This window comes from Mytilus trossulus, chromosome 4, assembly GCF_036588685.1.
Source record: "Mytilus trossulus isolate FHL-02 chromosome 4, PNRI_Mtr1.1.1.hap1, whole genome shotgun sequence".
NCBI classification, from domain to species: domain Eukaryota; kingdom Metazoa; phylum Mollusca; class Bivalvia; order Mytilida; family Mytilidae; genus Mytilus; species Mytilus trossulus.
Genome location: NC_086376.1, coordinates 7,262,681 through 7,404,666, shown reverse-complemented (window position 1 = coordinate 7,404,666; position 141,986 = coordinate 7,262,681). Strand labels below are relative to the sequence as shown.

The following is a 141,986-nucleotide window of genomic DNA, read 5'->3' as shown; positions in this document are numbered from 1 at the left end:
ATTTATCAGTGAATGAAATTAAACACTGATAATTATTAATGTATAGCAATATAATATTTCCCACAGACCGTAACAAAAAGTTAACGTGCAATGAATTCTAATATTGCACTAGTGCAATAAATCTTCAAAATTCATGTTGTCATCAACGTTAAAATCTTAGTTTAAACCAATTTTTACTTTCAAATATTATATTGCTATACAATAAAAGGGTTATTGCATGACTATTGTGGAATACTGTCCCTCGAAGAAAATATATTGCACCCACAAGCTCTTGCAATATAAAAATCTACTCGGGACAATATTCCCCAATATTCATGCAATAACCCTATAGTATTGTGTGTTTCTGAGGGTTCCTCTGGATTTACCACCAGTTGTAACGCTCAAATTTGAGATACGCAGTTCCTCAGCTCATCTAAATTTAGATAACAAGAACTCATAATCATGCTATTCTAATATTTTTTGCAGATTTGAACCAATTTAAAGAATTCGGAAAAGAACATCCGATGCAAATATGTAATATTAGACAAATGTAGTATTCGTGTTCACTGATGAAACCACTAACTTAAACACATATTATTACCGTGATGGGTTTTTTTTTAGTTCAATGAGTTTGAAATTATTTCTTTTACTTCTAGATGTCGCTATGAAGTATTTTTTGCGAAGAAATACCCAAAAAGACTAAACTTTGTATTTAAAAAATACAAAAGTGCGTATTATTGTTGATTTTCTCTTGTCGTGTTCACGGAACAAAACTTTGAGTTTAAATACCTTATTAACAGATATAATTTTTTTGACAAAATCAACATGGATGGTGTGTGAAAAAGGAGAAGTTTGTTTAAGCTAGAGTACCTGATCTAATTTTGATTTTCAAGTGACCATCTTGATCCTTGAATCAGTTTCCTTTGTTTTGTTGTCTTAGTCTTTTTTAAAGTGTTTTCTGATGACACTTTATTATTTAGAAGTTATTTGTTATTTGAAAGACCTTACAGTTGTCCAAGAACAATCGTTGTGCAATCTTTATAACTTTCGTGATGAAACATTGTTTGTTCAATTAATGGCAATTGTTTTTAGCAAATAAAATTGTGCATCTTTTAGGTATGTCGTATTTTTCGTATATTTCGAAAGCTGATGACCCTTTTTCTTTTTTGAGCTCACCGGGGCCCGAAGGGTCTCATGTCAGCTTATGCTATCACTTGGCGTCCGTCGTCTGTCGACGTCGTCTGTCGTCGTAAACTATTTGAAAAATCTTCTTCTTTGGAACTACTGGGCCAAATACCATCAAGCTTGATCTAAATGTTCCTAATGGTATCTAGTTTATAAACTGTTTCCGAAATTTTCATCCATTGACATACATGGCCGCCATGGCTAAAAATATAACATAGTAGTTAAATGCAGTTTTTGGCTTATATCTCCAAAACTAAAGCTTTTATAGCAAATCTTACATCGGTTAAGAATGTAGATAACTGTGGATTGAACCTGTTTGATATAGCGCTAAACCTCTCACTTGTATGCCAGTCGCATCAAATTCCATTATTTTCACAACGATACGTGCACAAAACCGACATAATAGGTAAAATAGTCAAAATATGGGTACATCAGTCATCACTGTGTAACAATCTAAAAACAAACAATATTATACTGTACAGAAAAAGTTGCAGTTTTGCAATGAATCAAACATCGCTTTGGAGTTTGCCGAACAATTAACAAACTATTTTGATCGATGTTCTTACGAAAAATAACAAAATTCAAGAAATTTTCAAAGAATTTGGAGTCACACTTTCATATATTCATGTATTTAAAATTCTTCCGCCAAAAAAGTACGGATTCCGAACTAGTTGATCGTTTAACAAACAAAGAAGTACATATCTAATTTTAAATATATAATATATAGATATAATATTTTAATAATGTAATATATATTTCCAAGTTATACTGGAACAGAAGCATGCCCTCTCAACCATCAGTTAAAAAATGGATCATGTGAACGTACGTATCTTTATATAACTCTTTGGAATGTTTATAAAGTAACACTTATTTTTTGCTAATTTGTTGGACACCATTTACGTTTAAAACCACAACTTTTTGATTACCTTTGCTGTGGGGTTCATTATGAAGTGAATTCTCTCTTTGAATTTTAATTCATTGTCTAGGGAATGCTAAGGATGATCGCTTTTTATCTTTATCTTTTGACAAATATTCCAAGGTTTTATCCATGTGGTGTCATTCTAAATGTTGCCTCCTCACCCCTACTTTTCGTTTCATAATTTTAATGCACATAATTAAAATAACAGATTTTTCATAAATGTTATAAAAATCTTTTGGTTTTTTTTCATAGTATTGAAAGAAAAAAGGTACCAATGTTAAATGTTAAAAACAAATAGGAATTCATTTCCCGTCTAATTTTTAGTGGCTACACTGCTACTTTTGCATAGGTACTATTTCTGTACTAAAAATCTGTAGTACTGGAAATTTACCTTTAATATTTAGTACTATTCCTTTACGTTCAAATTATTGTAATATTAAGGTACCTGTTTTTCTAAGTACTTGATTTGTACTAAAAAAATTAATACAGAAATAATACCAACAATGATCGCAATATTCCATGTTTGAAAATCAAATTTTTAGAGATTTGAAATAGACAAACTGCTGAAAATGTAACGGTGTAACCAAAAATCTGTAGTACTAAGATTTCAAGTACAAATCAAGTACTGTAAAATAATTGTAACCTAAATATTACAATAATCTTAAGGTAACAAAATTGTACTGAATATTAAAAGTTAATTTTCAGCACTACAGATTTTTGGTACAGAAATAGTACCTATGCAATAGTGGCTGTGTAATATCTTAAAAACAAGGACACACCTTTTTATTTCCCTTATTGTACAGTCATTTTGAAACAGAGTAGCAGCATAGTTAAGATGGACGAACTTGTAAATATTAAATGTTAAAATCTAAAAGCTAAAAAAAAACCTGAAAATGTATTAAAGGCATATTCAAAGGCAGTCTTCAAACTCTCTTCAACATCAAATATAAAATCACAAAAAAAAAGCAAAACGGAAATTCATAATAAAAAGCTCAAACACATGAAACGAATGGTCAATAACTGTCAATTTCAAAAAGAAGATTTGTCTTTGTATCTAAAGGGAAATATTTTTTTATACATTCGTTACTATTACATTATTAATACTATCAAAGTTGTGTTTCGTTTTATTTTGTCTTAAAACTCTTCCAGCTTGTCCAATTGGTTACTGGGGAATACACTGTGAACGGAAATGTGATGAAAACTTTTATGGTACCAAATGCGCATACCAATGTTCATGTTCTGACAATGAAAAGTAAGTGTTGGTATTTAGTTTTTGCAAGAACAAATGTTCACCGCTAACATAGTACATAGCCCCGGTGCATTTAATCTCCATTCTGATATGAAAAGAAGATTTCGTAATTATGATTGCCCATTAAACAACTATCCACAAAAGACTAAATCACATAGAAATAAATCAAGAACTATAGGTCACCGTACGGCCTTCAATAATGAATTGAAATTATACAGCATAGGCAGCTATCAAAGCACTGAAATGAAAAATGTAAAACAATTCAAACGAGAAAACTTTTGGTCTGATTTATGTACAAAATAATGAACGAAACACAAAAAAGAATATACAACAAGAAACGTCAAACACAGAATTACAGGCTCATATATACTATTGCGGGGCTAAACTTGTTAGATAGCAATAGATTGGTGAAATAATAACTTAAAGTAGAACAGTGCATAAAAAATATGATAAAACAAGAGTTGTTCCTATGCCTGGAGATATATAACGTCTTCTACTTTATTTAAAATTTTATAAACAGTGAAGGTGTTGAATAAAAAGTATCAATGATATTTGGTTAGAGGGGTTAATGACAGCATCAGGTACAAAACGTCAACCAACTTTGGCACCGAACAAGATGATTTAAAAACTCGCAAGGTACCAGGCTGATAAGGCTTATGTAATATTAGTCATGTTAAAACAAATGCATACGTTCAAAAATCCGTGCAAAAATCTTATGTTTTCAAAAATGAACAGATGGTCTTGACGATTTATGTACTGTAACAGTCTGCCCTAGAATAAAAAAAAAATGAATTAAGCAATCTGTGCAGTATCGCCTTATCTAGACAATCCGATGTAAATGGTGCACCTGATGAAAGTAAATATACAATATTAGGTCAAAGTCAGAAAAGTATTTTGTAGGAAGCTGAAAAACTGGGGAAGGGCGATGTTCTACCGAACCCTTCCCTAGTTTTGCGTCGAGTACAAAAAGTTGATATTTGACCTAATATTGTTTTAATACTGCAACTCAGATAAAAAAAATGATAGCTCTTTAAATTAAAACACAAATTTCAAAATATTTTCATCCCTTAATGAAACCCTGAATGTGGAAAAAGTGTTCCATGATGAAATTGACATTGCACAAAATATAGCTGTGTTACTATATTCAGGAAATAAACACAACTAGTTGTAGCATAAATAAAAATAAACGCATGAAAATCTATTTTACCAAAAAAGTTGAATCCTACTTTGTGTGTTTCAAAGATGTCATCACGAATTTGGGTGCATAACCATGCAGCAAAGTTCTACAGAAGAAGTTTCAGGTAAATATCATTATTTCCTTGATTTAAGAAGGACTTTATATCAGTACAGATAAAAAATGTTCCACTTATATAATATTTTATTTTTTTTTCATAACTTTTTGTCCTTCCACGTATGGTAAATACTAAAACAATGGATTTTCTTATTTCAGAAATAAATAACCTTGGCCGTATTTGACACAATCTTTTGGAATGTGGTTCCTCAATGCTCTTCAACTTTGTATTTGTTTGGCTGACTAACTATTTTGATCTGATCGTCACCGGTGAGTCTTGTGTAGACGAAACGCGCGTCTGACGTATTAAATTATGATCCTTGTATCTTTGATAACTTTTTTATAGGTTCTGTATAATCACGTATACATATGCGTATACTGCTATTAAAAAGGTCATTTGCTGTCAAATTTGTTTTCACCTATTTGACTCAAATTCTCATATTTGATTCATAACAAATTGAAATGTACATAATATCCAAACTACAAAAAAGTCGACAATAATAATTAGAAATGAATGGAGTCGATAATGTGTATCAACATTTAGTTTGTACTTTAGTCTGGACGCCATATGAAAAAAAATTAATTCACTATCTGACGACAACCGACGGTCATAACACCCGATATTAACGTAAATAGAGATATAAATAGATAGGGAACACATGCAATTTGATTTTCTAAGTGCGTTTGATTTCTTATTATAGGTTAAAATTGAGAATGGAAATGGGGAATGTGTCAAAGAGACAACAATCCGACCAAATAAAAAAACAACAGTTGAGCAAATAAATTAAATCAAACTGGCTGCCTAAAGTGAATTGTTAATTCATTATTTCACTTGCATCATATTTAATTGTTTTTTATATCTCGAAGCTAATGCCTCTTTAAATAAAAGTCATTTCAGAAATCACAATCTGGCTAGCTATAACGAAATCATTTACGTTCAGAGGAAAGGACTCAACTGTTGAGATAAGTACAAGAAGAATAACAAGCACAACCACAAAGTCTAATGCAAACGATTTAGGTAAACAAAATGTATATATTTCTGTTTTTTTTTTTTTATTTTTAGAACAACATTGGTTGAGTATTTAAGATGCTTGTTGAGATCAAACTGGATCATTCAATCATATTATCAGTCTATTCTTAAAGTCCCCGAAATATTTGCTGAACTTACCGGACTTAATGGATGAAAGCAACCAACTCACGTAGTGTAAAACACCGTTTGAATAACAAGTTTAAATAAGGCCTATCAGGAAGTTCAGAAATGAACTTTAAAAAAAATAACGGTTCTTCCAAATCTGTCTATAATTTAGGCCTCAAATAGAACACGTGATTCAACATATTATGTTATGAATTTACGGAACTTGACATAATCAACAATTGTAGTCCAAATTATTCGGTCAACTAGCTATATCAATTAAAGTGCTTGTAAGCACTGAAGGTTAGATTGTTTGAAATCACCAATGAGAATAACATTGAATATTGCATTGCATAGAAAGCTTAGACATATCTAGACAAAGGAAGATACATGTAACTCTAATTTTTAAAGTTGACTTTAACAATGACATTACTATACTTTTTGAACAGATATTAGATTCCAACACTCTGCAAATGTTATGTAATTTTTGTAACTTAAATATTTGAGCATATTAAAAATACATTGATAAATTTCTTGATATTTTATGTATCAAATAAGTAATGATAAGTCATGGACGATTAAGATATCAATTCAGTACTATCATAGGGTTTTGATTGCATTTCATTTAATCTTTACACAATAAATAAAAAAAAACGACGTTATATCAGATGCTCCCGAAGAGTCAGTTGGTTTGGCGTGTTTGACTAAAACAACGTTCAGGAAATTAGACGTGTCCTCAGAGAGTCTGGACGTATCAAAGATTTCACATGAACACTTTTTTCTCAAAACATACATCGTATTTTACTTTAAATAATTAGATGATTTTCAAAACATACATTCAAAAAAAGGATTGATATATTTATCAATTTATTTCAATTAAGTATATATGTTGTTCATGTTCAAGTACTTGATAAAAAAAATTAAAGCGCCATGCACATATTAACTATACTAAGCAGAGTTATGAAGTTTATGTATCGAAATCAACTCGAAATTATATACATCTAGAAATTGACAATGAGGGTCGGTTGAAGACAAAACTTTACGACAAAAGAGATGATTTCATCTTTCCAATTGTGAACTTTCCATTTCTAAGTCGCAACATTCCAGCAGCACCTGCATACGGGGTATATATCTCTCAATTGATACGATATTCCCGTGCTTGCATTTCCTATCATGATTTTCTTGATAGAGGGTTACTGCTCACAAGGAAGCTATTAAATCAAGAGTTCCAAATGGTAAAGTTGAAATCACCCCTTCATAAATTTTACGGACGCCATCACGAGTTGGTTGACCGTTATGGAATAACCATTTCACAAATGATATCGGATATGTTCCTCACGTCGTAACTACAATCCCCTTCCCTTTCATGAATTTGACCTACCGAATTAGACTATTTACCGGATTTGTAATCACATAAGCAACACGACGGGTGCAGCATGTGGAGCAGGATCTGCTTACCCTTCCGGAGCACCTGAGATCACCCCTAATTTTTGGTGGGGTTCGTGTTGTTTATTCTTTAGTTTTCTATGTTGTGTCATGTGTACTATTGTTTTTCTGTTTGTCTTTTTCATTTTTAGCCATGGCGTTGTCAGTTTGTTTTAGATTTATGAGTTTGACTGTCCCTTTGGTATCTTTCGTCCCTCTTTTAAATATCATTTACACCGTTTGCATTTAACTAACGAGAAGGTGCCCGCGAAATCGAGTGTTGAAACAAATAGTTGGAGTAAGGGCAATAAGGCCCTTTGTTGGCCAAAAAAATACTGCAGATTTAAAAGTCATCATACATATTCTCAAATTACTGAAAACTTGACTAGGGTACAAGATATTCAGAAAAACTAAATAAATTTGTCATTGAACAAGTTACCATAGCAACAAATCATGACTTAATTTGCATATTTTCTTATATTTTCCTCGTTTTTTATCAAATTTGAAGTATGTTTTAGATTCAAAAAGTATGTTTGCACCCTAAAAACAACTTAATATTTGGAGAGATTATGTCAAAAGTTATTATAAAGAAGCTTCTGTTCAATTATTTTGTTGTTTCGTTGCTGTGTAATATGGTTCCACAATGGAAATAAACATAGAAAACTGCATAAATTCTGTATTTTTCATCGTTTTTGAGAAATCAGTTTATATTTAGACGTAATTGTGACGTCAATAGATAAAAAAAAATATGTTTCCATTGATATTTTTTACCCTATGCATCTCTAAACATTATGTGCCAACTTGAAAAAAAATACATTAATTTGTCATATCACAAATATTTCTGACTTTGTATGAAGAGCTGCGACTCAAAAAAATCAGTCTCTAGATTGGCAAAAAGGTGATGTGCCAATAGCAAGAGATGTGTATCGGTGATGAATCCATCATTATCTACTCAAGAGTGGCGAAAAGTACCATCTCTTACCTGACAACTGACAATTGACAATGCCATGGCAAAAAAAGAAAAAGACAAACAGACAAACAGACAAACAATAGTACACAAAACACTATTTAAGGAAATACAATACCAAGTAAAAGTATTTTCGTTCGTTTAATGTGTTAATGCGTTTGATTATGTTATTTCACCAAACCACAAGTGATCTTGAATCACTTTCTTCTTCTACAGACGTACAAAATAACAGATCTAGCTATCTGAATCCGTATCAACCAATCGTTTATTCAACAGATATCCATGAGTACTTGTTCATTCATGATTCCGGTTCATCAGGGTCTGAAACATTTTTCTCCCTGCGTTGAAGACCAATAATGGTTGGCCGTCGGCTGTTCTCTGTTCTTTGGACTTTTTACATATTCCATTTTCAATTTATTAATGAAGGAAGCTAATAATTTGAATCTTTATCAACCAATGATACTACACAGACAAAATTTGCTCACATGAATCACACATGAAATTCTCATGAAAAATATCACGTGAGATTCACCTCAATTGAGCGTATACATGAAACTCCTGTGAAAATTTTCATGTGAATTTCATGTAAATTGAGATTCACAAGAATCTGATGTGATATTTTTCACATGAATTTCACGTGAATTTACACCAATTTTTTTTTTATATTTTTCATGATTAAATTTGAAAATTTAGATGTTATTTGAAATACTCTATTTTAAAAACTCATGGGAATTTCACATGCCCAAAATTTTCGTGATTTTCATGTGAAATTCACATGATTTTCAAATGAGATTTACATGAAACTAAAACAAACTGATTTCACATGAAATTCTCATGAAAAATTTCACGTGAGATTCACCTCAATTGAGCTTATACATGAAACATGTGAAACTCACGTGAAAATTTTCATGTGAATTTCACGTAAATTGAGATTCACAAGAATCTGATGTGATATTTTTCACATGAATTTCACGTGAAATTTACACCATTTTTTTTTATATTTTTCATGATTAACTAAAAAATTTTGAGGTGAAATTCATGTGAATTTTACGTGAGATTCACATGCATTTACATTCACGTGAAATTGATGTTAGTGAAATTTTCCTGTGAAGAAAGAAATTTGCACGAATACTATTTATGATTGTCCTAAACTACCGCCAGCTACGTCATCGGATACGTGGGGTAACGAAAAAGGAGCAGATACATATCAAGATGATTCATCGGAAATTTAGGCATGTTTAACATGAGTTCACAACGGTTAATTGTAAATAAGGTGATACCAAAAACTAAAAAGCAAGAAGAATGAACATTGAATATACATTGAATGCACAAATACGTTATACATTATGTTTGAAAGAGCAACTGCCAAGTGTGATTACAGTTTGGTCAGAACAGTACACTCATTAGCACATTTTGGGTTTAATGAGACAACGCTGTTTCAAAGTAATGTTTTGTCATTTTATAGTAAGCAGCTGTAAAGAGCGAGATTATAAATTAGATTTCATTTCAAAATTAAAATATATTCTACAATACTGTTATTTATCATTTCACTTTTGAGGAAGGAAATGTTTCATAAAAAATGTAATGGCCCATAATTACCATAATGAATGTCCTTATTGATCTTTCAAAACTGTATAATGAAAAAAATAGATCATGTAGACAGGATTTCCGTTTTAAACGAAACAATGAAAATGAAACTCAGTATCAAAATAAGAAAATGGGCATATTCTAATTGATTTCGACTTTACACCTGTATTTTTAAAGAAGTTAACTTCTATACTTATTCATACTTATTTATAAAATAGAGAGAAAAAAACAAAGGATATGGGGTATCTATCCATGAAACTAATACAGTATATGCTCAACATAAAAAAACACCTACAAAAAGCAAAGAAACAGCACTTTTATTGCTGTTCTTCATCTCAAAGTCACATTGAATGATTGATGCATACAACACGAACAAAGAAACTCACATAACTACAAGTGTCAGACAGCCCCTAGCACCAGCTATAGCGGAATTCTTTGCAAAAATAATTTTGATAGACTTCTTAAGATATAAGACCACCTGATCGGGTCCGGTAAAAAAAAAGAACATAAAGGAAAGTAGTACATATAAGAAACACAATAGTTCTTATGGACAGATGTTAACCTTTAATCATGTAGCATACATTTTAGTACATAGGCGAAACGCGCGTCTGGCGTACTAAATAAGAATCATATTAAAAACAGTGTGGTCCTGGCCATTGATTGACGACCTAAATTATCCCATTGACTGGGACAGATTAGGTGAACGTTTGTCGGTAACAATCACTGCTCACTATGTACTTGTTAAAGACACTGAATATGTGGGGTCACCAAAGGTTTTCAACACCTAAATAAAACAATTCGAAAAACGAATCCGGAATAATACGATGTGTTGATTTATATTAATAATATAAATCAAAACATAAAGGTTATTCCTGAATAATTTTTCGAATTATTTTATTATTAAAGGCGTTAAGAACCTTTGGTGACCCCTTAGTTTAAATTCTTTAATAAGTAAGAAGTGAGCAATGGTCGTTACAGACAAACGTTCACATAATCTGTCCCAGTCAATGGGATAATTTAGGTCGCCAATCAATGGCCAGGACCAAACTGTTTTGAATATGATTCTATAATCTTGGTACCTTTGATAACTATTAGTACATTTTTAATACCGATATCATATTTAAGCTATAGCAATGAGCTATAATCAATCTGTCCGAAGGGCCAAGTGAGCTTTTCTCACCACTTTGCGTCCGTCGTCCGTCGTCGTCGTTAACTTTTTACTTTATTTATTTCTTCTAGAGAACCACTGAATGGAATGAAACCAAACATAGCATGAATGTTCCATATGAGGTGCTGACCAAGTGTTGTTACTTTGTAGCCGATCTATTATCTAAGATGGCCGCCATCGGGGGATTTAGTTTAACATAGAACCCTATGGGAAATGCATACAAATTACCTCTTTTAGAGAACCACTAAATGGAATGAAACCAAACATGGCATGAATGTTCCTTATGAGGTGCTGACCAAGTGTTGTTACTGTGTAGCTAATCCATCGTCCAAGATGGCCGCCAGCGGGGGACTTAGTTTAACACAGAACCCTATGGGAAATGCATACAAATGGCTTCTTTTAGAGAACCACTGAATGGAATGAAACCAAACATGGCATGAATGTTCCTTATGAGGTGCTAACCAAGTGTTGTTACTTTGTAGCTGATCTATTATCCAAGATGGTCGCCAGCGGGGGACTTAGTTTTACATAGGACCCTATAGGAAATACATACAAATGTCTTCTTTTAGTGAACCACTGAATGGAATGAAACCAAACATGGCATGAATGTTCCTTACGAGGTGCTGACTAAGTTTTGTTACTTTGTAGCCGATCCATCATCCAAGATGGCCGCCAGTTGGGGGACTTAGTTTAACATAGGACCCATAATGGGAAATGCATTTAAAAGTCTTCTTCTAGAGAACCACTGAATTGAATGAAATCAAACATAGCCTTAATATTCCTATCCTTATGAGGTTGTGTTGTTACTTTTAGGCAAATTTTATATTTTTTTATATGATTTCAAACACCCAAGTAGAATCAGGTGAGCGATACAGGCTCTTGAGAGCCTCTACTTTTAGGTCAAAGACAATTAAAATATCAAAAATACTTAAGCATAGTACATGAACATAGACTTGAAGGAAAGATATATAAGAAAAATAGAAACAAAATATTGGATTTTTTCATATTCGAATTCTGGTACTGCCTAAATAATCTGTTTTATAACCGGTTGATATTTATTATCTTTTATGCTAAAATAACGAGGTTCAATTTGTTAGCCCTCATGGGGTAAAAACGACAAATCAAAGAATTCAACTTATATGTAGCGTATATAGGACAATGGTGCTGATTAAAAAATACACCACTCCAGACCCTTTTGTTTTCCACATGATTAATATTGCCAATTATTAACAAGTTCCAATAGTATATTCACCTTTAACTAATACCTTGCCTGTACGTTCTGCATCTGACAGGCGCACCAACAAACGGTGTATTTACGATTTGCTATTTACAAGGGTCATAATCACAAGGTTGAAACTACTGAATTATATCATTATGACATTGTTTCCTATTGTAGTTTTTAATCAGTATGACTTCAAAAGATGAAAATCCGACAACTAATAATATAGACTTAAAATAAGGCGTATAGGTACAGTTTTCAATTTCTAAGCCGGCATGACGCAACATATATGGCAAATCAAAGAATTCAACTTTATTTATAACTAATATTGGACAATGCTGTTGATGAAAAATTACTCCATTCAAGGCACTTTTGTTTTTCAAATAATCAATATTACCAATAATTAATAAGTTCCAGGCCGACGGTTTCAAACAGAGAGATTTTAAAAGTAGACAAAACTGTGCATCTTATAATCAGCATGACTTTATCAGATGACGATATCAATACTTAATATCCAGTCAAAAATAAGGCTCACACACTAAAGCCTGGGATCCGGCCCAATCTAGCTGCGCGTCGTAAGGACTGACAAGATTAGCCAGGATCCCAGGCTAAACACATAGTTAAATTCTAAAATTCAGTCACGGACCAACGATTTCACGGGCGTGTTCTAGTACTTTTTAAATGAACAAACCAATGCTTGTTCAGAATTATTTCTGATGTAGAACTAGTACTGTCAATGATCTGACCCAGGGAAGAATGTTGAAAATGATATAGGGCAGAACAGTTCGTCCAAAACATGTAAAGTAGAAAAAAACTTTCTGATTGTGACTCAGAATGCGAACAAGACGGATTTACGTGTAAGATGTATACTGTGAAAGTACTTTAATTCGTGGGTATCAATTTTCGTGGTTTGAGCAACATTTACATGTTCGTGGGTTTTTAAATTCGTGGATTTTAGTTTTCTTAAAAAAAAAAATTGAAAAATTTATGCCTTTTGACACGAAGGTTACAAATAGTCTGGATTGAAGGAAATTGCAAAGTAATCATTGAACCGTGTAAATCATAGTGACAACACTAATTAACCCAAGATAAAGTGATCAACAGATTAGAGACCATGCAAGGTGTTAATTTGGCCATAAACATGTCACCTAAAGAAAACAGCAAAATAAACAAATGCTATAAACGTATCTTAAATTGTCAAATGATTTTTATCATAATCAAGCCCAGCATGAAATTATTATTTCCCACGTGTACGAAAACTATGAGGATATAAAATGAACACTTTATCATACTAGCATATCAATACCGGAAATCTGACTTTCATCATCAAAAATATTTTTTATGAAAATTAAAAGATCAATTTGTACAGTTTAGGTTATTAAAGATTAAATGAGTATAATCTTGCATGCAGATGTAGTTATGTGACTGCTATTACCGGTAAAGTATTTTCGATTTAGCTTTATTCAAAACATTCTTCAGATCGTATCAGTGGTCAAACCTTTGAGTCAAATTAACCTATATGGGAATCTTTCTTGACTTGGTTTGGACAATGGTTGTTTTATTTCGTTGGACACTTAAATTCGTGGATAGAGTCATCCACGAAAACCACGAAAATTGGTACCCCAAAAATAAAAGTACTTTCACAGTATATTCACAGTTGCAGTTTTGAACTTTGTTTTAGTTCTGTTATTTTGAATGTTTAAAATTATAAATATATTTTTTGAATGCTTTATTAATTCATATTTATGCTGAAGGAGAGAAAAAAGCTGTGATATATTTTCATTATTATGATTATGATGATTTTAAAATACACCTACACAGATCGATGACTATCTTGGATTTGTGTGGAGGGTTCATTCGAAGAATGTTTGATACCCATGTAACCCTGGACATTAAACAATTTAAGTTAATGTAAATGTTTGTACATGTATATAATTAAGTATTGAAATGTTAAAAATATTGCTTACGTAAATAGATACAGTACGTTCGTAAAGCTAAAACAAAATAATGAGAGAAAAAAAAACAACATTATAATTCGTTTTTCGTTTTTTTTATGTAGGATAGACGATTGCTTTTCCTATTTGCTTGATTTAACACTAGTCAATGTTAAGGCCCTTTACAGCTTGTTGTTCGGTGTGACCTATATTTAATTTGGGACATGGATGGAGAGTTGTATCATTGGCACTCATACCATATCATTCTATATCTATTACACCCATCACATTCGTTATATGCTGTCCTAGTCAATTGAATTATGGTAAGAAATGGCAATAGACTGTTTTATTCTTAAAAACTAAAGAAAGCCGTTCATCAATGATTTGAATAATAACTTTAATACTTTGGGAAATCTTCCCTCATCAGACGACTGTTTAATTAAAATGTTAAAAATGAATGTCAAATGAATGAGTCTTTCCTTTTTGTACTCTGGACCATTTTATGTTTTTGGAGGTTTTTTTTAACATATTAAAATCCGTATATTTTATATTTTAGCCCCTCACTGTTCTCTATCGATTTTTTTCTGGCAATATTATTCTCTATAGTTCCTTTGTCCATTGATCACTGAGTAATTTTAGCTAATTATTCACTATCCTTTTTATTACATCCATACAGACCCTTGACTACTCATCATATAAGACTTATTTAGAAATTATAACACACAATTTGGATTCATTACATGAAAATCTGTAATGTATTCATGATGTAGTGTCTCTCTATGATGCTCTATATTATCATGTAAAATTTAGCTGGGTACCATTTACTTCCTATATTGATCAGTTATTAATCTAATTAAATAATAAACAATAATATCTGTATCTGACGATCTGATACATGTAGTCCTTTATTGGAGTAACTTATAAAAATTAAACACGTATATTTCTTTCCGTGTTTGACTCTTTCACTATGCGTTACAAGAAAGTGAAAGTAGAAATCAGATCTTGTGACATGAAAAAGAGAAAGAAAACAAAACTGACTTGTATCTGTAATTTAGCCTGCATTGAAATACACAACCTTATTGGAACGTAAGTAAGTATAATATAATGTTTGTTACATTTACCAGGAAAACGTAATCTGAAAATGAAACAAATCTTCACAACTTTCGCATTCCCTGTACAAGCAAACGTTATGTTGTAACACCCCTTTCAGTGATTCATGCCATATTTATTTGCATTCCAACTACATTTTCAAATCTGTATAAATGTATGATGTTAATGAAAAGCTACTTGCATTTTTTTTTAAATGACTTTTCTAACCATATTGTTATATTTCGTTGTTACCGTGGGGTTTTAAAGAGTTTTGTGCTATTTTTAGATAACCTTAATGACTATATTTATTTTATAACTATAACTTCCTTGAATGGCACGGTATAGCTTCTACAGTTGGAGTTGTTAGTTGTCCTTTACATCAGGATCATGTCCGTACAGCTAGGCAAATTTATAACAACTCCTCAGTCCATAGCTTGCCATTCGGAACACTCGGGACTCTTCGTGTAGCTTGTTCTTGTACCGATGTTGTGCACATTCCTCTCCTTTTTATAAAACGAGCTCTGTAATTTCTTTGAATTCTATAATGTTCTGTAACTCCAAAAAATTTTCTTAAATCCAGCAAATTTCGTTATCTTTTCTTTAAGATGAAATGACTAATATAAATGGTATAGTTACTGAGGTGTATGCCACATTCCGAGGCAATGTCTTGAATCGTTCTCTTTTTCTCAACAATAGCTTGTCAACACTTTTACTTTTATTTTCCAACAATCTCTGCGCATTGTTCATCATCTTAACATTTCGTTTTCTTATTTTATCAACGACTTTAGACACCTTTGCCACTTGCTGGAAATACCTTCTTTACTTAAACCGTTCTTTTGTTCCTACACACACTACCTTGGTATTTTATTTATTTGCCTTTTATGCGACTCACATACTCATGTTTTGACCTCGTCTTCTTCATCTCCTTCACCTTTTTATTATGTATTATCTCCTTCATCTCCATCTTCTTCTCCCTTTTTGTTGTTAGTGCTTTGTCTTTGATTTGTCATGTAAAGGGATCATCCGTAGACAAACGAAGTTGTAGTTTGTTTTCCGATTAACGCTGATAAATGAAACAACACCACTGATAGCACAACCCTTGTCATACATGAAACATTCAACTAGCTTCTCCATTGTGTCAATCTTTTGAGATTCTTGAATCGTCTGAGTGGATTTATCAATACATGGTTCAATTGTTTGAGTGGAGTTATCCTCACCTTTACCAATCTTTCTTTCTGTCGTGTGCTTAGTTTTCTGAAATGGTACACATTCAAGTTCTGTTTGTGTTGAAATCTGTACACTTTGACAACAAGACCTCATTTTTTTCATCAACCCTAGTTGGTGTTGCATCTAGTATCCATCTTGATTCTTCGTATTTCTTTTGTGTTCCCGGTTTCTCTTTAGTAACGTTGCATCATTTTTTATCGGTATCTTGAACAACTATCCAATAAACATGCATGCGGTTTTCAGCCTTGAACTTACATCTTTGTTTGACTTGTAAATCAAATTTGGAGCCAGGCAGTCAATAGCATATGGGACAATACCCCTAATGCGCCTTGAAATGAGGAACACAAAAGTCACGTGTAAACAAAAAATCTCTGTGTAGTAAATATTTGACACATTTCTATGATAAACAAATGACTGAGCTGAACCATTAGTATTAATTTAGAAAATAAGGGAACACAGAATAAATGTGTAAAAACCATGGAGCTAGGAAATGTGTTCGAAGTATTAAAATTTCAAAGAACTTATTGTGTTAAAATTGGGATTGTTTACCATGTGGAGCGACATCGCAAAAGGATACCCGGGGTTTGCTAAATTACGGAAAAATGAATCACACTTCGTACCCCGAAAATTTAACCACATATGTAAAAATGTCTCAGCTTCGAAACAAGCCATCATACATATACAAGTTTACGATATGGGCTGAGCAACAGAAGAAAACGTAACCATTACGGCCTATGGAATAACAATTGCGCATATTGCCCCATATGTAAATTCTTCTAATTCAAAAATTTCTACTTGGTTCTTAATCTTCTGATTGCTAACCAAAACATCTGATAACCCATTGTTTCCACTTGTTTATTGTGTCTGTTGATAAATTGATCGTTATTGATTCGGTTCAAGCTGATTTTACTGCTTGCACATTCGTCAATCTCTTTACACTGCATTGTTGTATCATTTCTTCTTCGTCAAAAACCCTGTCGTATTTCTTCCTAAAGTGATTTTTTTTTCTTTTTCCTTCTCTTTATGTTTGATTTCAACAGCCAACTCTGTTATACGTGTTCCATTTGATCCTGCTGTATTTTCATATGTGAGTTTCGTATCAACGGAATTTGTCTGTACTCGGGTTGCCGTATTTGCTGTTTATGGATCCTGACCCATTCACACACACTGCTTCCTGTTTGACCTATGTAGTTTTCTTTACAGTTGACACATGTCATACAATAGTCTTGACAATGCTGCTTTAAAAACTCTTTTTGTGTATTTAATTTTTAATATATAATTCTGTACACCGCTTGGACAGAAACTGTTTTTGTATATATACATATACCTATATATACGAGTCTAAATTGAAAACTACTTTCAAACCTATGATTGCGTTGGATAAAAACCGCAATTTCTATACGTGTGCATATCAAACAAATTTCGTTGTAGAAGGGTCTAAAAACAGCACAAACAACATTTTCCAAAAGACAAAAAAAGTGAAAAAAGTATATTTAAACAAAACGCATTTGACTAACAGATCGAACAACTGATGTTCTTTAACCATGCTTACTGCCATTGGCGATTGCCAAATAAAATTGATCACAAGATGTAACAAAATGGATCTTAATATAAATTTAATACGTCACAGAAAAAGAATTGTTAACTTGTGGCCACGATGTTGTGCCACAAAAATTCGGTGTCAATATTTCTTTTGTACACCAGATCTAGATTTCGGCAATACATGTCTCTCCAGTGATGTTAGGGATCGAAACGATATTTGGAAGGCCATATAATTTACTCTCAATTTAAGATTGACTCTTGAATTTAAGAGTCAATATAGGATGAACGGATAATATAAACCGGAGGGAAAATATGATACATGCCCAAACAATAAATATAAACGAGTCTAAATTGAAAACTACGTTCAAACCTATAATTGCGTTGGATAAGAATCGCAATTTTTATACGTGTGCATGTCAAACAAATTTCGTTGTAGAAGGGTCTACAAACAGCACAAACAACATTTTCCAAAAGACCAAAAAAATGAAAAAGTATATTTAAACAAAACGCATTTGACTAACAGGTCGAACAACTGATGTTCTTTAACCCTGCTGACTGCCATTGGCGATTGCCAAATAAAATTGATCACAAGATGTAACAAAATGGATCTTAAAATAAATTTAATACGTCACAGAAAATAAAAAAAAAATTAGCTTGTGGCCACGATGTTGTGCCACAAACATTCGGTGTCAATATTTCTTTAGTACACCAGATCTAGATTTCGACAATATATGTCTCTTCAGTGATGTTAGGGATCGAAACGGTATTTGGAAGGCCATATAATTTACTCTCAATTTACGATTGACTCTTGAATTTAAGAGTCAATATAGGATGAACGGATAATATAAACCGGAGGGAAAATATGATACATGCCCAAAAAAAAATATATAAACGAGTCTAAATTGAAAACTACGTTCAAACCTATGATTGCGTTGGATAAGAACCGCAATTTTTATACGTGTGCATGTCAAACAAATTTCGTTGTAGAAGGGTCTAAAAACAGCACAAACAACATTTTCCAAAAGACAAAAAAAATGAAAAAGTATATTTAAACAAAACGCATTTGACTAACAGGTCGAACAACTGATGTTCTTTAACCCTGCTGACTGCCATTGGCGATTGCCAAATAAAATTGATCACAAGTTGTAACAAAATGGATCTTAATATAAATTTAATACGTCACAGAAAAAAAATTGTTAACTTGTGGCCACGATGTTGTGCCACAAAAATTCGGCGTCAATATTTCTTTAGTACACCAGATCTAAATTCGACAATATATGTCTCTCCGGCAGTGTTAGGGATCGAAACGATATTTGGAAGGCCATATAATTTACTCTCAATTTAAGATTGACTCTTGAATTTAAGAGTCAATATAGGATGAACGGATCATATAAACCGGAGGGAAAATATGATACATGCCCAAACAAAAAATATAAACGAGTCTAAATTGGAAACTACGTTCAAACCTATGATTGCGTTGGATAAGAACCGCATTTTTTATACGCGTGCATGTCAAACAAATTTCGTTGTAGAAGGGTCTAAAAACAGCACAAACAACATTTTCAAAAAGACCAAAAAAGTGAAAAGGTATATTTAAACAAAAAGCATTTGACTAACAGGTCGAACAACTGATGTTCTTTAACCCTGCTGACTGCCATTGGCGATTGCCAATTAAAATTGATCACAAGTTGTAACAAAATGGATCTTAATATAAATTTAATACGTCACAGAAAAAAAAATTGTTAACTTGTGGCCACGATGTTGTGCCACAAAAATTCGGTGTCAATATTTCTTTAGTACACCAGATCTAAATTCGACAATATATGTCTCTCCGGCGATGTTAGGGATCGAAACGATATTTGGAAGGCCGTTTTTATTTATTTTTGTTTCATGATGATAGAGTTTGTTATTTTACAGCCAAAATCTGCCATGAAGTACTTTTTAAGAGAAAGTGTATTTTGTACTCGTAATAAGTGTTTATAATGTTGTTTTTTTTCTTTTGTATAAGTGTTTTTAATAGTATGGTGTTTTATGCTAAGATATATAGATATATGTAATAGATGTAATATAAATGTATTGTAATCTGTGTTTTTACAGTCTCTCATAACTCTGTTTAGAGTGGCTCTTTTATAAATTGTTAATATTATATTGTGTTGCATATCAAATGTTTTAAAAAGGTGAGACTCTAAGAAATTATTTGTTTTTTGTTTGTTTGTTTCCATAAATAAACATACAGATATCTATATTATTTACAAAGATCGATAGATGACAATCCGGTTACATAATCAACACCTCTCCTACATTTAAAAAGTCATGTCATGTCATATATAAACACAAGCATAGACAAAAATTAAAAAGTGTCTAGTTGACAAATATATATAATATATAATTTGATCTACAATGTGATAGAAGGCAAATATAAGACTTTAATCAAAATAACAATGAATCAATGAATATTAAATTTTAATAATCGTGGAAAAAAAGGGGGTCACCTTGTGAAGTAAAAGTTTATCTAATCATATGGTGTTATCGCATACATCAGAACATCTGATGTTCTCTTAAATTGCAGGTTATATCCTAGAAATATCAAAACGCAAACATCAGAACGTCTGAAATGATATTTTACGGGACTGAAAAGGGGGACTGAAATCTGAAATGAATGTATCTTGTGTTCAGTAATAGAAGTCAATCAATACAATAGAGAGCCGTGGTGTAGTGGTTAGTGCATCGGACTACTAACACAAAAATGTTATGCTTAAAAAGGGGGGATTTTCTAATTTTGGGACAATAACTCACACTATTTCTAGTTGATCATATAAATTCAAGTTAAAAGAGCAATGGGCGTAGCATGCGCTAAAGCGCAGCCCTTTATTAGTTAAGGTATCATATTTAAGCTATAGCAATGAGCTTTAATAAATCTGTTTGATTAAAGACAAAAAGATCAGTCTATTATTTTAGGTCAAGGACAATTAAAATATCAAAAATACATATGCATAAACTTGAATGAAAAATATCTATGAAAAATAAAAACAAAATATTGATTTGTTTTTTATTCGAATTCTGGTTCTGCCTGAATAATCTGTTTTGTAACCGGTTGATATTGATCATCTATTATGCTAAAATAACGAGTTCTTATCTGTTTGCCGTCATGGAGTAAAAACGACAAATCAAAGAATTCAACTTTATATATAGCTTATATAGGACAATGGTGTTGATTAAAAATTACAACACTCAAGACCCTTTTGTTTTCCAAATAATTAATATTGTCAATAATTAACAAGTTCCGATAGTATATTCATCTGTTACCTATACCTTGTCTGTACGTTCTGCATTTGACAAGAGCACCATCAAGCGGTGTATTTATGATTTGCTATATACAAGGGTCATAATCACAGAGTTGAAACTACTAAATTATATCATTGTGAACTTGTTTTCTATTGTAATTTTAATCAGTATGACTTTAAAAGATGAAAATCCGATTACTAATAATATAGACTTAAAATATGGCGTATAGGTACAGTTTTTAATGTGTTAGCCGGCATGACCAAACATAGCAAATCAAAGAATTCAACTTTATTTATAACTAATATTGGACAATGTTGTTGATGACAAATTACTCTATTCCAGGCACTTTTGTTTTTCAAATAATTAATATTACCAATAATTAATAAGTTCCAGGCCGACGGTTTCAAACAGAAAGATTTTGAAAGTAGACAAAACTGTGCACCTTATAATCAGCATGACTTTATCAGATGATAATATCAATACTAAATATCCAGGCTAAAATAAGGTAACACATAGTTATATTCTTAAATTCAGTCACGGACCAGCAATTTCACGGGCGTTTTCTAGTACTTTTAAAAGAACAAACCAATGATAGTACGGAATTGTGTCAATGATCTGGCCTAGGGTAGAATATTCAAATTGATCTAGGGCAGAACAGTTCGTCCAAAAGATGAAAAGCAGAAACATTTTCTGATTGTGACTCAGAACACGAACAAGATGGATTTACGTGTAAGATGTATATATTCACAAACAGAATTATTACATAGTAACAGTAGATGCAGTTTTGAACTTTGTTTTAGTTCTGTTATTTTGCATGTTTAAAATTATAAATATATTGTTTAAATAATTTATTCATATAATTCATATAATGCTGAAGGAGTGAAAAAAAGTTGTGATATATTTTCATTATTATGATTATGAGGATTTTAAAATACAACTACACAGATCGATGACTACCTTGGATTGGTGTGGAGGGTTTATTCGAGAAATGTTTCATACCCATGTTATCCTTGACATTAAACAATTTACGTTAATGTTAGTGTATGTATTTGACTAAGTATTGTAATGTTGAAAATTATTGCTTACGTAAATAGATACAGTACGTTCGTAAAGCTAAAAAAGAACACAAAAAAAACAACATTATAATTCGTTTTTCGTTTTTTTTTATGTAGGATAGACGATTGATTTTCCTATTTGCTTGATTTAACACTTGTCAATGTTACGGCCCTTTACAGCTTGTTTTTCGGTGTGACCTATATTTAATTTGGGACTTGGATGGAGAGTTGTATCATTGGCACTCATACCATATCATTCTATATATATTAAATCCATCACATTCGTTATGTGCCTGTCCTAGTCAATTTAATTATGTTAAGAAATGACAATAGACTGTGTTATTCTTAAAAACTAAAGAAAGCCGTTCATCAGTGATTTGAATAATAACTTTAATACTTTGGAAAATCTTCCCTCATCAGACGACTGTTTAATTAAAATGTTAAAAATGAATGTCAAATGAATGAGTCTTTCCTTTTTGTACTCTGGACCATTTTATATTTTTGGAGGTTTTTTTTAACATATTAAAATCCGTATATTTTATATTTTAGCCCCTCACTGTTCTCTATCGATTTTTTTCTGGCAATATTATTCTCTATAGTTCCTTTGCCCATTGATCACTGAGTAATTTTAGCTAATTATTCACTATCCTTTTTATTACATCCATACAGACCCTTGACTACTCATCATATAAGACTTATTTAGAAATTATAACACTCAATTTGGATTCATTACATGAAAATCTGTAATGTATTCATGATGTAGTGTCTCTCTATGATGCTCTATATTATCATGTAAAATTTAGCTGGGTACCATTTACTTCCTATATTGATCAGTTATTAATCTAATTAAATAATAAACAATAATATCTGTATCTGACGATCTGATACATGTAGTCCTTTATTGGAGTAACTTATAAAAATTAAACACGTATATTTCTTTCCGTGTTTGACTCTTTCACTATGCGTTACAAGAAAGTGAAAGTAGAAATCAGATCTTGTGACATGAAAAAGAGAAAGAAAACAAAACTGACTTGTATCTGTAATTTAGCCTGCATTGAAATACACAACCTTATTGGAACGTAAGTAAGTATAATATAATGTTTGTTACATTTACCAGGAAAACGTAATCTGAAAATGAAACAAATCTTCACAACTTTCGCATTCCCTGTACAAGCAAACGTTATGTTGTAACACCCCTTTCAGTGATTCATGCCATATTTATTTGCATTCCAACTACATTTTCAAATCTGTATAAATGTATGATGTTAATGAAAAGCTACTTGCATTTTTTTTTAAATGACTTTTCTAACCATATTGTTATATTTCGTTGTTACCGTGGGGTTTTAAAGAGTTTTGTGCTATTTTTAGATAACCTTAATGACTATACTTATTTTATAACTATAACTTCCTTGAATGGCACGGTATAGCTTCTACAGTTGGAGTTGTTAGTTGTCCTTTACATCAGGATCATGTCCGTACAGCTAGGCCAATTTATAACAACTCCTCAGTCCATAGCTTGCCATTCGGAACACTCGGGACTCTTCGTGTAGCTTGTTCTTGTACCGATGTTGTGCACATTCCTCTCCTTTTTATAAAACGAGCTCTGTAATTTCTTTGAATTCTATAATGTTCTGTAACTCCAAAAAAATTTCTTAAATCCAGCAAATTTCGTTATCTTTTCTTTAAGATGAAATGACTAATATAAATGGTATAGTTACTGAGGTGTATGCCACATTCCGAGGCGTTGTGAAATATAATCATTACGGCCGTTAAACTGAATACACATTGTACTTGTAACGTGACGGTACACAAATTGCACCTATTTTGACAGTTTTTTCACCTACGTTTTTTTATGATCAAGAAAAAAATGCCCATACTGTGTTTATTTTGTAGCCCTAACCTTCTTTATTGTATAGGTACACCAACTTAATTTTTAATCCATATTGAGTCATAAAAAAATGGGTTTGAATCAACCTCCAAACTATCCATGATTCTGTAATGAGGAGTACCCAAATTGCATCCATGCTTAAATTCGCATCGTCAAAAGTCTAATAACTGAGCTTTTGTTTAATTTCTTCAAATATTTTGAACAATTGGATGTTAGTCCATGCTTACTCTTCATATTTTACGAAATGATTACTTATAATATATTGTATTCGCTAATTTTAAAAAGATGACGTTTTGATGACGTCGCATGGTGACGTTTTCGTACATTTTGCTTTTTCAGTAAACAGTCCATCTGTTGATAAATACTGTGAACGTTTTGTGTATCGAAATATGTTTACCTTTGTTGAAAGACGTGAATAGTATCAAATCATAAAAATACAAATTGTTTAGTCTCTAGGAAATCTTGTAAGATTTTCGTTGCCATTTTTTCTAAATAGGTGCAATTTGGGTACTAGGTGCAATTTGGGGTATATACACAAACATAAATAATATTTATAAATCTTATAAGCACATAAGCATTGCAGAAATAATATATATACACATTAAATTATATGATATTGATAAGTTCAATCGAATGTCTATATGAATACTAGTAACTAAGTATACATCAAATAACGTCGTACTGGAATATATACATACATTACACATATGAATATGTAGTCCACTCAAAAACGTAAGCGAGGCAATTTCTTGAATCGTTCCCTTTTTCTCAACAATAGCTTGTCAACACTTTTACTTTTATTTTCCAACATTGTTCATTATCTTAACATTTCGTTTTCTTATTTTATCAAGGACTTTAGACACCTTTGCCACTTGCTGGAAATACCTTCTTTACTTAAACCGTTCTTTTGTTCCTACACACACTACCTTGGTATTTTATTTATTTGCCTTTTATGCGACTCACATACTCATGTTTTGACCTCGTCTTCTTCATCTCCTTCACCTTTTTATTATGTATTATCTCCTTCACCTCCATCTTCTTCTCCCTTTTTGTTGTTAGTGCTTTGTCTTTGATTTGTCCTGTAAAGGGATCATCCGTAGACAAACGAAGTTGTAGTTTGTTTTCCGATTAACGCTGATAAATGAAACAACACCACTGATAGCACAACCCTTGTCATACATGAAACATTCAACTAGCTTCTCCATTGTGTCAATCTTTTGAGATTCTTGAATCGTCTGAGTGGATTTATCAATACATGGTTCAATTGTTTGAGTGGAGTTATCCTCACCTTTACCAATCTTTCTTTCTGTCGTGTGCTTAGTTTTCTGAAATGGTACACATTCAAGTTCTGTTTTTGTTGAAATCTGTACACTTTGACAACAAGACCTCTTTTTTCATCAACCCTAGTTGGTGTTGCATCTAGTATCCATCTTGATTCTTCGTATTTCTTTTGTGTTCCCGGTTTCTCTTTAGTAACGTTGCATCATTTTTTATTGGTATCTTGAACAACTATCCAATAAACATGCATGCGGTTTTCAGCCTTGAACTTACATCTTTGTTTGACTTGTAAATCAAATTTGGAGCCAGGCAGTCAATAGCATATGGGACAATACCCCTAATGCGTCTTGAAATGAGGAACACAAAAGTCACGTGTAAACAAAAAATCTCTGTGTAGTGATATTTGACACATTTCTATGATAAACAAATGACTGAGCTGAACCATTAGTGTTAATTTAGAAAATAAGGGAACACAGAATAAATGTGTAAAAACCATGGAGCTATGAAATGTGTTCGAAGTATCAAAATTTCAAAGAACTTATTGTGTTAAAATTGGGATTTTTTACCATGAGGAGCGACATCGCAAAAGGATACCCGGGGTTTGCTAAATTACGGAAAAATGAATCACACTTCGTACCCCGAAAATTTAACCACATATGTAAAAATGTCTCAGCTTCGAAACAAGCCATCATACATATACAAGTTTACGATATAGGCTGAGCAACAGAAGAAAACGTAACCATTACGGCCTATGGAATAACAATTGCGCATATTGCCCCATATGTAAATTCTTCTAATTAAAAAATTTCTACTTGGTTCTTAATCTTCTGATTGTTAACCAAAACATCTGATAACCCATTGTTTCCACTTGTTTATTGTGTCTGTTGATAAATTGATCGTTGTTGATTCGGTTCAAGCTGATTTTACTGCTTGCACATTCGTCAATCTCTTTACTTTGCATTGTTGTATCATTTCTTCTTCGTCAAAAACCCTGTCGTATTTCTTCCTAAAGTGATTTTTTTTTCTTTTTCCTTCTCTTTATGTTTGATTTCAACAGCCAACTCTGTTATACGTGCTCCATTTGATCCTGCTGTATTTTCATATGTGAGTTTCGTATCAACGGAATTTGTCTGTACTCGGGTTGCCGTATTTGCTGTTTATGGATCCTGACCCATTCACACACACTGCTTCCTGTTTGACCTATGTAGTTTTCTTTACAGTTGACACATGTCATACAATAGTCTTGACAATGCTGCTTTAAAAACTCTTTTTGTGTATTTAATTTTTAATATATAATTCTGTACACCGCTTGGAAAGAAACTGTTTTTGTATATATATATACCTATATATACGAGTCTAAATTGAAAACTACGTTCAAACCTATGATTGCGTTGGATAAAAACCGCAATTTCTATACGTGTGCATATCAAACAAATTTCGTTGTAGAAGGGTCTAAAAACAGCACAAACAACATTTTCCAAAAGACAAAAAAGTGAAAAAAGTATATTTAAACAAAACGCATTTGACTAACAGATCGAACAACTGATGTTCTTTAACCATGCTTACTGCCATTGGCGATTGCCAAATAAAACTGATCACAAGATGTAGCAAAATGGATCTTAATATAAATTTAATACGTCACAGAAAAAAAATTGTTAACTTGTGGCCACGATGTTGTGCCACAAAAATTCGGTGTCAATATTTCTTTTGTACACCAGATCTAGATTTCGGCAATACATGTCCCTCCAGTGATGTTAGGGATCGAAACGATATTTGGAAGGCCATATAATTTACTCTCAATTTAAGATTGACTCTTGAATTTAAGAGTCAATATAGGATGAACGGATAATATAAACCGGAGGGAAAATATGATACATGCCCAAACAATAAATATAAACGAGTCTAAATTGAAAACTACGTTCAAACCTATGATTGCGTTGGATAAGAACCGCAATTTTTATACGTGTGCATGTCAAACAAATTTCGTTGTAGAAGGGTCTACAAACAGCACAAACAACATTTTCCAAAAGACCAAAAAAATGAAAAAGTATATTTAAACAAAACGCATTTGACTTACAGGTCGAACAACTGATGTTCTTTAACCCTGCTGACTGCCATTGGCGATTGCCAAATAAAATTGATCACAAGTTGTAACAAAATGGATCTTAAAATAAATTTAATACGTCACAGAAAATAAAAAAAAAATAGCTTGTGGCCACGATGTTGTGCCACAAACATTCGGTGTCAATATTTCTTTAGTACACCAGATCTAGATTTCGACAATATATGCCTCTTCGGTGATGTTAGGGATCGAAACGGTATTTGGAAGGCCATATAATTTACTCTCAATTTACGATTGACTCTTGAATTTAAGAGTCAATATAGGATGAACGGATAATATAAACCGGAGGGAAAATATGATACATGCCCAAAAGAAATATATATAAACGAGTCTAAATTGAAAACTACGTTCAAACCTATGATTGCGTTGGATAAGAACCGCAATTTTTATACGTGTGCATGTCAAACAAATTTCGTTGTAGAAGGGTCTAAAAACAGCACAAACAACATTTTCAAAAAGACCAAAAAAGTGAAAAGGTATATTTAAACAAAAAGCATTTGACTAACAGGTCGAACAACTGATGTTCTTTAACCCTGCTGACTGCCATTGGCGATTGCCAAATAAAATTGATCACAAGATGTAACAAAATGGATCTAGATTTCGACAATATATGTCTCTTCAGTGATGTTAGGGATCGAAACGGTATTTGAAAGGCCATATAATTTACTCTCAATTTATGATTGACTCTTGAATTTAAGAGTCAATATAGGATGAACGGATCATATAAACCGGAGGGAAAATATGATACATGCCCAAACAAAACATATAAACGAGTCTAAATTGAAAACTACGTTCAAACCTATGATTGGGTTGGAAAAAAAAATATATATATAACGTCTGTATAGTAGTCAACGATTTTCCCCAAGAGAGCGCTGGATCGTTACGAGTAACGATACATGTACACAATAAATAAATTATATAAACGCCTAAAAAAGTGTACACAACCACTCCAAATACAAAAATAAAGTAGATAGAGCTAAAAAATCGCTTCTCAATATTTCAGAATGCAGCAGAGGAAATAATTTCAATAGAAAATCACTGGCAAGAGATTAAAAATGCTTTCACGATAGCTTGCGAAACATCAGTTGGTTTAAAAAATAGGAAACATCAGGAATGGATAACGCCAGAAACACTTGTAAAAGTAGAAAAAAGGAAAAATATAAAAAATATCCTGAACAACAGCAAAACAAGATCAGCAAAACAATCAGCCTCAAGAGAGTATACTATAGCTAACAAGGATGTCAGGAACAGTGCAAGGAGAGATAAGAGGGCATTTGTAGACAAACTGACAGCAGAAGCAGAAGAAGCAGCCAGAGCAAACAACATCAAAGCTCTGTATGACAACATTAAACTGCTAACAGGGAAATACCAGAAAGGATTTAGACCAGTCAAAAGCAAAGAAGAGAAAACACTCAACACACATGAAGAGCAAATGAAAAGATGGGTTGAGCATTTCAAGGATGTGCTAAACCAGGACCCACCTGTAAGAAAAGCTGACATCCCACCCTCGGAAGAGCTTTTGGCAGTAGACTGTAAAAGACCATCAACAGGAGAAATAAAGAAAGCCATAAAAATGCTAAAGAACAACAAAGCTCCAGGTCCTGACAACATACCTGCAGAAGCACTGAAAGCAGACATTGAAACATCAACTCAAATGCTATATGAGCTATTTGGAAAGATCTGGGAAGAAGAAGAGGTCCCGCTAGAATGGAAAGAAGGACACATGGTAAAGCTTCCAAAGAAGGGCAATTTAAGCATTTGTGACAACTATAGAGGAATAATGCTACTATCAGTTCCAGGGAAAGTTTTAAATAGAGTTATGTTAGACCGACTCAAAAATGCAATAGATGAAAAGCTTCGTGACAACCAAGCTGGATTTAGACAAAACCGATCATGTGCAGACCAAATAGCAACCTTACGTATCATCCTCGAACAATCACAAGAGTTCAATTCATCACTCTATTCTGTTTTTGTCGACTTTGCCAAAGCCTTTGACAGCTTAGATAGAGATGTGTTGTGGCAGTTGATGAGACACTATGGCATTCCTGAAGATATATATTACCATCATCAGAAACACCTATACAGGAATGCAGAGTAAGGTTATACATGAAGGTCAATTAACAGAGGCCTTTGATATAACAACTGGGGTAAGACAAGGCTGTCTCCTTTCACCTATGCTATTCCTCCTGGCAGTTGATTGGATCATGAAGCAAGCCACAGATGGCAGACGAAATGGCATCCAATGGACCATGTTCACTCAGCTGGAAGACCTAGACTTTGCCGATGACATTGCATTGCTATCCCACAACCACCAACAAATGCAGGACAAACTAGAGCAGGTTGAAAAGAGAGCAGCAGAAACAGGCCTTTCCATCAATCAAAACAAGACCAAAGTGTTAAAGTCAAACACAAAGTCCCAAGCCAGTCTGATGGTTAACACCCAAGCATTAGAAGAAGTGGAATCCTTTACATACCTTGGAAGCGTAGTGGATAATCTTGGCGGCTCAGATAAAGACGTAAAGATCAGAATTGGCAAAGCCAGAACTGCATTTAACATGATGGGGTCAATCTGGAAAGCACGAAATATCACACTTAAGACCAAAATATGCTTGTTCAATTCAAACGTAAAAACCATTCTCTTATATGGAGCTGAGACTTGGAAAACAACAAAAAAACTGCTTCATAAACTTCAAGTCTTCATTAACAACTGCCTCAGGCGCATCCTTAACATCAGATGGCCTGAGAAGATATCAAACAAAGATCTTTGGGAAAAGACCAACCAATCCCCAGTTGATGAAGAGTTAAAAAAGAGAAAATGGCGATGGATAGGACACACACTGAGGAAGCAAAAAACTAGCATTACAAGGCACGCCTTACAGTGGAACCCACAAGGAAAGCGTAGCAGGGGCAGACCAAGATACACCTGGAGAAGGAATGTTGCAGCCGAGATGGAGAAAGAAGGGTACAAGTGGCATGATCTGGAGAGGCTAGCAAAGAACAGAACAAGGTTTGAGAAATATCGTTAGTGGCCTATGCTCCACCAAGGGGCAACAGGATTAAGTTAAGTAAGTTATGCCCGGTAAATATAGAAGTGCATATGATAAATTTAAAGCAGGTGTTGCTCCGATTAAAATTGAAACTGGCAGATATGAAGGTATAGATGTAAATGAAAGGTTCTGTTTTAATTGTAGAAAAAATGATTTGTATATAATTGAAGATGAAAAACATGTTTTATTAGAATGCCCAGAATATGCAGATTTGCGAACGATATTTGTTAACAGTGTATGTAATATAGAAAGTAGTTTTAGTAATTCAAGTAATGAAATAAAGTTTTTTATTTATTTTTGTTTCATGATGATAGAGTTTGTTATTTTACAGCCAAAATCTGCCATGAAGTACTTTTTAAGAGAAAGTGTATTTTGTACTCGTAATAAGTGTTTATAACGTTGTTTTTTTTTCTTTTGTATAAGTGTTTTTAATAGTATGGTGTTTTATGCTAAGATATATAGATATATGTAATAGATGTAATATAAATGTATTGTAATCTGTGTTTTTACAGTCTCTCATAACTCTTTTTAGAGTGGCTCTTTTATAAATTGTAAATATTATATTGTGTTGCATATTAAATGTTTTAAAAAGGTGAGACTCTAAGAAATTATTTGTTTTTTGTTTGTTTGTTTCCATAAATAAACATACAGATATCTATATTATTTACAAAGATCGATAGATGACAATCCGGTTACATAATCAACACCTCTCCTACATTTAAAAAGTCATGTCATGTCATATATAAACACAAGCATAGACAAAAATTAAAAAGTGTCTAGTTGACAAATATATATAATATATAATTTGATCTACAATGTGATAGAAGGCAAATATAAGACTTTAATCAAAATAACAATGAATCAATGAATATTAAATTTTAATAATCGTGGAAAAAAAGGGGGTCACCTTGTGAAGTAAAAGTTTATCTAATCATATGGTGTTATCGCATACATCAGAACATCTGATGTTCTCTTAAATTGCAGGTTATATCCTAGAAATATCAAAACGCAAACATCAGAACGTCTGAAATGATATTTTACGGGACTGAAAAGGGGGACTGAAATCTGAAATGAATGTATCTTTTGTTCAGTAATAGCAGTCAATCAATACAATAGAGAGCCGTGGTGTAGTGGTTAGTGCATCGGACTACTAACACAAAGGTTCCTGGTTCGATTCCCGTTTGGGATGAAAATTTCAGGAACTCAATTTTCGGCTCTCCCTTGACACCATTTGCGAGTAGTGTGTTGAGGAAACGATGATAGTCCGTCAGAAGGGGACGATAAATGGCTGACCCGTGTTAAGAGAGAGTCATATCTCTTGCACGTTAAAGACACCCTTGTAGATTTCGAAAAAGAGTAGGCTAATGCCGCTACAAGGCAGCACTCGCACCCGCAAAGTGGAAAGGGACTAATATAAGTTGCAAAACTTGTTTCCTAATCCACTATAAATAAATATGTTTAAACTAACCTATACAAGATTAATCAATCTCTTCACCTTATTCTTAATATATTATATATCAAGGATAAAAGGGTTTTTTCCCACTTTTCAAAACTTTAAATTCGGCGCCAACGAACGTCAAAGTACCAATTGTTGTGATATGACTATACTTGATATATAGCTATAACTACCTTGTATGGCGCCGTATATCTTCTACAATTTGAGCTGTTAGTTGTCCTTCACGGTCATGTACAGCTAGGCTGATTTATACATGCAACATAGCTTGCCATTCGGAGCACTCAGGACTCCTTATGTAGCTTTATGTAGCTTGTTCTTGTACCGATGTTCTCCACAATAATACCATTGAAACATCATTTATTTTGAATTTCTATAACACTTCCAAAATATTTTTAATTTAAGTTACTTTTTTACTTGTATAACATGATTAATGGGAAAATTGAGGCAATAAAACCTTATGAAAAATTGAAAGGATATTTTATCATTGAAAATCTTTGTAAAAATCAGTCATAGACCTATTACTCTAAACAAATGTTTTGTTTCAAACAAAGACTCGAAAGGTACATAACATCATTACCAAAATCTGTGCAGATCATTAAACTGTCGAATTTGCCTGATATTTATATATATCTACACTTTTAAGCTCACCTGGCCCAATTAGCTAAGTCAGCTTTTCTCGTCTGTCTTCGTCGTTAACTTTTACAAAAATCTTCTCTTCTGAAACTACTGGACCAAATTTAACCAAATTATCCACAATCATTATTAGGGTATCTAGTTTAAAAACATGTGTGCGGTGACTAAGCCACCCAATCAAGATGGCCATTATGGCTAAAATAGAACATAGGGGTAAAATGTAGATTTTGGCTTATAACTCTGAAACCAAAGCAATTAGAGCAAATCTGACAGCACAAAAAGAAGTAATTGCCCTTAATAGTTTCAACAATTTTAATTTCTTTTGAAAATTTTGGTAATTTTTTACAAAATATTTTTCTCTGTAAGTCTATATAGATAGAGAACATTGTAAGTATATTGTAGCGAGAATGTTCAGTAAAAGTAGGATCTACAAGCGCATCACCATCACCAAAACACAATTTCGTCATGAATTCATCTGTGTCCTTTGTTTAATATGCAATTAGACCAAGGTGACCGATACAGGCTCTTTAGAGCCTCTAATTATTATTATGATTGTGCTTCGGTACAGTTATTATAAAAATGTTTCTCAAATGTGTTTTTCTTGATTATTTGAACTATAACAGCCGTCAAGCAACATACTGCAATAAAGCCCCATCTTTGCATATTGAAACTTCAGGTTTCAAAACAGTTTTACATGTTATCAAATAACTACTATTTTAAATCTATTTGGTACAGACATGTTCTTAATCGATACTGACTAGATCCTATTTTATAGCTAGTTGAACCACTCACTAGTTGGTGTGGTTCAGCAGCCTTTAGTTGTTAATTTTCTGAATTTTTGACCTAGCTACTTTCAAATGTTAACAACTGATCTCTCCTCATTTAAATGCCCATGCTATGTCGATCTTTAAAGTCCCAAATGTTGCAAAACACCTATCCGATCTCCATGACAAATATGTTGGTGTCCCCGCAGACAAAGCCCCAAATAACATCGTTTTTGAGTGTAAAAGTCATTACATGAACTGCTTGATAAACGAATTAGGTATTGACAATTCACTTGGAAACTCAACATATACCCTCACGACACTTACCAAAGAGAAAATCCATGATAATCATAGGTCTGTTCTATGTTCCTTTGGAATTTCAACCAAAGATGAAGAACTGGATCTTCCATCACTGTATTGGATACCTAAACTACATAAGTGTCCTTACAAACAACGGTATATTGCTGGGTCTTCCAAATGCTCCACGAAACCTCTTTCTAAATTATTAACATCTATTTTATCAGCAATCAAAGACGGGCTTCAAAGTTATTGTGAAACTGCCTATTCTAGATGTGGCGTGAATCAGATATGGATGCTTAAAAGTTCCAAAGATCTTTTAGAGTACATACAATCTAACTCTCTTTCATCTTGTAACAGTATTAAAACATTTGACTTTTCTACTCTTTACACAAGTATTCCACTTTCAAAACTAAAAGACAAATTGAAAGAGTTGGTATTGCTTTGCCTCATAAACAAGAATGGCCAACGTAGATACACATGATACAAGTATCTTGTCTTAGGGATGAATAAATCCTACTTTGTTAAGGATCACTCTGATTCAAACAAAAAATTCTCTGAAACTGATATTATTGAGATGCTTTATTTCTTGATTGACAACATATTTGTTACGTTCGGAGGACGTGTTTTTCAATAGACTGTCGTCATTCCAATGGGAACAAACTGTGCCCCTCTACTTGCCGACTTATTTCTTTATTACTATGAGGCTGACTTTATGCAGGAACTTCTTAGGAAGAAAGATAAGAAGTCAGCAATATCCTTTAACTCTGCTTTCCGCTATATAGATGATGTTATTTCACTAAATAATTCAAAATTTGGTGACTATGTGGAACGCATCTATCCCATCGAACTAGAGATAAAGGATACTACAGTTAAGTCGGCTTCATATCTTGAATTACATCTAGAAATTGACAATGAGGGTCTGTTGAAAACAAAACATCACGAATAAAGAGATGATTTCAGCTTTCCAATTGTGAACTTTCCCTTTCTAAGTAGCAACATTCCAGCAGCACCCGCATACGGGGTATATATGTCCAAATTGATACGATATTCCCGTGCTTGCATTTCCTATCATGATTTTCTTGATACAGGATTGCTGCTCACAAGGAAGCTATTAAACCAAGAGATCAGTATGTGACATGGCTCATCTGACCTAAGTTCTGATTATACCAAATTTCCCAGAAAACATAAGCAGTCATTCATCTATATTAGACTTATTGAAATGAATGTTATGTAGTAAAATCATTTATCTGAAGACTTTCATCGTCAAATAAGTTCATTACAAGTAAAGCATGTGGTTCATCTAAGGTCGGACACTATTGTTGAGTTAATATAAACATAATTATGAAATATAACAAAAACAATGATTTATCATTTATTTTCAGATCCCATGGACACTCCACCTCAAATATCTTGTGGGATATGTGACGCCCAGCATATCACGAAAAGTGCAGATTTCTGGTGCCCGGAGTGTGACGATGGTCTTTGTACTGAGTGTAAGGGCCATCACAGTTTTTCCAAAGCAAGTCGACTTCATGGCATTATTTCGATAGAGGATTACAGAAAACTGTCAACTGATATTTCAAGCATAGTCCACCACTGCGTTGAACATGAGAAAAAGCTTCAAATGTATTGTCCCCATCACGATCAACTTTGCTGTCTTTTATGCATATCAACCAGTCACAAAGAATGTACTGGGATGTTACCTATTGATGAAATGGCGAAAACTTCTAAATCTAGTGGTTTGTTAGAAAGTTTGCAGAAATCATTAGAAGATATAATCAGCAACATTGACAAGGTAGTAAAAGATAGGCAATCTAATCTGACCAAAATTAAAGAACAACGACAAAACATTCTCGCTGGCATTCGAAACATACGCAAAAGAATCAACTCTCATTTTGATAAAATAGAACAAGAGATCGAAAAAGAACTGAACACATCCGAGTGCGATTTGAAAACGAAAATTGAGGATCTGCTGAATGGACTTAAGGAGAAAAGAGAACGAATTGTAGTGTTACAAAGTAACATTTCAGATCTTAAGAATCACGCATCCAACTTACAAATCTTCATAGGAAGTAAACAGCTAGAGGAGAAAATCGAATCTGAAGAGACATACGTTCAGTCATTATCGGAAGATGAACGTTTGAAAAAGATTTCCTTGAAATATACTCGTAATGAACGGATTGAGAATATATTCAAAAGCATCTGTTCATTTGGATCAATATCGATAGAATCTAGTTCACCAGCTATTGAGATCAAATTTGAAAAGATTAAGCAAGCTCAGATAACGTCTGCTAGCATTATTCCGAAATCAGTTGACAATGTCCGTGCAACATTATTGCGAAAAATTCAAATTCCAGAAGGGAAAATTTATGAGTGTAATATAACTGGTTGTGCTGTTTTTCCAAACGGAAAATTGATTTTTGCAGACTGTGATAAATACAAACGATTGGTGATTTTTAATACTGATGGTTCTTTTGATTATGAAGAAACAATTTCAGGATCACAACCATTTGATGTAGCTTGTATTGATGACACAACAGTTGCCTTCACAGTATGGAATTCATCCAAAATTTACATCTTTGACATTAAAACAAAACGTATCAAAACTACGATTGAAACAAAATATAATTGCTATGGTATTGCATACCAGGACGGGAAAATATATTATGCAAATACAGAGCATCTCGGAGTCGCACAACTTGAAGACAGTTGTATGAAGTCCATTGTTAACTATGGTATTAGATATTCCTTTATGCGTTATGTGTCGCTTTTTGGCGAGTCTATATACTTAACAGAGTATAATGCCAATTCAGTATGTTGCTACAGTGATAAAGGCAACAAAATATGGGAATATAAAGATAAAACAATTCTTAAAAGTCCCCGAGGTGTTGCTGTTGACAGAAATGGCATCGTGTATGTAGCATCCTATGAGCGCAATTGCATTGTTGTAATCTCTCCTGATGGGAAGAAAGCAGTAGATTTTCTATGTTCTGTAGATGGTATTGAAAATACATCTAAACTTTTCTATGACAATGAGAGAGACTTGTTGCTGATTGGGGGATATGATGGGAAATGTTCTTTATATCAGATTAAATAATCAAGCGATATTTGCTTGTTTGAAAAGAATAAAGAACCCGGTCTTTTTTAAGAGTACCAAATTTGTAATTAATATTTGAAAATAAGTGCTAAAACTAACAGACTGCTATGGAGTCTTGAAAGTATGTGTGTTTTCATTGAAATGTAGGGAAACGACTGAACTTAATTTCAAAGTGAACTTTTATTTGCTATTTTAATGCAGGACTTTTAATTATAAAGATGGTTAATCAATATTAATAGAAAACAAATGTATTGCAATGATTGTTGCAATACCAACCAACAGAACAGATGGCTTTTGAATTTAAAAAAGACGAACAAAATAATTTAATATAGAGTCAGTAGAAATTATTATCAGCAAAACTATTGCAGTAAGATAGAATCCAAATGCCCTTTAATTTATTAAAACACAAGGGATTTCTTTAAGGAATTTCATCTTTAATAAATTTCACAGTGTCCCAGCTTAATGTATGCAATTTGAGCAACTCGAGTTCAAACAACATTTTGTCGTATTTTTCAACGTTGAGTAATTATATCAGAATTCGAGTTAGTAGGACAAAAAAGGGACCAAAGATACCAAAGGGTTATTCAAACTTATAAGTCGAAAATAAACTGATAACGTGATGGCTAAATAAAAAAAGACACAGTCACACCACAAACATAAAACATCTCAGTTGCTCAGGAAGGGTTACCTGCTCCACATGTCAGGCACCCGTGTTGATGCTCGTAGTAGTAAAAACCCGGTGTAAGTCAAACTCAGTTGGTCACATTCGGGAATTGTTGTAACGACCATTATAACATACCCGTCGTCATCTGTGAAATACATATTCCATAACACTATAAAAATCATGATAGAGTTCATAAAATTTACGAAGGGATGATTTCAACTTCACTACTTGGAATCTTGGTTTAAAAGCGTCCTTTTAAACAGCCTCTATCACGGAAGTCATGATAGGAAATACAAGCACGTATGAAGGCTTGCTTGAATGTTGCTACATATAAATGAAAAGTTCAAAATTCGGAAACTGAAATCATCTCTTTTATCGTACAGTTTTGTTTTAAACCGACCCTCAGTGTTAATTTCTAGATGAATGTCAAGATATAAGACAGTACAGCCTTGACTCTATATGTTGTATCATCATCTCACTGTAGTACTTGACAAATAAAACTGTCCTCTTGCGAAGCATTTCTTTTTTTAAAACAAAGAAAAATTTTGCACAATGTTTTGAAGAAAAAGAAATGCGAATTCAGCGAAGATCAAGAAGGGAAAAAAATGGAGGTATTGCCCCTTTAGTTATGTATTGTCTTTCTGATACAAATTCTATAATGCAGATCTGAACAAGATCCATCTATATGTTGATACCAGATATGCACGATTTTACTTGATATGAATGGGAAAATGCAGTTCTTATAAGCGTGGTGATACATAGAACTGGTGGCCAAAAAAAACTTCGCTTTTTCTCTGGCAACAACTCGTTCCCACATCGCGTTCGCATCGAATTTTTATTCTAATACAGGTATATACAAATTGTGACCTGGATGGAGAGTTGTCTTATTAACACTCATACCACATCTTCTTATATCTACAAAAGAGGGACAAAATATACCAGAGGGTCAGTCAAACTCATAAATCGAAAATGAACTGACAGCGTCATGGCTTAAAATGACAAACAGACAAACAATAGTACACATAACACAACATAGACAACTAAAGAATAAGCAACACGAACCCCACCAAATATTGGATATGATCTCAGGTGCTCCGGATAACTTGAAAGTTATTTTTAGTTGTAAATATCAAAATATTCATATTATCATGGATAAAATTTCGTTAATTGTTTTTAACGTAATATTTTTTCTGTGAATTATGGTTAATTGATAAATGTGTATGATTAATCATTACGGTTAATTTGAATTTCACAGATAATTTATTATTATATATTTCAATGTTTTGAAAAATCATGATTGCTGTTAAAACAAGCTTTGGTGTAGTTACCATGGTCACCATAACTGTTTTAGTGCTCTTCTTGATTTTGAATCGTGTATGATTTAAATGATTGTAAGAGCTTGAAGTTTATTGTTATTGGTGTTTATTGATAGCTTCAAGCTTGTTTTTAACGCATGAGAATCAAATTGACAATGTTCTATATAAACTCGTAGCTGTAGTTCACCAAATAAGCATGAAATTAGTTATCTAAGTGCCATCAGGGGTCTACAGAGTTTGATTGCAGTATTTGTTGCTGCATAAGAAATGAAGTTATATTTTGTTACCTTCAATCTTCTTTAAACATGAAAGTGAATGCTGTGTAGGAACTTATAGCTGAACTGCAACGCCAGGGACACCAAATGAACATGTGCTTTGTGGTCCGGTTATTGTCTTATTCGTTGTTGCTATTGCAATGTGATTGTGACGAGCTTGAAAGCTGTTTGATCATCATGTATTCATTATTCACGTTGTCAAAATAATTCACAAAACAATGATACACACATTGAAATGTCTCGCCTTCTTTACTAGACAGTCATAGATACTTTGCTGATAGTCCTAAATACAAGGCTTTACTACAGCTATCACATAAACTTAACATGATAAAAAAAATGAGGTCAAGGTCATTTAAATCAAAAAAGAAACATGTACACCTTACATTCAATACACTTAACATAGTTGACATATGCTTATAGTTTCTGAGAAACTGACTTAACCACGAAATTAATCTAATTATTGACCAATGAACCATGAAAATGAGGTCAAGGTCAGATAAACTATGCAAGGCAGACATGTACCGTTTATGAGTTTGACTGTTCCTTTGGTATCTTTCGTCCCTCTTTTACAAATCTTTCATCCAACAAATATAATTGACCTATTGCTTATAGTTTAAGAAAAACGGACCAAAACACACAAACTTAACACTGAGCAATGAACTCTGAAAATGAAGTCAAGGTCAAACAAAATCTGTGAGACTGACGTGTACATCATAAAATATGTTCATTTCATACACTAAATATTATAGTTGACATATTTTATAAAGTATAAGAACAAAAGACCAACACTCAAAAAATTCACTTTGACCACTGAACCATGAAAATGAGGTTAAGGTCAGATGACATCTGTCAGCTAAACACCTTTCAATCATTCTATACACCAAATATAGTAGACCTATGGCATACAGTATAAGAAAAACAGATAAAAAAAACAGAAAAAACTTAACTATAACGGCCACGAACCATGAAAATGAAGTCAAGGCCAAATGACACCTGCCATTTGGTCATGTACCCTTTACAGTTCTTTCATACAGCGAATATACTAGTCATATTGCTTAAAGTATCTGAGATATGGACTTGACAAACAAAACGTAATTTTGTTCACTGATCTATAAAATGAGGTCGAGGTCAGGTGAAAACTGTCTGACGGGCATGAGGAGCACAAGTCATACTTAATATAGTTATCCTTTTACTCATAATAAGAGAGAAATTAACCTTATAAAAAATCTTTCCTTAGGTATATTAATTTCTGGTTTAATACATTTTGACATTTTGCAAGAGAAGAAAATGTAAGGGTGGTACCTTACACTACAGGGAGATAACTCTGTAAAATCAGCTAAACGTATAAATTACGTTGCGTTGTTGAGGGAATATTAGGCTTCTCAGTGATCAAAATGAGTGTTTGTCAAACTGCTATATAACCAGTGCAATTTTTCTAATAAAACGGTTGGTTCAAATATTTTGAAATTTTTATACTTTTATCAGAGGGTCAAATTGAAAACTTCGTCAACATTTTATGAAAATTAAACAACCCAAATTTATTTTAGTGCAGGGGTTGGGTACCACCTTGAAAAGACGGTACAACTAAAAAGAACCAAGTTGCAATACAATAATGAGATTATACAAAAGAAAACAGGGTTTCATATATTTGTAGATTTCCATCGTTTTAATCTTTGTGGTAATACTATGGAATTTCAGAAAATTCGTATTGTCCATTTCAACAGTCGCACTAAAAATCTATACTATATGAATGTATGGAGATGTGGTATGAGTGCCAGCGATACAACTAAAGACCTTAAGGAGAATGATGTACAGAATTGCAGACAAATGTACGACTCCAATAATAAGAAAAGAAAACCAATGCTATACATGTATGTATTGTGAAGAGTATAAAGATTTGTTAGTTTGTATATCAATATGCATAATTAACTTGACTAACCCAGTTTTGGACGACATCATTCTACCGAGGAAGAGGATCATAGCCTGTTAATAAAATGTTACCAAGTTTTAACTTTACCCACACTGTAGTCCGAGATTACTCTGACGTCTGACGGCTGTTTAGCCAGACAAGCTGGGGCCGTGGGACGTCAGAGCTCGTTCCATATCAAAAAGTGGGTATTTGCCCACCCAAAATAGATGCGCTGCTTCCTCGCTTCTGGAGCCCACTGAGGGCCTTTGATTTATATAAATCGGGCATCAATCTCTTCAGTTTTCATATATCTCTTCATTTATGTGAGTTTCACCTACCTGCCAAATCTTTATTTTTCTATATTTTAACATTTTTCACAGGGACCCATGATTTCTGCATTTTTGACTTTCACTTTCAAATGGACGTCAAGTTACGAGAGATTTCGTGGCCTCGAGACTCAAATGTGCAAATATTTATATTGTGTTACCTCCTTTGTAGGAGATCGATGTTTAACATTTAGAAGCAACCACGTTTTTTTCAACTCCTTTACAGGAGATCGGTAACTAGCATTTAGTTCCGACCACGATAAAAATCGGCAGCTCTCGGACATTTAGGTATTTTGCATCGTAAATGAACGAGGTGTTACATTATGGGCATTTGCACTGTTTTCTCGTGGTCACGTGATAATCTTTGAAAATGAAAGACTTAATGGAGAAATCATGGGTCTCTGTGAAAAATGTTAAAATATAGAAAAATAAAGATTTGGCAGGTAGGTGAAACTTACATAAATGAAGAGATAAATGAAAACTGAAGAGATTGATGCCCGATTTATATAATTCCAAAGCCCTCAGTCGGCTCCAGAAGCGAGGAAGCAGCGCATCTATTTTGGGTGGGCAAATACCCACTTTTTGATATGGAACGAGCTCTGACGTCCAACGGCCCCAGCTTGTCTGGCTAAACAGCCGTCGGACGTCAGAGTAATCTCGGACTACCCACACTACGGATACTACAAACTGAAAATACCTGTCGTTTGCACGATTTTTTGACTACACGTTTATAGCATTTCCATATATGAAATTCAATTTGATACTGTTGTTTTTTTAAGTAGATATGCATTTTAAATTTAGGTAAAACAATACATACACATTTTACACAATTCAAGTTTTATTTTTCGAAGGTTAAAAATTCTTTCACATAATCTTTATTCAGATCTTTATTAGCTACTAAAACTTTCAGATCTGATTTCATATCACAGTCAATGAGGATGGTTTAATTATTCTTTATGTGCATCAATAAAATGTGCAATTATATATTTAGAGACAAAACAAACACGGTCAATGATCGAATTAAAAATTAATCAGAAGATTACAAGTTACGTTAAATGCGTTAAGCCTCGGTCACACCTTACCGGATAGCTCGAACGGACGCTTATGGAAAAACTCTGGTATCATTCACATGATTTAAATATGGACAAAATAATCCATGCTGTATAACTAACTTCAGGTGTAAATGAATCGAAGAGTAGTGTCTTGTATTCCTCAGAAATTCAACACTCTGAAAAAAATACAATGGATTCAAATTATTTCCCACTATATACATGATATTTATTCAAATGTTACCAAAAAATAACTGTTTCACTTCTTTTCTTTTTTTTTCTTTTTTTTACAGTTATCGAGTTAAGTGAATACTGTACTGATCCTTCTTGTTAGTGATTGTTGAACATTTCGTTTGTCTACTGAGTACACTTGTTGAATAAACAAAAAGATGAAAATTTAAATTTTGAAATTATTATATATTAACCCTGTCACATGGTCATGTGCCTATCCTATGTCTGAAATCTCATCGGTATTTTTATTTTTATTTTGTAAAACAACATTTCTAGCATTTCTTTGATAGTGTCTGCTCAATAAAGTTAAAACGTTTTACACTAGTCACATATTGGATACAGTAACAGTTACTGTTTGATTTCCGATGAAATAGTACATATACGAGCACCGACGATCTTTATATCTTACCATACCGGAGCACCTGAAATCACCCCAGCTTATGTGACTTGAGTTCACTATGGTGTGTCTTGTGTTATATTATGTTTTTGTCTTTTCATATTTTTAGCCATACGTTGTCAGTTTATTTTTGATCTATGAGTTTGACTGTCTCTCTGATATCTTTCATCCCATTTTTAGATATCAAGCATTGATTTTATGACAAAATTTTCATCGCGATCAGTCTGTGATATATATAAAAACTTGTTATGGCGGAGGCGAGTGGACGCTAATTTGAGCATTTTCGAAATATATCTAATTTTGTGGCACATATAAATAAGCAATGATGCAATTTTGTTACACATTATAGTTTGAAATAATTTTCTTAAATACTTATAAATGTTAACTCTAAAGTCAAACATACCTACATTAAATTCTAAGAAACTCGGTGGCATTGATCTCTGACACGGTTTATGGATATCAAATACCGTGGCATTCTTAACACTACTGGTCATTCCCATGAATCCGACGTCAAGTAGAAATGCTTTTCCTGTGATATGCTCTCCAACGGGAACACACCCCTCTTTCATTACAGATATAGTTATCTGATCCCCATTCATAGGAGAATGAGTATACGTCAATACCAATCTTGTTATCGTCAAGTCTATAATACGACGACATAATCTTTTTTGCATCGCCTACGTAAAACAAAATCATTTTGTAATAGATTCTGATATAAAGTAATGTTATAAAAGACACAATTGATGCAATATTGTTTGTAACGTTCATTTTGAGGGGGTAACGTCAATAATTCGAAATTGATGCTTCATGTTAATGTACGCGTAAGCGCAGAAGACGCATTAAGAATTTTAAATGTAACTATGTTTACACGTTGTATTCCGTCAGTTACATTAGAATGGAGATAACAATATTGTATTTGCAGCTCCGACGGCATCAACTGGCGAACTGATGGTCGCAAATATCCTAAACTAAACATGTGACATAAAAAAACAAATTGATGCCATCAGAGCTTCAAATACAATACAGTAATCTTCTAATTCTTTAATTCTTAATAACAGTCATTAAAATCGAGAATGCGTACATACAAAAATAAAAATACAGTGTCGGAGTCCTATCTGTACAGCCCATTGAATAAACTTTCCACTAGTTTAAACCAAAACTTTTCGAATCATGTACAGATTAATGCATTGTGAACCTGATTAAACCGAACAGGTGTCAAACCGAACAAAATCAAAAGGTTCGGTATAGACATGATTCACCGAATTCGTGCAAACGTAAACAATGTCAAAGATAAGCAGCTCCTGTTCCGTCAATAAAGAAAGGAATAAGTTGTTTGTTATAATTTTCCATTTAAAACTTTGTAATGAAATGTTTGGCAAGAAAATACTTACTAAGTATACATCTACTCACTTGGAATTTTAGTCAACATTTTACGTTTGAGAGGCGTAATGGTACGTTTGCCATTCAAAACAACATACTCTTGTCCCTGCAATATAATTAGTAAAAGCGGCGTTAATGTATTCATCGTATTTTAAGATGCGAAACATTAATGTCGGGTTTCATTTTAATATACATTAGAAAGAGGTAATATGAATGTTTGGTCTTAAAAACCTACAAAAGGTTTATTATTTTTTATTCGCGTTCACGAATTTTTAGACTATACCTTTCATTTTTTTAAGCTGAGAATTTAGAAAAAGGAAATGGTATTCGAAGTTATTTGGCCATTTTTATAATTTGAGTTTGAGGTGGTAGAACGTGTCCAAGTTTTGTTCCGGTATATATGTAGGATAATAAGGATTTTAAATTAAAATGTGGGAAAACTGTAAATAGCTATCAAAGGTACCAGAATTATAATTTGATACGCCAGACGCGCGTTTCGTCTATATAAGACTCAGATCAAAATAGTTTAAAAGTCAAACAAGTACAAAATTGAAAAGCATTGAGGACCCAAAATTCCCAAAAGTTGTGTCCAATACGATTAAGGTAATCTATTCCTGGTATAAAGAAAATCCTTAGTTTTTCGAAAAAAATCAAAGTTTTGTACAGAAAATGTAATGTGGCGTATGTTTTCCTTTGCGCTGACAGGAATAAGGTAGTCGGTCAACATCAACAATACAAATACGGATACGGTTTCCTATCTTTATAAAGACATTACTTTGACTTCAACAAAAGTACAAAGTAGGCGAACAAGATATGATGTGGTTGGAAAATACAATTTCATATTCAATTTGTTTTAATAATCTGATGATTTATTTGGCCTTATATTAAAATAAATATATACGAAACGTTTTATTTGGTCTGATATCAAAAAGGAAATGAAACACATAGATCAAGTTCATCCTTAATTAAATAAATATGAAAATATGAAATTGTATAATATCCTCAAACAATTAAACACAGATGCTATTTCTTACATTTGCATAATCATCAAGAACATGTTCATGAAAGCGGGTTCCCATGTTGTTTACTTCTCCAATCATTACGGATTTTTGTCTTTTAACATCATAGGTAATCTGAAACCCTCCCTAGATTATATTAATAAGAAAGTATCAAATTATGTGATTATAATTTAATGACTAAATAACAACATAGATTGGAAACTCTTTAACGTCCGACAGCAGATATATAATGCTTTTCGGGATTGCAATTTGAAAAATGCTATGTACAAGACCGACATTCTGAGCCGGAATATAAATGGGCTAGCTCACATGATGAACATCATCAAGAAGACATTCCACTATTCCCAGACCTAATTGTGAACCTACCAATTGCTGATTCGATACTTACCGATTCTGATCAAATACCTTATGTTTTATAAGTAAAAAAAAAATATTTACTGTTTCTAAATTAAGCACGTGTTATTAAATAGTACAATCAGAATAGATTACACTCAAGACTTACACGTTGCCACAGAGGCGATTCGAATTGTGAATATTCTCGATATGACCAAGATTTCCAAGGGTAGTAACTGTTTTCAGATTATTAGACACTGTTTTTCAAACAAATCCAAGTCATTGATATAAATTTGACAACAATCTTACCAGAATTGTACATGCGAAAGCGCTTACAATGCAATTATACATAATACTCTCAGTATTAAAATATTTCAATCTTTTATGAGTGGATTAAACATAGATAAGTATAATTGTATAATAAAAAACCAATGTAATTATGAGGTTCTTAAATTTGGAATATGCCTTAATTTTTTGTGTGCTTCTTTGTTACATATTTGTTTGTTTTTATAGTGATTAAGATTATAACACAATGTTGACTGGTGTACCCCTATTTTTAACATTTGTACCTATTATGTCTGTTTGTTTTGTTCGCGCATCGTTGTCAATGAAATTTGATGCGACTATCATGCAAGTGAGAGTTTTATCTAGCTATAAAACAAGGTTCAATCCACCATCTTCTACATAAGAAAATGCCTGTACCACATTTTACCAAGTCAGGAATTTGACAGTTATTATCCATTCGTTTCATGTGTTTGAGCTTTTGAATTTGCCATTTGATTAGATACTTTCCGTTTTGAATTTTCATCGGAGTTCAGTATTTTTGTAATTTTTACTTTATGCAATTAACTGCTATTTCCAAGAAGGGTAACTCTTTTAAAAATACCTGATCGCCACTGACTTTAATACTTGTTTCAGAAAACTAAACTGATTTAAATTTTATAAAAATCTAGAAGGAATTGTACAGGTGAGAGCGCTAGTTTGACCGGACGGTAAGACGGACGGCCGCATGGAAGCACAGATGCACAGACGAACGGTCCCACTGTTTTTCTATGCCACCCGCAACGCGTTGCGTGGGGACAATAGATCATGAAAAAACAACTGCACAACGGAGTAAGCACTTGCGCAGTACTAAAACATCTTAAGAGTCATCTAGTTAAAATAATGCTAAATTGGCACAATGACAAAAAAAATCTCATAAAAGTGAATAATAAAATTATATTAATGCATTGTATACATATCAAAAGCTGTCTGTCAAACCCAGCCTGAGACATAATAACTAAAACTAAACTTTGACATAGTGTTCATAGCTGAAGTTAAAAAAGCACAACAAGTCGAAGAAAAGCATTCAACATCATTGCCAGTACAACATATACAAAAGACAAACTACACCCTAATTACACTTTAATTAGATAACACAGATTTTGTTACACGAAAAACTTAGTATGGATTAACCATGAATTTAGCTCAATAAATTGAGCCGGTCTGCATGCCCATTTTCACGCCCCCTCCCACTTAATCCGCATCTGCTAAGGTGCCCCAGGAGTTTTTTTTTGTAATCATGCAATGTGATCAACTTTATCATTTCTGTCGATATTGAAATAATCATGAATGCATGTAACAATGTCTGCATAAAGCCTTAAAACCTGTTAAAATCAAAATCCAAACAAAGACTGGAGGACCCTGTTGTCGCTGATTGACGTGTATTTGTCCATGTAATATGGTTTTCTATTATCTATTGAATGAAATTTATTTAATATTCCAAATAAGTTATTCAGCATAATAAAAAAGCAACAAAGACAGCCTAGCGGAATATGAATATATCAACATAAATCAGAGGAGGTAATAAAGATTTATTCCTATATGCAAGAGTTGTGCATGTGGTGTACGCAAAGTTAAGATTACGAAAAGTCTACACACAGACTATAATATTCATGAAACTACTCCGTGCCTCGTTCATTAAAGAAAACTTCGTGTAGGCGAATAACAGAATCTAAGAATATCAATTAGCAACAGAAGATTTTTGGCTAAAATATTCTTCATTTTAGTCGAATTATGCTCGGATCTGTATCCGCCTATACGTGTTGTGGTCACAAAAGACGAATCCGGAGTAAAAATTATAAATGAAATTTAACACACCCTTCCAAAACTGCCATAATTATAAATCAGTTCATCTGATTTATAGTTTACATATGATATTTTTTTTACTTTAGAAGTTGTTGTTATTGGTTTTGGAAGGCGGCTTACTTATATAGTAATTAGCTTAAATAATAGTTTACATACCTCAACTGCACCTCCAGTGCCATTTATTAGATATTCCATGGAGATCCCTTCAATTAACCCTTGCATTTGTACTGGAAAACTACATGCTTGTGTTGTAATTGTAGCATAAGCAAGCATGGAAAAAACGAAAGCAAATGTATGCTGTTCCATTTTTCTATAATAACGAATGCCGGATAATTTACGTCCGCTTCTTATTGATCCTAGGAGTCTTGTGAACGTCTTGTGATATATACATGTACTACTTCGGTATTACGCAATTTACCACTTCCAATATGATATACTTCACATGACTTTTTGTAAGGATTGCTATCTTTGTTATTACTTGCGAAATACCGGGTTTACATGAGATTTTGTGTAAGTTTTTATTTTTAACTTGAAACATAATTGAAAATCTTTAAATTTGATGATACTAGTAAAGCTGGGGTCACACATTCACGATTTTTACTACCGTCCTTGACAGGACCATTCCCGATTAAAATTTATTAAAAGTCTGATCAAGATCCTGTGAATCGTGGATGGAAATTCAAACTTAAAATTAAAATTTGTAAAAAAAATAATTTGATCACGACAACAATCAGATAGTGTTCATGAAGCGTCGATATTCAACCGTTTCTAATGCCCGCGTCACACTGTCCCGATTTTTACGCCGATAGTAACACTATTATGGAAATTGTCAAAATCCGGACTGATCGTATCCAGATCGGGCTATTCGTAGTGCCATCTTTAACCATCGTAAAACCATCGGCCACTTTTTCTAGCCTTCGGGGACAACTTCGAAAAGGGTTCTAAATTTTTTAACATGTTAAAAATCACCGAAAGGTGCGTCCGATGTTGAGGGTTCGTATTGAGTTCGTATCAACATCCTCACCATCGTAATGTCACCGGGAATGCATCTTTGAACATCGTATTGCATTCGTGTTTCCGTCGTTTCCATCGGGCAGTTTTGACATTACGATGTCTACACGAATAAATCACGAAGCTACCCGAAGGTCTTACGATGGCAACACGACTTCGTGAAGACCTCGTAATCCCGTCGTGTTGCCATCGAATAAAAGTACGAAGGCGACAAGATGGATCTACGACGGCAATAAATCCAGCTAATTGTAAGTTAATTTTTGCGCTAAAATACATTTAAAGGGCCATGCGCGATATGCACTGGTCAGTCTTATACGACGGTTAAGAAAGACGTTCATAAATCATGGAGCTCATATCATATGATTCTATGAGAACGAAAAAGGCAACAGCGTTGTTTCTATTAATTCAAAGGGAACAAAAAGAGCAGCTATTACAGGCTCAGGATTTACTTTACAAGTAAAATATTATTTTTTGTCAATTTTTCATATCAAGTAACATAATGAAAATCATAAACGCGACTCGTATTCCAACACTGCAGGTACACGTATATAGGGAAACCAACCTTTTCTTCATTATTCTGATTTTTTATATATCGTCTGAGTTGTTGTCACACGAATGTTTACTCCATAACCATTTTGTTTTCTATATATAAAAAAGAAGATGTGGTATGATTGCCAATGAGACAACTATCCACAAAAGACCAAAATGACACAAACATTAATAATTATAGGTCACCGTACGGCCTTAAACAATGAGCAAAGCCCATACCGCATATAGTCAGCTATAAAAGGCCCCGATTAGACAATATAAAACAATTCAAACGAAAAAACTGAACGAAAACAAATATGTAACACATAAACAAACGACAACCACTGAATTACAGGCTCCTGAATATTTTGCCGCATTTGTTGCTTTCCCCACATCGTTCCTTTTGTCTTTATTATTATGATATTCTCCTGGAAAGAGCTCTTCGTGAACAAAAGGGATCAAGGAACCCGTCACCTTACCTTTAGGATAGATCAGTAAACATGGGCATACTTATGGGTGATTATTCTGACTAGTGCAAACATTTTACAGTTCAAAGAAGGCAACGTCAAGCGTTGCATCCCCTTGAAAGTTACATATGGGCATATGATTTAAATGTATCATAAGCTGTACACCACGTCTTTTTGGACATCGTATGGCCATGGCGACATCGTCGTAATAAATCGTGTAGCCTTCGTAATCCATCGTGTAGCCTTCGTAATCCATCGTGTAGCCTTCGTGATCCATCGTGTAGGCTTCGGCTGAGATATGAAGCTTAAATACCCGTCTTCGGTTAACCTTCGTTTGTCCATCTTTTGCTATCGTATATAATTTCGGCACCATCGTATATACTTCGTTATTCATCGTACTTGCTTCGGTTACTTTTTGGTATTTCAACGAGATCGGGACCAATTTCGTACGAACTTACAATTTTCGCAATCGGGTGTCCATCGTATATACAAATTGAGACAGTTTGACGCGGGCATTAGCGAATTAGTCCCGACAATCCCTTTCTGAATCAGCTTTTAATCCGATTTGTATTTTTCGCCAGGTAAAATTCGACCGAGTCTGTCACGACTGCGTCCCGACTCTACCGAATGTAATCCGACAGAGATCAGACAGTGACCAGACAGTGAACCGACGCTGACGGAAGTTATCTGTTCAAAAACTGTCGGCATGTTCGGGATGATCAGGTACTGTCGGAACGTAATCCTATCACGGTCCGCTCTATCGCATTGCAAACGGCTTTGTCTGGTCTCAGTCGTATTGTATTCTGTAATTGTCGGGACTCTGACGTGGGTATCATTGACGAATTTCGTATTAATAACGGGACTGTTTCGGAACGGTTTCGGCAAAAAACGGTTCACAATCGACAAGATCTGGATGCAATCTGGACTAAATCGGCAGAAAAACAGCTATGGAAAATTACTCCAGATCATTCCCGTTCCATAGGACACCGTCCAGAATACACAAGACATAATGATTGTTCGGAATTCGATCCGATACAACAGGATCTGTCACGACATAGCCACGATTGTAATCCGACTAGACAAAATCGGCTGAGTGCCCCGAATGTTACTACAGGACGCACCTAACTGTCGGGGTGCTTTGCCGAACTATTCAGAACCTTCCCGACCATTATGAATCTGTTACGAACTAAAACGATTGCGTTCAGACAATGATAGGACATTCCAGATAATTGAGGATACTAATCCCACTTTTTTACTTTTCGTGTCGTATTGTTGTCTGATCTAAAACGGGAGCAATAATCGGTAATGTGTGAACCCCGCATTAGCGTATTTCCATTTGTTGTGTTTGTTGAAGCGTTATGCTAATTAAAAATGTAAAGGTTTATCTGGAAACGTTTTTTAAAAGACACAGCATGCCCTAGATATATAAATTTTAAATATGTTTTATTTTTTAGCAAAATAAACTTAACAAAATGTTGCAGTGCACTTTTTTCATTCCTCCAATAGGTGCCAAAATAAACTAAGAAGTATGAGAACTTCACAATAGTGATAATTGAAATGAGCTAAATTGTATCGCTTATTGTGTGCATTCCTTTGACCGTCCATGCTCTTGACTTACTTTCTTTTCGTGTGTTTACATTTATTACAAATATTCAACTGCCATCAAACTGATGTAGGTGCCTGTACATAACCTATAGCACGAGAATTATTTAAAAAGCAATGAAGCCTGTATGTTGCGGGTGTTATATACACATAACTTAAAATGAGGCTATTGTATACAATTTTCAAAACAACACAAACATTTTTTCAATGTTGCCAAGGCTTGAGACGAATGCAAAAAAACATCCCGTTGACCGACTTCTGAGGCCTGCTACTAATGATCCCGACAACAATGATAGTCGTATCATATACCATTGTGTAGATAAATCAATTTAGATTTACGGCATATTAAGTTAAAGTAAGTTTGACAACCGAGAAATAAAAAAATAACAGGATTTCGGGACTGGGTGTCATTTTTCAAAAAAAATTAGTTAAGTATATATATATACCTTGTGTTATATTAAGGTATATATGGGAAAAAAAATTGAGACAAGTGCCTGTGGTTATACATAATAAATAAGAAGCAACACGAACTCTACAAAAAAAAACAGGAGTGGAATCAGGTGCTCCGGAAGGGTATTTCCTGCACCGTATACGTCACCCGTCGACAGTTATTCGAGAAACACGTGTCTTGCATACTGAAATCGATTTCGATGCATTGTGTATACTTAACTGTACAAACCATGAAAATGATTTAAGAAATCTTAAACATTTTTGTACACTTATATTGAGAATGTGAAGGCTAGTTCTTTGACAGAGACAAAAACACGAAAAAAAGAACAGAAAATAACCTAAAACACCCAATGTGTCTTCAACTAGCTCGAACATTCATTTAGCCCGTAGACAATGAGTATATAAGTTAAGCGAAATAGACGCCACACTTAACATAAAACATGAAGGAACTTAAAGACGGTACTAATACTTACAGGAATCAAGTTCAAATAAGCCCTGTAAACGGTAGTATATGTTTTAAGCTTTTTCTCTATTTTGCATCTTTCTTACGTTTGATGTGTCCATCATTTTGGGTTGAGACTATTTTTTTTATCTTATACCCCGGTAACGAGACGAAGAACTCTCAAAGTTTTTTTATCAACACTTTTCGGTCTATAAATTCCAACAAAGGACTAATTGACTTATTGAAAATAAGTTCTGTTCAATTCATTTTAACTAAGTTTAATGATTGCTGAAGATTTACGAGTCGCTACGTGTTTAATATTCATATTCATTTATGTTGTCTTAAATACATGTCCGTCTAACACTCCATTTGTCTTTATAGATTACGAATGTAGTGCATAACTTACAATTCTTATCTTCCTGTGATTTTATCTTTATAATCATTCTTGACCGATTTTGTTTGCAGGAAATTTTCACAATATGCCAGATTTCTGTAACATGGGACTTATTTCTGTATTTAACTGGATATATATTTTGTCTTTTTTTGTAGTCTACATTGCTGATGCTGGAGTCCAAAATCATCCGGTGTTTAAGCAAGACAATTCAAAACGTCTATTGATGGATGAAAACTATTACACTATCATGAGTAGATTGGATAATCTTACCAAAGAGGTCGAAGCCCTTAAAAAGGAAAACGGTAAGAAATATCTTAAATTCGGTGTTTTCTTATATTTTCTGTTTGCGTTTTCTATAAAGATTAAGACGAAAAAAATGAAAGAGATGATATTCAAACACGTTTGTCTTAGCAAACTCACACAAAACCAATCAAAACCTTGGTGATTTGGATATTTTAGGAAACTCTTGATTAACGTGTGCCTTTCGTCTTGTTTCATATGTAAATAAAAAATAATATTTCTAATACGGTAGATCAAATTCGAGATACATGCCTCTGACTTGAAACAGGCACATACAGAATGTTGCGGGGTTAAACTACTTTGATGGCGCACCCATCCTCTGTATAAGATTGCAGTGGGACAGTGGTGAACATTATAACAACATATTTTTTTAGAAATTACATAATGAAGAGTTATATCTTTGCTATTCAATCTACATAATCATAGTAAATTTTAAAAGCTGGGGTGGTGTTCTCGAGGCTATCTTAGGATTAGGGCGTGTCCTAAGATTATCTTATGACAAGTCTCTGACTAAGTCGGGTTCTCGAACTCTAAGCTCTTGAGATATATAAATTTTTTCGTCCTAACTTTAGAACACCTAAATAGGCGTCTTAAGATCATCATATCTTCATCCCAACTTTGTGCATGCTTTTTTCTCAAGTTTTTACGTGAAGTTGAAAATAAAATAAAACGCACCATCGGCTAGTAACCCGTATACAGAAATTTTGCATGATTTTTAACTTTGTACTTCGTGTTTTACGATACGATGACACTACGAATTCAACAATTCTCTTTTAAAAAAAATGTTGTCCAGTTTAAATCACAATCCTTTTATTTTGATATTATTTTATAATTACATTTGAAAACATACATTTTATGAAATACATGTAATTATAAAATTTCGTAAACCATTTTATTAATTAGTTTCGTCATTGAATGAATGAATTTAATTATTTTCAAAAAGCATTTACATGCTATGGCAATCAAAACATATATGACATATATGACACAATAATAAACAGCAGAAAACAACACATCATACAAAGTTAAGTAAGAATTTGACATCTCATTTTCCATGCTGCCTTAATATAATTACATAATTTTATAGTTACAGTTTTATTGACAGCTTTTAACAATTGGTCCAGTTTATAAACATTTGGCCATGAACAAAAGCATTTTGGTAAATAATGTGACCTTTCATGTCTGTATACAGGACAAACTAAAACAAAATGATATTCGTCTTCAACAACGTTCATGTTACAACAAAGACACAATCGTAATTCTCTTGGCGTATTGGTATATCTACCAACTTCGATATTTAATTGAAGTGTCTCACTACGTAGTTTCGTAAGTAATCGAACATCACAACCGAAATTTAAGTAATTTTCAAGACAAAAATCTGTCTTGATTCTTCTATACATGTAAAGTTTTTCACAATCATATAAAGATGTGGACCACTCTTGTTAATATTGATCAGTAATACGTTTTTTAACAATATCAAAAACTACATTAGTTACATCCTGTGAAATCCACAAAAAGTACAAGCCAAGATTAGACAACAAATCTCGTACATAATAAACCCAATTTGTTTTATCATTAATAACATCTTTATACAGAGGCATGTACACATCGTAAACAACACTTGGCTTTTTCAATAAAGTATGAAACCAATATTTTAAACTTCTAATACGCCTTGAAACAAACATTAGGCAAATGCCCAAGTTCACCACATTACTTTAACTTTTTAAATTTTCGCACATAGGAAATGTTTACGACGTCCTAACATATGATAGCTGCGAGACACAACTTAAGAGTGTCCTGGGTTGATCCTAAGTCCATCCTAAAATTGGTTTATCTATGACTTAGGACGAATCTTAAGAACTTTCGGTAACACAACCCTGGGGCCGGTAACAAGAAATTTTATTAAGAGAGGTCGTAAGTATTGAATTAAGGGGAAGATAAGATTATTCTAAGATCACTCAAAGACTGTAAAATCAAAGCTCCCTCAGGTTGTTCGTAGGTCGCTCTTATTTCTCCCTTAAGTTGCATCGTAATAGTTTTCAAGCTACGAGTTCTTAATAATTTTCTGCTGTCTCCGTTTTTGGTTTCTCGCAAATAAATTAGAATCACCTTAAAAGAATCATAAAAACGTTTTAATGAACAATTAAATGCGCATAACAATCAACTACCCATTTAACCTAAGGAAAACAAATGGCCCGAGACCACAATTAATTCTTCTATCATTTCTTTATAACGTTTTGTCGCATTAAAAAAAATTGAATTGTTCTTTTTGTCTAATTTTTTGTGTGAGTAATGTACAGTTCAAGTCCCAAAACATATGCAATTTTCAGAAAAATTGCATGTTAACATCATACAAATTTGGCCAATACACATCCATACCCCTATAGGCAAGTCAAGAGATGTTCCGAAAAGTGTAAATATAACCTTTTTGCACCTGGCCTAATCACTCTTTCCTTATTAAAATCAGTTAAAATAAAACATCCAAAAGTTTATTTCAGCTCTCTTCTTTCATTCCCACCCCAGAAAAGCTAAGAAATGAATGAGAAAGGGAAAGAAAAAAAATAAAGAAAAAATACACTATAATTAAAGGGAACTATATTCGTGAACAACGAAAAGCGGGGTCATTAATTGTGGTCTTGGGCCAAATTCTGGCCGCAGATCTAGACCAACATTAGGCCCAAGACCACAATTAATGACCCCGCTTTTCGTTACCCCGCTTTTCGTTACCAACGAATATAGTTCCCTTTAATTATAGTGTATTTTTTCTCTATTTCTTTTCTTTCCCTTTCTCATTCATTTCTTAGCTTTTCTGGGGTGGAAATGAAAGAAGAGAGCTGAAATAACTTTGACTTTTGGATGTTTTATTTTAACTGATTTTAATAAGGAAAGAGTGATTATGCCAGGTGCAAAAAGGTTATATTTACACTTTTCGTAACATCTCTTGACTTGCCTAATATGGATGTGTATTGGCCAAATTTGTATGATGTAATGATGCAATTTTTCTAAAAATTGCATTTATTTTTGGACTTGTACTGAACATTACACACCTTTTTATATTTATTTATCTTGTGTATTAATACTTGTATATATGTTACAGTTGTCAAGAATGATATTATTTTGTATAATTTTGGTGCATTTCAACCTATGTTTTGGTACTTTAGTTGTTGGGTCTTATGCTTATACATTTGTTTACTTCCTGAAAATGAGGACACTACCAAATATACTTTTGATTTTTGACACATACGATTAAATAATGATCACTATTAAGTGTAGGAACGTTATTGGTAAGTTTCACTCATCATTTAACTGTATCAATCACTTTAAGTGTTATACAATGTATAAACTTATTTTCCTGTGTTTTGTCACCAGTGAATTCGAAGTTATTATCAACTTACATTTTTCACATCTTTTGTCAATACTCCTTGTACGGTATGGAATTGAGCGGAACCCAGGTCCACATCGCTCAACAGAGTTACGTAATATTAAAATAGTTCACAATAATGTATGAATGTGAACTAGGCACATATGATATAATTGCTCTTTCTGAGTCCCATCTTGATGATAGCATATCTAATGAATCAATAGCCTTAGCTGGTTTTCAAAAGCCTATTAGATTAGATAGAACACGAGCAGGCGGGGGAGTCATAATTTACGTTAAAAATTATTTATACTATGAAGAACTACCTGAATTGGCAAAGCCAGGTTTGGAATTATTGTGGTTGAAAATCTCAACCCAACACTGTCATTTTTTACTTGGTGTTTTTTACAGACCCCCAAATTCTCGTGTGAAACTATGGGATTATTTTTATGATTCTGTGTCGAAAGCTTTAGAAAAAAATTTGCCTGTTTTTCTGACTGGTGATTTCAATGTAGATATGCTATCAAACAATAATATGCCATGTAGAAGTACTGTTAGTAACAATTTGAGAAACATTTTGCTTGAATATGTACAATCTTGTCTTTGAAAAGACAAACTTTACTACTGATACAGGCACATGTATTGATTTATTCTTGACAAACAACAAAAGTTGCGTAAAGTCAGTTGATGTATTGTCACCTTTTTGTAGTACTCATGCACCTGTGTGTGCTGAGGTTAATTTTAAAGTGAATAAAGAATATACATATAAACGTACAATTAGAAAATATGAAAATGCTAATTATAAAGATTTTGTGAGTGACTTAAACAATATTGATTGGAACTGAAGGTGAATGTTAAGAAAACCAAAGTTATGGTATTTAGCAAGAGGAAAACTAAACAAAATCTGAAATTTACACTGCAGAATGATGTACTTGAAATTGTTGATACATATTCGTATTTGGGTGTCATTTTCAAATATAATGGTACATTTTTTGATACCAAGAAGAAACTTGTAGATCAAGCCCAAAAGGCACTGTTTTATATTTACAAAATTATACGGAATGAATCTTTACCAATTGATCTACAATTTAAACTCTTTGATTCTATGATAGAACCTATCTTACTGTATGGTTCTGAAGTTTGGGGCTTTGAAAACCTGAAAATTATCGAAAAAACTCACTTGAAATTCTGCAAAAGGGCGCTGAAAGTTAGAAACACTACGCCTAATTTTATGGTGTACGGAGAATTGGGTAGATTTCCTCTTGAAATAAAGGTGAAAATTAGAATGATTATATATTGGTGTAAAATTGTAAATAATGAATCAAAACTATGCAGTTTATTGTATAGACTGATGCTTGGTTTAAGGCCTAAATCTAAATACACCTTTAAATGGGTAAATTGTATAGAAGCAATATTAAACGATACTGGCATTGGATATATTTTTGCCAATCAAACAAGCTACTGTGATAAAATGTACTTAAAACAGATACTTTGTGATCAATTTGTACAACAGTGGTTTAGAATATTGAAAATTCATCAAGAGGTCAATTCTACTCAATATTTAAAAAAGATTTTACTTTAGAAACATATCTGCTAAAACTTCCCGAATATTGCAGGCTTTGGATCACACACTTTAGGTGTTCAAATCTGCGTCTGCCTATAGAAACAGGCAGATGGCAAAATATTCCGAGGCATGATAGAATATGTACTTTGTGTAAGAGTAATATTGGTGATGAATTTCATTTGCTATTTAAGTGTACTTATCAAAATATTGTTGTATTAAGGGAAAAGTTTCTGCCAAGCTATTACACAGTGAACCCTAATTATAAAAAAATGGAAGGTCTTCTTTCAATATGTAATGTACAACTGTATAAACGTCTTTCTGTATTTATCAAAAACATTGCAAATATGTTCTGAAAATGTTGAAAAAAAACAACATGTTGTATGTTATTGTTATATCTTTATACTATGTCATTGATACCACATAATTACTTCGTCATGTTTATATAATGCTATTATGTATGACCTCATGTTACACATGTATCTGTGTCTTAGTGTTCAAATAAAATCTTGAAATAAAATCTTGAAATCTTGGAATGAACATTTTCATCCATGTGATAATATAAATGACATGTATTCTCAATTTTTAAATATTTATTCAACAAATGTGAATAAATATATACCAACTAAAGTTGTTACAATACGTCCAGCTGACAAACCGTTCATGAATTCCACTATCCGTAGGAAAATGAGACAAAGAAATAGAATTCATTACAAAGCTAAAAATACTAACAATTGTATTCATTGGGAAAAATTTAGAGAATTACGTAACGAGGTGATTGATTTGGTTAGACAATCAAAAGAGCAATATAAACAAAAACTTACAAAAGAAATTACTGACAAAAATATACCACCAGGAAAGTGGTGGAGGATTGTAAAATCTATTTCTAAATTATCAAAGTCTCGTGAACCTACACCTTTTTTGAAATCTGAAGGTCAAATATTTTTACATCCAGTAAATAAAGCTGAACTCTTAAACTCTCATTTTTCAAATATTTCTAAAATTGATGTTGAACCTGAACTTCCAAATAATGTACCAGACCCACCATTTAAAATGGAGGAAATAATTATTACAGAAGAAGAAGTTCTTGATCAATTAAAAAACTTAAATTGTAATAAACCTTCTGGTCCTGATGGTGTTTCACCTAGAATTTTGAAAGAAATTAAATCTGGTATTGTAAAACCACTTACTTTGTTATTCAATTTTTCACTAAAACTCAAAAGGGTTCCATGTGCATGGAAACTTTCCCATGTCACTCCTATTTTTAAGGGAAAGGGAAGTTGTCATGATCCAGTTAATTACCGACCTATTTCGCTTACAAGTATCATATCCAAAATTATGGAGAAAATTTTATTCAAGCATATGTTTAATTACATGAAAGATCACAATTTATTATGTAAATTTCAATCTGGTTTTCAGCCAGGTGATAGTACAGTAAATCAACTAGCAGAAATATATAATACTATTATTTCCCATCTTGATCAAGGAAAAGATATTCGCTTTATTTTTTGCGATATTTCCAAAGCTTTTGACAAAGTTTGGCATGATGGTTTGCTATATAAATTGAAAGTTTTTGGTATCCATAGTAATTTAATTGATTGGATTGGAGATTACCTAGGTGACAGATGCCAAAAAGTTGTTTTGGATGGGTTTTATTCATCTCAAAAAGGTACCAGTGCTGGGGTACCCCAAGGCTCAGTACTGGGTCCATTCCTTTTTTTAACTTATATTAATGATATTGTGGAAAATATGAGTAATCATATTAGATTATTTGCAGATGACACCTCTTTATATGCCATTATTGATGATGACTATGACACTGTTTCTATGTCTTTGACTGATGATCTTGGGAGAATTAAAACATGGGCTGAAAACTGGGCTGTAACCTTTAATCCCTCTAAAACAGAAACCCTTTTATTTTCTAGAAAAGATATCAATCCTCCCCCTTTATACTTTGGCATTGGAGGGGACCAAATAAAAGAAGTTAAAAGTCACTGTCACCTAGGTCTCAACTTTGAGAGTAAGGCTAATTGGAAATTACATATAAATGCAATTTATAAAAAAGCATGTTCTAGATTACATTTATTAAGACAAGTAAAATATAGTTTGGATCGAAATGTACTTATTACAATTTATACAGCATTTATTCGCCCTATTCTAGAATATGCAAACATTGTATGGGATAATTGTACTTTACAAGAAGCCAACTTATTAGAAAGTGATCAAATTGAAGCTGCTCGTATTATTACTGGTCTCCGACGTACAACTTCTCTTAAAAAATTATACACTGAAATAGGTCTTGAAAAATTATCAGACAGAAGGAAGAAGCATAAACTTACTTCATTTTATAAAATAAAAAATGGATTTTCCCCAAGTTATATTATAGACTTATTAGAACCTTGTTTTCTCACACCGAATGATTATAATCTTAGGAGAGACTCTCAGAATTATACCATACCAAGGTGCAGAACAGTTTCATATTATAAAAGTTTCATACCTTCTGTTGTTAAACTCTGGAATGAATTAGACACTAATGCTAAAAATGCTTTGTCGATTAACCAGTTTAAATCTGTACTTGATAAAATATGTAAACCAGAGATTCCTCCTAAATATTTTTGTTCAGGTATAAGAAAATTTAATATTATTCATTGTCAATTACGAAACGATGCAAGTAATTTAAATTCTCACTTGTTTCATGATTTTTTGACAGAAGAACCTTCCTGTTCTAAATGTTTATATAAATGTGAAGACAACCAACATTATTTTTTTGATTGTCCATCATACACTATTAATAGGATCACACTCCTTGATAAACTGTCTGCTTATGGAGTTAATATTGATTTAAACTTGATACTATTTGGTGATCAATCTTTGAGTTTTGAAGACAATGTGCAGATAGTTAAGGCCGTTCATGAATATATAAAAAATTCAGAGAGATTTGTATAATGAAATGTATTTTATAGTCCAAAACCAAATTAACTTTTACTTTGTATGTCTGTATTTTGTATTATATTAAGCTCTTAGACCTGAATCAGCAGAAAAATAATTAATATTGAAACAAAAGTTATAATGAAATGACAGTACATTTAAATTAATATTATTAAAGCTAAAAAGCTACTAAATGCACCTTTATTTCTATATCATTCATATATTCAATTTGTATATCTTTAATTTCTTAAATCTATTTTGTTTTTCTTTTATTATTAACATTCTAAATTCTTTTTATATTATTATAATTCTTTAATGTATCAATATGGTTACTACTCGCTGTCGTTTTTCTTCAGGTGCAATAATTTAGTAAAAATAAGTACATGATATCAAACATGTTGTTTTAAAAATGAGTTATTAAATTTATTATTTTAGATAGCTGACTGGAGACCATTTAGTTTAATATGAGACCTCTAAATCAATGTTGGAGTTTATAAAACTTAATCTTTTTTTTTCATAGTGTATTTTTTATTAATTTTTCTGAGTTTACATTTGAAGCATTTTGAAAATAGTCATACTTTTGATCTGAGCTAACTATTTGAAACATCATTCCAGTCAGCTAAGAGGTATTTTTGAAAAATTAATTCTGTTTTGTCTTTATGTTTGTGCATGTGTTGCTTTGTTTGAATGTAATATATTGTACCTTGTTTTGTGGAGAGGGCTTACATAGGCTATGCCTGTTGCCCAATCCAATTCAATTTATTTGAATAAAATATTGTTTAAACTAAATTACACACACAAAAAATTAGACAAAAAGAATAGGCAAATTTTTTTAAATGCGACAAAACTTTATAAAGAAATGATAGAGGAATTAATTGTGGTCTCGGGCCATTATTCTTTCGGCCCTTTTTTGATAAAAGTAAAGTTGAATTAAAAAATTTGCATTGCTTCAAACATGAAATTATTTTAACTGCTTATAGAACATTATTATTTTAATAAAAATATGCTTGTCTCAAAATCACAAACATACTTTACTCCGAGAAGAATTCAAAACGGGAATTAAGTCTTTAACCAAATGGCAAAATCAAATGATCAAACACAGCAAACGAATGAACAAAAAAGAACACAATAGGCAAAAATGTAAAAAAAAACACACCAGGTAAACAACAACAACATTACCCAACCCACTAAAAACTGAAGATGATTTTAGATGATTCGTAAGGGTAAGCAAATCCTGCTCCACGTGTGGCGCCCAATTTGTTGCTCAGTATATTACAAAGCCGGTAAATAATTGGGGAACCAACTCGATCATGATGGCGGCTTCGGTAAAATTTAAGAAGTGATGTTCTAAACTTCACCATTTGGAACTCTTAGTTTAAAATTGAAAAAGGTCACAGATTTTTCCTTGCTTTATATTTAACACTTCTCTCAACAAGCCAAAATTGTAATGATTTACAAAAAAGAGAAAATGCCATCCTCCACATACATGGCCAAGAAAATACTGATAATAAATTTCCTATTCAGATGAATTAATAGTTAAAATAAAAAAAGTTCTAAGGTTGACGTATTAACTTTTTTAAACAACTTGTTCTAATATTAACAAGTGAATGTACAGCTAAGAGTAGTCGGGACCACTCTTACAAAAAATGTCAAGTCAACCTATTGCGAATTGTTTTTGGTTCACCCATACGTTGCAAAGTCTGTTTTAAAAGCACTTAATAACTGACCAAAATTTAAGAATGATTTTGTGTTACCGGAATTAGTAAGAATGCTTTAAGGAAGACGTAAGAATCGTTCTTAAATCATGCACTTTTTCAAAACATTAAGGGCTGTCAATCATTCTAAGATAGGTCTGAGGTAGGTTTTTTTTATGAAGGTCAAGAAAACATTGTTGCCCGTTCGTTTGAAGTGTATTATCATTTGATTTTGCCATTTGATTAGGGACTTTCCGTTTTGATTTTTTCTCGGAGTGCAGTATTTTCATGATTTTTACGTTGATTCGACATTTCCTAATTAATTATGCTATTTCTTTTTCAGCTTTGCTCAGACATTCTCCGATTGCTTTTCTCGCGGAACTCACCAAGACCGTCACAGGCCACAACCACCAAATCCATTTCGATCAGGTTAAATTAAACATTGGAAACGCCTACTATCTGTCTCATGGAAACTTCATCGCCCCTGTCAACGGTCTCTACCAGTTCTCAATAACAGCATGTTCTACATCGGGTCACTACGTAGTTCTGGAACTTACTGTCAACACTGCTGTGGTTGGGAAAGTGTTGGCCGGCGATACTGGTTATGATGAATGTACATCTAAGTCTTTCCTGATACAATTGTCTTCCGGTGATGACGTATTTGTTCAACATGAATCTCAGGGAGATTATCTACTAAGTAATGCAGTTTACGGTTTTCCTTCATTTGCGGGTGTCCTTTTAAGAGCATATTAAATTAATTTGAATAAAATTCCAAAGAATTTTTTAAGTATCAATTTTTATAACACAATATACAAGATGAGGCACTCGAGATAGGAAGTTACGGCTGTATAAAAAACAAATTTGCGGATATATTTTTTTCTCTTCAGTTTGACCTCCTTTTTTTTTGCGGTGATAAATTTATTTCCGCATTTTTGTTGTATTGCTATTAATTATTGTATGAAATGCTTCGAATATTTAAAAGTATTGGTTAACGAATCAGCTACAAGTATTGAAGATATTGTTAGATTTGTTGATTATATGTAGTCAAGATGGTCAACCTGTCCACTACTGAGGGATGTTTCTAAAAAGAGGGTAATGACATGTTCATGTTCATTTTGTATTGTACTTACCAGTGATTTCCTGAATTATCACTCCCGATTGTTACAAATGATTAAACTAATGTATGGTCACCCCATAAAAGCATCCGAATTGCTTGGGTCAATTTTCTGTGTCAATCATTTCTCACAGGAACGAGACGAGAAGTTTTGTATAGTATGATTTAGAATAAAATAGACGTACAGCTTTGCTTAGTCTATTATCATAATATATTTTTCAAGGGACAGTCGGTTTAGTAAGAATGAGGCAACGTGATGTATTGAACCACTTCACATTGTCTTCATCATTTCTGTATAAAAAGTTAGTTCTCTTTTCAATAGCAAGATTTCAGTCTGAACATGTCATTTTTGATCTAATCAAGTGTTAATCGACTGAATTTAACGCTAGGGAAAAACGTTAAGACTTTCAGACTTTCAGACACTGATCCGATATACCGCGTGAAGTCCGTTCAGTCATGTCAAGATCCACTAGACAGATTGTTCTAGCGTTTAATCAGAACACCAGAACACGTTCCGATAAAATCAAACCAAAAATACAAATTCTGTTTACCTTTTATTAAGCGTATCAACCATATTTTTGACAGTCAGTGTTAAGTTTAAAGTAAACTTTCAGAATTTGTTATTGAACAAAGCAAGTCAAGTTAACTTGCAGTACTAGTGTTAACATGCACTTTAAAATATAAATAAGAAGTCCATCAACTGAATATAACAATATTAAGAATTATGGAGATGTAGACTGATTGTTAATGATACATATCATTAAAGTACGGTGACCGACTTAGGACAATTCACTTATTTAAGGAGCTTAATTGTCATTCGGACTATACGGCTATTAATCAGAGTATTGGTAGTTCAAATATTTAATTTATAATAACATTTTGACTTCTCGTCAAAAAATCGTACGGTGCAATTTTTGTAAAGTGGGCTTTGAATTCCGTGTGTTTACTTGAAAGAAAAATCGACTTTGAAAATTTTGAGGTTTACATTGTAAAAGAACATCCGTGATATGGTTTTTGTTATTATATACAGTGTTATTGCACCTTATTTCAACGATTTCAAATAAAGTTTAGCAAAATTAATCCGTTATTAAAGAGTTTATGTAACAGATTAACACTATGCGAATATTTTGCATTTAATAGAATACGTTTCAATTCAATTTCATCATTTGTTTTACGCAAATTAGTCCGGAATGCGATTCGATAAAATTGCATCCCCTGTTTATTTCGCTCTCCTGTCAATTCATGTAATTTTACTACCTCCAATGGTAGATGCTACAACGATGGGTGTCGTCAAGAAAGGTACGATTTAAGGAATCAGCTAGGAATTAGACGATCGCCATTGGTATAGGTGAGTTGTTTAATAGTTGCATTGGGATAAATGCATGTTTTGGATTAATTCATAATCAGGAATAGCTGGAAAAGATAGAAACGTGTTGCTTCGTGAACCCGGAAAGGCCGGGACGAATTTCAAAAAAAAATCTACAGACGATCGTTCTGAGTGTGCCACCTACATATTCAAACGTGTACACAAGCCAGTATTCCCTATCTATGTAATGTGTGTTCATAATTATGTGATACAGAGCAAAAAAAGGTAGCAGTTTTTTATGTCGTGTTGTTAAGCATTTCCAGGGGAGATAATGTTATTTTCACGGTGTGTTTGATAGGTTTGTTACATTGTAACATTATATAATACACACTCATAAAGTGGATTAAAATAGCTTCTCACACTCAATTAACTGAATTTCAATTATTCTATTTACCGTAGTGCTATTATATAAGACTTCGGAGGTTCATATCACTAATATTCTATATCGGATTTGTTTTACTATTGTTATTAAACGGTTCATAGTAAAAAAAGTCAAAAAATCCGATAAAACCATTGAATGTAAATGACATGAACCTCAGAAGTCTTATATCTTGTCCTTTAATATAAGACCGGAGGTTCATATCATTTACATTCAACATTTTTTTATCGAATTTTTGTTTACTTTCAATGTTGAACGGTTCAACGATAAAAATTAATGGTTCAACATTGATAGTAAAAAAAATCCGAAAACATGTTGAATGTAAATGATATGAAACTCTGAAGCCTTACATTATTGGACTAGTGTTTATTAGTTCTTTATCCTAACTAAATGTTTTTTTTTGTGATGTAAATTACAAAAAAGGGGTCTTTTAAAAACACCAAAATACCTTAACAATCCTACAATATCTGTTTACAGAATGAGAGAGATATTTCGTATTCCAGAACTAATTTTTCTCACATGTTTGTTAGATATATGTTGAAAATACAGACAAATGTTTAGTACGTATACCCATCCCCTCTTTTTCTATTCATTAGTTCAAGATACAGCTCTGAAGAATATGCAATAACCTAACATTGATAATTTAGCTAACAATAAATTCAGTACATATTCAAACAAATGAAGACCAATGAAAACATTTGATATGATTTGAAAACATGGCCAATTAAGTAGGATCTAGCGGTTTCGTAGACATAAATGATAATTCAACATTTTCGCTTCATATTCTAGTATATTTAATAACATGTTTATATTGTGTGACGCATCTGATATATAAATCCAGTGCCAGATCCGGGAAAGAGCTCTTAGTTCCGATCCGTTTGTACGGGGAACATGTGGTTGCAACCCCTTCTTTAACTGCCTGTTCGATTTTTTGTTTGCAGTGTCGGAAAGGGAGAAAGACAGCAGTTTTATCAAGTAGTTATGTGAAAATTCTGCTATACATCTGACAGTCAGGAATTATTCTGAAGTACACATCGTGACATGTTAACCAGAGGCATGGAACTGAGAGGAGAGGGTATCAGATGCTTAACTGATATTCCAATTTGAACTAAAGAAAGCAATATATTAAGATATATTGGAGAAATAATCTATATGAATAAAGTTATGCCACAAAAAGGAACTTTTTTTTTTATATATACAGAATTTGTCGAACGTATCCATAACAGAAGAGATGTGAATGCATCCTTCATAGCCTTTTAATACTGATGGTAATAATTTATATAATTCCTGAGATGATATAGCAGTGCCATTGGTTTCTCCTTTCTCCTTCTCCAAAGAACTTGATCATCTGAACTCTCTTTTTTTAAATTGAAGCCCTGTTCAAGAAGAGTTAAAAGAGCATATGCTTAATTTTCGTTATTTTTTAGAATCATTATTTTTTTTAAATGAAACATGTACATTCTACATAAAATATGCCAGTCAACCGAAAATGTTAACACCCCAAAAAGGTCTTTAGTATATTCATTTGTCAACTTATAGAATATGTAAAGGTTTAAGCATTCCAACCATTACCATGTGACTTGAGTTTTTGAATATCAAAATCAAGCAAACTCGACATTTTTCCTAACATCATAATAGTTCCGTTTTATTATTAAAAAAAAACAAAGGAGTAACTCTTGGACAAAATTTTAACAGATTATCAAAGACTGTCTAGTAAGTACAATTTTTATTGTGATAAACTATAATAAAATTGAGTCTAATGTAAAACTTTTTTAAATAAGTAAAGACTCTTAATGTCTTGCAAATTTTCGACTGAAGGTAAACTATAATTAAGAAAACAAAAAGATATAAATAGTAAATTCAAATCGTATGAATCGTATGAATAATATTGGCGAATAAAAAAAGTATCACATTATGTCGTCTGACAATTGTACTAAAAATGTATCGAAAATATAGCACAAAAGAAATCATGAAATAACTCATTGCAATCCCAATTTAAGATGCAAACACATGAAAAGAAAAACAAAATCACACCATATCTCCCCATGACACAAAACAAAAACCAACTGCAATCAACAAATAAGACGCAAAAAGTCGCAAGAAATGAAAAAAAAATCCATTCGCGGGCAACTACCGACTTATTATACTGTATCATCGAACACAAACATAGCCAAAATATGACACTCAAGAAATAAGACCCAAACTAAATAACAAGTAATTGCAAGATCAATAAATGATGCATAAAAATAATTCCGAACAACAATTGGTTAACACAAACAAAAGGAATACAACGATATAAATCTATGCTACCCCAAAACCCCAACTTCACAATGGTCAACCAAAATGTGTAACAACTTTTTTTTTTTTAAATATTACAGAAATTATGACTGTCGGTGTAACTGCATTGTGAACAATTACACAATATGAAAATTAAACAACGTGAATGCAAATATTTTTAATGATTGTACGGAAAGTAACTTTTGTGACACCTTGACAACCGTATACAAAGTTCATTACCGCATTAGTTCTATTTAAACCGCATATCGGACTGAGGTGTAAAATAATCAACATTTATATAATATTTCATACCTTTATTAATCAATGATATCAAATTCATTTATCTCAAAAGCATTGTTTCAGCAATTTCAGCCAGACACAGTACTAATGTCATATCACGAAGCTATTCAAAGCTCATATATACAGCCTCTTATATATGCATAAAAGCAATGGTGATGTGATGTATCATTTATATTCAAATACTGGGATATGTTCCCTGAAGCAGTTACCAATTTGCTGTCAAATGTTAGAGCAGAACGAGAGTGTAACTGGTCACTTCTTTGAGATCGTCATCTCAAATGTAACCTTATTTTTTTTGTAACCAACCGTACCATTTACTGAAGGTGGATGTCAGTTTACATGCTCGATATGCTTCAACTTCCTAAGAATATCTGATCACCTTTTGTTAATGGATACTTTGCTATTAGACCGAGTCCTGGACATTTATACGGTTTATGGACCAACCGGGCAAAATATAAGACCGTTATAAAAGCCTCAAGTGGATCGGGTGGCACTATATGCATAATAAATCAAGAGTCTGCGCTTGTTAGATGGACCCTTACTAGACATTTCCTAGAATCCATTGGTCGTGTTTTGCTAAAAGGGTTGGATATACTGCAAATAATGCAAATTCACACGAGGAAACAAAACCAACTGTACCAACAGCAATTAAAAGAGATGAAGAACATGCTATTGCCATTGTGAACCATTTGAATGAACCTTGATTGATTCCTTTGATGTGGAATCCCACTCTCCATGTCTTATCAATGTATTTTTTGGAATGTATGCTATAAGAGACAATCAAGATTCTTTGCTCCCGGCAGTCGAGGAAGGCTTCAGCATGTCTAGACATTTCACCACTGGTGCTCTTTCTTTAGGTCAATTTAGGAGTTTTTATAGTCCAATATCAAAGTTAATACTACCAACGTTGAAAACATGACCGATCACAAAAAAAACAGACCTTGGGAAATACTTTCAGGTCACATAAATCCATAACTTGTATTTAGACGTGCACTGCTTTTGCCAAAATGTAGAGACGATGTTACAACAGAAAATGTGATATCGCACCCTGTAGGTCCCATTCCAATTTCCATTTTTCACGATGACAGCACCATCAGAAAGTCATGATAGTTTGATTTGGTGAGGCAATCAAAATCTGTCTGTTGTGCACTTTGCCTTCCTTCCCTTGTACCATCACTCACAACATACATCATATATAATATGGCATTGATTCAAAATCGTGATGTTTAGAGAAGTAAAACATTCGGTGACCTTGCAGCTGACTATTAAAAAAATATATCCCAATGAATTTTTACAGCGCACACAGTCGCAGATGTTTTTGACCGTTACGACATGAACAACTTTAAAAAGTCTGCCGAAAGGGAACGCCGCACAAAGATAATAGCTTCCACCAAAGTGAATCAGATTATTGAGGGGAGAATTATTCCTGAATGGAAAACTTTGTCAAATCCCCTATGATTCCACCTGATATCAGCTTTACTTAGCCGGAACGTTTGTAAATCCCTAAATTGTCAAAATTATTTATACCAACACTGTAAGGGACTGTCTTTACTTGCTTTAAGAGGATGCCAATACTCGTATGATACTCAATGCGTTAAACTTTGACACAAAGTTTGGAGAAAGGTATAAGAGCGGAAGAACAATCATACGGACCTATAATACGAATGAGATCCTTCTGTATGTTCACATACAAGCGAGTTATGGATGCAGATGGGTAACTTAAGCAGTGTAAAGGACGGGCGAAGATTTTCACCCATTCACCAACTATGTGCCTGTCTTTCCCAAACAATTTGTAAACTATTGCCTGCTGTACATAAACTTACCGGATGCGACACAATTTCGTCTCTGCTTGGAGTAAGTAAACAAACTGTCTACAAGATTTGGAAGGACACGCGAGACTATATATTTCAGTCTATATATTGACAAAGATCAAGCCCTTGTTTGGGCATGACAGTTAATGTCAAAGTTTTATGATCAGAAAATCTCATTAAATCATTCCATCATGGTATTTATATAATGGGCGTCAAGCTTGCCACCAGGAAAGATGCAACTTTGGTCAGGTTACGTCCCTATGAAGCGGCATTGAAACAGCCTCTTTAACGTACTTCGTTTCAAAAAAAAAAATTGGACCGCTTTACACATTGCTAAACTCCCTATTCCGTCAATTTTACAATACGCTTGGCAAGAGTTATATTAATCATTACACCCCGTGTAATTCTAAGGTGCGGGAATTTCTCGCTACATTGAAGACCTGTTGGTGACCTTCTGCTGTTGTGTTTTTTTTTTTTTATTTTGGTCGGGTTGTTGTCTCTTTGACACATTCCCCATTTCCATTCTCAATTTTACTGTAACTTTAACAGCATATGTTAGTCTTGTATAATAGAAGAATTGTTTAAAAATGCCAATTTTTACAATTTCAGAATTAATCGATTTCCTAATTCTTTTTTTCTTCACATTTTCGAGATAATTCATTGATAATTGATTGGAAAAAATGTCTGTATCTGAAATTTAACCTAAAAATATGGAAGAAACAAAATAATAACGGAATTTGATCTTTGACATTATTTTATGCAAAACTGTTACCACATTTCTTTTGGAAGACATCGATATTTCATAGAATTCATTTTCCGAATCCAATGATATAAAATATAGCCATTGTAGTATGTTTGACGATCAAATCTAAGAAATATTGTGTCCGGTCACCGCACTATTAAACGTTTCTTAAAATAAAACTCTGATGACTCAAAACTTGTTTAACTAATTGTTTTAAATTCTAAATTGAACTGAGGGTCTCTATGATTTTGTATCTCTAGATGCTGAAAAGTCAGGTTTTTGTCATACATAACAACTTTATCAATGTCATCCGCTACAGTTGAAAAAATAGGTATTAAAATTTTCTGTTTTCTATGGAACGCCGTAACTGCCTTATGGTACTTCATTCTTTATTATGATGAGCTTTTTCTTTATTATGATGAGCTTTTTCTTTATTATGATGAGCTTTTTCTTTATTATGATGAGGTTTTTCTTTATTATGATGAAGTTTTTCTCTATTATGATGAGGGTTTTCTTTATTATGATGAGCTTTTTCTCTATTATGATGAGCTTTTTCTCTATTATGATGAGGTTTTTCTCTATTATGATGAGGTTTTTCTCTATTATGATGAGCTTTTTCTCTATTATGATGAGCTTTTTCTTTATTATGATGAAGTTTTTCTCTATTATGATGAGGTTTTTCTCTATTATGATGAGGTTTTTCTTTATTATGATGAGCTTAATATCCAAGCAATGTCCATGTCGTTGCACTCCCCGATACTATAACGCCCCTCGCTGCTGCTACCAAAATGGCGCGAAACTGCAAAAAGATGAAAGAAATTCTAGAAGAATTTGATATGCGGGAAAAAATCAAAGCGTTTGAGAAAGAGAAGATAGATTTGCAATGTCTTAACCTAATATTGTGTTCACATTCTCTTTTAATGTTTACTTATTCAACATGCTGTGGTTGTATGATCCTGTTTTACTAGCCCTTCATTTGCTTGCATTTAGTTATATTTAGAAACGTTTTGTTCTATCTTAATAATGGGAGGGACTTCCCATGTAGATATCAAAGACATATTTAGTGTTCATCTAGTCATAAAATAAACTTGAGTATCTTAGTATTTGTTACCATTTTTCTTTTAATTTGTTCAATAAAAATATTTTATCTGTATGTTTTGTATTCCTCAACCAACTCTTTTTATCCTATATCAAATGATTCTGATGTAATCTTAGTTGTCAAGCTACACAGATATTTAAACATACCCAAAATGCTAAAATAAAATTGAAAGTACTGAAATGACCTTGAAAATCAATTCAAGTAGGGATCAAGGTCTGGATATGGAAATCCATTGTACTACATTTAATTGAAATCCATTGACATATGTAGATTGTAGTGTTCATAAGCTTTTCTGCTGAAAATTTCAGTCCCATTAAGACCTATGACGCATTGCCTTGTCAATCAATAGGGTTCAAGGTCTTTTTATGACATAAGCAACACAACGGGTGCCAAATGTGGAGCAGGATCTGCTTACCCTTCCTGAGCACCTGAGATCACCCCTAGTTTTTGGTGGGGTTCGTGTTGCTTATTATTAAGTTTTCTTTGTTTTGTCTTTTTTCATTTTTAGCCAGGTGTTGTCAGTTTATTTTCGATTTATGAGTTTGACCGTCCCTCTGGTATCTTAAGTCCCTCTATTATGGATTTTCATTGTACCAAAATGGTTAATATCCATTTAGTAATGTTAATTCTATAGTGTTCACAATGATGATATTGGATGAAGAATTATCAAATGACATTGACCAATGACCTTGAGAATATTAGGGTTCAAGGTCTTGCTATGAACATCCATTGTTCTACGCTTTCTTGACATTCATTGAAATATTTAGATTCTCGAGTGACAGTGTTCACAAGGGTTTCTGCTGAAAATTTGAAGTCCATTAACGACCTTGACCTTTGATGCATGAACTTCAAAATAAATAAGGTTCAAGGTCATTTTATGGATATTTCTTGTATCAAGTTGGTTGATAGATATAGGAAAATGTGTTATGAGTACTAATGACACAACCACACTAAAATCACAATTCATGAAAGTAAACCATTATAGATCATTATAGGTCAAGATACGGTCTTCAACACCTTGGCTCACACCGAACAGCAAGCTATAAAGGGTCCCAATAGATTACTAATGTTTAACCATTCAAACAAGAAACCAATGTCTTAATCTATATAAAAAAACGAGAAACAGGAAACACCTATGAACTACATGAAACTGACAACTACTAAACACCAAATTCCTGACCGGACAGGTGCAAACAATTGCAGCGGGATTAAACATTTAAATGGTACCAAACCTTCTCCCTCGCATAGCACAAGGTCATGCTTTTCTCCGGCTTTTTATTGACGTCTTTACACTAAATCCATTGGCTGTTTGATGTGTACTGATTGATAATTTAGTCTTAGATGCATGGTATTTTTTATTAGTTTTCTTTTGTAAGGATGTAGAAGTACGCGCCCCGCCATGTGCACTTGTATTAGCAGTATTTGTATGTTTATCCATCTGATGAGTTTAGCCTTTTCAAATGATTTTTTATAGTTCGTTCTTAAGTTGTACTGTTACACCACTGTCCCAGGTTAGCGGGAGAGTTGGGGATCCAGATAACATGTTTATATATTAACACCACGACATTCTGTATGTAACGGCCTGTCCAAAATCAGGAGTCAGTAATTCAGTGGTTGTTGTTTTTTTATGTGTTACATATTTGTTTTTCTTTAATATTTTGTACATAAATGAGTTTTTTCGTTTGAATGGTTTTACATTGTCATTTCAGGGCCTTTTATTGTGGTCTATGCGGTATGTGATTTGCTCATTGTTGAATACCGTGAGGTGACTTACAGTGTACAGTTGTTAATTTCTGTGTCATTTGGTCTCTTGTAAAGAGTTGTCTCAGTGGCAATCATACGTATACACCATCATCTTTCTATATATAGGTGTACCAGATGAGTTTTATGACGGAAAACTAAAAACAAAACTAAAACAGGCGAAGAAATAGACAATGATCATGTAAAATATTACTTGTTATTGTATGCAAAAACGATCATTGAAAAGTTCAACCAGGCTTGTGCAGAAAGGATTTCAACACAATTCACAAAGTCATCAATGCCAAAGTTGGTACCTGTCCTATTGAAATCTGCTCTCATTAGTTGGTCATTAATTGCAATGTTCATTGGCTCAAAAATTGGCCTTCCGTCGTCCGTAAGATTAGCCGCATCAACGTTTCCCTCTAATCCATAATCAACGTAATCTCGTTCACTGAGTTGTGTACCAACTAGATTCTGTATTTGACCGGCGATCCAAATATTGATAGGAGATGATTTTGTTGTTCTCATTCTATGGCTTGCTCAAGCTTGAGTCCAAATATCAAGTCTTCGGTTAATTTCATCCATGTTAATGTAGTGCAGGCCTACTAAATGCAGTTCGTTTAGTGGATCTAGAATTCCCTGGTCTTCCAAATGATAGAATAAGTTGTAGAAATAGCTCAAAACACCCTCGTAAACGTCCCTCCATAATCTCTCTATTCTCTGATTGTGCGTGCTTGGGCCTGTAATCATACTGCCGTCACCATGTTTTGTCAACATGAAATCCGCCACAGATACATTTTCTAGTCCCTTATCTGACCGAACCCTTAAGGGTATACCAAAATTCGCCACTCCAGAGAGAAAGCTATTCAATACGGTAGCGGAAGTGTTGTTGTCACAACAATGCAGGAACATAATCAGCCTACTGAACCCATCAACTCCACCCAGTATAATGAATCTCCATCTTACTAATTTATGATTACTGTCTATGTGCCATAAGTGGTTCGGTGCCATCACGTTGTATACCCGCCTGTGTAGTCGACCGGTCTTTCTTTCTTGAGTACCAGCATAGTCTATTCTATGAATGGCATCTCTTAACCTCCATCTTTGTATTTTAATTCCTTGTCCTTTCAGTATTTCCCGCAACATGCGTTCGCCACAACGAGGAAAGTCTACAACAATGCCGGAAAGTATATTGTCAAGGTTGTCTTCATCAATGTCAGAAAAATCTCTTTTCTGTAGTCCAAAATGAGCCATCCGTCGATAGATTGTTCTCTCCGAGAGTTGTAAGAGATTTCCAATGGTCGATATCTTAAAGTCACAATCCAACAACGATTCCAGTACATTTTTGTCGACATGATATTTTGGATGGCCATCCAAACTATCAGTTTTCACAGGTTTCATGCCTCCGTACTTGATGCATTCCATTCGCAGTGTCATCATATGGGCTGGAATGGAAACTCCCAGATATTCCAGTTCATGTTTTGAAAGCATGCTGACAATATTTGGTGTTATTTTTTCTTTATCAAAAATTTCCCGCACATGAAGCAAGCCAACTTTCCAAAGAACTTTCAACATTTCTGATTCTGCCATTTTTTTCTTTTAGTTTATCTTAATTCTCTTAATTTCCGATAATTCTTTTAATTTCCCATGATTCCCTTCTAACAGCTCATCATAATAGAGAAAAACCTCATAATAAAGAAAAAGCTCATCATAATAGACAAAAACCTCATCATGATAGAGAAAAACCTCATCATAATAGAGAAAAAGCTCATCATAATAAAGAAAAAGCTCATCATAATAGAGAAAAAGCTCATCATAATAGAGAAAAAGCTCATCATAATAAAGAAAAAGCTCATCATAATAGAGAAAAACCTCATCATAATAAAGAAAAAGCTCATCATAATAGAGAAAAACCTCATCATGATAGAGAAAAACCTCATCATAATAAAGTAAAACCTCATCATGATAAAGAATAAAGTACCATAAGGCAGTTACGGCGTTCCATAGTTTTCTATCGTTCACAATTTTTATCGTGTTGACCTGCGTGACACTTTTACAAGCTAAGAACAACGGTTGTATAGTTTTCTAAAAATTACATGATTCACCACCACCGGAGCATCTTTCTAAGAAATAATTTTTCATTAATCTTCTTTTTAAATCATCAATTAGGTTACTTTTTCCCCAAGTTAATTCGTTTCTTTGTTTTGTGTAACTGGAATAAAACATATTTTACGGTGAATACCTTTTGGTTACATTATAAGTTCTTCATGTTCATAAGGATACTCCAAAGTCATTAATGACCGAATTACCTGGATGTCTTATTTCTACTACGAATCTGCATAAGACTGTTATAAGAAATCTTCCCAAAGTTTATAAATATCCGTGCACTATCTGAATAGATCACTTATATTAGTATGACTTATCATTGTTCATGACTTCTATAAATATCCAAAGTGAATGCACTTGAAATTTTATCGCTAATTGTTCATGGTTGACACAGATAGGCAAATATTTGTTTTCTGAATGCCAATCATTGCAGAAATGATCAGTCTATTTACTGTGTCGTTCACTGTAGTTTGTGTTGTTAATTCTTTAAGTGTCCATTATCAGGAAAATGATCGGATTCTTTCAAAAAGACTGTTATTAGATGATGACTACCAAACCATAATCAACAGACTGAACAATCTCACAAATGAGGTTTAGGCCCTTAAGAATGAAGGAGAGGCTCTTAAGAATAAAGTTGAAACTCACGAAAAGGAAAACTTTAAATTGCCTGTTAAAAATGATTGTTAAGAGACTAAGAATTTGTGCCAATGAAATAGTCAAAAACATCCAACGTAACATTAAAAAAAATAATTATTAAAATATGCCTAAGTAAATAAATTATGAATATATATAACCGAGACAATCAAAGATCTACCATCAAAACCTGCATGAAAAAATTAAATACATTGCAATACGACAAAAGAAACCCGTTGACAGCTTTACAAACATTACACAAATGTTTATTTCTATTGAGTTAATATAACACACGGAGATATGGTATTACTAATATTGCCAATGATACATCTCCAAAATTCGTCCATATTTAAGCATCTTTCATAGGTCACCTTTCGACTTTCAAGAATAAGTAAAACCCGTATCCTAAATTATTATATTCCACGAAGATAAAAAAAATCAGCATTATTAAAGCTTCAGATGTTATTTCTTAATCTTTAAATTAGCTTCTGATAAAGTTTCTTTTAATTGTATGAACACTTGACAAAGTTGCGGGTGTTTAAAAGGCTTTAATTTTTAGTGTTCATTAGACAATACTTTTAAGGGCGATATCTTTTTGCGCCAAAAAGTAACTCATTTGCGCCACAACTTAATTGCGCCAATACTTCTTTTGCGCCACCTAATTTTCAAAACTATAGGTATCATTTGCGCCAACAAAATAATCCTCTAATTGCGCCAATTTTATTGAGTTTTATTTGACAACTAAATGATTGACTAGGTACCATCAGCAAAATATTCCTCTGACATTGTACACAGAAAATAGCCTCGCATCCTTATAAAATTATTCCGCTTTGTGGATCGTTACACAATAGAAAGTCATCATCTTTGTTTGTAACAACAACAACATCCAATATTCTAAAATTCTGCTTGATTTTTTTAAAGTTAAGCCGGACGCAGATCGCAAAATTTCACGTTCTTATTTCTAGAGACTGATAAGGTAATAATAATATTTCTTTTTTACAAATACAAATGTGGTATTTATACTGCAAAAATCTGCTGTGAAATTTCGTAAAGCAAAAATGTATTTTATTCTCGTGATAGTTGTCTTTTTGTATTTGTATTATAATTTTAAGAACAAATGTTTTATAGCCTCTGAAAACTCTTTATAGAGTGGCTCTTGTTGTTATCTTGTGTTTTAAAAAGCTGTATATTTTATATGTAACAAGTGGTGAGACTTTCATAAGGTATTTGTCTTGTCTTGATATAGGTAAAACATGTACAGGTATGATATAGGTCAAAAAAATTAACAGGTAAATGTGGCGCAATTTCATTTCATTTATTGGCGCAATTAATACCATCAAATTAAAAGAAAGTGGCGCAGTTAATACCTTTTCAAAACTGCAATTGGCGCAAATTGATTCTGCCCACTTTTAACGTCTAACAATCATTAACCCAACTGAGTCTATATTTCAAAATATTAATTGAAATAATAACAAAGGTTATGTATAAAACAAAATACTAAACAATTATCTATAACTAGGGGGTATAACGACTTAGAATCTGGATTAGTTTTGAAAAGATCTATGAAGGTTTGACAAAATGTTGATGTCTTAAAAGATCTAATCTTAGTCTGTATCCAAACTGTTTACTGGAACAACAAGAAATAATACACGTCAATACAAAACAAAGTGTAAGACACTGCTCTGGATAAAAAGCATCAACCATCTTGCAAATTAACACTAAGTCAAAATGTCGCAGTTTGGGATATAAAACATTTGGTAAAATTACAAATCAAACGACAATACTAGTACCTAAAGATGTATTGTATCGGTCGCAGAACTTCTGATGTTGACCGTTAAACTTTTGAAATGTCGATTTGAGTGTCTTCTTTATAACTCTGTTTGAGTAGTTTTTGTGTAAGTTAAACATATGAGAGTTTAAAAAAAACACATACAATATGGCACTTACCCGGAAGTAGGAAAGGGGCACAAATAAATATAAAATTAATCTCGGATTTCAAATACTAGTAAAGGATCTTGGTTTTCAAATCAAGATCTCGGATAAATAATTTGTGATCGGGTTCCCACTCCGTGATAACGGATTAATATTCTGGGATCTCGGTTCCAAATTCATGACCTCGGATTACAAATCCGTCATATTAGTTGCAAAACCTGTGTTCTCGTTTTTCCAATCCGTGATAAAGGTTCTTCAATCCGTGATCTTGAATAGCTAATCAAAATTTCTAGATGGAAAATAAGTTTGTGATCTCAGATTTTGGAAACAGAGGAAACAAATAGTAGATAATTAACTATAAATAAATGGTTTTAATAAAGATATTAAAATCGTAAGCATGTCAGCAGAAGCAAATAAAACTACAGTTTAATAATAAAAAAAAATAGCATAAAACAATGTTTTTTCATACAGCCAAATATTTCACTTGTGTAATGAGGTATTTTCAGTTTTTAATTTTTTAGCTTTGCTTAAACACACGGCGGTTGCTTTTCTGGCAGAAAAAACAAAGACACTCACTGGTCAAAACTATCACATCTATTACGACCTTATTAAACTAAACATTGGAAACGCGTACCATCTTGCTCATGGAAACTTCCTTGCCCCTGTAAAGGGCGTATACATGTTTTCTGTTACAGCATGCTCTGCATCAGGCCATTTTATTGCGCTAGAGCTGACATTAAATGCTGCAGTAGTAGGAAGAGTGTTGGCTAGTGATCAAAATTACTCTGAATGCACATCCAAGTCATTTTTGTTCAACTGTTAGCTGGTGATGATGTTTACGTTCAGCATGAAACAAATGGCGACTTTCTATTAAGCTACTCGAATGACGGGTATCCCTCATTTTCTGGCGCACTATTAAATGTCCTGTAATATATAATAAAATATATTAAACCAGAATGGATTTGCTTCATTTACTTTTATGCAATTTTAGCCTTCGGAGGACAGAGTCTAAATTTCATATCTGAATAGTACACCTACTGATCCGTTCGTGACTTTGTTTTATGCGGATCATCTTACTCGCAGACAGATCGGTCATTCTCTCAAAATGTGCTTTTGATTTTCCATTTCAAACCCACAACAAAATCATCCTTGTTCATCCTATGATCAAGATTATATACATTAGAGCAATCATAAATATGAGAATAAGATAACATGCATGACTAGGTAATGTAGTTCGAGGAGTCTCCTTTGAAAACACTTTTTGTTTGTTCTGATCTAATGAATACTTGACGAGAATGAGCCACAAAGACTTTTTGAAAATTACATTTATATGTTTTTCCCTGAAATTGTATAGCCACAATATCTTTAAGCACAACAGTGCATACGCGGAGTTTATGTTGATAGCCCTAAAATAATAATTTGTATCACAAGTATCACATCATTATTCAAGAAACGAGGTCAAGGTCAGATAAACCAAGCCAAATATGCATGTACACCGTTCAATCATTCTATACATTGAATGTAGTTCACCTAGTGCTTATATAAGACCTTTTCAATATCTCTCGATACCTACAGTTGAGAACGACTACGACAGGTAAAATGTGAGGGGTCGTCTCAAAAGTTAAAAAAGGGAGATCATTATTGATTTTATTGCTTTCATTGACAATGATACAACTTTCCTACAGAGTCCAAATGACATGGATTTTTTAATTTATCTAAGTCACATTTCATGTTTCAAGACGTTGAGCTTTTAGCTGTCCTGTTGAAATTTGGAAAAATGAAAAGAACAAAGCATGTTTTATTTTAGTAAATATTTAATCAAACAATTTTTTATGTCTGTTGACAAGGGCAGCACATGTTTCCACAATGTCTGTCAGTTTTGGCCTTGAGTGCCTCCATAATGTACTTTATACTTTGTATCTTTTCAATTCACCAATTTGATGTTCCACTTCAATTCTGTATTCACCAATCACTCGATTAAGTTTCCTGCATTTTTGCGCATGTCCTAAGTCATGAGCCTCTGGTCTTGTATGATTTTTAATTTTAGTTTCTTGTGTACAAATTGGAGTTAAGTATGTCGTTCATTATCACTGAACTAGTATATATATTTGATTAGGGGCTAGCTGAAGGACACCCCCGGGTGGGGGAATTTCTCGCTGAATTGAAGACCAGTTGTTGACCTTTTGCTGTTGTCTGCTCTATGGTCGGGTTGTTGTCTCTTTGGCACATTTCTCTTTTGTATTCTATAACCAAAAACTATATACCGGAATTGAACATAGAAAAAACAAATATTGACCCGATGAAAACAAAACAAAATATAGCAATGGCAGAGTATAAAAAAATCAACACAATTTTATCAACTTCTTGTAAGAAACCAAAAGGTCATTTTCCGGAACGGGGGAAGGACACTACGACGGAGGGACAAGGTATGTTGTTTTCTTGTCCCAAAAAGAGTTTGAAATGTTTTAAAAAAACTCTATAGTATAAACCAACAACTTAAAATATAAATTTAATATCATACGCAACTATGTACCAAAAAAAATGCACTTCTTAAATATTGTAACCTTGAAACGAGAAGTCAATTATATATTTTTTTTCAAAATTCATCAAGGAAAAACATCAACTCTCACAAGATATCTTGAAGCGGAGAAGTCCGTCGATGAAAAATAGATGTGATATTTTCCTTCCACTTTAACAACCATCATGTGATTTTCGCTCCAGAAATTGAATATGTACATCAACTAAGGTGAAGATCGGTGAAAAACACCAAGTTGGTCGTGTTCACAAGTGTGATACGGACGGACAGACAGTCTTCAAAGTAATTATTTTTTACAAATTTTGAAAAATGTCATAAAACCTTTTACACCAACGATCATTACTAGCATGCGGCAAATATTTGGTGAAGACTCACATAATCATTAAATTGAAGGGATGCATACTGATTGCAGTATATATTTTTTTTTATCAATTCAACATGAAATTTCTTCTAAATACATACAAAATAAAAAGATTATATGATAGAGATATATATTTATTTATTTATTTATTTGGTTAATATATATTCTGAAACTATATATAGTTAACACAGTATATAACCGCCAATCCAATATGTTACGCAATGAGAATCGGGATGTTTTTTTGTCTTTGAGACGACCCATCCATTTTACCTGTAAACTGTAGGTGTCATTAGTCGGTGTCGAGAGATATTGAAAAGGTTTTATAGTATATTAGAACACATCAAACCGTGAAAACTTTATATTGTTCAATGCATCATGGGTATGAGTTCAAGTTCAGATGAACCCTGCCAGAAAGACATGCACACTTTACAATCAATGTATGGATTGCATATATATAGTTGACGTTTAAAATAAAGAATTGAAGAAATAAACTTAACCACAAAAAAAACATTGATCAATAGATTTTTTAATGTAAGTCAAGGTCAGATGATTACTACCAGAAAGACATATAAACGTTTTCAAACATAGTTGACCTATTGTTTATAGTTTATTATTAAACAACTTACTACAATATGTATAGAAATGCCCATGCTTTATAAAAGGAAAATTTCAACATCTGGTCATTATGAACAATGAAATTGCTACAGCCAGTCATTACGAGATCTCAGTCATGCATTACGAAATCTCAGGCATGCATTACGAAATCACACACGTGCATTACGAAATCACAGTCATGCATTATGAACAGATGAAACGGGACATCGATTAAATCAAAATGTCGTTTATTTCTTTAAATAAGTGTGACATTTTTTTAATTCTTTTTTAAACTTAATATCATAAAAACAAGTTTAAATGATGTTCATTGACATTGTTTTGTAACGACTTGAAACGGAAATATTTCACAGCCTTTTTCGAGTACGACTTTCGATTATTATCACTGTTTCATTTCCGTTGTTCAATCCTCAGAATGCAGACTTTAGAATAGTTAAACTGTCTGATTTATTCTTCCCAGCTACTTTTTATTTGCTAGATGAAATGAATTTTAATAGCATAAAATTCAGTACTTGGATGAGAAATCAGAAATTACATCTGACAGTCACAATGTTGACTAAAATTCCATGCGAAATTGATTGCGAAAAGACAAGTTGAAGTTCAGCTATGAAATTCCTGTATCTTCTTCACGGTAAGTTTCTTACTCTTTGTTTAATCGAAGAATTAAAATCATTTTTAAAATAGAAATGTTATGAAACGGGCTTTTCTGTATTGGTCCTGTTGTAGTTTGTGGATAGCTGTATAATTTTGGATCCGAGACTCGAAGACTGTTCTTGAATGAAGTTGCCTTTATAGTTGGTTAATAAAAGTATCAATATATGGACTTTTTCATATTGGCCCTGTAACATGCCCTTAATATTAATAATGGCCTCGGACAGTTGTAATGGCCCTCGGCGTTGCCTCAGGGCCATTACAACCATCCTTGGCCATTATTAACACCTCGGGCATGTTACAGGGCCAATATGAAAAAGTCCATACATTAATACTATACTAGAGAAACAGATTCTTACATAGTTACTCGTGGATTATCGGATTTATCAAATCTCGATAGTTAAATTATAAATTTTAAAGTCCTCGCCGAGGCGTCTCGGACTTTAAAATTGATAATTTAACTATCTCGATTGGATAAATCCGATAATCCACTGGTATCAATGTAAGAATCTATATTTCTCATAAAATGAGTGAAATTAACATCTTCACTTTTTTAAGTAGTCATTGAACCAGGAAAATGAGGACAATGACAAATGATAAATGGTATGACAGAAGGAAAGTTTATTACACAAGGCTTCTTTATAGAAAATATTATATAGTTATTGAACAAACAGGTCGGTATATATACAAAGGCAACAGTAGTATACCGCTGTTTAAAACTCATAAATCCATGGACAAAAACAAATTGGGGTAACAAACTAAAACCGAGGGAAACACATTGAATATAAGAGGAGAACAACGACACACCACTGAAATGTAACACACAGAAAAGGACAGTCATCAGACAAAATCCCACGAGAATAACAAATATAACATCAAAACCAAATACATGAATTTGGGATAGACAAGTACCGTGCCACGTCTTATCTTAATATCTCAAAAATAAGAGAAAACAAACGACGCAACGTTGAAATGTAACACACACAGAAACGAACAATAATATAACAATGGCCAACTTCCTGACTTGGTACAGGACATTTTTAAAGGGGGAAAACTGGTGAATAGAACCTGGTTTTGTGGCATGCCAAACCTCGCACTATATAAAAAATAAAAACACAAGAATACTGAACTCCGAGGAAAATTCAAAAAGGAAAATCAAACATCAAATGCAAAATCAAAAGTCCAAACACATCAAACGAATGGATAATGTAATCTGCACGGCTCAGAGTACCCTAATCAACATGAACGACGTAAGCGTTCAGTTTAGAGTATTATTGCGACCGTGCAGATTAAATAATATATACCAAACTGATTGTCAAATTACTGTTTGACACATGACGTTATCAATTTACCTGCACATTTTAGAAACATACGGAAGAAATTGAACAATTCCCGGTTACTTGGAAGTATCTTGTAGGGTAAATTAATGAAAAAATGTGTAAGGGTTCTGCGGAACCCAGTGTTTCGCCTATTATTGCAGTAAATCGTAGGCTCAACAACAATGAGGAAAACAATATTCCTCTTGTTACTATTTTATGATTGTAAGAAAATCTAAGTCCATTTAAAAGTAAATTACAGAAAGAACGGAGTAATTTTTTTACAAACTTTACTTCTGGATACAATCTTATGATCATAAATAAGCTTCTGTCCAAGTTTGGTACAAACCCAGGATAGCTTAAAAAAGTTATTAAAATTCTAAAAACTTTAACCACAGAGTGAATGTAATGGTTCCCCGCAGATAAACTAAGTCCATTTTTTAAAAGTAAAATATGGAAAAAATGGATTTATTTATTTACAAAATTTACTTCTGGATACTATCTTATGATCATAAACAAGCTTCTGTCCAAGTTTGGTACAAACCCAGGATAGTTTAAGAAAGTTATTAAAATTCTAAAAACTTTAACCACAGAGTGAATGTAATGTTTCCCCGCAGAAAAAAACTAAGTCCATTTATAAGTAAAATACGGAAAAAATGGAATTTTATTTTTACAAAATTTACTTCTCGATATTATCTTATGATCATAAACAAGCTTCTGTGCAAGTTTGGTACAAACCCAGGATAGTTTGAGAAAGTTATTAAAATTCTAAAAACTTTAACCACAGAGTGAATGTAATGTTTCCCCGCAGAAAAAAACTAAGTCCATTTATAAGTAAAATGCGGAAAAAATGGAATTTAATTTTTACAAAATTTACTTCTGGATACTATCTTATGATCATAAACAAGCTTGTCAAAGTTTGGTAGAAATCCAGTATAGTTTAAGAAAGTTATTAAAATTTCAAAAACTTTAACCACAGAGTGAATATTTGTTGATGCCGCCGAAGACGCCGACGACGACGGAATGTATGATCGCTTTGTCTCGCTTTTTCGACTAAAGTCGAAGGCTCGACAAAAAGGAAAAATACGCTTTTATGCATTTAAAGGTTGGTAAGAATGAAAAAAGACATTAACTTGATGTAACATTTTAGGCAGTCTAATCAGAAATTTCTATCGAAGAAGCAGTGAAAAAAAAAGTATTTGACAATATAATGAATACCTACATTTATTCATTGGGAGAACCAATTTTGTGTAAATTATTCAACTGTATGATGATTCCCTGCTATTTTCAAGAAATATGATAGACATTAAGTATACTGGAGCAAAACTTTAAGGACAAATCAAATGATCATAGTAACTATCTGAAATTGTGCCGGTTCAAATTTTGATGAATTTTTCACGTCATGGTCAACACACAGCTGAAAGCGTAGAGCCAGAAGCTCTCACTGCATAATTACAGGCGCATAGTTTTGTTTTCGACAAAAACAATGGAATGACGATGTTTTCACCTAGTTATAATTTTAAATACACTAAATTGTATATCCCGAAAATACTAGTAGATAGAGAATATTTGATATTTTCAAAAATGTCAGAATCTGTCTACTTTCTATTTGAACCAAAAGTATCAGATGAATCCTATAATAGTAATTGCCTTGAAGACCATTTTGTTCTAAATTCATGGTCTTTTAGTTTTTCTAAAGACTATAATAGACATTTAGTATACTGGAGCAAAACTTTAAGGACAAATCAAATGATCATAGTAACTATCGTGAAATTGTGCCGGTTCAAATTTTGATGAATTTTTCACGTCATGGTCAACACACAGCTGAAAGCGTAGAACCAGAAGCTCTCACTGCATAATTACAGGCGCATAGTTTTGTTTTCGACAAAAACAATGGAATGACGATGTTTTCACCTAGTTACAATTTTAAATACACTAAATTGTATATCACGAAAATACTAGTAGATAGAGAATATTTGATGTTTTCAAAAATGTCAGAATCTGTCTACTTTCTATTTGAACCAAAAGTATCAGATGAATCCTTTAATAGTAATTGCCTTGAAAGACAATTTTGTTCTAAATTCATGGTCTTGTAGTTTTTGTACAGACTATACCAGGAAGAAACTAAAAAAGTAAAAAATGATCAGCCATACCAAATTATATAGCTGTAATTAGTGGATGGATCCTTATAACAGGAAACTTCACATGACAGATTTTATTAGGTTATTTGAATTCTTCCAATCATTACAAAAAGTATAAAATATATGAAAATGTTTACTTTTATACTGCCAAAATCTGCTATGATATTTTACTGAAAAGAACATGTTTAATATATTCTTAACATTTGTATACTTTTAATTTGTTTTATGTTTTATTTATGTATATATATTTATGTAAATGTAAGTACGTCTGAGTCAGTTACAACTCTACAACAGATTACGAAGCAAATTTACAGATCTAACATTGTTGGGTTAATGTTTAGACGAGTTGAATATACATAATGTACACAGCCATGTATCACCATCATCGATGGATAAATCTGTTGAAGAGTTGTCGCTGACTAAGACGTACTTATAAATATAATTATTTTCTGTGACTGTATCTTACATTGATTTGTAAGATTCTTTACTAAAGATAATTGAGCTGATCTGTAACAATAACATCTCCATGACTTATACATCATGTACTGTAGTACGATGCTAGATCAAAACTGACGAGGAAAGGTAACACACGGCCACCGAAACAGATACCAGGACTAAAATTTATATATACGCCAGAAGCGCGTTTCGTCTACAAAAGACTCATCAGTGACGCTCGAATCCAAAAAAGTTAATAAAAAAAGCCAAATAAAGTACGAAGTTGAAGAGCATGGCTCTTAAAGAACGTATTGACCCTCAATAATATTATGTATACATTAAAATTAAGAACATTTTAAACAGTAATAATCAGCAATGATATCCAAGATCGACAAAAAAGATCTTATGGTTAAAAATAATGTGCTTGTCCATAATGTTAGGGAGTAGCCATAGTTAAATATGCGACATATGTACGCAGGTTCATAAGAGGCTCTAGAAAAAACCTTCATAGACAGGTTTTTTTATTAATCGTTGTGATCTGCTTATTAAATATAGATATAAAAGTGTATGTACTCTATTTATTGTACTACTGTTTCAATTTACTTGTATACGTAAAATCAACTGTTAGTATTTTTATCACAACATTGTTGGGAAAAAAGGACACAGGTTTGTTTGTATCGAGACTAGAAAGTCAAATGAATAAAACAAAAATAATACAAGGTGAATTGATTGATTGTTTTCGTTTAACGCCGCATTAGCACAAAAAATCTATATCGCGGCGACAGTTTTATAAAGAAATGTGAAAAACTGCAATGTGGTAAAAATTGAAATAACACTTTAAATTAACTTCATACGATGGAAGTGCTTTTCTGGATAAGTCTTCATAAGGAACGCTTAAAGCTTTTAAATATTTCAAATCCAAATATGCTTAAGAACTGATCTAAAAATAATAGCCGAATCCTTAAATGGTCAACTTTGCCAGAAGGATTTGAAACCTAGTTTATTAATAATTCTTAACTCATAATCCGACAATTAAAAAAAAAATCATGTCAGTAACGATATATTGACAACTGAGCTGTTGTTACCCTCGGATACTCTACCAGCAGTGTTATCGACTGGGTGCTAAAAATATAAAATCAGCACGTTATTAATGACATGCTTCCCAAGCGTTTTTAATTTATTTCACTTGATTAGGAAGTCTCAAAGCCGAATATGTGAAAGACAGGAATGCAGAACCAAATAATTTTAACAGGTAAATGGCCAAAAGGAACATAAAATATCTCATGTCCAATTATCCTGAGTTTCTACACTAATTTCTTAATTTATTATCGGCAATTTAAAAGAAGATGGTTTTAAATCATGTCTGTACCGAAGTTATGAATGATGTGTTGATGATACTAACAGGGGTTGATATTCCACCAGCTAAGGTATCGACAATGGCAGTTGTTATCTTATAGTTCGTGTCTATGTGTTGCATTGTCGGGGTTTTTTTTTTGTTGCAAATCAGTATTTCTGTTGTTTTTTTGTTTCCTCTAAGATTTAATATGTTTACCTCAGTTGTATCAACCCGGATTTGTTTTCTTTCAATCGATTTATGACTGTCGATCAACGGTATAGTACTGTTGCATTATTGACCCAGTGCTGTAATAACGACACATTATAAATTCCATGCGTCCAAATGCTTTGACGGCGTGCAGATTTTTTTAAACCTCTTGATATGCACATTTGGAATATCAAGTTATTCGAAGAAGAAAAAATGCAATTACATAACTTTTCTTATCGATTCTCCTATTTTCGAATTGATATATCACAGGCAAAATTTGCTCACATGAACTTCACATCAATCTCACGTGATATTGACATGAAAATTTCACGTGAGATTCACCTCAATCGAGCTTATGTACATGAAACTCACGTGAAAATTTTCATGTGAATTTCACGTGAATTGAGATTCACATGAATCTGATGTTAAATTTTTCACATGAATATCACGTGAAATTTACAGCAAAAAAAAAATGATGTTTTTCATCATTTTAATTTAATTTAATAATTTATATTTTATTTGAATAACTCTATATTATAAAAATTCATGTGAATTTCACATGAAAAATTTTACGTGATTTTCATGTGAAATTCACACGAGTTTCACATGAGAATCACGTGAAACACACAAAACATGTTTTCACGTGAGTTTCACGTATAAGCTCGTTTGAGGTGAAATTGATGTGAATTTCACGTGAGATTCACATGAATTTAAATTCACGTGAAATTGATGTGAGTGAAATTTGCCTATATGGAGTTATTTTCTTTCAGAACGGCAGGTCATTCTTTTTCAGAATCAACCCGGACGATACCATGTTTCAATGATATATGCTCCAAGGCATAATGACCTGTGTAAGGTCATTATTTTCCTTGATAATCATGCAATCTATGATTTACTTTTAAACTTTATTCGTCAAATAGTTTTTTGTTGCCGATTTGGAAATTTATGTTTTAAACTTCAATCGATGATAAGTGTAAAAAAAACGTCATTGTAGTCCCGCATTTTAATTTTAGAAATAAATAACGTGAAGCTTTGTTGATTTGTCGCTATAATAAAGAAACATTTTCATATATGTCAGATGAATTTTAATGTAGACTTTCATAAAATAAATTCAGATTTAACATATTCGTGTGTAAGATTTTGAAAATCTTATTGAGTCATACTGAATAAGTTGATTGATTTTTTGGTTGCTTGCTTAACGTCCAGTGGCAAATATGTCATGCATGTTCAGAACGATACACACTGAACAGGGAATTATACTGTGACCTACATGTATTTATATTCGTCTTCGTGTCAGTTCTTAACTTTTTTAAATTTATTTTATCAAATGATCAACTAATAAGATCTTATATTCTATTGAATAACATTAACGTAACTATTGAAAAGGGTCGGGTGCGGAGGGTATATAATAATATCCTGTTTATCTTTTAATAAAATGTATTGCTATTCAAAAGACAATCTTTCTGAATTTTTCATTCGATTCAAGTAAAATTGTTATAAAAAAAATAACCACTTTTCCGCGATAGAAATAACATAACAAATAGAAAAAAACATACCCCTCCCATTTTTCCATAAGCAAAGTGGTACAATAAATAACGTACAATGTAATGGTAATAATACATTTGTGTCTTACTTCATGCAGTTACAGTTATATTTTTATTGTGTATGGATAACAATTTTTAAAAGGTTTATATCTAAATTATTTAGTGAGTTTTATTTCACATTTTAATTGAGCCGTAGGGCGTATTAAAATCTGAACGCATTAGAAAGGAATGTCCCACTTTATTGTTTCGGTGGAATAGGATACTAAATTTTACAAATCTTTACAAAATTAATATTTTTTGACGGTATATAAGTCAGATAATGCATATTTTAAGGTTTTTCTTGTCGTAGAACACACCTCGGGGTGTCAGGATTGTTCAAAGAAAGACCTCCCTCCGGTCGGTCTTTCATTTGATCAATCCTGACACCCCTCGGTATGCTAGAAAAACCTTAAAGTATGCATTATCTATAACATAAATCCCTCCAAATGACTACTTCTTACACATAACGAACTACGATGGTCGTTATTGTTTTATTTTGCGCTGAATTTTGTAGGACGTCATAGTCCGAATCCGAAAAATTCTATTATTCGAAAATTTGGGAATATATGTTGAATTTGTATACATTTTAATCCTGGTACCTTTGGTAACTATTATGTCAGAACCTCTATTTAATGCTTATTCAATGTTACATGTTTCGTCGTTTTCTCTATGTTCGTTTCATACTTTAAAGATTTAATTTTGATAGCCTCACTAGTAATATTGATTTTAATGGCTAGTATTCATAATTTTATCATAAAAAAAATTCCCATGTAAAAGACGGTTGTATAAAACTACTTTTAAAAGCGTATTTTATAGTTGCCGTCAACTTTGTGCACGCCGTCTTTACCTTCATCGCGAACCCTCAAAGACAAATAGTACCAAATGGAAAAGATTGCACACAAAAATGGAAAAGATTAGTGGAAAAAAGACGTTTCCTAGCTACCGATTATAAGAAAAAAAGACAGGTATTGCCAAACATATCTATTTTATTCGTCCCTGGTGGAACAAAAAGCCATATCGAACTCCATTCACTAATATCTGTCCTTTGCAATATATTGGTTTGTTTCTCTAAGTGAAACCCGTATCTTGCAGTTCTGATGTTACTGTTGTTGGCCACGTGTTGCTTGGTCTCCCTGACATTGCTGTCTTTACAATGAGTTTGTGTAGCATTCACACTACATGGCTTGCCAATCTAGATCGTCTTTGGTTAATTTTCAATGTTATTTTCTATGATTTGCATATTTTCAGTAGTTCTTCGTTTGTGAATTTTGTTCTGCAACATTATCTTCAGCTATATTAACTTTTCAGACAGCTGATGTGCATAGTATCCAATTTCGAGGCGTATATCAGTAACGTCTATTTTCCAGCATTCAGAACCACAAAGAAGAACAGATTAAACATTATTGTAAAATAGTTTTTAGTTTGGTAATAAGATTCCATATGTGTGGAAGTTTTGCAACAGTGCATCTTGCGTTTGTAAGTTTAGATTTGATATATTTTCCAGCTCCTTTGTCCTTATTGATTACACAGCCGAGGTAAGTAAAATCTAGTGCAACAACCTCATAAAGTTTTCGTTAATAAAATTATAGAAAATTAAAATGAATTAGCAACTAAGACATTGTTTTGACTGAGTATGGTCAAGTGCATAATTTTTTTATTCGACACGGTGACTATGGTTCCTGATAAACTCATCATAGACACCAGGATTGAAATTTCTTATTTGCGCCCGCGCGCGTTTCGTCTATAAAAGACTCATCAGTGATGGTCGAGTAAAACATTCGCTAAAAAGGCCAAATAAAGTACGAAGATGAAGGGCATTGAGTACCAAAAAGTCCTAAAAATTTGCAAAATGCAACAATGCTATTCCTGAGGTAAAAAAACCCAAAGTAATTAAAAATTCGAAGTTTTGTAAACAGTTTATATATAATTGTGACAATAAAAATGATAATTCATGTTAACACAGAATTGCTGACTACTGGGCTGGTGGTATCCTCTGGAAATAAAAACTAGACCAGCAGGAAATCTTACTAGTATTTGGGCACTGATGGGTAGTTGCTTTGTTTGTATCCAAATGTTCTTATTTATAATAGTCAAATATATATTTCTGCAGACAGCCGCCGACGTTCTGTCCCTTTTTTCTGCGACAGGCCCTTATATAGTGCAAAATAAACAAGTAAAATGAATATTTTAATACTAAAGAAACAGTTTTTATCTGCATAAAATACACTGAGCTAACAACAGAAATCAATTCTATTAACACTGAGTTCGAAAATAGCAATTTAAATTCTTCTTTAAAATCACTACTACAATTAATCTGTCAATTTTGAAATGCATTTTCACAATATTTATCCATTGAAAATTACATTTTAGTAAAATTGTTCATGCACACTAATAACTAAAATACAAATGTTCTTAAATCTAATAATCTAAATTAAATATAAAATTCTGCCGCCAAGAAAGACATGATTGAATTTGTGCAGCAATATTTGTTTTGTTTGAAACTTGGAATTCTGCCTGGCAGTGAGTCTACAATTTTATTCGGTAAGTACATCATTAACTTCAGTTTTGTTTATCTTTTTACCAGATATTTCGAACGCTGTGATAAGATTAGCCTAACATGTAGCTGGTTACATCTTTTGAAAAAAAAGGAAAAAGATATCAGTGCATGTACAAAAATTAAGTAAAAAAAACATAATTTTAAGAAAGAATGAATCTACTCTGGAAAACATATTATTCAATATAATAAATGCATGTTAGTATAAATTTAAGATAAAAGTTCTTCATCAGGAAGAAAATCTTTTAATTTATATATCAATACGATAATTATTGTATTTCCATGTTTCTGCTACTCTCTCTGCATGCTTGTTCGCGGGTTATGAACTGCAAAGGAAAACATCTGCCTTACCAAAATTGCTCCCTTTTTCTAGTGTTGGGGAATATTTAAATTAACCTCAAATATGTGTTACTGGATGTTTAGAGGAAAAAAAAGTCAATCGATGAATGTTAAAGAGATCTGCTTTTGTCGACACTAGGATTGCCTTGACCATCATGTGAAATGTACATGTGATCACCTGGGTATGACCAGTCACCTCTATTATACATGTAGCTCACTGCTGGCTACCTTTCAACAAATGTCAAGAGGAGGACCCTTTGATAACAATGCCGTCCCTTTTATTAATTGTGTTATTTTCTTGGATGTGAATACATTTTTCAAGTTCAAATACGTCATGCCAATTCATATTGTGAATGATCGATATCTTACAACATCGTGAATGGTAGATATTTTACAACATCGTGAATGATCAATATCTAACAACATCGTGAATGGTAGATATCTTACAACATCGTGAATGATCAATATCCTACGTCATCGTGATTGATCGATATCTTACAACATCGTGAATGGTAGATATCTTACAACATCGTGAATGGTAGATATCTTACAACATCGTGAATGGTAGATATCTTACGATATCGTGAATGATCAATATCTTACAACATCGTGAATGGTCGATATACTACGTCATCATGAATAATCGATATCCTACGTCATCGTGAATGATCGATATCTTACGATATCGTGAAAGCAGAAAACTATATATCATCTATTATTTATCTGACAGATAACGTTCTAAGGAATCAATAGTAATATTTCCCCGTTCCTTATTTATGCTTTTTTTTTTAAATGAAAATCGTTTATAAACTATAATAATTTCCGTGAAACATTTCTCTTTATCTCGGCAACGCTTCTTATTACCTTGTTCACTGTTTTGTTCCAGCGTTAGAAGGCAACTATTTGAAAAAAAAATATATATATTGGTTTAACAATCATTTTTAATATTGATCGAATATTTACAAATAATTTTGTTCACACAAAATATTTCGATTGTCATCTACTTAACCGGTTTGATCGACTTCCGGTATGTTTAGCATCCTTCCTTCCTTATTACAAGTAATACAACTACAGTACAATACTTGTTTATCGATCAGGATCAAACTATTTTGTGCATACATGTACATGTTATAGCACCTTTAGTATATACCTTATGGAATACAAACAAAGGAATTAAAGGTATGATTTGAATAATAGAATTATAATTGCAAGTTCCAACTATAGCGAGTCCCATATGTAGCCACTGTCTGTCTGTTCGAAACCATTTTAGAATAAGTAAAGAATAAAATTATCATGTCCGTTATATAAATAGCCTATACATCTTGTCGCTATATTGGACATATCCGTACGACGACATATTTTAATTTTAATGCGCAGTTGTGTAAAAACAAATGATCAGATATTATCAAGTTTTAATAAGTACTATAATATAAAGTTTTAAAAACTTCTAAATTATTTAAACATATACGATTTTGAAAATAGTACAAAATTAAAATGTGTAAACTGACTTTTGGGTCATTTATTAATTTGCTATTCAATGCTCATTTGGGTATAAATATGAAAATCAATAATCCTCTTCTCAACCACATTCTAGATTTGACTTTTACATTAGTTTTTTTTCCCCTTGAATGGATCTGATGAATTGATTTTAAGGCATTATAACGGATTATTTTCGCGGGGTGCAAATGATCGCTTATTTTCGAAGATGGAACAAACTCGCCAAAATAAATTCCACCAATTTAAATCGCCAAATGTAAAGGTATTGATAAAACTTTTGAATCCGCAAAAATAATAACCCCAAAAATATTTCGTTTACCTTATTGAAAGAAAATCGTATGAATTTTACACCCGCGATAAATAACCCTCTATAATAAGGTAACTCCCTCGTGCGATGCTCCGCCAAGATTTTGCTATACATGTGTCCTTTTTGGCTTGAGAAGCTCTCAATTTTATTTGATAGATTTAGATTTTCTAATATTTTAGACTAGCGCATCACTAAAGATCGAGACATTTGTTACCGGAATGCGCATCTGGTAATTTAGAAGAACAATTGGTACAGAAAAAAGTAAAAACACAAAAAAACTGAAATACGAGGAAAATTCAAAAAGGAAATTCCCAAATTAAATGGCAAAATCAATAGTTCAAACACATCACACGAATGGATAACAACTGTCATATTCCTGACTTGGTACAGGCATTTTCTTAAGTAGAAAATGGTGGATTTGATAAAGTACTTGCTAACTCAATTCATTGCAATTATACTGAATAATCGTGAGAAAAAATAATATGAACAATATCAATATACCAATCATAACGACCGATCCACATTGCAATGCCAGCCTTAGTGGTAAAATTTCCTAAGTCAGGAGCCTCTGACCTTTGTTAGTCTGGTATGATTTTTAATTTTCGTTCATTTATATATTTCGGAGTTTTGTATGACGTCAACTATTACTGAACTAGTACACAGTTTTGTTAGGGGCCAACTGAAGCACGCCTTCGGGTGCGGGATTTTCTCACTGTGTTGAAAATCCATTGATGGCCTTCAGCTGTTTTCTGCTCTTTGGTCGGGTTGTTGTACTTTGACACATTCGCCATTTCCATTCTCCATTTTATATTTTAGTCCTGAACAATATGATTTCAATATCTCAATCTAAGCATTAAGTAAGCAACAATCAGTATACTACAACCAAGTGGTTAAAATATTAACAGATAAGCATTAAGAGAATATCAACTAAAACTTAGAAGTGTGTTTAAATCGAATCCAAAGGTGCAAAAACGTGTTTGTTGGTGAAAAAAATCATCCTTGTTTTACTGTGGGAGCGAGTGGTCAAAATATTATGGTCTTGATGTTTTTCAAGTTGTGCAGATCTCTTTTAACTACCAAGTATCTCGAATTAATAGTTTGCAAGTGTCAAATTTTCAGCTCGCAATACTACACATACTTATGAGTTAAACAGCTTGGTGTCCAACCGATAAAATAATCAATGATCAAGTCCAACCTAAAAAAATAATGATATTTCTAAATTTAAGTAATAAAAAAGTTGTCAATTTAATGATTAGCTCACCAAACAGTGGCCAGTAGATAATAATAAATACCATTTCGACACAGCTGTCATCTTTTTAATGTTTACATTTTGTAAATACGGTTTCAAGTAAATATTATAACTTACTAAATGTACTACTTTTCCGGTAATTATAAGGAAATAATGATTTGGTAAGAGCTTTATATAATTACTAATCTTTTAAGGTTAAAAAATGTCTTTTTCGATTCTTTGTATTTACAATAAGGAGATGTGGTATGAAAGTCGATAAAACGGCTACATTATATTGTATCTATCAGAATATATTAAACCTCTAACGGGAAGGATTGTGCCTGATATTCATATGATGAAATCATAATCTTTCAAACAGTTTAATTGAAGTCTGGAGCTGGCATGTCAGTTAACTGCTAGTAGTCTGTTGTTATGTATGTATAATTGTCATTTTGTTTATTTTCTTTGGTTACATCTTCTGACATCAGACTCGGACTTCTCTTGAATTGAATTTTAAATGTACGTATTGTTATGCGTTTACTTTTCTACATTGGCTAGAGGTATAGGGGGGGGGGGGGGGGGGGGTTGATATCTAATAAACATGTTAAACTCCGCCGCATTTTTGCGCCTCTGGTCTTTGTTAGTTATGTATCATTTTAATTTATTTTTTTTGTGTTCAATTTGGAAATTAGTATGGCGTTCATTTTCACTGAACTAGTATATATTTGTTATGGGGCCAGCTGAAGGACGATTCCGGGTGCGGCAATTTCTCGTTACATTGAAGACCTTTTGGTGACCTTCTGCTGTTGTTTTTTCTATGGTCGGGTTGTTGTCTCTTTGATACATTCCCAATTTCTACTCTCAATTTTGTTGATGCAAGTAATTGTAGGTTACCGTGCGGCCTTTGTCAACGAGTCAATACCTATTATATGCAGTTAGCTAGTAAAGGCCTAGACATCATCGAATTGAAAGATGGTAGAGTGGAGTGTTCAATTTCGCCACATCTTTTCATGTTTTCTACAGTTTATGTTCAGGTCTAAATGTTTTTGAAGTATATTGATATTTCTATATGAAGATAACTTCAAATGCAAAATATTCTTAAGCTTGAAAACGTGTTGGTTTGAATATAATCATCTGAAAAGTTAGATTAAAGGGTGATTGAAATTTCCAAATTTTTGTCAATGGGGGACACATATTCGCCGTTTTTACACATCCATTTAAAACCAAATGACCGCAGCTTTAAACAACATTGATCAAATCAATTTCATTATAGATGAATAGCAGACATTTTAAAGGTGTTTAAAAGAACTGAAAATCGTGGCATTCAGTCAAAAAAATACTTAGAAAAACTTCTTTGAATTCGTGTTTTTTCTTCAGGAAATTGGCCGAACATCGTTGTCCGTTTTTCCGTCCTTTTCAGTAGGTGCCGCAATTTTGTCTCTGTTTTAAAAAATAATCATATTTGTTATATAATATCATTTACCAGTAAATGTCTTCCATTTCAGCCATCCTTTGAAGTTTTTACAACTCAAAATCATAAAACGGCGAAATTGTTTCCCAGGCGAATATGGGCGCCCCACTCTACAATTCAATTAAAAACCACCTGCCTGTTTTATGACGAAACAATAAACGAAAAACACATATGACTGACAGCAACCGGCGACAACCATTGATTTACATGCTTCTGACTTGGAAAAGGCATATAAATAATGTGACGGGATTATTAAACATGATATTGATTTAGGACACTGAACCCTAAACAAAATCACAAAACAGTGGTGTAAACGCACAAGATTAGAACAAAGCTTAACTGTTAAATCAGTTCGAAATCACTTGACTCATTACATTTTCGTTTCAGTCTCAAATGAAGTTTTCGATCAGTTCACACCCTAAGGATTAAGTGTAAAGACGTCCTTTAAAGAAAGAGGAAAACATGCCCTTATGCAATAGCAACATATAAGTACGCAGAATGGACAGAGTTGGCGTAGCTGTGTAGTTTCCGCGGTGCATGTTAAGCGTATAAAAATACATGATCATCCTAAAACTGTTAAAACTTATAATATTAACAAGTATCCGGGTCATGATCAAAAGTACAGTCAAACTATTATAATTAAAACAGATGACAAAAAAATGGATTGGTATGAAATTGAAAGTGCTAACTTGAGTTTTATTTATTATGTTCCCCCTTTCTTTTATGGAAATAAATCCTAAGTTAGGGAATGAGAATAGTTATGCTAAAACAATGAACAGTGACGCAGCGTTTGCTTTCAGACGTCATCACATAATATTATTGTGAAGATTCCGCGAGACAATCATTCAATTATACAATTATTTGAAATGTTATTTCAGGATATGTCTAAAATTTCTTGTCCGAGTAAATACAGCACAAAATTAACAATACAACCCGTATTTGTTGGTGTTTAATTTTACTCTATCACTTTTTTTATAAATTAAATGTTTACTAATAATTATTTTTAAATTTTATTTAACTTTTTAACTCGTTGCCTTGTTAACATCTCGTTTAAAATTTCATTGAAAGAATTCTTTTGAATTCAAAATAACGTATCCGATTATGTTAACATGTCTTTTCCAAACTGTAACGATGAAACTAGTACGTTAAAAAAATTGTCTCATCATCTTGGTCTACAAGAAAACAGGGTTGATATTAATATTGCATTACCATGTTCTCATCATGTATATGCATTTGATTTGTCACTGGATGTTAAACAGTCATTCATTATTTTCCAATAAAGTTGTAACTGTCTTGCCCATTTTATACAGCGTGAAGGTAGCGAGCTGAATAAGATTGTTTAAATATGAAAAAGATTAATTCATAAAAAACAAACGTACTTTTAAAGGCCATGAAAGTGTCTCTGCCAGTCATGTGACAATCATAGTTGCTAACAATTTTCTCTATGAAAGCAAACGCACACATTGACAGTATATCATGGCGGGAAAAAATCGACCCCTCAAAAGTGTGCATCAATAGCACGTGCGCCTTCCACTCTTTGATTTTGAAAACTATTGGCAATGCGCCTTCGACTGGTAATTGTGGATGTTCCCCTATTTGAAGGTATGATGAAAGAAATGACTCTGACTTATATTCGCATCGTATCTTTACACTTTTCATCCAATGAATGAAAATGAAAACCTCATACTGGTTGTATTTGACTTGTTGACATTATGAAAGTGTCATCAGTTTGTACCAAGGTGATAATCATGTGACATTTTCTTCAGCAATCTATTGTCTTTCTTATGTAACAATTGTCTTGACAATTAGATTAGAACCTCGAAACTAATACAATTAACTATTTTTATTTAACCGTTCGGTGATGATTTTGCGTCAATAATTTATGAGAGCATAATGGTGAATTGCGTCGAATAAATGTTACTAAAATAAAATCACTTTTGTGTCCTTAAAATGCAATGTGCTGGTTTGGAATAACAAGAGATGTGTTCTTTCAAGTTATAGATGCATGCTTCAAATTACGAGAACGTGCGAGTCTTTCGAGTTTAAAATAATTTTTTTGTGAACAAATTTAGTCACATTGTTTTTATTCGCATCATTTATCAAAAGGATTTAAAAATATTTTTTGAATTAATCCAAAATGATTAAAAAGGTTATTTTTTTCATACACGGTAAGTCTTACTTATTCTTTAAAATCTCCTTCTGCGTGTGTGTTCTGCATTTTATACTGCAACTAGCTGTGTTATTAGACATAGTAACGCAGCTATATTTTGTGCAATGTCAATTTCAGCATGAAACAATTTCTTCGCAATTACGGGTTCAATAAGGGATGCAAATATGTCTGATATTTGTGTTACGATTAAAAAGCTATAGATAGAGGTTAGATGTGGTATGTGTGAAAATGAGACAACTCCATTCAAGTAACAATGTATAAAAGTATCAATGAATTCATAAACGTTTTTTTAGGTCGTATTTGTCTACTTACATTTGTGTTTCTATATTTTCCAACATTTAAAGCTGTAGCACTCGAACCATTTTGTTTTAAATCGTTTCAAAGTTAATTATAGTTTTTGTGATTGTATTAGTTTCTATAGCTTTGATGTTATCATAAGACATTCAATTTTATATCGTAGACAGTAATTTTTAAGCAACGAAATCAAAGAAATACCTGTATATTAATTTTAGTTGATAATGAAAGTCTTTTTAATTGATATTTTTTTTTTTCTAGGTGCATACCAATGCAAACTCAATGGAAGCTAGACAATGCGAATCGTGTTTGCGAGAGGATTCTAAAGTGTGTGCAGAATTTTATTGTTTTGATTGCGAAGAACCGCTGTGCAGTTCTTGTTTGAAAAACCACAAGAAAAATAAGTTCTTAATGAGTCACCACACTGTCGATTTAGATTTCATAGAAATATTTCCAACCTCTACATTGTCTAAAATTACTCACTGTGCTAAGCATGGCGATGGTAGAGTAGATTTGTTTTGCACCGATCATGAAGCTTTATGTTGTCGCCATTGTATGACAGAATCGCATAGATCATGCAAATCGATACTGCCGATCGATATCGCAGCCCGAGAGATTAGATCGTCACCTTTGTCGTCCATGCTTACACAAGATTTAACATTGTTTCTGCAAACTTTGAATACTTTAATTACTAATAGAGAAGAAACAGGAAAAACTTTCGAAAAAGATGTTGAGGAAATTAGAAGCCAGGTGAAAAGTTTCAAAGGCCAAGTAATTGATCATGTTGATCGTCTCGAAAAATCAATTATCGATAATTTGCAAGATTTCTGCGTAGAAGAAAAGGAAGGTTTACAACACGAAAAAGATTACTTGTTAAACACGCGGAAATCATATCATAAGAGCAAGAGTGATTTAGACGTTGTTATACAGCATGGGTCAGATTCTCAAATTTTCTTATTTGCACATAACTTAGCACATCGACTTGCAAATGACGAAACACTTATTCAAAGCAAAGCAATGATGTACAAAGACGTGAGTGTGGAGTTCAAACCAGAGAATGGATTACAAGACTCAATTCAATCGATAGGAACATTGAATATATGTAAACAACCATGTCTATTAAGATCTTTCTCACAAAACAGACGACAAGCACAGGTGATAACAAGACCTGTTGAAACCAAAACTCAGTTTTTGTACAGGTCTCAAATAGACATTTCTGTTTCAGAAAATGTACAAATCACTGCTATTGCTGTAACCAATGACAACCGACTAATCTTATGCAATCGCTATAGCAACCGTTTGCTTGTTTATAGCGACAGTGGGAAATTTTTGCAAGACTGTACTTTATTTTGCAAACCATGGGATATCGCCATTTTACCGGATGGAAATCGAGGCGTTGTAACTCTTCCGTTGGAAAATTCTATACAGTTTCTTAACATATCGAACATGACTACGGACAAAGAACAAATAAGTATTCATAACAAATGTCATGGTGTCGCAGTCGTGTCGAACTTTATCGTTGTTGGTGCAAATAGGGAACTGTACATTCTGGCAATGGACGGAAGCATAAGAACACGTGTTCAAGTCCCCGGACAATTGATTTATTTTCTACATGGCGGAGACAATAATTCAGTGTACTATACAGACTACCATTGTCTCTATCACGTTGGTCTGGACGGTGAGGAAATATTTCGCTACGATAATCCGGACTTAAAAGTTCCGGAAGGCATAGCAAGAGATAATCAAGGATATTTGTGTGTTATTGGTCGAGGCTCACAGAACGTACATCGCGTTGGTGATAATGGGCGTGCTATTGACATCGTACTCAATAGGGACGATGGTGTTATTTTGCCTTGGGCTATCACATTTAACAATAAGGGAACAAAAGCGTTTATTTCTACACACGATGGAAAGTGTATATCAGTGTACGACATTCACATATATACCAAACAAAAGGGAATTTTAAACAACTGAACTAATTTTGCGTGTTTATATATAGTATTTCCAACATTGCTTTCGAGACCTTTTTTAAATGTCCTATTAAATGTTAGAATGTAATAAAAGGCAAAATTTCAAAAGTTCTTCAACAAAAAATTCAAACGTTTATTTCTTTTAAAATGAAAACACTGGAACAGAAGATTATTTTTCAGCAACAAAGTCATACACGATATTAATATATTATGAAAGAAATTAGTGGTTGTTCGGAAAACTCTGTAAATTATTACGTGTTGAGTTTCATTTTTTGTGAATTAATGACTCAACCTGATCATGTTTATTGAGATTGGAATTGATACTTATTTTCTTTAATTGTGCTCCTTGATATTTTCTGTAAATAAACTCATCATAGATACCAGGACTAAATTTTGTTCCTACGCAGACTCATCAGTGACGATCGAATCAACATTTTTTTTTTTAAAAAGGCCAAATAAAGTACTAAGTTGAAGAGCATTGAGGACCAAAATTCCTAAAATTTTTACCAAATTCAGCTAAGGTAATCTATGCCTGAGGTAGAAAAGCCTTAGTATTTCAAAAATTCTCTAAGTTTGTCAAGGAACAGAAAGTATCACAAAATGAACTGTAACCCAAGTCATTAGATCACAAGATACTTAGCAGAGAGTTATTTTAACAGCTGATATTTTTTGTCGTCAAATTATGTTATTCATATATTTTTTAACCTGTATCTGTATAAGAAAACCTTTTATATTTGTTTTCTACGGAAGCGTATTAGGGACATAGAAAAAATGAAATTGGCAGTGAACTTTTTTTTCAAAGTCGAAATTTTGACTTTTCAAATCCCAAAATTTTGACTTAAACTTAAAATTTTGACTTCCGAAAATCTTGAAATTTCGACTTTTTGAAAAGTCGAAATTTTAACTTTAAAGAAACTCGGAATTTCCACTTTAAACTCGAGATTTTGACTTTTTTGAAACTCGAAATTACGACTTTTTTTAAACTAGAAATTTCGACTTTGAACTCAGAATTTCATCTCTTAAAATCCCGAAATATTTATTTTGAAGTTAAAAATTTGACTTTTGATGTTAGTATTCAAACTCAGTTATAACAATTTTAGAAGGGGTATATGGACGCAAATTATTAAAGCGTCATCCACGCATTTTGGCAATTTATATTCAGAAATTGGTTTTGTTCTTAAAGTAAGATATGGATTAGCATTTAATATTGAAGAGTTTCATTCGGAAAGAACATGCATGTTGGACAGAAAAAAAAATGTTTTCCCATATTCCATGTTATAGTTTCCACCATTTACTGTGGAAATGTTGAGTTTAAAAATCGAAATTTCGAGTTTGAAAAAAGGCTAAATTTTGAGTTTAAAGTCAATTTCAACTTTTTATAAAATCAAAACTTCGAATTATAACAAAGTCAAAATTTCGAGATTTTAAAAAGTCAAACTTTCAAGATAAGAAAAGTTAAAATTTCGACTCTTAAAAAAAGTTCACTGCCAATTTTATTTTTTCTATGTCCCTTATACGCTTCCGTATTATTCGGTAATGATTGACATATTCAAATAATAACAGATTTATGTTTTATTAGGTTTTCTTTTCACTGTCCATCGTTTTAATTCAAACTTGTCCAGGAAAGATTTTTTCTTTGACATTGTCTAATGATTATTGTGGTGAAGGTGTTTGTTTTAACATGAGTTTTGAAAGTTGTTAAAAAGATAATAAAAAACATAATAGGACATTTTCTTGACTACAATATCATGTTGTATCCTTTGACATCACCTTTTTATATTTGGCAATTTCTGGCAAAATGTTTGTTCTTATGTCATGCCACAGACCCAGTAGGGTGATTTTCATTACTCAACAACACATTATTATATGTAGCAAGTATTATCCTTTAGGCTTTAATCGTGTAGTTTGTTTGTTTTTCGTTGTATGTCACAAGTTATCATTTGGCTTCCTCGTTTAAATTGTATCACATTTCATCATGCCGGGACTTTTCATAGATCACTATACCATACAGGTTATGTTCATTGTTAAAGGCAGTGTTATTAGCTGCAGTCAAATTGTTACCATCATGTATCGTAATCCCCGGTAGATAGATGTTTCATTTGAAATCATACAACATCTTATAATTTTCATAGTTTAAACTTTGATTCTGTAGAAAACATTTTAATTAACTGTTTTTAAAAACATTGGGTCAATGCCACCTCTGTTTGACGTTCCATTTTCGGGGTATCAACAGCCTGATACCAGTAGTCATCACTATTGTGTTGAATGAAATATCGACACCAATAGTTTCATTTTCTATAAAGTACTGTATATAAAAACAGAATTACTGTTAAGTTTTATACCCCAGGTAAATAAACCGTCGCCGTATGTCTACCATCTTTTCGGAATTTTCGGTATTTAAAGATTTTTAACTTCACATTGTCTACCTATCATATAGTTTAATTCGAGCTCTACTGATAAGTCTTGTGCAGAGGCAGATTTAGGGGGAGCAGGAGGCCTGCCCTCCCTTTTTGGGAAAAATTTTGGTTGCTTATATAGGGAATCACTTAAGCGTGACTGGAGCGGGCCCCCTCTTAGGTCAGTCAGTGGGCCCCCATTTATGAAAAATTCTGGATAAGCCACTGTTGTGTAGACGAAATGTGCAACTAGCTTACAAAATATAAGCCTGGTATCTTTACCTTTCAATTTAATGATATATTGAATAAGAGTCCTCGTAATCAAAGCTTTTAAAAATAACACATAAACCATGCTAAACGTTACCTTAATTGTGTTAATAGCTGTCTATTCATTTTACAAAGACTGTTTTTTCTAAAATAAATTATTAATATTATAAATGTCAATATCAATTATTTAAAGATTTTAAATTGTTCTAGCTAGTTAGACATGTTGGTGACCTTCTGCTGTTGTTTTTTTTTATTTGGTCGGGTTGTTGTCTCTTTGACACATTCCCCATTTCCATTCTCAATTTTAGATAAAAGAAAACATTTGTAACATTTTAAATGTTCTTTCGTGTATATTTAAATAATCATTTCAAATCTAAGGTTGGACTCTAAAGAGGCTTGAACATTAGACTTGCTGCACTCGAGCAAAGCACGCTACAAGAATCCTTCAGTGTCGTTTCAAAATTGTTTATACAGATACTTGTTTATTGTTGAAGATCGTATGTTAAGTCTGTAATATTTTCGTCTGTGTATCGTTGACTTGTTATCTCTTCCACATATCCCTTATCTTCTTTTATTATTTTAAATATCGATTGTACATTATATTCTAAAACTTCTTTAAAAACCAAGATCATTCCATCTTTTGGTTAATTAAGACTCGTTTAACCTTGATATCAATTATAGTATAAAGAAAAGTATAAGACAAAGACAAACATTTGTTTTTAATTGACATGCACCTACTACTATATAATTCTGATATATAGTGTTAATTGTACATAAAGATACATGTATCATGAAAGTAATTATTGTTGTACTACAAGCTCTAGTTTATAACACATCGAATACTAAAACTTTATGGAGCTTTGTGGAATAAACCATCAGTTGCCTTGTGACTCTGTTGTAATGAAGTGAGTAAGGATTAGTCATTGTCATTGGTTCATTGAAAATAGTTCTGCTGCAATCGCCATTCGGTGAAATAACTATAATGTTGTTAGAAGTGTATCCGCAAACAAATATGTTTCCATAATTGTCTGCTGTAATTCCATGTGGTTCACGAATATCTTCACTTTTAAATTTCCAAATCATGCATCCTGTCAAGTCATAGCAATAGACTGTATTGTCTTTCCATTTTGCAAAATATATTTTATCTGCAAAGTAAGTAACAAAGGGGGCATGTGAAACACTCACCGGTATTGTTCCGACTTCATTGAGATTTAAATCATAAATTTTGTATTTTAATTCACGCAAATGAAGTAAAATTGTATCACCAGCAACTGCTAAGGCATCACATTTGTGTTCAATTTCAATAATCTTTTTTATCCGTTTCGTGTCAAAATCTATACTTGTTAATGTCTGAGAAGAATAACTTGACACAAATATGGTCTTGTTGACATTGGCGACAGAACTTGGTGTATGTTTCAAGGGGATTTCACACTTCAAAGAGCCATCTGATTCTAACACTAAAATGCGACACTTTGTACTTCTATCAGTCAGGAGATATAACCCTTCATCCATACTATAACAGCCTCCCATATCTACATCTCCCAAATAAGTCGAAACTGTGGCGTCAACTCTCTTTGCAAGGGAAATCTGATAAATATCTTTTTTATTTGATTCTGGCATAATAATTTGGGCTTCTGATTCTTCTTGCTTGACAAACCTTACACCAACCTGTTTGGTATGCGTCTTCAATTCTCCAAACGATTCAAGAATAGTGCAAGACGTACAACTTAAAGCTGGAAGAAATGATAGTTCTATCTCTTTTAACTCATCCTGTCCTATTGCAATCAATTGGTTTTCTTGCTCTTTTACATCTTTTTGGAAGGTCTGAATGTTTAGAAAGGTTTGGATTTCGAATGCATGGTCTTTAATTTTCTCAATGTGATTTTGAATTGTGTTCATCTTTGTTTCTCGTTCGCTCAAATCGTGGACAATTAGTTCAACTTGTGATTTTTGTTTCGTGTAAGAAGTATCTATTTCGTCAATGACAGTCTTCTCAAGTTTGTCAAGATGCTGGTTGATTTTGAGTCTAATTTCTTTTACATTTTTTCTGCAACTCTCATGCTGATCTTTAAGATTCGAAAGGTTTGACCGCCGATTTTGTAAAAACATCTCTAAATTTTGCTGTATATCTTTGACATTTTGCTCAAGCTTTATCATACTTGATGAAGTTCTCATGTCTTCTAATTTGCGCAGTATTGTGAAAGTTCCACAACTTGTATGTTCTTTGGCACATATGACACAAATAGGTATCTCATGTTTAAGACAATAGTACTCGTAGTTTTCGTGGTGAGTATCGCATTCAAGTTTTATCGCAAGAACAAACGACGGCAATTCTTTCAAATCTGATATTTCAACGGTTTTGTGTCTCTTGCTGGATTTTGCTAGTTTATGATGAGTTTTACAGTTCGAACATAGATACTCGTCACACTCAGGGCACCATTCGTCTGCTTTGTTTGTAATATGCTGCAGTTCACATATACTACAACACTGTTCCTGGAACGCAGATGCCATATTGTCATGTCAGAACTAAAAATAAAGAGAACCTTTATAATAACATACTAATAATAATAATAATAAATGGATGTACAATGGTAAGAGGAAACCCACATGTGGGCATTTACCTGGAATTATCTTGTAAAAATGAAACTCTAATTGAATACTGAAACATTTTTTTTGTTTCCTAACGGATTACCATTTGATAGAATGTTGGGGAGACGGACAAGGTTTTTTCTAATGTGGTATAATCTGAAACAAATCTCTTTTCACTGCATGTACATTAACTAATGAACGAATTTTACGCCAAGAAAAATGTGCATGACAAGTATTACAAGTATACCATGTTTATCAAAGTAATATGTGTATCCCTGCCTTTAATATAAAGGGTTAAAAACAGTACCTGCTTATCAGCTTACAAGTTTCCCAAACTGCGTCTTACTCTTGTTGATGAATTGTAATTTAAATTTAGATATATGTTAAATTCGTGTTCAATTAATATTTCATGTTTTGGACCATTTTGAGCATTTTCAGTACTGCTTCAATTTTTGATGATTTTCCACTATGACCTTTGAAAGAGGGACGAAAGATACCAAAGGGACAGTCAAACTCATAAATCTAAAACAAACTAACAACGCCATGGCTAAAAATGAAAAAGACAAACAGAAAAACAATAGTACACATGACACAACATAGAAAACCAAAGAATAAACATCACGAACCCCATCAAAAACTAGAGGTGATCTCAGGTGCTCCGAAAGGGTAAGCAGATCCTGCATGGGTCAGATTCTCAAATTTTCAAATTTTTGCACATAACTTAGCACATCGACTTGCAAATGATGAAACACTTATTCAAAGCAAAGCAATGATGTACAAAGACGTGAGTGTGGAGTTCAAACCAGAGAATGGATTACCAGACTCAATTCAATCGATAGGAACATTGAATATATGTAAACAACCATGTCTTCTAAGATCTTTCTCACAAAATAGACGACAAGCACAGGTGATACCAAGACCTGTTGAAACCAAAACTCAGTTTTTGTACAGGTCTCAAATAGACATTTCTGTTTCAGAAAATGTACAAATCCCTGCTATTGCTGTAACTAATGACAACCGACTAATCTTATGCAATCGCTATAGCAACCGTTTGCTTGTTTATAGCGACAGTGGGAAATTTTTGCAAGACTGTACTTTATTTTGCAAACCATGGGATATCGCCATTTTACCGGATGGAAATCGAGGCGTTGTAACTCTTCCGTTGGAAAATTCTATACAGTTTCTTAACATATCGAACATGACTACGGACAAAGAACAAATAAGTATTCATAACAAATGTCATGGTGTCGCAGTCGTGTCGAACTTTATCGTTGTTGGTGCAAATAGGGAACTGTACATTCTGGCAATGGACGGAAGCATAAGAACACGTGTTCAAGTCCCCGGACAATTGATTTATTTTCTACATGGCGGAGACAATAATTCAGTGTACTATACAGACTACCATTGTCTCTATCACGTTGGTCTGGACGGTGAGGAAATATTTCGCTACGATAATCCGGACTTAAAAGTTCCGGAAGGCATAGCAAGAGATAATCAAGGATATTTGTGTGTTATTGGTCGAGGCTCACAGAACGTACATCGCGTTGGTGATAATGGACGTGCTATTGACATCGTACTCAATAGGGATGATGGTGTTATTTTGCCATGGGCTATCACATTTAACAATAAGGGAACAAAAGCGTTTATTTCTACACACGATGGAAAGTCTATTTCAGTGTACGATATTCACATATATACCAAGCAAAAGGGAATTTCAAACAATTAACCTGTGTTTGGGTGTTTTGTATTTTTAACATTGCTTCCGACACCATGTAATGTCAGTATATAAGTACTTAACGGTGAACACAAGTTTAATTAATAAAAAAAAAAAACATTTTAAATGAATAAATAGAAAATATAGTAGAATATTTTTATTTTCCAAATTACAGGGCCCATAAAGGGCATAAAATCAGATACAATTGAATGAATGTAAAAAAGGGAAAAATTAAAAATATCATTGAACCTGAAAACTGAAATTCGGTGCGTATCCATATAATTTTTTATAATGATAATATTTAAGGAACAAATTGTACCGCACCAGATACTCATTCGAATAAATAATGTCTCTTTAGTGATAAACAAAGCCAATATATACACGTTTAAGAGTTAACTTTGTCAAACAGAAAAAGAGATTAGGATTTATCTCATTGGATGCAATAACGAAATGAACATAGGAGAACGCACTTTCAAGGTTGATAATAGGACATAATCGTCCATATAGTTTTAACTTTGTCCGCCATTCCGCAACAAACCATTATACTGACTTTTTTCTAAACGCCTTTAGATATTAGGCTGATTTTTGGTTTGTCAGTTAACCATGTTGAGTTACAGATCAAGTTTAAGTTTAGTTCTGCTCCGCTGATTTTTGTCTAAATGAAGGGTGTACAACTTTGAACATTGTTGAAAGTCATAGATTTTTTTCTATACGCCTTCAGATTTTGAACTGATTTTTAATGTTTGAGACTACCATCATGTTTGTGTCCACGTGTGTTGTTAACATTGCAGATATTTCAACTTTTTCAGACGGGGCCATTCGTGTTGCTTCGACACTTCTAGTTTTTCTTATAATGAAGTACATAGATAAATGTTATTTCCGAAACGTGTTTTTACTACAAACAATCAGCATTAGACATGCGTTTAGTATACAAAAGAAACATTGACTAGTCTAAAACACTTGTACCATTGATGTTGGCATTCAGTTTCTAAAAGTAACCTTGACTTATATACTTGCCCCGTTGATGCTAGTAAACAGTTGTTATAACTTATCTTAACCTTATGTATAGAACAAGTAAGTAAACAACAGAGACGTAAGGGAAAGTAAAATATTGTAACATTATACGGTATCCAAAAAATGACTCAAATGACCAGGCTTCACAGACGATTTTTTAAACAAAAATAAAATGAAATTTTTACGTTTAATTAGGGCAATATGTCATTATATGATCATTTTAAATGAGATAAAAAAAAACTCTACTACAAAACGGAAGATGGACAGCTTAAGTGTGATGAAGGTTTCTTTTTTTCCTTTCTTGTTGTTGTTGTAATGTTTACAAGATTTGTGTTTAAAATTGCAAGAGGACTTCATTTCGCATAAACAATCTAATTAAAATAGTATATACTGCAGCTGTGCTATTTGAGCAGTCAAATTGCATTGACCGTATATTCATATGTCATACTAGAACACACCCGTGATATCGTGGGTCCGTGACTGAATTAAAGTATATAACTATGCGCAAGCCTTATTTTAGTAAAAGAATTGTCATCTGATAAAGTCATGCCGATTATACGATACACAGTTTTCTCTGCTTTCAAATCTTTCTGTTTGAACCCGTCGAACTGGAACTTATCAGTTATTGGTAATAAAAATAATTTGGAAAACAAAAGGTCCTGGAATGGAGTATTTTTTAATTAATAGCATTATCCTATATTAGTTATAAATACATTTGAATTCTTTGATTCGCTGTTTTACGTCATGCCCACTAACAAATTGAAAACTGTACCTATACGCCTTTTTTTAGTCCAGATTTTAAGTATTGGTATTCTGTTATCTTAGAAAGTCTTACTGATTAAAATACTACAATAGAAAACAATTTGACAATTTAGTATAGTGTCAACCCTGTGATTATTACCCGTGTATATGCCCACTAACAAATTGAAAACTGTACCTATACGCCTTTTTTTAGTCCAGATTTTAAGTATTCGTATTGTTATCTAAGAAAGTCTTACTGATTAAAATACTACAATAGAAAACAATTTGACAATTTAGTAGTGTCAACCCTGTGATTATTACCCGTGTATATAGCAAATTGATCATGAATACACCGTTTGGTGGTGCGCCTGTCAGATGCGGTACGTATAAGGGTGCAATCAACAGTTTTTTTCTATGACGTCACATTTTTAGGGACCATGCATAAGTGACCCTTAGTGGTGGACTGATTAATAAAGATACTTGTATAAAACTTGATATCACTGGAATCAGAATGTTCTCTAGTTTATAATGAAATAAAAATAATGTGTACTTTTAATATATTAAAAACATTTCATCCAATGAACATGGGGAAAAAAGCTCTAATTTTGACAGAAAAAACTTGAAACCAGGTCATGTGCACAGACATGAAGACATGATCAATGCACATTTTTCATAATCAAAACTGTATGAAATTTGTAGGTTTTTACCTGGCCTTTCAAAAAAATCTTGTTTCAGGGTACGGTTTCCTGCTCCGAAAAGAGCTACAGTGGCTGCAAATAAGTTTTCAATTTTCACTGCCAAAAAAACAGGATGTTTACAAAGTTGTCTCCCCTCAAAACATGTAAAGTTAATTTAATTTTTAAAAATATTTCAATCATTCAACCTGTTTTAATTGAAAGCTAATTAACTATTTTTTACAATCAAACACAAAAAACATGATACTTTTGCACCAATTGAGTTAATAAAGAGGGGTTTCCCTCCATGGTTATTTTTAGTCAGGGAATTTTTATACGAAACTGTTTATAGCACCCTAAGGTATTAGGTAACAGGTGAATATACTATTGGTATCGGTATCGGACTCGACCCGGATCTTCGTAATTATTGGCAATATTAATTACGTGCAAAACAAAAGGGCCTGGAGTGGTGTAATTTTTAAACTACACCTTTGTACTATATTAGTTATATATAAAGTTGAATTCTTTGATTCGTCCTTTTTACGTGATGACGGCTGACAAATTGGACCTCGTAATTTTAGTATTATAGATAGATACAGTCATTGACCGTATATCACCTTGTTTATGACGTTGACAATGCGTTTCCGTAGAGTTTTATTTATGACGTCAATAAAACATACAGGTTCGCGGAAATTTTACGTCGTCCGCATCAAATTTAAAAATGATGTTTTTACCCTAAATATTTCATTTAGAACAGTTTTAAGAGTTGCAGCATATAAAGAATAACCATACATTGTCTCGAAATATCAATCGGTTATTTTGTACTCGGCTCGAAACAGGTAAAAATGCTCGACACAGCCTCGCTTTTACCTGTTTCTAAGCCTCGTACAAATAACATTGATATTTAAGAAATAATTCCTTCGTGTCATGCTCTATGCTCATTTTAACATGGGTAGGTATTATATTTGTCGATATTTTACACTGAGCGTTAGTTTCCCCCGAGGAGTCTGTGCATTACATTTCATATCTAATAAGTTTAAAAACTGCAAGTAGGGTAAATATTATGTTGTTTTATAAAGAATATAATAAAAGTTTATTCCTGCTGCTTAAATGTATACATTTTAAAGGATAACGATGGAAATAACGTTAAATACACAGTAAGTTCGTGCGCATGTGTCAAACATATTTGTTATGCTCATTAGAACACGGCTTTGTTTACAAAGCGTAATAAGGACGTCATATTAGAATTCGAGACAATGTATGATTATTCTATATATAACGTAACCAGAGATCAATATTTTAATTAGATTGCAATTCTTTCAAATTTAATATTTCAACGGATTTGTGTCTCCTACTGGCTTTTGTTAGTTTATGATGAGTTTAACAATTTGAGCATAGATACTCGTCACACTCAGGCCATCATTCGTCTGCTTCATTGGTAAGATGCTGAAGTTCACATATACTACAACACTGTTCTTGGTACGCAGATGCCATATTGTCATGTCGGAACTACAAATAAAGAGGACATTTATGATTAATAGATGCACGATGGTATCATGAAGGAATTGTGGATGGATATCTGGATAAAAAATCTACACTTGAAATTATCCTTCAACAAATTAAACTCTAAATGAATAAAAAAAAAACATTGTTGTTTTGTTCCTTATGAGATTAACATTTGATATAATGTGGGGAGATGGACAAGAGGGTTTTAGAAATGAGTATTCTGATATAATCTAAAACATATTACATTGTACCGTATACCATGATGATCAAATGAATGAATACAACGCCCTGCAAAAGTATTGCAAGTATACCATGTTCACAAACGTTATGTGTATTCCTGCCTTTAGTAAAGACGAAACGCTTACATGCTGCACCAGTTGCGCTTAGTGCTTATTTGTGATAAGAATCCTTCAGTCAAAATTTATGTTATTTCTTATTGTAACCAACACATATAAAAAAGGTGATGTGGTATGATTGCACACAAAAACCAATAGGACACATACATTAACAACTATAGGTCACCGTACGGCCTTCAACAATGAGCAAAACCCATACCACATAGTCAGCTATAAAAGGCCCCGATAAGACAATGTAAAACAATTCAAACGAGAAAACTAACGACCTTATTTATTAAAAAAAAAAATGAACGAAAAGCAAATATGTAACACATAAATAAACGACAAACACTGAATTACAGACTGCTGACTTGGGACATGCACATGACTATTTATCCATAGATTTATTTATGAACAGGATAATTACATTTTGTTGTTTTAACCGGACGCTAATACTGTACTTGTTAGTCTTTCTTGTCGTGCGATACTCATAAATAAACAACCCCTGAAAGTTGTTATCAATTTGGCAACGCAATTTTAATGTCAGACTGTTTAACCCATCAGACAAAAACATTCGAAAAAATAAAGTTATAGTATACCTTTCTACCTATAAACACATTAGAGAAAATAGGAGTATTATATTTTAATGACTAAAATTTGAAAATATCAGTCACATGCTATGATTAGTTGATTGAAGCTAAATATCATGTGATTTCAATAATGAAGTCTATTATTGCTTTGATTAAGTGAAGTACACAATTATTTTCCCTTAACTCGGTGCGAGTGTCTGAGGTTTAACATTTAATTGCCACTAGGGTCTTGCTAAGGATTCAAAGAATTATTTTATAAATTTTTGACATTTAAAGGTAAAGGTATATTTACTGAATGGTTGACAACAGAATTATGTAATCTTACAAGACAATTTCGACGTCCCTCGCTCTGAAGCTTTGAAAACTCCCTATTTTCTTTATTTGAAAAGGCAATATTTTAACAAACAGGTTATCTAATTGAGAATTACATTCATAAAAACGCAAGATGGAAATATTGCACTCTGTTACAAGTTACAAGAACATTTTGAAAATCTATGTAAAAACGTTACCTATAAGATGTCTAGTGAACAGGTAAATGTGGCTTTTACCTTTAAGAATTCTTTGCTGAACTCGTTACCTAAGTAGTCAGCACTTGACGTTTTGATATGAATATCAATTATATGGTAATTTTTTTATATATTAACTATTGCAAAAGTATGATGTATTTCAATACAAAGGATTTTCTTATCCCAGGAATAGATAAGCTAAGCCGTATTTGGTACAACTTTTTGGAATTTTGAGTCCTCAATGCGCTTCAACTTTATACTTATTTGGCTTTCGAACTTAGTTGATCAGCGTCACTGATCAATGAGTCTTGTGTAGAAGAAACGCGCGTCTTGCGTATTTCATCATAAGCCTGGTACCTTTGATAACTTATTACCTAAATGCGATCAAACAAACGTGTTTTATGCATTAAATGTTGAGGATGATTTCAAAGCATTCAAGCATTTACCTACCATAACTGCCCGCTAATGTTTTGGTACTTTGTACAAGGAAGTATCTTCAAACTGTTGTATTAGGTGAACCACGTGATCATTGTGATAAATAGTTAAATATAACCTTTAAGATTTGTCATTATCAATTTTTGTTTAATCATGTTCAATATGGTTAACATAAAGGCTGAATATTTAAATTAACGCTTTGATTTGAAATATAAAATTGAGAATGGAAATGGGGAATATGTCAAAGAGACCCCCCTCCATAAAACAGACAACAGCAGACGGTCACCAATAGGTCTTTAATCCAGCGAAAAATTCCCGCACCGGAGGCGTCCATCAGCTGGCCCCTATACAAATATATATACTAGTTCAGTGATCATGAACGCCATACTAAACTCCAAATTATACACAAGTAACTACAATTAAAATAATACAAGACTAACAAAGGCCAGATGCTGCTGACTTGGGACAGGCACAAAAATGCTGCGGGGTTAAACATGTTTATGATATCTCAATCCTCCCCATATACATCTAGCCAATGTAGAAAAGTACTCGCATAACAATACGCACATTAAGATTCAGTCTGAGTCTGATGTCAGTAGATGAAACAAACGAAAATAGGGGTTTAGTATCTTACCATCATAACATATATATGAGAAGAAAATAACCCGTGTCATACCAACAAATGGTTTTTGAATATACGTGTTTAGTTCCTATGCAAAGACCCTATTATAGTGAATCAAGATTAAAGCCAAAAATTACCAATCTTAAATGACCTGACAACAGAATCGTAAGTATATCCTTTCTTAAGAGAGCGCGCGGGTCTAACTCATTTTTTTTTTAATTTAATATAGAATTGCGCTATATTTTTTCTATTAATGAAGTTTATCTTATACTCAATAGAAAAATGGGCATTTACGCTCACAATCTGGCTTCGAAAAAAGCATACATTTTTGTAAAAGTACTTATTTTCTGTTGAACTGATAGGAGAAAAAGAGGTCATATCGAAATAAAAAAAGAACTAGATTACAGAAATCGCTAAAATTTTACAATTATCTAGTTTGTGTACAGCTGATATGAAAACAACAATAAAAAATATAGGTTACAGATGAGTTAAACAAAAATATATTTCAATTTTAATGCCCCAAAATGGCAGTTTTGCACCAAAGGGAGATAATTTGGAGCTTTTTCAATGATACCTTAAAAATCACCTGTGGCCAACACGAATTGATTTTTTGGAATAATTTTTGTACCATATGATAAAGTTATGAAAAATAAATGTTTATTTTTTTCGGAAAATCTTATACCCTCGCTTTATAGCTTGTTGTTCGGTGTTAGCCAAGGCTCCGTGTTGAAGGTCGTACATTAGCCTATAATGGTTTTATTTTTTAAATTGTTATTTGGATGGAGAGTTGTCTCATTGGCACTCACACCACATCTTCCTATATCTATATATTTATCTCTAAAATTCAGTCCTTAATTTGGGTTTCAGATTCAATTCAATACTAGTTAGTTCGTGTCAATCATAATCAACTTCTGTTCGTTTCTTGGACATGTCAAATACAACAATACCATGGACTGAAGGTTTCATGTCTCTTCTGATATTACCGTAGATACGAAATCTTCTTCACCGAAGGTTTCCCAGTAAAATTTAAAAAAAATAAATTGCACTAAAGAGATAAAAATATTTCGACTCGCTCCGCCGCTCGGCTCAATTTTTATGATCCCTATTCAGTCTCAGGAAACTCCCGGAAACGGGTTTTTATCATTACTGTTATAAAAGATTATAGTATACATAGAAATTAAACGCATGTCATTTAATGTTTTTAACGAATATAATTAATTAGAAAGAGGGACGAAAAGGGGGGCTAAAAAATTTGTAAAGGTTTTAATACAAAGTATACATTCCTGTTTCTGAATATGTACAAATTGCTACTATCGCTTTAATCAATTACAACCTACTGATTTTATGCAATTGCAATAGCAATCATTTGAGGGTTAAATAGTGACAGACTGTACAGTTAGGGACATTATAATAGTTTCCCAAGAATGTGCAGTTCTAAGCAAACCTCATGCTATCATTTTTTTGCCTGACGGAAATCGAGGGTTGCTAACTCTCTCTTTGATACATATTTTGCACATATTATACTTGACAATGGATAAAAAAAAAATATCCATAACAACCGCAATAGTGTCGCAGTTGAATCATACTTTTTCATGGTTGGGACAAATAGAGAACTGTACATTCTGACACGGGATTGAATCATGAGAACACAGGTTCAAATCCCTTGTCAACTGATTTATTTTCTACATGGAGGAGACAATGTGCTATACAACCTATCATTGTGTTAATCGTCATTGATCTAAACATATACAAATACTATTCGAACATAAATCCTCTGATGTTTACTTCAAATAAAAGGTAAATTTCTATAGAAAAATTTTGTTTTCGTCAAGAGTGGAAGAATACTACAAGTCTATGTTTTTATAAGTTTAAAAAGAAAAATCGTTAATCGAAACCATACAAAGTTGGAGAATTTGGGCCTCAAAATTTGAGCCTCACGGTGGCTATTCTTGTCTGACAAAGCTGACATCAGCCCGTTATATATGTGTTTTCGCATCTCCAAATGATTCCATAATGATGTTCAATTCAATTCAATTCTTTTTATTACATTTTGTACTTTGAGCAAATGATGCTCATCAGTACAAATATTGTAATAGAAAAATGTACTTTATTTGATTTCATATAGCTACTAATTAATACATGTAGAATCTTCTGTGAAAAATATTTTATAGTCAATTATTGTTTAACTACTATATACTTTAAAGTCAAACTTTCATGTTTAATTGGTGAACATAAGAAACAACAAATAGACTTTTGTTTCAAGTAAATGTCACGCTGTTCTAAGTGACTTTCTGATAGTACAAATGTTACTTAATTTTGTTTGATAAAGGTTAACAAACTATGTCATAAACTATGGACAATGGTCAACTACATGTAGGCATTATAATTACAGATAAAGATAATAGATAAGTTAAGGCTCAAGACACGCACAAATAAGTATATAAAGTAATCAAGCCGCTATAATGTTAATAGCGAATTTCTTGATATTTTAGGTGAGTGTCTTAGTTCTGAAATAATTTTCATTTAAATTATTTTTCTTTTAAATTTACTTTGGAAAAATGAAACAAGTTTATGAATAACTAATACTTTAATATCAAAGGTATAATTAAATAGTCATTACTATTGTTATTATAATATATTTAATTTTAATTGTTTATAGTATTTTATTATTGTTTTAATTGATTTTAACTTTAAATTGGTACTGTGAAATTATATTGTAATTATTGTGATGTTTCAAATACTAATTAATAGCGAATTTCTTGATATTTTAGTTTGGTTTTTCTTTGCCATTGTTGTCCCGGCCTACTACCTTGAGCCTCCCCCAGATTGCGCCAAAGGGCATTACAATCGTCGGGTTAATATACCACAACACAAAACACAACAAATCACAACACAATACAAATATAATATATATGCAAATACAATATATCATAAATAAATACACAAAACATACATAACTGATAAATGAATACATCCGAGAAGAGTAATAATCTATATTAAGTATTGGTAACTTATAACATGTCTGTTCTACGTTTAAATGCATGGAAAAGATATTTACATATGTATGAATTAATTAATTAAGATTAATGAAAGATTAAATGAAAGTTCATATCTATAAATTATATAGGTTTTGACTAATTGTGTTTTCTTCCCATTTTACGTCATTTAATATGTCTTGAATGCTGAGGAAAGTTTAGATTTCAGTTGTATGGTCTTTGATTTTCTCAATATCATTTTGGATTTTGACCATCTTTTTTGGTAATAACGTTCAAATTGTCCACAACTTGTTCCACGTCGGTTTTTGGTTTTATATACAAATTATACATTTCGCCAATAACTGTCTTCTCAAGATTATCAATTTGCCGGTAAATTTTAAGCCTCATTACTTTTTCATTTTTCTATGCATCCGACTAGTTGATAATTTCGAAAGGTTTAACTTGCGATTTTGTTAAAATATTTCTAAATTTTGCAATATATCTTTTATGTTTTGCTCTTGCTCTACCATATTTGGTGCTGTTTTTGTGCTCAGTAAGGTTTGCAGCATTGTGAAATTTCCAGAACTTGTATGCTCTTTGACACATATGACACAGATATGAATTCATGTTTGGAACAAAAGTATTCATACTTCTTTAGATGTTCTCTGTATTATATTTGTATATCAGTTGGGTCAATATCCCTAATGAACATTGAGATGAGGAACTCAGATGGCGTAATAAAAAAATATATATTAGTCCGCCACACAATTGTGGATGCTGTGAAATTAAAAATGGACATAAATGAACATGAAGAAAATAATAAAAAGAGCAGTAACTCATTGGAAGCCTACTGACTATGCCAATTTTACATTCATTCTAACACAACAGCGAAATGAACGAGTCGTTCAATGAAGATGAACAAAAATATTCCATCCTCAAAATTTCCTCTTATTCCGCTTCCCATTACAGAAAATCTAAAGGGTTGTTCCAAATACTTTTTTCCAAATGTACCATGTTTAATAAACGTTACCTGTATTGCTTCTATGTTGTGTTTTGTGTACTGTTGTTTGTCTGTTTGTCTTTTTCTTTGATAGCGATTTCATTGTCAGTTTATGATTTATGAGTTTAAATGTCCCTCTGGTCATCTTTCGCCCCTTGTTAACAATCGTTGGTTATTAAACATAGCTACGTTCTTGCTTACTCTTCTCACTAGTTATATCCCACCCTTGTAAATGGGTTTTGATTCGAATTTTCCTTTCAAAAAAAGTGATATGCCTCTTATTATATAGTACAAATAATAAAGTGAACCCTATTGATAAAGTAAAACAGTTGTGTAACATCGGTATGGGCAAATTGTAAGAATCACGGATGCACATTACATTCGAATCTAAGTGCCCGATATAATATTCAGGAAAAGACATAAATGGGTAGAAATGATTGGTGATGGTAGAATTATGCATTCGACTTGCATTTAGACACAAAACGGTAAAGTTGTTCACACCACATGGTGAGTTCCTTAATTTCTATCAATATTCTGTAAGTTATGTAATTGCTCAATGTCTTATATCAATCATTAAGTCTGTCTTGGCTTTGGTTCAATGAAGTACCAAAGCAATACCACCAACTCGCTGGTTGGGTGTATGGAGTGTAGGTTTTGACGCCCTTCAGGGACATGTTCATAATTATAAATTTTAAATTTTTGAAATACTAAGGCTTTTCTACCTCAGGTATAGATTACCTAAGCTTCATTTGGAATAACTTTTAGGAATTTTTGGTCCTTAATGCTCTTCAAATTCGTGCTTTTTTGGTCTTTTCACAAGTTTTGATTCGAGCGTCACTGATGAGTGTTTTATAGACGAAACGCGCGTCTGGCGTGAATATAAAATTTCAATCGTGGTATCTATGATGAATTATTTACACCACGGGATCAAGGAGTTTTATCACATAAGTTTGACAATTTATCAGTGTCACCTCTTTTTTTTTATGAAACAACGGACAGGTTATTTTAATTGAATATTCTTTAATAAAAAAAAACGCATGATGGAAATATCACAGAATTGCACTCCTTTACAAGTACATTTTAAAAACCTATATCAAAAGAACTTTGTAATGTGTACCTGGTATAGTGAACATGTGAATGTGGCTTTTTCACCTTTCATAACTTCTTGGCTGAACGTGTAACCTGTGTTTGATTTAACAAATGATTTGTTACAAAAGTTTTTTACAAAGTATTTAATCATTTACCTATCAGAAGTTTTAACGTGAGTACTACAAACCCGCTGATGATTTGTACCAGTAAGTATTTTCTGGTTCTTGTGTACAGTATAGTCACGTTACATCAGGATATATACTAACTAAAGATCATGAACATAGTTTTAGGTTTGTCATTTATAGAGAGACCATGATCAGAATTGAAACAAAACCCTAACGTTAAAGGTAGAGTGCAGACATTGCAAAGATGCATGTCAAACATGATATTGGAAATTTCGTATCTGATGATAGTTGTTCCACACAGTGTATATTTGTAGAAAAGTTATGGTTGTCTAAAATGTCTCACCTGTTTTTATCACCGTACTGGTCATCTCACCACCTCCGATACCAACAGAAATGTTTATCAATCAGCAAGAAATCAATGTAAATCAAAAGAAAAAAGGAAATATATCCGGGAGAAAAAAAAAACCATTGTGAACTGTTTCCAGCAACTACTACACAATTAGGCGTGTTGTATCAAAACAATTTAATTTGTTGAGATATCCAGTTCCGGAAAATGTACACACAAATTAAGCTAGACAATTCAAAACATAACTTGATTGAGGTCCTCCACATGATAGATACGCATGTAATATTAAAAACTATATTTCTATTCTAATTCTATATTTTATCAACTACATAATTATGTAGACTACATGGATGCTATTGATCTCTTGAATACGCTCAGATGTAGGCTACACGTGCTGTCTTATCTATCAAGTCATGAATATTCATAAGCTATGTACACGTAAGAGTGTCAAATTGGCTTTCGCGATAAAGAACAGCAATTACACACTGTTATGAATTCATTAACCAGTATTCAAAAGATAGACATAACACTATATATTTTAATTAGATTAAACCCGTCTTATTTAAAATCTTACAGAAGTCGTATAGAAATGCTTACAAGCATTTTAAACTGTGTTCATAATTAATCTTACAAGAACAAAGTTATATTTTACGATACAATCTCAGTTTATGATATTGCCAACAAAATTAAGGACATATTCGAGTTTATTATTGGAATCAGAATATCAGGACAACTAAAATGAATTTATATAGCCAAAACGATATTCGTTGTCAAGTTATAATTCATGATGCGTAGTAAACTAATATGTGTTTACTAGTATTAGAAGAAACAATCAGTTGATTTAAGGACTTATTGTAATGGATTGCTGTTGGATAGTCCAAAACATCAGCTAAGTGTAAAATGTGTCTACTATGCTCGCCATTCGGGGAAATAATTGTAATGTTTTTAGAAAAAGCACCAGAAACAAAGACATTTCCATAGTTGTCTATCGCTATTCCACTAGGTGCACGAAGGTCTTCGTTTTGAAATTTCCATAACAAGATTCCAGCCATGTTGTGACAGTAAACTGTATTGTCTTTCCATTGCGCGAAATATATTTTCTCATCACAATAGGAAAGAGACGGAGCAAATTCCACACGAATTGGTATTTTACCAATTTCTACAAGATTTAGATCATAAATTTTGTACTCAACGTTATGCAAATGTAGTAAAAGTTTCTCCCCAGCAAGTGCTAACGCGTCACAATTATGACCCGTTTTAATTATCCGTTTCACCTCCGTTGTTTCGAAATCTATACTTGTCAGTGTCTTTGAAGAAAAACTAGATACATATAAGGTCTTGTTGAAATAAATTACATCATGTGGCATATGTTGCAATGGAATTTCACATACTAAGGCACCATCTGAGTCTAACACTATAATACGACTCTTTTGACCTCCATCAGTCAGAAGAAATAGTCCTTCGTCAGTATTACAACAGTATTCAACTTTTGCTTGGCCTATGGTAGTCGGTAGTGTAAAACCAAGTTTTTTCGTAACCGAAATTTTATCAATATGCTTTTTATTTGGCCCTTGCATAGAAAGCTGTGCTTCTGAAACTTCTTGCCTGACGAAGCTTATGCCAGCAGGATTGATATTTGTTTTCAACTCTCCGAACGATTCTAATATGATGCCAGATGTGCAGCTTAATGTTGGAATAAAGACAAGTTCTATCTCTTGTATTTCATTTTGGCAGATTGCAACAATTTGGGTTCCTTCCTCTTTTATTTCCTTTTCGATATCTTGAATGCTGAGAAATATTTGGATTTCAGATGCATGGTCCTTTATGTTATCTATATTACTTTTGATTGCGTCTATTGTCATTTTATGTGCACTCAATTTATTGACAATTTGTTCGATCTCTGATTTGTGTTTGATATAGGAATTTTCTATTACATCAATGGCCGTCTTCTCTAGCTTATCAAGATGTCGGCTAATTTTGAGTCTTGTTTCTTTGACTTTTTTTCTGCAACTCGCTTGCTGATCCTTCAGAATCGAAAGGTTCAAACGACGATTTTGTAAAAATATCTCTATATTTTGCTGTATGTCTTTAATATTTTTCTCAAGCTTTACAATACCTGGTGATGTTTTTGTGCCTTCTAATTTCCGCAATATGGTGAATTGGCCACAATTTGTATGTTCTTCTGCACATACAACACAAATAGGAATCTCATGTTTGGGACAAAAGTATTCGTAGTTCTCATGATGTGCTTTGCATTCCATTTTTATAGCAGAAACAAACGAAGGCAACTCTTTCAAATCAGACACGACAACAGTGTTGTGACTCCTCGTTGCTTTCTGTAGTTTATGATGAGTTTTACAATTTGAACATAGATACTCGTCACATTCAGGGCACCACACTTCTGCTTTATTTGTTATATGTTGAAGTTCGCAAATACTACAACACTGTTCCTGGTACGCAGATGCCATAGTAGGGAGTTTAAACTGAAAATAAAGAAGGCTTTCATAAGTAAAGGTAACAGGTGATTCAAGAAATGGTAGTCAAGGTACCAGTTAAAATAATACACCCAGAAATCATAGGTGCTCTATGGATGTTTTGAATGAATAAGTGCTTTTGATGGTGCATTCATTTCAGTTGTCAGTGGTGGTTTTCCTATTCTGTACACTACACTACCACACAATTTTGTCAAACAGAACAGAACTTCTCTTACCTAATAAAACGATCATTCGAAAGTCGTGTTAATGATTTATTTGATGATGCAACTCATATAACATTGTATAAAGCCATTAGTAATTATAAAAGAAAGATGTTATATGGCATGATTAAAGCTTTAAATTTTCTTATCGACAATGTGTATGTATGTTTCGAAAATTAAGTTTATAAGAATGTTGTAGATATTCCTATGTGTACCAATTGTACCCATGTAATAGCAGACTTGTTCCTGTATTGTTATGAATCATTGTGTATGGACAAACTAAGTAAAGATCTGTCTATATTACTTCTTGGTAACTTCAAAATCACTTATGTTTTCTGAAGATCTTTATCTTTTAATTAGTAATTAAGAGACGTTTTACTGTAAGCATTTGCACGAGGACCTTATTTAAAAAAAAAACTAACTCAAACAGCAATAATTGTCTTTTCTAGACTTGGATATTCCAATTTCACACGTTCAAACTCTCCTTCGAACGACCCCCTTTTTTCCAAACCCCTGAATATATGTCAATTACAAAATGGTGGAACTGAAAAACAATACAATTATTTACCTACCAGTACGTACAACCTGCAAGGGGTCGTAAAAGTTTGTATCGGGAAGTGTATAATACTATCTTTATCTGAAGTTGAACCACGTAAGATCAGAGACATGTATTATCACTGGTGACAATGATATATAGATAGCTATATCACCCAATTTTAGATTTGAATAGATACATGTGCTCAAAATTGTAGGTTACTTTCTGTGTCAGTATAAGGGTCTGTATGGGGGTGTCATACATATCACTCCATTCTTATTTCCCCAAAAATTGTACATTCTGTAAACCTCCATCTACACCCATTTATATGATTAACATAGACGTTAAATCAATGCTGAGAGGTCATGTAAAAGTCTTGTAAAGTAACAACACTTTAAAAATAAAACGTGGACTTTTAACATCTATCTAATCTTATCTAACTTATCTTTAAACCCCCTTTGTAGAGGAACAATATTTGCATATGCATATGTAGAACATGTGCTTTCTTTATTTACAGTGCTCCTCTCATTCCACCATTGTGCATCTAACCATATTTACATGCTCAAGTCGAGTGGTTTGTATATACAGTATTGGTGTTCCTTCAACCATTCGACATCTGATGTGCGCATATTTATATTGACATCCTACCCACACACAATTTGCATAAATTCCTTTATTTTACAGTTTACTTCACTTGATTCCAGAAATGTGTGTGGTTCCCCCAACCACGCCATTATCGATGTTGAATTAATGGAATCGCTTATTTTTAATTTCACTTCGCACTAGTTTTATAACTGTCCACATATCATCTCAGTGGTATTTTTTGCCTTAAATTAACGGAGAAGAAAGGTTTTTCCCCTGGAGAAGAATCCAATTTGTAAAAAAAATGCCTAAAAATTATTCTTAAAAAGACAACTCTTTCCCCAAAACAGTGCAGTCTCAGTAGTAATTGTGCATGAATTCAATCTGAAAAACACTCGTTTATACACTTTTCATGTCTACAACGTCTATATGTGCAGATTTTAGGGTCTATCTATGTATCAATAAGGGGTCTTATTTCAAAAAAGCGTTTGACTCTTGGAATTGAAGCTTCAGTCAAATTCATGGTTTATTCTAATTTTTTTGTAAAATTTGATAAAAAAAACAATTACGCATATTTTCCCATTAAAAAAGAGTAGAGTTAGTTTTGAAAAAAAGCCAACAATATCAATGCATCTTGAAATGGATATATGAAGTTGATATAGCAGGTGTCGAGAAATGCGGTCTATTTGTATTACACTGACTGGAGAGAGTTTCTTTGCTTAAGCTTTTGGCGTTAAGTTCAGAATATAATTTAGTTTTTCGTTCGTTGATAGTTCATCAAATTTAATTCTTAGTTTGTTCAGTGTTGTAGTTATTTCTTGAAATATATATATGGCGTTCCTCGCTATTCTCGAGCTTTCACGTTTCAAAATAACGCGTTCTATATTTTCTTCTTCCTTTGCACATAACAGACATTTCGGATCAGTCTCATCTTTGTGCATTATCATTCTTTTGCTCTGAAGTATATACGAGCCTGTAAGTAGCTTTAATTTTATTGGCAATCTTGCTGTATCGATAGTAGAGTGGCAGTTGATTTTGAATGGAGAGTGTATATTTCCGGTTCTCAAATTTTTAGTTGTTAAGATTGAGTCCTTAATATTATGGCTGTAACTGAACTATTGACCTATTCCAGTGATTGTATTTTGTCTTCGTGATAGTTGAGGTCCATACGGTCTTCTTAACTGGGTTGTTCGAATACAAACTTGCCTCATGCAGGTCATGCTTTCGTAGCATATGCTTAATAGCAATGAACCAGCTAGAACTTCCATCACTTTTTACAAGTAGTTGGCGTTTTGCACGTGATTTTTATACACTGTCGTCAGGCTGGTTGTAAATGTTGTTTAAGGCCTAATGCTTAAATATTCACCTGTGCCTCAATGTGTAGTATATCTGTTAGGTCTGCTACACAGGTTGGTAGAGAAAGTATTTGCTTTGTGAGTTTCTTCTGGAAGTTTTCAAGAAGCGTTAGTGAGCTTGTTGGAAGTATACGCTCTAATCCCTATAGTAGTAATGGCGAGATGTAAATTTTGTAGTTTCACAAATGTCTTTACGTCAAGACCGCTGTGTCCATGGAATCCTCCACCAAGCAAACTATAAGTTCTTCGCCTTGTCTTTTTAATGTTATCTTTCGTATTTGCAATCGTGTTGCCCTTGAGTGATGTAGTTCTAATGATTCCTGGATGTACATCTTATTTGATATTATCTATAATTATCTGCCACAAATTATAACCTGATAGTGTTGCACTGTTTATAAGACATAAATTATGTCTCCGCCTAACAATAAGAAATAATAATGTTCGCACTTTGTATAACCTATTTTGATTCTTATTATGAATGTCTACACTTGCAGCAGCATACGTCCATTATTTTGCTCGATGTTTTTTTTTTATCATCAACAAGTTTCTATCAAAATTTCAAATAATTCCATGAAAGTTGACAAAGTTATTGATGACTGATTCTGAATGTTCAGAGAGATGTAAAATTTAAAAAAAAGACATTGATGTACAGACAAAATGCTAGATCATGACCTAGTGGACAGGGCCTAAAAATAGTTGTCAAAATGATATCATGTTAATGCAACTGTATACAATAGTTATCAAAGGTACCAGGCTAATAATTTGATACGCTAAACACGTGTTTCGTCACCAAAGACTTATCAGAGATGCTTGGAGCGAAATAGTATAAGAGCCAAATAAGTACAAAGTTGATGAGCATTGAGGAACCAAAACTCCCAAAAGTTATGCCATATACGACTAAGGTAATGTATGCCTGGTAATACTGTAGAAGAAAATTCATAGTATTAAGAACAAATTTTACTTTTATAACAGGAAATTAATAACAAACTGTTATCACAGAAATGTGTCTCGCTTTTTTGTAATTTCGATAATGCAAAAGTTGAAATTAGAATAGCAACACTTTAAAATAAAAGTTTGCAAATATTCGAAGTCAATGAACCATGACTAAATGTACATATAATTATGAAGATGTGGTATGATTTCCAATGAGACAACTGTCCACAAGAGACCAAAATTACACAGACATGCATGGCTAAACAATTTCCATGGAAATAAAATGTACAAATGGTAATACAACTGCATACCAAATATAATTGACTTATCCCAAGTAGTTACTTTCAAACAAACTTTAAAACACACTCATGCATGTAAACTAAGCAAAATTTCAAAGTTAATAAACCATAACTGAGGGAGCAGGTTCAAATAATCACCATGGTAATGAGATGTGCCAATACTAATACAACTGCATACCAAATATCTCTGACTCACCACTAGTGGTTCATCATAAACTAGACATAATCACAAACTAATATATTGTTGACACTGAAGCTTACAGTAACTGCATATCTATGTCTCACTTTTTGACTCCGTCAAGTTGGACAAAAATGATCATATGATTGATGTTCATGCCAACATGAAAGTGATGAATACTGAGTTGGTGAAAAATCACTGATCTATCACATGTTGTTCCTTTCAAACTGAATTCAGCATAGAATTCCACAACTGTTGATGCCTGCACTGTTGATGCCTGCACTGTTGCTGCCAATGCCAATTGAATAGCAACACCTGTCTCCCTTTTTTCAACTTTGTCATATGTGAGACAACGACCTTGAAATGATAAGAGAACTTGATTGCACTAAAAAATGTTTGATAGTTAAATGTGTATTGTTATCCATTACTTTTATTCATTGAAAAATCAATACCAAGTAGAATGAAGACAATAATTCATAACTTTCAATTTCTATGTTCAGTGGACCATGAAAATTGGGGTCAAAAATCTAAAATTAGAAAGATCATATCATAAGGAACATGTATACTAAGTTTCAAGTTGATTGGACTTCAGCTTCATCAAAAACTACCTTGACCAAAAACTTTAACCTGAAGCAGGACAGATGGACGGAGGCACAGACAAACAAACAGGCGGACGGAGGCACAGACCAGAAAACATAAAGGCCCTCTACTATTGTAGGTGGGGCATAAAAATAATAAAATTATAGTACAGACTATTTTGAATAAACAGTAGCTAAATTGAATTAATTGAATGTTACAATCAATGTCTCAGAAGATAATTAGTTATCAAAGGTACCAGGATTATAATTTAGTACGCCAGACGTGCTTTTTATCTACATAAGACTCATCAGTGACGCTCATATCTAAATATTTATAAAGCCAAACAAGTACAAAGTTGAAGAGCATTTAGAATCCAAAATTCCAAAAAGTTGTGCCAAATACGGCTAAGGTAATCTATGCCAAGGATAAGAAAATCCTTAGTTTTTCGAAAAAAATCAAAGTTTTGTAAATGGGAAACTTATAAAAATGACCACATTATTGATATTCATATCAACACCGAAGTGTTGACTACTGGGCTGGTGATACCCTCAGGGATGAAACGTCCACCAGCAGTGGCATCAACCCAGTGGTGTTATTAGTTATCAAAGGTACCAGGATTATAATTAAGTACGCCAGACGCGCGTTTCATCTACATAAGACTCATCAGTGACGCTCATATCTAAATATTTATAAAGCCAAACAAGTACAAAGTTGAAGAGCATTGAGGATCCAAAATTCCAAAAAGTTGTGCCAAATACGGCTAAGGTAATCTATGCCTGGGATAAGAAAATCCTTAGTTTTTCGAAAAAAAATCAAAGTTTGTAACTTTTGTAAATCAAAGATAAAAAAGCTTTTGTTTTTTTACAAATTAGATCACTCATTTTCTTCAATTTTTCCACATCTAAACTGAACTCAACAAAGGGAGACAATTGTTATACACTGGATATGTTACCGGGGTGAAGTACGTTCAACGTACGTCAGCCCGGTGGATATGTTCCTAATCAATGTCATTTGGTTCTATTATTGTGAAAGTGAAAATAACACAGGATCTTTGAATTTCCAACATAAAAAACATAAACAATTTCTGTTTAAAAAAAAATTGTAACTGACTTTGTGGAAAGCTTAAAGAAATTTATCATAGCTTGAACGTCTAGTGAAAATACTGTTTTCTATTTTAACCATCATTTTGAAAATCATTTGTAAAATATATATTGTCAGCATATGTGCTTAAAATACAATTGTAATATCAATTCCTCATCAAAATCACCTAATAGGGAGATATTTTCTATTTAAGGATGCTGTACATAAATGAAGACTGCAGAATTGTTTAAAGTTCAAATACATATGCAAAATTATTCAATATTAAGTATTTTGATAACTAACTGGTCCTTTAAAATCCTGTCTTTACCAATTTTAAATAGATAAATAAATTTAGTGTTTCAACTGCATTTTTTTTTTATTCAAACCAAGTCGAGAAGACAGCTTCCTATGATATGGGAACAATTGTTCAAATCTTTCCAAAAAGTGACAAGTCAATGTTAAGTTCACATACATTTGCACATAGAATTTTTATTATGATATCACAATTATAATGACTAGTTCTGTTTATCAGGCGAATCAAGTTCACTACTAAATAATGTGTGTTTGTCCGCATCCCAACTTTCTGGGTTTACGTTAATGTTTGTTGGTTCTGATAGTTGTTTTCCTTCTTTCACTTCTTCTTTCTCAGATAATGTTTGTTTCACTTTGTTTGCCTCCGATAAGTTGGTATAAATAGCCATCGCCTGAAATATAAACAATTTGGTTTTAAATTCTTCAACACAACTGTACTATTTCACCTAGACATTTTTTGGAAGAATTTGGTTTAGATGACAGACTCTGCACAATTCAAACATGTCAAAGCTTGACAAGTTGTATAGACTTCTGATATTATTAAAGAGTATATGTTGACCTCTGAAATTTCTTTAAATATTTTTTGGTATAGTGTTGCTATCTAACTGATGTATACCAACATCTCTTAAGAAAAAATAATCCAACAAAATTAAACCACATGTAAAAAGACATTTAGTAGATTCCTTGAAAGATTTACTGAAACCAAATCTCTATTTTAGGGGAATTCCATACAGAAATGTCCTCCCCAGATGAAGAAATGACAGTCATAGTTATGCTCAACATTAAGTTCACAAAATCCACAGGTCAGACATGTCGTGAACATTTTGTTAATTCCATTCACGTTTTTAGGATTCCCATTCCCTACACTACTTTAGTAAAAGTAGATTAAATAAGGTATTTTCAGCTTACCTGCGATACCATGCTACTAACATCACCAGTATTGGCAGGTAATAAAACAGTATTTCCTTTCTGAGCTAGATTACTAAAAGCTGACACGTACTGTTCTGCTACATTGTAAGATACTGCATTTACACCATTCTGTAACATATCACACAGACATTATAACAATGGAGACTAGGGTTATATAGATTCCATCATTGCAACAAGTGTATTATGATATTTCTTCATAGAGACAGCAAAATTTTAATATTTGAAGTGTGAGGCTTGCTGAGCTTTTCAAATAATTAAAATTCAACTGTTGAGAGTGAAGACATGTCATAATATGCAAGTCATAGCGGTGGCATCTGTTGGTCTAATAATTTTTATCTTTCCTTTTCAAAGATTTGCAAAAAAGTTGTGTTCTTTATATGTGACGCCATCAGACATTGTTGCCTTCCTTCATCTCATCACAAAAAGGAAATTTCATAAGAAATCAAGAAAATTTGACATCTTAATTAAATTTCGACCAATCATTTGCCGAGAACATTTTTAAACACTGATCAAGATATGCGAAAATAGCACAAAAGTTTTAGTAAACACTTAATATATGGATATCAATGTCAGGATATTCATTTCACACAACTAAATGCTTTGGATACTTTGGTCGGAAAAGATATGTTTTGGTTTAATTTTTGCATCTAAGTCAACACCCAAATTTCAGCATAAAAAACATGACATGCAAAAATTTCATTTAGTTTTTTTTATTTTCCTTATCATATCTAACTACTTTTACCTTTAATAAATTACTAGCCTATAATGAAAATCTGAATTAAGTGGTTGTTGTTTATTGCTGTATATCATATTTGTTTTTCATCTATTTCTTTTGCACACAAATCAGGCCTTGATTTTTCTCTTTCGAATTGTTCCAACATCTGCCATTTTAGGCTCTTTTGTAGCTTACTATGAGATATGTGTTTTGCTTATTGTTGAAGGCCTGCAGTGATTTAGCCTCTGGTACAAAATTTTCTTATTGGTAAACCTACCACATGTTTTTATTTTTATACATACATGTAAATGAACTTTACAAGCAATCACAGTTTTTATTGCATATATTAAATGCCCTGGCTGGACGTTATCAATGTCATCACACTAACAGCATAAGCTTGAAACTAACCTTACTAGTTATAGCTTGGGCCACAATATTAATTGCATCAGCTTTTGCCTTTGCTTTAGCTAGAATAGCATTTGCTTCACCTGAAATGAAAACAAAATGTAGGCAATATTTAATATATTGAATACTGATTATACATTTCTACCAAACAAATCACTGTTATTAGCATTCATTTATATCAATATCTTATTTGATTTGCTTTTTTTGAATTTTTGTATAATCACTTTGATAATAAGTAGTTTTCTCAAATTCTTCAACCCGTAAGCCTCGGCCACACCTTACCCGATAGCTGGAACGGACGCCTAATGGATAACTTTTTTTTCAATCTGTTCATGTTTGTTAGACATCCGTTCTTATCCGTTAGACGTCCGTCCATATCCGTTGCATGTCCATTAGGCGTACTTTGAACGGACGTCCAACGGATAAAATGTCTGTTGAACGTCCGTTAGGCATCCGTTTTGTACGGTACTCGTCCGTTTTGTTTCGGTTACGTGTCAGTTATACATCAGTTGGAGATCTGGAAGATAAATTCACCAACGGACTTCTACCGGACGTTTAATGGATAAAACAGATGTTATTAATGTCGCCATTGATTTTTCCATATATCTTGTTTATCAGTTTTATCCGGTACGCTTCTGTTAGGTATCTGTTTTATGTATTACTCGTCGGTTGGATGTACGTTCGACATCCTTCCTGTCGGTACATGTCTGTTTCTCGTACGTTGTATATCCAGTGTATGTCCGTTATGCATCCATTACGCATCCGTTTTATTGGGTCAGTACATCAATGAACTCCCAACGGATAACAATTTTTTAAACGAACTACTTTTATTTTCATCAGTTAGGCGTCCGTTTGTTCTATCCGGTAAGGTGTGAACAAGGCTTTAACTTTCAAAAGTATAAGATCCTACAAAATGTAGCATCACTAACACAGAGATTATCTATCAAATGCGAATACAAGTCATAAAACCAGGTTTGATCCACTATTTTCTACATAAGAAAATGCCTATTACCATGGCAGGAGGATGGCAGTTGTTATACATTCATTTGATGTGTTTGAGCTTTTGATTTTGCCATTTGATTAGATACTTAAGGTTTTGAATTTTCCTTAAATTGCTGTACTTTTGTTATTTTACTTTTGAACAGAAATAGATTTACAAAACAACCTTTAGGGAATCATTGGCCTACTCATACATTTCTTTTTTTAACTCTAAAAAAAACTTAAAACAGGAAAAAGGATGTTAAGCTAAATTCCAGACTTGTTTTTTAATATATGTAATTAAAATAAATTTAAAGTATTTAAGGACCAAAGAAAGTTAGCACTATATTTGTACTTGGTAAATTCAAGAGGAATTTTAATTTATGAAGGAAAATTATCTAAAATGTTACAAAGCAACATCAAGTTGAAGACATATCTTAATCGTATAATACTGAATTTCTTTTTCTTTAAAAATAAGTACCAGTACCGTTTAGTGTCAGAAAGTTTACCAATCTGAATTGTAATGACATACCTTCAGCATTATTGATCTGTTCCAACTTGAAAGCTTCAGAATTAAGGATCTTTGCTTTCTTTTGACCCTCTGCTACATTGATGTCAGCTTCTCTTATACCTACACAGAAAAATATGGATATAAGATATGTTGATACAAAATCTGGGAAGATTAGGTGTACTGGTCAAAATGTAAACATAAAATCTGTTTCCCTGCGAAAAGAGTTTCATTTTCAAAGGTTTTCTATTTTTGTAGTATGCTTTGTGATGGATTCATAGGTGAAACCTTTTTCACTGCCTAATTCAGGCCTTTCTAAACAAACCTCACTAACTAAAGGCATCCAAGTTACAGTAAAAGCATTGTTGTTTGTTAGGTACAATTTTTGTTTAATTCATGTTTCCATTTACTGTAAATTCAGAAATTATTGCGAGGTTTTTATTATTGCGAAAAATGCGACAGAGTTGTAAACGCAATAATTGAGACTCGCATTTTGAAATATTCTATATGAATTGAACAGGATTCATCTCAGAATCGTAAAAATTAAAATCGCATTTAAGTCTAAACTGACAAAATCGCAATAATAAATGCACGCATAATTTCTGAATTTACAGTAATCATAAATTTAATGTAAATTCATATATCATCAAACCCCTATGAACCAACAATGTTTTCTCAAGCCACCACAAATTGATGCCTACAAGACAAAGAATATGAACAGTTCATGTGTCAATATTTATTTGATTTGCCGGACAGAACTTCCTCTGGAAACTTTGTTTATAAACAATACTGTAATATCTGTTCCTGTTGGAACAAACATTCTATATCCTTTAATCAGTCATATACAAATACTGTGATATTTTTTCCATTTTCTATCAGGAATTAATATTGTAAAGAAAGTTCAAATTACCTTCTGATTCTAAAATAGAAGCTCTCTTTTTTCTTTCTGCCTCAACCTGCATTTGCATGGCTTCCTGGATTTTCTTCGGTAACTTCATATCTCCTGTTAAATTATAAATTTACCTGTTTGTTAATTTTCTATATTATTTGAATAAATATATATATAAAAAAGACATTTATGTAAAACAACATCTTAATGTGTATGTAATAATTTCAAAACAATATAAAAAAAACAGCAAAAAGATAAACAAGTCTAAAAAACACTACATACTAATCTCAAGATAAAAAATACTAAGCCTATTCAAATTCTTGGACCATATCAGGTGCTTCATAGGGTAGGCAGATCCTGCTACAGGTGTACTTACAATCTAGTTACTCATTAAATGTATAAATTCTCAATATCTCACACAGACCTAAATTAATAACCATATATCATTTGTTACTATACCATGATAACTGTCAGAAAGGAAATGTTGTATGTACATAAATCGTTACTTGACCGTAAAAAAATTTTTACTTACTAATTTCATATCGTAAACATGTAAGGCCCCATGCTTCAGCTGCTTTGTTTAGTGCCTCTGTAAGAAAAAACAAATTATACAGCGTAATGTGACAAAAATGTTCATATTGCTTAAAATCTTCCTACTGTTTGACAATAATAAAGATGAGATAAAATACACTATAACTTGTTACTTTTATTGTCTTGAACATAAATCTGGACATCAGTTTTCTTGTTTCAATTGCTTTTCATTTTTCATTTCAGAGCATTTGATAGCTTACTATGCAGTATGTGTTTTGCTAATTGTCAAAAGGCTGAACAGTGACCTATAATTGTTAAAGACAAGTAGTGAAAGATACCAGAGGGACACTCAAACTCATAAATCAAAAATAAACTGGCAACGCCATGGTTTAAAAAGAAAAAAAACCCAATAGTACTCAAAACACAACATACAAAAATAAAGACCAAGCAACACAAACCCCACCAAATACTAGGGGTGATCTCAGTTGCTCCTGAAGAATTAGCAGATCCTGTTCTATATGTGGCACCCCTTGTGCTGCTCATGTTAGTACAAACTTGTAAGAATCTTCGACATTTGGTCTCTAGTGGAGAGATGTCTCATTAGCAATAGTACTGCATCATCCTTTTATAATTTCTCTCTTTTGTCATAATTCAAATTTTTATGTTATCCAAATCAATGTTTTTCTATGTCATACTAACCAACAATATTAACATTGAGTGTCTCTCTCTCCCTAAATACTGTGTCTAATGCTATTTTTCCTATCTCAGATCTCATGGTTGTCTGAGCTAGCTGTGTGATGGCAAACTCTGCATCTTCTACACCATAACTTGCCTATAATCATACAACAATATGAAATATGTTTTATTTTTAAACAAATGCATTTCCAATAGCCATAAATAGGTTAGAAGTATTATAATCAAATTGAACCTCATGCCAACAGGATAACAAGAGAGGCTGTCAGACTGACAGCAAACCGGATTTATTAACATTTATTTATTGTCCTGGCATATTTCAATATCACAGGAACCATAGCTGATAAACGGTGAAAGTGAGACCTCTATTTTGTCATCAGTAACAACATAATAAAATTTGAAAAGCTTTGGTTGAATGGTTCATGAGCAATTGCAACAACATGACTAGAAACATAATTTTTCAATCTTTCAAGAACCATAACTCCTGAACAGAAAAAGTGAAAATCACCATTATTGATCTTGACCTCAATTTTGTCATCAGTAACAACATATTTCAATTTGAAAAGCTTTGGTTGAACAGTTCATGAGTTAATTCACGGACAACATTTGGCTGCCACCTGCCCGCCCGACCACCTGGCCATCGTACATCCCCAAATCAATAACCGACATTTTTGTCACAAAAATCTGGTTAAAAATTCTCGCATAACTTTACAAAGATATTCGCAAAAGAAGTAGCAACAGTCATCTTATTAAAGATCTGCAAGCAAACAATGTTGGTTCACTGTATGTATTTTAATGCCACTGATGTAAAAATGGCTTAGTCTTAGATGCATGATTTATTTATTAGTTGTTAGGGGCTTTGAACTAGCTGTCAGATAACTGCGAGTACTCTCATATCTGTTCATTTTGTCTTTATGTGTCGGGATGTATCAGTACCCGGCCACGTCCACTTGTATTTTTGTCCATCTGATGAGTTAAGCCTTTTTCAACTGATTTTTATAGTTCGTTCTTATGTTGTACTGTTATACCACTGTCCCAGGTTAGGGGAGGGTTGGGATCCTGCTAACATGTTTAACCCAGCCACATTATTTATGTAAGTCAGGAGCCTGTAAATTCAGTGGTTGTCGTTTGTTAATGTGTTACATTTTTTTTTTCGTTTATTTTTTTACATAAATAAGGTCGTTAGTTCTCTCGTTTAAATTGTCTTTCATTGTCTTATCAGGGCTTTTTATAGCTGACTATGCGGTATGGGATTTGCTCATTGTTGTAGGCACTACGGTGACCTATAGTTGTTAATGTCTGTGTCATTTTGGTCTTTTGTGGATAGTTGTCTCATTTGCAATCATACCACATCTTCTTTTTTATATTTCAAACTATCAATCCTATCAGATTAGTTGTAATCTAAATGATTTATAACAGATACACCAATGAGAAAGAAATAGGTTGTTTAACTCACCTTGTATGGGTCTGTGACACGAAGATATAACACACCGTCTAAATTCAGAGTAACGTTATCTGTTAAAAAAAGAAAATAGAACAATATAAATACGGTATAAATATAACTATTGCTTAAAATGGAAGAAACTCTTTGTGTTAGAATTCAAATACAAAATTTATAAATTCTGAAGATACAATGAAAGACTTTCAGTGAGGAAGATAACCTCTTAAGCATGTTAGCTGCTCAAATAAAACATACATTTTGTATATCACTCACATGGAGTCTGCTATAAGGAACTTTCTTTGTAAATACTAGTTGCTATTTTTTTTTCTATTTTACACCTTGAGTCTAGCAAAAAAGATTTCAGACATTTTGAAGGGCAATAACTTCGAAACAATGAGCCAGATTGTAGTGACATTTTCAGTGAAAATAGAATCTGTCTTGGAGATTATTGATGCAATATAATTTTTACCTAGCTCCTTATGTTTTCAGGATAACAACTTAAAAACTCTGAAAATAGAATTATGAATACCTTTACTTTGTGTACATACCCATTGTAATAGCAGCTTGCTGTGGTACATCTATTGCCAGCTCCTTTAAACTTTGAACATAGGCTACCTTGTGAACTATTGGTGCCAAAAAATTGATTCCCTAAAAATATTGATCATTCTTAATAATTATAAAATGTGAAAAATAAAACTTTATTGCTATATGGCATGTGACTAAATCTTCATCCCAGCATGTACAAAGACCCTAACTTATTGCAATCTATATCAACCTTTTTTTGTCCTTTTTCCTAATATTTATTTTCACAAATCACAGTTATAATCTTTACTAATTGTCATGTATTTGAACCTATACCATCATCAACTCTGCAGAGATAAGCACTCTGCAGGTCTATGATCAGATTCACATTTTCAGAAAGGTAAACTCAATGTTTATTTGAAGATGTTTTTCCTGTACCAAATTTCATTATGTCTTGCTGAAATACATGCTAAACATGCAGACTGACTTGAAAGTAATTTCATGTTGTACACTGTACATTGGATGACCCTTCCAGAGCAATGAAATCACTCCTGTTTATTGTAATATTTGTGTTGCTCAATTGTTACTTTTCAATGTTATGCTTTGTGTACTGCTGATTGTCTTTTTGTAAAATTTCGTTCATAGCATTGTCACTTTGTTTTCCACTTCTGAGTTTAAATGTATCCCTTTGGTATCTTCTGCTAAAATTCTTGATAAAAGGTAAACAATATGAATATAATTAATTTTAGATAACATGTCCCCAAAAAAGATAGTGAATGTCATACATACTGGTTCTAAAATTCTTGCATATCTGCCAAACCTTTCTACCACCCAGGCCTCTTGTTGTGGTACAAAAACAATAATAGTGTTTATTGGTGTTCCACCTCTACCAGTAATGTGTCTTCGAGAAGCATGGTTTACCATCAACTATAAGACAATGCAAGAAAAAATACATCATACTTCTACATATATTCATTATAAATTACTGCTAAATATTTGTGTTTCATTTTCGTAAGATACATTTAACACCAACATGACCAGATTAATCCTATTTAAAGCAAAAACATTTTTTTAAATTTTTTACAAAGGATCAAAACTTTTTGGTGTTCTGCTTCGCTTCCAGACTAATGATGTATTTCACATAAGTGCTGTGCAATGACTAACTGCTTTAAGATGCTATAAACCAGCGAAAAATCTCTAGTGCTCTTTCTGGCATTTGCCTTTTTAAGGGTGGTCCTTGCAACCTTTGGCACCATATTCCCGAATGACAAACCTTAAACATTCCAGCAGCGCCTGCATACCTAGTAAATATATCTCCCAATTGATACCATATTCCCAGGCTTGTATTTACTATTATGAATTCCTTGATAGAGGGTTACTGATCACAAAAAAGCTGTTAAACCAAGAGTTAAAAATAGTGAAGTTGAAATCATCCTATTTGTAAATATTATGGACACCATCTAAGTTGGTTATATATAACCTTCACAGATGATATCAAATATGTTCCTTATGTCGTAACTACAATTCACTCATCTTTTCACCACAAATGTGACCTACCTAATTAGACTATTTACCGGGTTGGTAATAACATGAGCAACACAACGAGTGCCACATGATGACATGTGGAGCAGGATATGCTTACCCTTCATGGCTCGATTTGCTTAGTCTTTAGTTTTCCATGTTGTATACTGTGTATTATTATTTGTCTGTTTGACTTTTTATTTTTTAGCAATGGTGTCCGACATCAATGTATTTGTAGCGGGGTTGCTTCCCCTTAGTACAGCTAGAACATATATAGCCAGTCTTAATCAACTGAGCTAGGGAATTGATTCTTTGGCTCAGTGGGTTAACGCACTGACTGTCACCCAAATGACCGGGGTTCGAATCCCAGTGGTGATGATATGAATTTGTAGAGTAGATACGTGCTCTCTGGTTACATATTTTTCGATCTATGATTTCACCCCTCATTTGGAAGCCAGGTACATGTATATGTAAAAAAAAAAAAGAAGAATGTGTTGGTCCAGAGGAATCCGTGCTCAAGCTTTTAATCAAAAATAGTCTGTATGAGTGTAAACAATGTAACCATTATGTCAATGGGGTTACAAAAACAAGGTAACTGAATTATGGTGCACATTTTGTGCCTTATTTATGCAGAGAAAAGACCCCCAATATTGTCATGAATGTTTTGTTATTCTGAATACGGATCTTTAAAATTACCTTCAATAGTCTTGCACTTCTGATGCTTGGTGTCTTAAACATTTTATCTGTAATACATAGGTTTATCCTCTAATTATGTTTATGTAAGGCCGGGAGAAGATTTCAGCATGCAAATACTTTTCTACTGGATTCAATTAAATATTTCAACCTTGAGCAATAGGACTGAAGAAATTAGTAAACCAGTTCGATATAACAAACAAAACTTTTCCGGTAAATTTTCCGGAATATTCATGCACATTCCAAATTGATAATAATCGAAAAAAAACACATCTGATTCAGTTTTATTGTGTAATATGTCAGCAGATGAACAATCGCTAACATTTGTTTAATTTGAAACATAGTTCTGAATTCTAAATAGATTAGGTCAGATATGTAGTGCGCAGCTTATCCATTATATAACTTTAATATGCAGTCAAGGTCAGTGGGAAAAAAAGATGATTGAAATTATAAAAAAGATCGAATCCAACAGGAAACACCTCATGCTTATTGTTTGAGTTATGAAAATAAGAATACAAATTGTTGAGTTGAAGCTCTTTCAATCTAAAAAGAAAAATAGTGTCTCGCGGTATAGTGACCAGTCGAGCGGGACTTACATGACCAGATTACACTAAATGTTAAGTTTTAAAAGGTATCCACAGATAAATTTTGAAAGTAATCGTTTTCATTTTTCTATATCACAGCGATTGATAAATGGACTGGGCTTTTCGTTTTTTATTCGAGTGAGTTGCAGTTTTCAGTTAAAATTTAGGGAGCTACCATTTGATTTTTATGGGGGGGGGGGGCTAGGATGAAATTTGAAAAAAATAGGCAGGACAGGAGTTTTGAGTAAAAAAAAAGGCAGGATGAGACTCTTGCAAAAAAAAAAAGTCAGGACGACAATTTAGGTAAAAAAAGTCAGGATAAACTAAAAAAAAAGCATGACTTTCGTTAGATATCAATGAGGATGGAGGGAGGGGGATACCTATTTTGGCGCTTTTTTTCAAATTTTAACTGTTAACTGTTTTCAACCCACTGTGTTAACTTAAATATAAGCATTTTTGCATTTGTTGAAGTTTTTGTTGATATGTTAATAGATCCCCTATTGCCACTAACTCCACACCAATTACTTTGTCACAACAAGAAGCAATCATTGCATTTGGCGAAAATGTGTAGAAGCTAGCTTTTAAGGATTAAGAGGTAAATGTCTGAATCAATTTTTTCATTTTTTTTTTTATTTCTGATAAGCAAATTTATTTAATTATCTATTTGCAGTATGCAATTATACAGATCATTGTTTTAACCAATTACTTAAATTTGATTAATCTTCGTGGAATGTTTTGAGATTAAGAAAGAAGCCTCTTCAAGCTCAAGAAATAGCATCTAAAACAAAAAGTTCGATGTTTTCCTTTATTTTACATTCACGAAATTTTACTTTTTATAGTTTCCATCTTTTGATATTAGTGTTCAAATAGTTATCAAAGGTACCAATTATAATTTAGTACGCCAGACACGCGTTTCGTCTACATAAGACTCATCAGTGACGCTCATATCAAAATATTTATAAAGCCAAACAATTAAAAAGTTGAAGAGCATTGAGGATTCAAAATTCCAAAAAGTTGTGTCCAAAAGGGCTAAGGAAATCTATGCCTGTAATAAGAAAATCCTTAGTTTTTCGAAAAATTTAAACTTTTGTTAACAGGAAATTTATAAAAAATGACCACATCAAAATTATACAATGAAAAAATACTACGTACAAAAAAGTCAATTTGTCAAAGAAAATCATTAAGGAGTCTGGACCACATATTCTATATTTAGGAATCGATAAATGATTTCAGTCATTTGTCACTGTTGTATATCTTGTATAGCATACATGTCATTTTTGCTGTATACATCTTTTGTCGTCGAGCTATCATGAATAGTTTTAATGAATATGCATTAAAGCTGAGACTACATATATGTGTTATAGTAGTCTCAGATTAAAGCTACAATTCGTTAGAAAATAACAGGTACGGTCGAACAATAACTCCTTTATGGGTTAACTTATGAGTACATAAATTCTGTTGTACCAAATTATTACAGTTTAGACTGATCACAGGAAACAACTTAAAAAATAGAAAAACAATGCTTTTTGCGGACATGACTCCTGTAAAAAGTTATCTGATAATTTTAGTGAACATAAGAATTATGTATATCATGACATACTGATTGATCATTTTTGTCTAATCAGATTTATATAACTAAGAAGACGTGGTATGAGTGCCATTGAAACAAATCTCCATCCAAGTCACAATGTATTGAAAGTTAACAATTATATGTCAAAGTATAGCGGCCTGTAAAACATAGCTGCTTGGCTCACACGGAACAGCAAGCTGTAAAGGGTAACATAATGGCTAGTGTAAAACAATTCAAATAGGAAAACAAACGGTCTAACAACTATGAACAACACCAACAAACGACAACCAGTGAACAACATGCTCTTAACTTTAAAAAAAAACACCAAAGAAACACTGCAACTGACTTTTTTTGTACTTAAATAAAAACCTAAGGATAATTTAGACAAAGATTGGTTGTAAATGTTTCAAACATCGTGTTTCAAATAAACGAATTCGAGCTCACCCATGAGCAAAAATGTAAGGCCCAGTTTTCCGTTGTGTTTGGGGGAAATACCTGAGTCTGTCGGCTTCATCAGTGGTCGGCTTTGTGAGTTATCTAAAAGTAATGTTACATTTTTGTATCAAATGTTGTTTCGGTGTGTCTTTGCTAATTTTAATCATAAATTGTAGCTCATAGAAATACAAAAACAGGTCCGAAATAAGTGGTGCACCACAGTTAGTCCCATTGAAATTCCAATAACTAGACCGTATATACGGAATCTCCAAAGCGAACAAAGATGTTGCAAGTAAAAATTCAAGTGCATGCATATATAGCATCAAAGCATGTCCAATTGACATAGTTCTTTTGTTTATTGCTACTTAAAAATGACATAAAAGAGTTTGAACATATGTACTTGCATTCTGACTTTTTAAATACCCAGTTAATTAGGGATATGATTTTTTCTTAATAAGAATATCACTGTGTATCATCGCCACCGGAAATTGGGTACTAACGAAGCGGAGAGAAATAGAAAAAAAAGTAAACAAGTTAGGAATTCGTTCAATTTAAAGCATTTCCACTCATTTGATGAGGGTGCCGCTTAAGAAATGATTTTCTGATATATAATTCTTTTAATTATTAGGCCGATAAGTACAAAATAAATACAAGATTTTGTGTAATACTCCAAAACTTGCCACTTAGTACCGGAAAATTTCGAGGTCTATCGTCCTTTGTAGCCCCATTCTCAAGATATTGAACTGTTTTTCATTATTTTTCCAGACACGATTTTAGAATATTATAGTGTGGCATCATATTTAATGAAATTTGTTGTCAAAAACATGTTTTTTAAAGAATATGGACAAAAACACTGTTTGTTTGTTGTACGGCGAATTGCAGGACGTTGTACGGCGAATTGCAAAATAACAACTTTTGTCTGTACGGCGTCATGCAATATATTATAATTTTAAGAGGAAATTAATCACTGTTTAGATAATATCAAGTGACGAT

At 32.8% G+C, this 141,986-nt stretch overlaps 8 protein-coding genes and 1 pseudogene across 10 annotated transcripts; 5 read left to right on the top strand and 4 right to left on the bottom strand.

Annotated features, from left to right (window-relative positions):
* Positions 1 to 23,246: 23,246 nt before the first annotated feature.
* LOC134714426 (uncharacterized) lies at positions 23,247 to 39,432 on the top strand (the record flags this gene model as incomplete). The annotated part of the gene is made up of 3 exons (XM_063575666.1): positions 23,247 to 23,336; positions 35,124 to 36,833; positions 39,350 to 39,432. Coding segments are annotated over exons 2-3 (1,788 nt in total), but the record flags the coding sequence as incomplete, so codon positions are not given.
* Positions 39,433 to 52,362: 12,930 nt separating this feature from the next.
* Positions 52,363 to 63,352, top strand: LOC134714425 (heavy metal-binding protein HIP-like). Its single transcript, XM_063575664.1, has 3 exons — positions 52,363 to 52,426; positions 52,914 to 53,060; positions 62,943 to 63,352. Exons 1-3 carry the CDS (start codon positions 52,363 to 52,365, stop codon positions 63,350 to 63,352), a joined length of 621 nt encoding a protein of 206 aa, XP_063431734.1.
* Positions 63,353 to 73,625: 10,273 nt separating this feature from the next.
* On the bottom strand, positions 73,626 to 75,252 carry LOC134714582 (uncharacterized). The gene has a single exon (XM_063575940.1). It carries the CDS (start codon positions 75,015 to 75,017, stop codon positions 73,968 to 73,970), a length of 1,050 nt encoding a protein of 349 aa, XP_063432010.1. The 5' UTR covers positions 75,018 to 75,252; the 3' UTR covers positions 73,626 to 73,967.
* Positions 75,253 to 75,950: 698 nt separating this feature from the next.
* On the top strand, positions 75,951 to 79,028 carry LOC134714424 (heavy metal-binding protein HIP-like; annotated as a pseudogene).
* Positions 79,029 to 91,754: 12,726 nt separating this feature from the next.
* LOC134714580 (E3 ubiquitin-protein ligase TRIM71-like) lies at positions 91,755 to 101,546 on the top strand. Of its 3 annotated transcripts, none has more exons than XM_063575939.1 (2): positions 91,755 to 91,817; positions 99,398 to 101,546. In XM_063575939.1, exon 2 carries the CDS (start codon positions 99,419 to 99,421, stop codon positions 101,108 to 101,110), a length of 1,692 nt encoding a protein of 563 aa, XP_063432009.1. In that variant the 5' UTR covers positions 91,755 to 91,817; positions 99,398 to 99,418; the 3' UTR covers positions 101,111 to 101,546. The 3 variants fall into 3 exon arrangements, with proteins under 3 accessions (XP_063432009.1, XP_063432008.1, XP_063432007.1); XM_063575938.1 differs by lacking the exon at positions 91,755 to 91,817 and adding an exon at positions 93,216 to 93,348; XM_063575937.1 differs by lacking the exon at positions 91,755 to 91,817 and adding an exon at positions 98,093 to 98,274.
* Positions 101,547 to 103,891: 2,345 nt separating this feature from the next.
* LOC134714423 (uncharacterized) lies at positions 103,892 to 106,280 on the bottom strand. Its single transcript, XM_063575663.1, has 2 exons — positions 105,035 to 106,280; positions 103,892 to 103,914 (listed from the first exon to the last, which is right to left on the bottom strand). The coding sequence occupies exons 1-2, from the start codon at positions 106,278 to 106,280 to the stop codon at positions 103,892 to 103,894; spliced, it is 1,269 nt and encodes a 422-aa protein (XP_063431733.1).
* An 850-nt stretch (positions 106,281 to 107,130) lies between these two features.
* On the top strand, positions 107,131 to 108,084 carry LOC134714422 (uncharacterized). The gene has a single exon (XM_063575662.1). The coding sequence runs from the start codon at positions 107,131 to 107,133 to the stop codon at positions 108,082 to 108,084; it is 954 nt and encodes a 317-aa protein (XP_063431732.1).
* A 12,728-nt stretch (positions 108,085 to 120,812) lies between these two features.
* Positions 120,813 to 122,498, bottom strand: LOC134714421 (uncharacterized). Its single transcript, XM_063575661.1, has one exon. The coding sequence runs from the start codon at positions 122,496 to 122,498 to the stop codon at positions 120,813 to 120,815; it is 1,686 nt and encodes a 561-aa protein (XP_063431731.1).
* Positions 122,499 to 128,724: 6,226 nt separating this feature from the next.
* On the bottom strand, positions 128,725 to 138,567 carry LOC134714579 (stomatin-like protein stl-1). Its single transcript, XM_063575936.1, has 11 exons — positions 138,408 to 138,567; positions 136,980 to 137,117; positions 136,217 to 136,316; positions 135,684 to 135,742; positions 134,234 to 134,366; positions 133,536 to 133,592; positions 133,025 to 133,117; positions 132,139 to 132,237; positions 130,632 to 130,711; positions 129,488 to 129,616; positions 128,725 to 128,970 (listed from the first exon to the last, which is right to left on the bottom strand). Exons 1-11 carry the CDS (start codon positions 138,447 to 138,449, stop codon positions 128,782 to 128,784), a joined length of 1,119 nt encoding a protein of 372 aa, XP_063432006.1. The 5' UTR covers positions 138,450 to 138,567; the 3' UTR covers positions 128,725 to 128,781.
* Positions 138,568 to 141,986: the final 3,419 nt, after the last annotated feature.

What these genes read in the sequence shown, in the direction of transcription:
- LOC134714579 (XM_063575936.1), bottom strand. Translation starts at nt 138,449, where the DNA reads ATGTTTAAGACACCAAGCATCAGAAGTGCAAGACTATTGAAG. An exon ending in CCCAAGCTATAACTAGTAAG is followed by an intron (nt 129,617 to 130,631) that starts GTTAGTTTCAAG and finishes GATATGTTACAG; the next exon opens with AATGGTGTAAATGCAGTATC. An exon ending in TTAGTAGCATGGTATCGCAG is followed by an intron (nt 128,971 to 129,487) that starts GTAAGCTGAAAA and finishes TTTATATTTCAG; the next exon opens with GCGATGGCTATTTATACCAA.
- LOC134714582 (XM_063575940.1), bottom strand. Translation starts at nt 75,017, where the DNA reads ATGGCAGAATCAGAAATGTTGAAAGTTCTTTGGAAAGTTGGCTTGCTT.
- LOC134714421 (XM_063575661.1), bottom strand. Translation starts at nt 122,498, where the DNA reads ATGGCATCTGCGTACCAGGAACAGTGTTGTAGTATTTGCGAACTTCAA.
- LOC134714425 (XM_063575664.1), top strand. Translation starts at nt 52,363, where the DNA reads ATGAAGGAACTTAAAGACGGTACTAATACTTACAGGAATCAAGTTCAA. An exon ending in TCAAATAAGCCCTGTAAACG is followed by an intron (nt 52,427 to 52,913) that starts GTAGTATATGTT and finishes CTTTTTTTGTAG; the next exon opens with TCTACATTGCTGATGCTGGA. An exon ending in AGCCCTTAAAAAGGAAAACG is followed by an intron (nt 53,061 to 62,942) that starts GTAAGAAATATC and finishes TTTCTTTTTCAG; the next exon opens with CTTTGCTCAGACATTCTCCG.
- LOC134714422 (XM_063575662.1), top strand. Translation starts at nt 107,131, where the DNA reads ATGTACAAAGACGTGAGTGTGGAGTTCAAACCAGAGAATGGATTACCA.
- LOC134714423 (XM_063575663.1), bottom strand. Translation starts at nt 106,280, where the DNA reads ATGGCATCTGCGTTCCAGGAACAGTGTTGTAGTATATGTGAACTGCAG. An exon ending in TGATGCCTTAGCAGTTGCTG is followed by an intron (nt 103,915 to 105,034) that starts GTGATACAATTT and finishes AATTTATTTTAG; the next exon opens with AAAAAACAGTCTTTGTAAAA.